The 132,801-nt window shown below is 70.0% G+C and overlaps 5 protein-coding genes across 24 annotated transcripts in view; 3 read left to right on the top strand and 2 right to left on the bottom strand.

Annotated features, from left to right (window-relative positions):
• The window catches only part of MUC5B (mucin 5B, oligomeric mucus/gel-forming), a 20,694-nt gene extending 13,657 nt beyond the window's left edge, over positions 1–7,037 (top strand). Inside the window, exons 27-33 of the mRNA XM_036030037.1 lie at positions 131–259; positions 448–592; positions 942–985; positions 1,061–1,258; positions 1,472–4,325; positions 4,402–4,705; positions 4,786–7,037. Coding sequence (XP_035885930.1) covers positions 131–259; positions 448–592; positions 942–985; positions 1,061–1,258; positions 1,472–4,325; positions 4,402–4,705; positions 4,786–7,017 — 5,906 coding nt within the window. The 3' untranslated portion in view covers positions 7,018–7,037. The remainder of the gene's footprint in view (positions 1–130; positions 260–447; positions 593–941; positions 986–1,060; positions 1,259–1,471; positions 4,326–4,401; positions 4,706–4,785) is intronic.
• A 153-nt stretch (positions 7,038–7,190) lies between these two features.
• Positions 7,191–16,533, top strand: LOC118501461 (mucin-5B-like). Its single transcript, XM_036030036.1, is given in 24 exon segments — positions 7,191–7,296; positions 7,349–7,789; positions 7,792–7,844; positions 7,846–8,815; positions 8,892–9,028; positions 9,103–9,391; positions 9,564–9,745; positions 10,015–10,186; positions 10,729–10,979; positions 11,120–11,306; positions 11,530–11,746; positions 11,846–12,015; positions 12,086–12,155; positions 12,404–12,504; positions 12,604–12,800; positions 13,165–13,345; positions 13,642–13,746; positions 13,836–13,873; positions 14,373–14,489; positions 14,827–14,913; positions 15,025–15,147; positions 15,441–15,486; positions 15,658–15,760; positions 16,329–16,533. Coding segments are annotated over 24 exon segments (4,548 nt in total).
• Positions 16,534–20,371: 3,838 nt separating this feature from the next.
• Positions 20,372–34,106, bottom strand: LOC114499348 (toll interacting protein). 2 transcript variants are annotated; one of them, XM_028515460.2, is made up of 6 exons: positions 33,978–34,106; positions 25,095–25,244; positions 24,628–24,810; positions 23,678–23,830; positions 23,204–23,294; positions 20,372–21,261 (listed from the first exon to the last, which is right to left on the bottom strand). In XM_028515460.2, exons 1-6 carry the CDS (start codon positions 34,008–34,010, stop codon positions 21,047–21,049), a joined length of 825 nt encoding a protein of 274 aa, XP_028371261.1. In that variant the 5' UTR covers positions 34,011–34,106; the 3' UTR covers positions 20,372–21,046. The 2 variants fall into 2 exon arrangements, with proteins under 2 accessions (XP_028371261.1, XP_028371260.1); XM_028515459.2 differs by lacking the exons at positions 23,204–23,294; positions 23,678–23,830; positions 24,628–24,810 and having other exon boundaries at positions 21,202–21,261.
• Positions 34,107–54,294: 20,188 nt separating this feature from the next.
• Positions 54,295–99,059, top strand: BRSK2 (BR serine/threonine kinase 2). 18 transcript variants are annotated; one of them, XR_004904070.1, is made up of 22 exons: positions 54,299–54,755; positions 79,543–79,637; positions 79,932–80,017; positions 81,628–81,768; positions 82,166–82,282; positions 82,759–82,792; positions 82,923–82,991; positions 83,110–83,256; positions 84,460–84,491; positions 84,781–84,945; positions 85,034–85,131; positions 85,221–85,371; positions 86,680–86,745; positions 88,318–88,378; positions 88,706–89,282; positions 89,812–89,860; positions 92,804–92,927; positions 93,509–93,689; positions 93,784–93,873; positions 94,022–94,116; positions 95,753–95,800; positions 97,384–99,059. XR_004904070.1 is itself a non-coding variant. In XM_036029867.1 (21 exons), exons 1-21 carry the CDS (start codon positions 54,662–54,664, stop codon positions 97,128–97,130), a joined length of 2,649 nt encoding a protein of 882 aa, XP_035885760.1. In that variant the 5' UTR covers positions 54,296–54,661; the 3' UTR covers positions 97,131–99,059. The 18 variants fall into 18 exon arrangements, 13 of the variants coding, with proteins under 13 accessions (XP_035885762.1, XP_035885760.1, XP_035885761.1 ...); XR_004904069.1 differs by lacking the exon at positions 97,384–99,059 and adding an exon at positions 96,955–97,048; XR_004904071.1 differs by lacking the exon at positions 97,384–99,059 and adding an exon at positions 96,907–96,925.
• Positions 99,060–103,012: 3,953 nt separating this feature from the next.
• Positions 103,013–125,309, bottom strand: MOB2 (MOB kinase activator 2). 2 transcript variants are annotated; one of them, XM_036029905.1, is made up of 5 exons: positions 125,180–125,309; positions 106,558–106,718; positions 106,378–106,471; positions 104,302–104,426; positions 103,013–103,987 (listed from the first exon to the last, which is right to left on the bottom strand). In XM_036029905.1, exons 1-5 carry the CDS (start codon positions 125,194–125,196, stop codon positions 103,677–103,679), a joined length of 708 nt encoding a protein of 235 aa, XP_035885798.1. In that variant the 5' UTR covers positions 125,197–125,309; the 3' UTR covers positions 103,013–103,676. The 2 variants fall into 2 exon arrangements, with proteins under 2 accessions (XP_035885798.1, XP_028371245.1); XM_028515444.2 differs by lacking the exon at positions 125,180–125,309 and adding an exon at positions 109,933–110,057.
• Between the last annotated feature and the right edge of the window lie 7,492 nt (positions 125,310–132,801).

Below are 132,801 nucleotides of genomic sequence, written 5' to 3'. Positions count from 1 at the left end.
CTGAGAAATGGAAACAGGGGTGAACGCCAGAGGCGGCCTGAGACCCTCCGCTGCCAGGGCGCTCGGGCTGGCCGCGCGGCGCCGGCGCCTTAGCCTCTGCCGGCCCTCGGCCTCTGTCCCCCACGCTCAGCCCTGTTCTGCGACTACTACAACCCCCACGGGGAGTGCGAGTGGCACTACCAGCCCTGCGGGGTCCCCTGCCTGCGGACCTGCCGGAACCCCAGTGGACACTGCCTGGTGGACCTGCCCGGCCAGGAAGGTGAGGGGCAGACGTCCCCGAGGAGCCCCACCTCCCCAGCCGGGGACACCGCGCAGGCGTCGGGGGACAGGGGCGGGGGCCGCGGGGCACGTGGGCTCCTGCTACCAGCACATTGCACCCCCGGGGCCTGGCTGCGCGGACCCCCTAGCCTGGGAGGGTGAGTCTCTCCCGCCATGTGCTCGCCCCAGGCTGCTACCCTAAGTGCCCGCCCAACAAGCCGTTCTTCAGTGAGGACCAGATGAAGTGTGTGGCCCAGTGCGGCTGCTACGATGACGACGGGAACTACCACGAAGTCGGCTCCAGCGTCCCCACAGCGGAGAACTGCCAGAGCTGGTGAGCGGGTGACTGGGGCGGGGCCGAGGGGCTGGGCGGGGCCGGAACTGCTGAGAGGGCGGGACCAAGGGGGCGGGGCCAGAGCTGGCGAGGGGTGGGGAAGAGCAGGGGCGGAGGGTGGGGCGGGGCCAGAGCTGGCAAGGGGCGGGGTGGAGCGGGGCCTGGAGGACTAGGGGCGGAGGGTGGGGCGGAGCCAGAGCCGGCGAGGGGTGGGGAAGAGCGGGGGCGGAGGGTGGGGCGGGGCCAGAGCTGGCAAGGGGCGGGGTGGGCGGGGCCTGGAGGAATGGGGGCGGGGCGGGAGGGGCGGGGCAGGGCCGGTTAGGGCCTCAGCTCCCCTCTTTTCTCCCAGTGACTGCGCCCCAGGCGGCATCCGGTGCACACACAGCCTCGCGGGTAAGGAGGGGCCTGGTTGGTTAGGACGCTGGGGGCTGGGGCTCCTCTGAGCGCTGTATCTGCCCTGACTCCCAGCCTGTAAGTGCACCTACGAGGGTAAGACGTACAGCTACGGGGACGTCATCTACAACACGACCGATGGGCTGGGAGCCTGCTTGACCGCCGTCTGCGGAGAAAACGGCACGATCGTGCGGAAGACCACGGAATGCCAGGGAACAGCCTCCACCACACCCTTCAGCTTCACCTCCACCGCGGTTCCGCCCTCCGCCACAGGTGGGCTGACCTGGGGGAAGCCACCGTCCGGGTAAGGGAAGGAGACCCAGCTGCTGCTCCGTGCAGAAGTTCTGGGGCCGGGGACGGACTGGGATTCTGCAGGGGCCCACGGACCCGCCCTGGGGCCACAAGGGGACGTGCGTCACTCGACCTCCGGGGCATGCTGACCAGAACGCAGAGGAGTAACCCGGTCTCCTGCCCCCACCCCCACAGGCCCGGCCCCCACCCTCTCCACCGTGTGCGTGCACCAGGAGTGCCACTGGTCGGCCTGGTACGATGGCAGCCATCCAGAGCCCGGCATGGGCGGCGGGGACTTCGAGACGCTTGCCCACCTGAGGCAGAGGGGTTACCACATCTGCCCGGGCCCAAGCGGCATCGAGTGCAGGGCACAGCTGCTCCCCGACACGCCCCTGGAGCAGCTGGGCCAGAAGGTGGAGTGCGACCCCGTGCGGGGGCTCACCTGCCTCAACAGCGAGCAGAGCCCCCCCCTCTGCCACAACTACGAGCTGCGGGTGCTCTGCTGCGAATACGTGCCCTGCATCACCCCCTCGGGCCCGGCCCCCAGCCAGAGTCCGACCCCCAGGCCCTCGTCCACCTCCACTGTCCAGACAACAACGGCCTTCACCACGCCCTCCAAGGAGTCCGGCAGCACCGAGGCTCCGAGCACCACCTGCCAGCCCCGGTGTTGGTGGACAACGTGGTTCGATGAGGACTACCCCCAGCCCGAGGAGGCGGGGGGGGACATTGAGTCCTTCGACAAGATCAGGAGCGCGGGCAGCGCGGTGTGCGAGCGGCCAGTGGACATAGAGTGCCGGGCCGAGGGCTTCCCCGACAGGCGCCCCGAGGAGCTGGGCCAGCGCGTGCACTGCGACCCCAGCTTCGGCCTGGTCTGCCGGAACGCCGAGCAGCTGGGCCTGTTCAAGATGTGCTACAACTACAGAATCCGCCTGCTGTGCTGCAGCTGTGAGGAGCCCGGCCCCACCACCACGGCCACGGCCCCCTCGAGGAGCCCCACGGCTCCCACCACCTCCGCAAAGTCCACTGCCCTGCCGGGGACCTCGATGGGCTCATCACGGGGACCCACCCAGGAGCCAGAGACAACTCGGACGTCCAGAGCTTGGCCAAGCACGAGGACACCAGTGAGCACTTCTGGCACGGTCTCCACCCGCCCGCCGTCTCCGCCACTCCCTGGGACGAGCGCACCCACAGCAGGGACCCAGGTGCCCACGACCACCACGGAGGCCACCACCGGCCATGGCATAACCGCCTGTGAACCCAAGTGTGAGTGGACAGAATGGTTTGACGTGGACTTCCCCACCTCTGGGGTCGCCGGCGGAGACATGGAGACCTACGAAAACATCAGAGCCGCGGGCGGCAAGATGTGCCCGGAGCCGCAGAAGATTGAGTGCCGGGCCGAGAACTACCCGGAGGTGAGCCTTGACCAGATCGGCCAGGTGGTCAGCTGCAGCCTGCAGACCGGGCTGGTGTGCAGGAACGGGGACCAGAAGGGACAGTTCAACATGTGCTTCAACTACAACATCCGAGTGCTGTGCTGTGAGCAGCCCCGCCACTGCCCCACCACCCGGACACCCACAACAACGGGTCTGCCGTCCACCCAGACCACACCCACCCCCTCAAGGACACCACTACCTACCACATCGGCCCACACACGAGGCCCCGACACAGCCCCCGTGCAGAAGGTCACCACGCAGACCACACGCAGGGTCCCAACCAGCAGTCCCACCTTTGGGACCACCCTGAACTTGAGCACCACAACGACCACACCCATCGTGTCTACTCCGACCTCTATGACCACAGAGGTCTGCAAGCCTCGCTGCACCTGGACAGACTGGCTGGACCAGAGCTACCCCATGCCCGGGGCCTCGGGCGGCGACTTTGAGACCTTCGACAACCTGCGGGCGGCCGGCACGCCCCTGTGCGCGAGGCCCGTGGCCCTGGAGTGCCGGGCCGAGTCCCAGCCCGACGTGCCCCTGGCCCGGCTGGGCCAGAAGGTGCTGTGCAGCCTGGAGGAGGGCCTGGTGTGCCACAACCGCGACCAGGCCGGCCAGTTCCAGATGTGCCTCAACTACCAGATCCGCGTGCTCTGCTGCGACGACTACAGCCACTGCCCCACGACACCGGCCACCACCACGGCCCCTCCGCCGACCTCTGGGGCCACCAGCACCCCAGGGCCGTCCTCCACCACGGCCACCACCCTAACTGCAACCTCCAGGGCCACCAGCCGGGCCACCACCTACCCTGGGGGCTCCAGCACCACGGCCAGCACAACCCAGGCCACCTCGAGCTCGGGGGCCAGCACCGGGGGATCCCCGCCGCCCCCCGTTCCTGGGACCACCAGCGCCCTGCCCCGCACCACCCGACGCCCCTCATCAGTCACCCCTACACCCTCGGTGTCTTCGGTGACCACCCCGACCTCAGCCACCACGCCCTCTGTCACCCCCACCACCGCGTGTCTGCCTCGCTGCACCTGGACAGACTGGCTGGACCAGAGCTACCCCATGCCCGGGGCCTCGGGCGGCGACTTTGAGACCTTCGACAACCTGCGGGCGGCCGGCACCCCCCTGTGCGCGCGGCCCGTGGCCCTGGAGTGCCGGGCCGAGTCCCAGCCCGACGTGCCCCTGGCCCGGCTGGGCCAGAAGGTGCTGTGCAGCCTGGGGGAGGGCCTGGTGTGCCACAACCGCGACCAGGCCGGCCAGTTCCAGATGTGCCTCAACTACCAGATCCGCGTGCTCTGCTGCGACGACTACAGCCACTGCCCCACGACACCGGCCACCACCACGGCCCCTCCGCCGACCTCTGGGGCCACCAGCACCCCAGGGCCGTCCTCCACCACGGCCACCACCCTAACTGCAACCTCCAGGGCCACCAGCCGGGCCACCAGCCAGCCTGGGGCTCCAGCACCACGGCCAGCACAACCCAGGCCACCTCGAGCTCGGGGGCCAGCACCGGGGGATCCCCGCCGCCCCCCGTTCCTGGGACCACCAGCGCCCTGCCCCGCACCACCCGACGCCCCTCATCAGTCACCCCTACACCCTCGGTGTCTTCGGTGACCACCCCGACCTCAGCCACCACGCCCTCTGTCACCCCCACCACCGCGTGTCTGCCTCGCTGCACCTGGACAGACTGGCTGGACCAGAGCTACCCCATGCCCGGGCCTCGGGCGGCGACTTTGAGACCTTCGACAACCTGCGGGCGGCCGGCACCCCCCTGTGCGCGCGGCCCGTGGCCCTGGAGTGCCGGGCCGAGTCCCAGCCCGACGTGCCCCTGGCCCGGCTGGGCCAGAAGGTGCTGTGCAGCCTGGGGGAGGGCCTGGTGTGCCACAACCGCGACCAGGCCGGCCAGTTCCAGATGTGCCTCAACTACCAGATCCGCGTGCTCTGCTGCGACGACTACAGCCACTGCCCCACGACACCGGCCACCACCACGGCCCCTCCGCCGACCTCTGGGGCCACCAGCACCCCAGGGCCGTCCTCCACCACGGCCACCACCCTAACTGCAACCTCCAGGGCCACCAGCCAGCCTGGGGGCTCCAGCACCACGGCCAGCACAACCAGGCCACCTCGAGCTCGGGGGCCAGCACCGGGGGATCCCCGCCGCCCCCCGTTCCTGGGACCACCAGCGCCCTGCCCCGCACCACCCGACGCCCCTCATCAGTCACCCCTACACCCTCGGTGTCTTCGGTGACCACCCCGACCTCAGCCACCACGCCCTCTGTCACCCCCACCACCGCGTGTCTGCCTCGCTGCACCTGGACAGACTGGCTGGACCAGAGCTACCCCATGCCCGGGGCCTCGGGCGGCGACTTTGAGACCTTCGACAACCTGCGGGCGGCCGGCACCCCCCTGTGCGCGCGGCCCGTGGCCCTGGAGTGCCGGGCCGAGTCCCAGCCCGACGTGCCCCTGGCCCGGCTGGGCCAGAAGGTGCTGTGCAGCCTGGGGGAGGGCCTGGTGTGCCACAACCGCGACCAGGCCGGCCAGTTCCAGATGTGCCTCAACTACCAGATCCGCGTGCTCTGCTGCGACGACTACAGCCACTGCCCCACGACACCGGCCACCACCACGGCCCCTCCGCCGACCTCTGGGGCCACCAGCACCCCAGGGCCGTCCTCCACCACGGCCACCACCCTAACTGCAACCTCCAGGGCCACCAGCCGGGCCACCAGCCAGCCTGGGGGCTCCAGCACCACGGCCAGCACAACCCAGGCCACCTCGAGCTCGGGGGCCAGCACCGGGGGATCCCCGCCGCCCCCCGTTCCTGGGACCACCAGCGCCCTGCCCCGCACCACCCGACGCCCCTCATCAGTCACCCCTACACCCTCGGTGTCTTCGGTGACCACCCCGACCTCAGCCACCACGCCCTCTGTCACCCCCACCACCGCGTGTCTGCCTCGCTGCACCTGGACAGACTGGCTGGACCAGAGCTACCCCATGCCCGGGGCCTCGGGCGGCGACTTTGAGACCTTCGACAACCTGCGGGCGGCCGGCACCCCCCTGTGCGCGCGGCCCGTGGCCCTGGAGTGCCGGGCCGAGTCCCAGCCCGACGTGCCCCTGGCCCGGCTGGGCCAGAAGGTGCTGTGCAGCCTGGGGGAGGGCCTGGTGTGCCACAACCGCGACCAGGCCGGCCAGTTCCAGATGTGCCTCAACTACCAGATCCGCGTGCTCTGCTGCGACGACTACAGCCACTGCCCCACGACACCGGCCACCACCACGGCCCCTCCGCCGACCTCTGGGGCCACCAGCACCCCAGGGCCGTCCTCCACCACGGCCACCACCCTAACTGCAACCTCCAGGGCCACCAGCCGGGCCACCAGCCAGCCTGGGGGCTCCAGCACCACGGCCAGCACAACCCAGGCCACCTCGAGCTCGGGGGCCAGCACCGGGGGATCCCCGCCACCCCCCGTTCCTGGGACCACCAGCGCCCTGCCCCGCACCACCCGACGCCCCTCATCAGTCACCCCTACACCCTCGGTGTCTTCGGTGACCACCCCGACCTCAGCCACCACGCCCTCTGTCACCCCCACCACCGCGTGTCTGCCTCGCTGCACCTGGACAGACTGGCTGGACCAGAGCTACCCCATGCCCGGGGCCTCGGGCGGCGACTTTGAGACCTTCGACAACCTGCGGGCGGCCGGCACCCCCTGTGCGCGCGGCCCGTGGCCCTGGAGTGCCGGGCCGAGTCCCAGCCCGACGTGCCCCTGGCCCGGCTGGGCCAGAAGGTGCTGTGCAGCCTGGGGGAGGGCCTGGTGTGCCACAACCGTGACCAGGCCGGCCAGTTCCAGATGTGCCTCAACTACCAGATCCGCGTGCTCTGCTGCGACGACTACAGCCACTGCCCCACGACACCGGCCACCACCACGGCCCTCCGCCGACCTCTGGGGCCACCAGCACCCCAGGGCCGTCCTCCACCACGGCCACCACCCTAACTGCAACCTCCAGGGCCACCAGCCAGCCTGGGGGCTCCAGCACCACGGCCAGCACAACCCAGGCCACCTCGAGCTCGGGGGCCAGCACCGGGGGATCCCCGCCGCCCCCCGTTCCTGGGACCACCAGCGCCCTGCCCCGCACCACCCGACGCCCCTCATCAGTCACCCCTACACCCTCGGTGTCTTCGGTGACCACCCCGACCTCAGCCACCACGCCCTCTGTCACCCCCACCACCGCGTGTCTGCCTCGCTGCACCTGGACAGACTGGCTGGACCAGAGCTACCCCATGCCCGGGGCCTCGGGCGGCGACTTTGAGACCTTCGACAACCTGCGGGCGCCGGCACCCCCCTGTGCGCGCGGCCCGTGGCCCTGGAGTGCCGGGCCGAGTCCCAGCCCGACGTGCCCCTGGCCCGGCTGGGCCAGAAGGTGCTGTGCAGCCTGGGGAGGGCCTGGTGTGCCACAACCGCGACCAGGCCGGCCAGTTCCAGATGTGCCTCAACTACCAGATCCGCGTGCTCTGCTGCGACGACTACAGCCACTGCCCCACGACACCGGCCACCACCACGGCCCCTCCGCCGACCTCTGGGGCCACCAGCACCCCAGGGCCGTCCTCCACCACGGCCACCACCCTAACTGCAACCTCCAGGGCCACCAGCCGGGCCACCAGCCAGCCTGGGGCTCCAGCACCACGGCCAGCACAACCCAGGCCACCTCGAGCTGGGGGCCAGCACCGGGGGATCCCCGCCGCCCCCCGTTCCTGGGACCACCAGCGCCCTGCCCCGCACCACCCGACGCCCCTCATCAGTCACCCCTACACCCTCGGTGTCTTCGGTGACCACCCCGACCTCAGCCACCACGCCCTCTGTCACCCCCACCACCGCGTGTCTGCCTCGCTGCACCTGGACAGACTGGCTGGACCAGAGCTACCCCATGCCCGGGGCCTCGGGCGGCGACTTTGAGACCTTCGACAACCTGCGGGCGGCCGGCACGCCCCTGTGCGCGCGGCCCGTGGCCCTGGAGTGCCGGGCCGAGTCCCAGCCCGACGTGCCCCTGGCCCGGCTGGGCCAGAAGGTGCTGTGCAGCCTGGAGGAGGGCTGGTGTGCCACAACCGCGACCAGGCCGGCCAGTTCCAGATGTGCCTCAAACTACCAGATCCGCGTGCTCTGCTGCGACGACTACAGCCACTGCCCCACGACACCGGCCACCACCACGGCCCCTCCGCCGACCTCTGGGGCCACCAGCACCCCAGGGCCGTCCTCCACCACGGCCACCACCCTAACTGCAACCTCCAGGGCCACCAGCCGGGCCACCAGCCAGCCTGGGGGCTCCAGCACCACGGCCAGCACAACCCAGGCCACCTCGAGCTCGGGGGCCAGCACCGGGGGATCCCCGCCGCCCCCCGTTCCTGGGACCACCAGCGCCCTGCCCCGCACCACCCGACGCCCCTCATCAGTCACCCCTACACCCTCGGTGTCTTCGGTGACCACCCCGACCTCAGCCACCACGCCCTCTGTCACCCCCACCACCGCGTGTCTGCCTCGCTGCACCTGGACAGACTGGCTGGACCAGAGCTACCCCATGCCCGGGGCCTCGGGCGGCGACTTTGAGACCTTCGACAACCTGCGGGCGGCCGGCACCCCCCTGTGCGCGCGGCCCGTGGCCCTGGAGTGCCGGGCCGAGTCCCAGCCCGACGTGCCCCTGGCCCGGCTGGGCCAGAAGGTGCTGTGCAGCCTGGGGGAGGGCCTGGTGTGCCACAACCGCGACCAGGCCGGCCAGTTCCAGATGTGCCTCAACTACCAGATCCGCGTGCTCTGCTGCGACGACTACAGCCACTGCCCCACGACACCGGCCACCACCACGGCCCCTCCGCCGACCTCTGGGGCCACCAGCACCCCAGGGCCGTCCTCCACCACGGCCACCACCCTAACTGCAACCTCCAGGGCCACCAGCCAGCCTGGGGGCTCCAGCACCACGGCCAGCACAACCCAGGCCACTCGAGCTCGGGGGCCAGCACCGGGGGATCCCCGCCGCCCCCCGTTCCTGGGACCACCAGCGCCCTGCCCGCACCACCCGACGCCCCTCATCAGTCACCCCTACACCCTCGGTGTCTTCGGTGACCACCCCGACCTCAGCCACCACGCCCTCTGTCACCCCCACCACCGCGTGTCTGCCTCGCTGCACCTGGACAGACTGGCTGGACCAGAGCTACCCCATGCCCGGGGCCTCGGGCGGCGACTTTGAGACCTTCGACAACCTGCGGGCGGCCGGCACCACCCTGTGCGCGCGGCCCGTGGCCCTGGAGTGCCGGGCCGAGTCCCAGCCCGACGTGCCCTGGCCCGGCTGGGCCAGAAGGTGCTGTGCAGCCTGGGGGAGGGCCTGGTGTGCCACAACCGCGACCAGGCCGGCCAGTTCCAGATGTGCCTCAACTACCAGATCCGCGTGCTCTGCTGCGACGACTACAGCCACTGCCCCACGACACCGGCCACCACCACGGCCCCTCCGCCGACCTCTGGGGCCACCAGCACCCCAGGGCCGTCCTCCACCACGGCCACCACCCTAACTGCAACCTCCAGGGCCACCAGCCGGGCCACCACCTACCCTGGGGGCTCCAGCACCACGGCCTTCCCGGGCCCTCCCGGCCCCACCACCGCCTGTCTGTGCCGGGCGTTTGGACAGCTTTTCAAACCAGGTCAGTGAGGAGCCGTTCCCTCCTGGAACACACCCTGGCCTGGCCCTCAGTTCCTCGGGAGGGCCCCCAGCTCCGTGCCCCATGCTCCATGCCCCACGTGGTGACACACGCCGCTGGGGACCCGTCCTTGGCTGGCCAGGGCGCCTTAGGTCTGTGGCTGTCTCTCCCACAGGGGACATCGTCTACAACAGGACCGACCACGCCGGCTGCTCCTTCTACGCCATCTGCAACCGGCACTGTGAGCTCGACCGCTTCCAGGGCCCCTGTGTCTCCCCCAGGCCCCCGGAGCCCGTGACTGCTGTAACCCCGACCACCCCGGTGGCTGGCTGCAACCTCACCGACCCTCCCCGGAAGGTGCGTGGCCCCCCTTCCTGTGCTGCCCATCCTTGTGTGCTCAGCGTCAGGGGCTGCTGCTGTGTCCCCTGGGGCCACCCCCAGCCCTGCGGTGAGCCCTGCATAGGGGGCTCCGGCAGGAGGACAGCACAGGGTCGGGCCGCGCCAGGCCCGAGGACAGCCCCACCCCTGGCCACAGGGGCCGCGGCTGCGGTGGTGGCGGGGGCGGGAGGTCAGGTGTCCTGCGCGCACCTCCCGCCCCCTGCGAGCTGGGGTCTGCTCTCCTCCAGGTGAATGAGTCCTGGACGCTGGAGAATTGCACCGTGGCCCGCTGTGAGGGCAACAACCACATCACCCTGCTGAAGCCGACGCCGGTGGCGAAGATCGCCTGCGTGAACGGGCACCCGCCGGTGAAAGTGCAGAGCCCGCTGGACCCCTGCCAATACCACTACGAGTGCGAGTGTGAGAGGCCGCGGGGCCGGGCGGGGCCGGGGGGCGTGGCGGTGGGCTCCCGGGGGCACGTTGCCCGAGGTCCAGAGCGACCTTCTGTGCCGCTGCCCCCGGGAAGGACCCTAAAACAGGTGCCTGAACAGCTGTGCCCCGGCCTGGAGGCCCTTGGCCGCAGTGTCACGGGGCCACTCTTCCCCGGAGCCGCAGGGGGGGCCCTTCCTGCCGAGTCCTGGCCCTCCCGGGTGGTGGCTGTTCCCCCCCACCTCGTTCACGCAGCCCCTCCCCTCTCTGTGTCTTTTCTAAGGACACTTGTCATTGGATTCCGGGCCACCTGGCTGGTAATCCAGGGGGACCCCATCTCAGGACCCTTCACTTAACAACAGCCATGAAGACCCTTCCCCGGGAGGCCTCGGGGTCTTGGTGGACAAGTTGAGGCCACGAGGCAACACACTGGCCTGCTTTATATGTGCGGCCGCTGAGGCCCGGGGGGCTGGCGGGGCCCCCCAGGAGGCCGTGCCAGGGGCACTGGGTGAGGACGCTGTCCGTGTCCGCAGGCTCCTGCAGCAGCTGGGGGGGCTCCAACTACCTCACCTTCGACGGCACCTCCTACTCCTTCCGGGACACCTGCACGCACGTCCTGGTGAAGGAGATCCACCCCCGCCTCGGGAACCTCACCGTCCTGCTGGATAGCCACTACTGCGCGGCGGCCGCGGCCCCGTGTCCCCGCGCCCTCATCGTCCACTACGAGTCCGTGGAGGTTGTCCTCACCACCACCATCGGCGCCAGCGGGCAGGAGGAGAGCCTGGTGGGTGCGGGGCAGCGGGCGGCGCCCAGGCCGGGGGGCAGGGCAGGGACCCAGCCACTAGGGGCGAGTCAGCACCGAGGGGTGCGCTGCAGGGAGGGGGCCCCCCTGCCCCTGCGACAGGTCCCCCAATGTGTCCCCAGGTGCTCTTCAACCACGTCCGGGTCAGCCATGGCTTCAGCAAGGACGGCGTGAATGTGTCCATGATGGGAAGCACCGCGGTGCGCGTCGACATTCCGGCCATCGGTGCCAGCGTCACCCTAGACGGGCACATCTTCCAGATCCAGCTGTCCTACAGCCACTTCGCCAACAACACCGAGGGCCAGTGCGGTGAGTGCGGACGCGGCCCAGACCGCGGCGCTCGCGCGCCTGCCGGCTCCGCCCGCCCCGCCCCCAGACTCGGCCACGCCCCCTGCTGCCTGCCCCGGGCTGTGATTGGTGGTGCCGAACCAATAACCGCAGTGGGGCGGAGGGGGAGGTGAAAGGCTGGCGGCCGGGTAGCGGAGGCCCAGCCTGGTCCCCAGGGCGACCCTCCCGGCCCCTCACTCCCCAGGCACTTGCACCAACGACAGGACGGATGACTGCCGCCGGCCGGACGGCACCGTGGCCCCCACCTGTCAGGACATGGCCAAGGACTGGCTGGTCCCCGGGAGCTGCTGGGCGCCCACAGGCCCCCCCACGACCGCCAGCCGCTCCTCCTCCCCGGCGCCCACCGCTCCCTCTGCTTCCCCGTGCCCCACCGCGCACCTCTGCGAGCTGCTGCTGAGCCCGTGAGTCCCCCCGGGGCGCCGGGCCGTCCTGGGGCGGTGGCCCTGCTGGGGCCCAGCACCCAGCTCGCCGTGCTGACCTCCGACCGCCCCTGCCCGCAGCATCTTCGCCGAGTGCCACCGCCTCATCCCGCCCAGCCTGTTCTTCAGCACCTGCGTCATTGACGCCTGCCGCCCCGAGGCGACCTGCCAGAGCCTGGAGGCCTACGCGGCGCTCTGCCGAGCCCGCGGCGCGTGCAGCGACTGGCGGAATGCCACCGGCGGGCTGTGCAGTGAGTCCAGGGCAGCCACCAGGGGCTCCGGCCTCCTCGGCACGCCTGATACCCGTCTCTGTGCCCCCAGACTTCACCTGCCCACCTGAAAAGGTGTACAAGTCGTGTGGCCCTTCGCAGCCCAGGTCCTGTGACTCCAGGTGAGCACCGGCGGGGGCGGGACCAGTGGGGACGGTGTCCCAAGGGCCTGGGAGCAGCCAGGAGGGGACAGAAGGAGGGGCCGAGATCTCTGGGGTACTCTTCCCCGACCCAGACCTCCGACCCAGACCCCATGGGATGCTCAGGGCAGCCGGCCAGCCCAGCACCCCACCCATGCCCGCGGCCCCTCTCCCTCACGCTGCCCGTCCCCTTGGACGGAGGGTCCTAAGGCCGCCCCCTCCCCTCGCAGGACGCAGACCCCAGGGAACAAGGGGCTGGTGGAGGGCTGCTTCTGTCCCGACAGCCACATCCTCTTCAACTCCTACACGGGCATCTGTGTGCCGGAGTGCCGTAAGCCCCACCCGGGCCCCTGCCTGCGGGCGGGTGGAGGGGGCGGCGGGGCGGGGAGCCACCGGCGGACCCCTCTGTCCTGGGCCCGTCCTGCCTCAGCATCCGACCGCCCACGGTCCCAGGCCAGCTCCCGCCTGTGCTGCCGGCGGCCCTGCGGCCACCCCTTGAGCAGAAACCGGGGTTTCTGTTCCCGGTGGGAGGACGGCGGCCTTGGCTGGGGGCGCGGCCAGGACCGAGAGGACGTGGCCCTGTGGCCCGGGGCCCCTGCCACCGGGCCGCCAACCCCGGGACCTCCAGTGAGTCCCTTTCTCCTTTCCTTCCAGCCTGCGTGGGACCAGACGGGTATCCCAAATACGTGAGTGGTTCTGCCCCCACCTGCCCCCACCTGGCCCCACCTCCCTCAAGCGGAAGGAGGGAGCGAGCGCCCTCCCGTCAGAGTGGCCGGCTCTGCCATGGGAGCTGCGGTGGGGCCGGCTTGGGGGGTACCTCGGTGTGTGAACGCCTATCACAACGGCTGCCCCAGAGAAGGGGGCTAGAGCGGGAGGCCAAGCGCTGACTGGGCCAGGCTGAGGGCCGGGGCCTGGCCTGCTGCTGGGCGCGGCCCGAGAAGCGGGGGCACCGTCCAGGAGCCCTGGGGGACCCTGACCTGCTCTGTTCCAGCCCGGAGATCGGTGGGTCAGCAACTGCCAGAACTGCGTGTGTGACAAGAGCTCCGTGTCGGTGCGGTGTGTCCCAGTGCAGTGTGACACCCAAGCCCAGCCCCCGGAGTGCGGCCGGCCTGGCTTCGTGCCTATGATCAGGCCCCAGGCCGGCAGCTCGTGCTGCAAGGAGATGGAGTGTGGTGAGTCCCGCTCCCCGGGGGGCCAGGTGGGGCAGGGGCAGCCGAGGGGGGGGAGGCACAGCACGCCCGGCCAGCAGGGCCCGCGGGCAGGGTTGACCCCTGCTGGACCACTGGGGTGACCTCTGGTCTGTCCAGGGACTTGGGAGGGACCAGAGAGGTGACAGTGAGGAGCCTGAGGAGAGCCCAGGAGGCCACAGAGGAAAAACACTTCTTCGGCTCCGATGCGGGAGAACCCTGGGCACTGGGGCGGCGGGGAGGGCAGGGGTCACCGCCACGGTGTCCTGCTTCTCCCACAGTCTGCAACTCGAGCACCTGCCAGGAAAGCCCCCCGGAATGTGGGCCCCAGGAGGAGCTGGTCCGCGCCCAGAGGGAGGGTGACTGCTGCCCCACCTTCTACTGCGGTGCGTTCCCTGGGGGGTGCTTGGGGCGGGGGGGGGTCTGGGCGCCCTCCCGCTGCCCAGCAGGTCCTCAGCCCTCCCTTCCCTTCCAGTGTCCAGGCTGTGCACCTACAACGGCACCTCCTACGGGGTAAGCGCCCGGAGGCCTGCTGATGGGCGGCTGGCTCTGCACGTCGCTGAGGGGCACCCGGGCCCTGGGGACCTCCCTCCACTTCTTGGTTCCACACGCTCAGCTGTCTGCCCCTCCTGCCCTGGGAGCGGACAGACAGAGGGGCTCTGGGCCCTCTACAGCCAGTGGGGATGTGGGGGCCCATGGGAGGGGCTCCTAGTGCGGAGAGCTCGGCAGGGCTGTGGCTCCGCACCTGGTGGCCTCCCGGAAGACTGTTGGGGCAGGGCCACACCTCCTAGTGCCCTCCAGTCTGCCCAGGACCCCTGCCGCTCAGGGTCCTGCCTCTGTCCTGGGCTCCTGCTGCTTTCCCGGCCTGCGCCCAGCCAGGGGGCACGCCGTGACTCCACCTGGAGAAGGAGAACGCCGCTGTGGGCCTCCCTGCCCCCCCGGCCCACCCGGCCCAGGCGGGGGCCCCTCACTGCCAGGCTGCCCACCCATGCCCTCTCCACCCCCTCCGCAGGTCGGGGCGACCTTCCCAGCGGCCGTTCCCTGCCACACATGCACCTGCCTGTCTGCGGACAACCAGGAGCCGACTGTGCACTGCAAGGAGAACACCTGCACCACCACCTGTCCCCAGGTGAGTGACCCCTGGCTCGCCCACCTGGCAGCATCTTTGACACTGGTGTCCAGACCCCAGGGCAGATTCCTTAGCTCAGCCTGTGCCGGGGCCTTGATTTTCCCTGAGAGGAGGTCACGAAGCGGGAGGACAGGGTGTGCGTGTGTGCACGCATGCGTGTGTGTGTAGGGGCACGGGGTGGGGGCAGGGCTTGCGGGCTGCTGGGGGCTGGGGTTGGGCTCTAGGGAGGCCGACGTAGACGAGGAGGGGCTGGAAGCAGGGTGAGGCTGAGGCAGGACCAGGGGGCAGCCCCTCTCGCTCAGAGCCAGGCCCAGACGAGCTCCTGTCTGACCCCCAGGGCTACCAGTATTCTGCGGTGGCCGGGCAGTGCTGCGGGGAGTGCACGCTGGCAGCCTGCCTCACGCCCGATGGCCAGGTGCTCCAGGTAAGGGGGAGCCGGGTCTCAGCCCTCCACCCGGGAGACCCTCCCCTCCAGCCCTCCCCGGACCACAAGACCACCCTCACCCCGCCTTCTACTCGCCCCCGTGCCTTTCAGCCCAACGAGACCTGGGTCAACAGCCTGGTGGACAACTGCACCCGCTACCACTGCCAGGTTGAGAGAGGGGTCCACATCCTGATCCCGAGGCCCGAGGCCTGCCCAGACCTGTCCAGCTGCAGGGTGTGTGCCGGGGGTATCGGGCAGCTTGCTGGCTGCCTCCCCCGGGAGGCCCCGCCCACACCCCCGCCCTGCCCCGCCCTGGAGTCCACGCCCCACCACGGACCACGCCCCCATGCACGAGGCCACGCCCACCCACCTGGAATCCCCGCCCCCACTCAGGAGGCCACGCCTTGTCCCGCCCTGAAACCCACACCCCACCCAGGGCCACGCCCCCACCCGCCCTGGAATCCCCGCCCCAGAGGCTCGCTGGAGCTCTCACCCGCCCCCAACCCTTTCTCCCTCCCTTGCTGCAGGGCATCCTCAGGAAAACCGGCTGCTGCTTCTCCTGTGAGGAAGAGGGTAAGTCGAGGCCGCCCTCCGGCCCCTGCTCTCCAGCCGCGTCCAGCCTCCGCCCACTGGCTCCCCCCCCCCCCCCCCTCCCCGGCCTTCGGAGCCACACCCTGAGCAGCCAGCTCAGCGGGGTCAGGTCCGCTGAGACGCCCCCACCTCCCCCGCCTTTTCTCTGTCCAGACTCCTGCCGGGTCCGCGTCAACAGGACGGTGCTGCGACACCAGGGCTGTGAGGCCCTGGTCAACATGACCTTCTGCGAGGGCCCCTGCCCAGGAGTGTCCGAGTGAGTGGGCCCGTGCCCGCCCTGCCCCCGGCCCCCTGCGGACCAGCGGGAAGGCGCCCAGGCCGCACATCGCCGCACGGTGACCCTGGCGGCTGCCCTTGGCCCGAGGCCCTGCCCTGGGTCCTGGGTGGTCTAGAGGGGAGAGGGTGACCACGGAGGCACTCCCCTCTGTCCGCACCTGTCTGTCCGTCTGCGGAGTGCCCCTCCGAGCCAGGCCCCGACAGCCAGGCACAGGGACAGCTAGCTGCACTTGGGGGGCAAACTCAGGGCCTTCCGCCGGCCGGGCTCTCGCGGCAGAGCCAGCCCCCTGGCCTGGGCCGCGGCCAGCAGTGAGCCCTCGGCCGGAACAAGAGGGTGGACGGCCCAGGGCAGGTTCCTGGAGGAGAAGTCTGTGGGGTCAGTAAGTTTGGTGAGGGGAGAGGGTGCCTGGCCGGAGAAGCTAGGGATCCAAAGTGACCCCGACCGCCCACAGGGCCGCCCCAGGCCCGGGCGGCGCGGCCCGGCACCCGCACACCCGCGAGGGGTGCTCCGGGCGGTGAGGCGGCGTCTGAGGGCCGTGTGTCCGCAGGTACTCCCCCGAGGCCCGGGCCATGCGGCGGCGGTGCACCTGCTGCCGGGAGACCAGGGCCCGCGAGGCGGCGGTGGCCCTGCGCTGCCCCGACGGGACGGCCGTCCGGTACACCTACACCCATGTGGAGCAGTGCAGCTGCAGCCCCACCCCCGCCTGCGTGCCCGAGGCCCCCTCGGACCGCAGCTTCGCCCAGCTGTCCTAGGGGCCGCCGCTGTCCGACGCCACCGTGCCCCGCCCACCTCCCACCTGCCCAGGGTGGAACCCACACCCCGGCGGCGACGGGAAACAGACAGTGCAGTGGGGGTCCAGCTGAGGGGGCCACGAGGCAGGGGACCCCTCCGGCCCATCCCGGTCGCCTGCCCTGCCCTCAGCGCCAGGCCTCCTCTGGAACAAGCCCCCCTCCCCACCAGACGCACCCCTTGCCGGCATGGGAGGGGCCGGGCTGTGCTGCCCCCACTGCAGGCCTGCGGGCCGTGGAGCCTGGCCCCTCCCGCAGCACTGACCCCCGCCCGTGCGGGGCCTGCTGCCTCCGGGGGCGGTGCGGGCTGGGTGGCCACCCGCCCATGTCTGGACCTGGGGCTGAGCGGCCGAGGGGCGGCCAGGGAGGGGTCAGTGCTGGAAGCACCGCCTCCGCTCCCCCAGCCCCAACCTCGCAAATAAACGCTGAGCATCGTGCACACGTGGTGGTCCTGGCGTCTCTTTGGCCGGCGGGCTCCCCGGGCCCCCCTCCTGGGGCCTGGGTGGTGCAGGGGCCCCCAGGCTGCACGGCACCCCCGAGGCCTGTGCTGCCCCCGCTGGGAGGGGCAGAAGGGCGGGGGCATGGAGGCCCAGGCCAGTCTCGAGTGAGCTGTGGGGACCCTGGCAGGAGCCAGGGGTCAGCCAAGGGCTCAGGAGCACCCTCCCCGTTACTTCAAACGCTCGGGGCTCTTAGGAAACTGGTGGCAGATGGTGGGGCCTGGGCCGGAAGCTGCTGCCCCTGCAGGCTGGCTGCTCCGACCCGAGGGAGCCGCCCCCACCCCGGCGTGGCAGCCCCTCCTCCCCCGGGGCGCCAGGCACACCTCTGCTTGTGTGTTTGCTGCCGTCTGCCCCCCCTAGGCAGGGGCTCCCCTCTCCTCTCTCGGCCGCCCCCAGAGCAGGGCCCGCTGTCCGCACGTGTCGGGGGCGCAGGCTGTGAACGCACCAGTGGGGGGCACTCGCGGGCCCTGGGACGTGGGGGCTTGACCCTCGCGGGAAGGAGGACTGACTCCAAGTGGACAGGAGGGTCATGGGCAGCAAGGCTGTGGCCGGTGGGGGCGGGGGTGGGGGAGGGACGCCCCGGGGGAGGGCCTTCTTGCGAGGGAGGGCCGGGCTCCTCAGCGGCCACTGCCAGCACCCAGGCCCTCGTCCCCTCCTCGGGGAGCCCGGTCGGGACAGGCCACCGCCGGGAGGCGGCCCTGCAGGGTGACAAGGTGGCAGGTTCGCCGCAGGTGAGGCCGCCCGCCCCTGGGGTCACCCGAGGTCACTCCTGTGAGCTGGCCCTGTGTCTCGCGGTCTGAATTCCTGGGGCTCCCCGAATGTCTCGTCTTCCGTGCCGGCCCCGAAGGGGTACGACGGGGGAGACCGAGGAGAACGGGCACTGGCCGCTGCGTCGCCTGAGGCCGCCTCAGGCGGTGGGGGCTCGCGAGGTCGGGGAGGCGCCACGGCCGCCCGCGCTTTGCACCCCTGGGAGCGGAAGCCCTGGGGCGGAGCGCAGCGCCCCTCCCCCCACGCCGCCCGCTGCTCCAGGAGGGCGGGCGCGGCCGGTGGGGCAGGGGGAGACAGGCCGCGGCTACTGTGCGGGGGGGCTGACGCCGACCGCCCTCCGCCACCGCCCAGGTCTCCCCGAAGCTGCAAGCCTTCACCCAACAGGCGCAGCTCCGAAACAGGTGCTCCAGGAGAGGCCTCCGGCGGCTCTGTGCGGGCGGCTGGCCCTCCTGCTCCCCCGCCCTCCCACACGCCCCCCCACTCCCGACTCCCACGCGGGCCCCGCCCTGCCGCCCGAGCCATGGTCTCTGCTCCATCCCCCTGGGCCCGGTCTGTCCTCTTACTGCAGACCAGGGTGTCAAACCCATCGTCACCGGGGCCACGGCAGCCTCCAGGTTGCCTTCGAAGGGCTGAAGGGGAGCGCGAGAGCTGTATGAATGCGACTGCTGCTTCACACTTAGGCAAGAGCCCTGCGCTGGCTGCCGCCGGGTAGAAACCAGGTGCCGGGCCGGGCTCGGCCCTCGGGCCCGGCGTTTGCCGCCTGTGCTGCAGACAACAGTCCTCTGAGCCCTGTTTTCTTTTTAATTTTTAAAAAAGATTTATTTTTAGAGAGGGGAAGGGTGAAAGGGAAACATCAGTGTGTGGCTGGCCGCCTCTCGTGCGCCCCCCTGCTGGGCACCTGGCCTGCAGCCCAGGCCCCGGCCCTGACCAGAATGAACCTGGGCTCAGTCCTCTGGGCCCCAAAGGCCCGCCCGGGCCAGTCTCTGAGCGCGTCTCCGCAGGGTGCCACCCCCACGACGGTGTCTCGGGTCTTCTTCGCCGCCGGACTCCCCCTGGGAACCGCCAGGGCGTCCTGCTGGGTTAGGGGCACCGCCTGTGCTGCAAGCCCTGGGACCCCCCAGCTTCCGCTCTCTCTAAGTGAGGGCCACTGCTGTGGTGCTGGCGACGCCTTATGGCTCACAGGCCGCGCAGCAGACGGTCTCAGGGGCACTCCGGGCTGTGTGGAAACTACACACTAAGGACGTGCTTCCCGCCACAGCACCGAAGGCCGCCGCAGGGCCCCCCACCCCCACCCCGGGGGCTTCTCCTTCACTGGCAGAAGCGTGGGGCCCCCTCTTCCCTGGGGTTTTGCCCAGTTCGGGGAAGGGAGTCCTCTTGGGGTTCCCTAGGAGTTTCAAACGGACCCCGGCGGCAGCTCCGTGCTCCCAGAGCCCAGCCCGTGGCCCACAGGGCCCGTCGAGATGTCGAGATCGGCTGTGAGCGTGGCACCGGAGAGGCTGTGCGGACGCACGGGCATGCTCCAGGCAGCGGCCGAAGTCTGCGAGGGCCTGTGCTGCGGGGCCGGCGTTTGGCCTGGCCCGGGGCCCCAGCAGCCCGCTCAGTGGGGCCCCTGTTGACGCGAGCCGTCCGAACGCGGTGGCCAGCCCCGCGGCTGCGAGCGGAGTTACAGACAGTCGGGGACACCAACGGTCAGTTTCCCTGAAGGACTTTAATTCTCTATCTTTATATAGATCATTTGTTAAATTAGAAGGCTGAAAAGTAAAAATATATTTTACAACCCGCGAGGCCAGAGGGGGCGGCGGGCCGAGGCCTGAGTCTGCAGGGCCCACCCACCTGTGGGGAGCGGCCGCCTGCTGCACCCGACGACGACGGCCTGGAGCGCTGGGGCCTTTCGGGGGCCAGTAAAAAAGTGTCCGTGAGAAAGGCGGGCGGAGACGTGGCAAGTGCAGGTCCCCCAACCACTGCGCCCGGCCCACGGGGTCGCCCTCCAGCCGAGTGTCCACTCTGGGGCTGGGCGCGAGCGCGGCCTCCCTGGGCCTCGGCCGGGGAAGGCAGAGAGCAGCGCTGGTCGTGGCCTGCGCCCGGCCCGCTCAGGAGCCGCTCGGACTCGGGGGAGCCGCAGCCTGCTCCGTGCCTTCGCCCGCCGGGAGTGGCAAACGCCCCAGCCGCTGGCCCGTGCTGGTGGCAGCAGGAGAGGGCGGTGCTCGCGGGCCCCGGCCAGGGGTTGGAACCTCTCGGGCAGTGGCGGGCCTGTGCGGAGACCCCCTGGCCAGCGCCACCCAGCTCCGCACCCTCCGCAGGCTCACGGGAGCAGGCCGCCAGCAGGACAGGCGGCCGGAAACACAGCCCCGAGGGCGCAGTCTTCACGACGCCCACCTGCAGGGGAGCAGCCACGGTCTGCCTTCTGCCGGCCAGCGCTGCAGACGCCCCACCGGGAAGACTGCGCGACCTCGGGCCGGCCGGCTCCTCGGGGAGGGAGGGGGCTGTGGCTGGACGTGAACTGAACCCCCAAAACTCGAGGACTTGAGAGAGGCCAGCTCATGGGTGTGGGTTAAAGTGCGTCGTCCCTGGGAAACCCCTCAAATATCCCAGGTGTCACCCACCCACAGGTCCCTGCCCTGTGTCCGCGGCTGCAGCAGGGCCAGGGTGCGGGCTGTCGCACGCACCTCACGCCCGAGCGGGCACCTCGCAGACCCTGCCCCCCCACCGGGCCGAGCTCCCCAGACAGCAGTGTTCCCGGAACCAGCGTGGGCAGAGCGCCAGCAGGCCCCACCCCCCTCGCTCAGCAGAGTGCCCCGCCCACTGTTCCTCGCCCCCGCTGTGGCTTCCGGTGCACAGGCAAACCGGGGCAGGCGGTGCAGCCCCGAGGAAGGACAGAAGGGACCTCTGAGCTCAGGACAGCCCTGGCCTGACACCACACCAGCCGGGACCGGTGAGCAGCCAGGCGCACAGGCAACGCGGAGGGAGGAAGGGAAGGAGGGAGGGAGGGAGGCCACCCGCAGGCCCACCCCGGCGGGCAGTCCCAAGTGCCCGTCAGGAGCCAAAACCCCACGTGCGTCCCCGATGGGGCGTGGACTTGAGCGACGCGGTCATCCAAGGCCAGGGCTGCACAGGGCTCGCGACAGGAATCTCGTGGGGAACCCTGGGTGCGCGAGCCCGGGGGGCGGGCGGGCGGGCGGGGGGGGGGGGGTGGGGCGGGGCGGGGGCGGGGTCTAGGACTCCTCGCCCATCTGGAGCAGCGAGTTGACGGCGGCATCCTTGTTCCCCCTCTGGGCCTCCAGCACGGAGCGGACCACCTCGCGGTCCATGTTGGGGAACATGTCCTGCACGGCCCGCAGGTCCTCCTCGCTCCAGCGGGGCGCGGCGCTCATGGCGGCCGGGGGCAGGGCCACGGGCACCACGCCGGGGCCGCACACCGCGGGCACTCCTGCAAGCGCAAGACGGGGTCAGGGGGCAGGCGGGGCGGCACCCGGCCCCAGGGGGCACGGCCGCTCCGAGGCACCTGCCTCCACCGCTGCCCCCGCCTTCGGGCTGGCCGTCCGCAGGTGGGTCCCCTCGGCCCGGAGGTGAAGAGGGCCCCCACCCCTCCTTGCAGGGGCGTCTGGTGGGAGCAGGGTCACCCAGGGGGCACCCGCGCAGAAGGGGACCGACCTGGGCCGGTGGGGGTGGCTGGCCACGGTTGGGACACTGGGGGGCGCTGTGACCCCTCCTTCCTTGTCCGAGGACTCGGGACCGGGGGGCTGCCTGTCCCACCGCTGAGGCACGTGCCCCCGACAGGAGTGACCTCCCCCGGGGTTGAGCCCACCAGACGGGCGCCCGGCAGTGTGCCGCAGACCCGCCCTCTCCCCGAGGGCCACTGGAGAGTGGGGAGGGGAGAGGGCGCTCCGGCGGGCTGCGAGGTCGGCTGCAATGAGCCTGCGTGGCGCTCCCGACGGGGGACAGCCCCCGCAGCCCTGCCCCGGAGTCACACAGGCCAGGCCTGTGTGCCCGAGCGTGCAAGGGCCGTGCACTGCCGGGCCGGCGGCCCCGAGCTCCCAGAGCACCTGCACCTCCGTGGGAGACGCTGGCCAGACCCCGGGAGCAGGCACTGCGGGGCCCGGCAAGAGACGCCAGCGGAGCCACCCCTCCACTCTCGGCCACACAGGCGCCGCCCCCACGGGCCACAAGCGCTGGTTCTGCAGCCCGGCAGCGCCGGGACCCACTGGCACCGGGCACTGGCACAGCAGAGTGCGCCCCTGCCCATGCAGCCCAGCCCGGCCTGGGAGCCACCACCACCACCGTGCGGGGCAGAGCACCAAGGGACGCTGAGGGCTCAGGCCCCTCGGGAAGGGCGCGGGACAAAGGAGACCCCCAGGGCGGTGCCAGCCCCTTTGTGCTGGCGAGTCTGACCCGCCACACGCCCCGGGGAAGCGGGGGGAGGGTGTCCTGAGCCAGGTGGGGTTGGGGTGGGCGACGGGGCCTCGCCCTCACCGGCTCACGCCGAGGGCAGCCATCAGCGTCAGGTGTCTGTGCTGGCCCTGACCCGCTCTCGGCGTGGTTCTGACGCTGTCAGCCACGCCATGAAGTCGGGCCGCCCTCCCCCAGACCCCCCGAGAGCCGGGGCTCAGGGCCGGGCCAGGCGGACACACAACGGCTTCACGCTGAATTCCACCCAAAGTGCCAGCACTGCAGCTCCTCACGCCGAGACCCGGGTCCGCCGGCACAGCCGTGCCCGGGCACGTGGGGGACCAAGTCAGCGCAGGCCGAGGGGTGCGCCGCCCTGGAAAGGAACTGGGGGACTCGGGCCGGCCCCGCCGCTCAGGAGGGCAGTGAGGCGGCGAGGACACCCAGCGGACACCGTGCTCAACAGTGGCCCCGCCTGTGACGGCTGCCGCGGGCCCGGGAGGTGGGGGGGAGGCCGGCGGAGGCCAGGTGCTGTCCCGGCTGAGAGGGAGTGTCGGTCCAGTCCACAGGCTAAGGCTCGGAAAACTCAAAGACATAAGAGCCACAGTGCAGCTGACCTGGCTGCACTGCCACCAGGGCCCGTCTGCGGAGGCAAGCGGCGCACGAAGACGACCGCGACACCGCGGGCCCGACAGACGCGCGGCGCCCGTCTCCGCGGGGAACACGCCCTCCGTCACGGCAGCGCACGCGCTGGAACGCTGAAAGGTCACGTCTACGCCCGTGGGTTCCGACTCCCCGATCCACGCCAACGGTCAGGGAAGACCAAGCCCTACTCCGTGTGTGCATAAAATCTTCAGGGTCGCCTCTGACCCTTGCTTCTGGAAGGCCCTCGTGCCTCCTGAGGACCAGGCTGTCTCCAGGCTGCGCGCCAACCCCCACAGCGCCCCGGCAGCACCCCAGGAAGGCCCCCGGCGGGCAGCACTCACCTGTGAGCGGCACGTAGCCGACGCCCTGCTGGTACACGGTGGGCATCAGCACCACAGGCTGCGGCGGCATCACCATGGTGGCCGGCACCGACTGCAACACAGCAGAGACCACCGCGCGGTCACAGGGCGCACTCGCACCGGCCTCCGCCCGGCCAGCCCACCAGAACATCTGGGGAGGGCGGGGCACAAGACACCCCTGGCGCACAGAAGGGTCCTCCAGGCCGCCAGGGAAGCCCCTCCGGAGAGGGGCCGCGACCCCGTGACTCAGCCTTTGCCCAACATGGCCCCTTCCACAGCCAGGCAGGGCCGGGCGGGGTGGGGCGGGGCGGCCCTGCGGGGGCCCACGGCTTCAGACGGAGGCCCTAGCCCCCCTCCCCCTGGGGCTGAGGGCTCCGCCTCGCTGGCAGGCGCCCCTGCCCAGGCCGTATGGGGCCCCTGCAGGACCCCGCCCCAGGGCCGTGCGCACACACTCACCGAGTAGGACATGACCAGGTTGATCATGCCCTCCTTGTCGTCGCCCTGCCGCCCGCTGAGGCAGTGCCACTTGTCCTCCACCTCGCCCTGCCGCAGCGCCTCCGAGATGGTGATGTGCGTCCAGGCGATGCGGTCGTCCATGGAGAAGGCGCGCTGGGGGGGGGGGAGGGGGGGGGGGCCCGTGCTGAGGACCTCGCCTGCCCCAGCCCACCTCCCAAAGCCCCACCCCTCCAGGGAGCCCCCTGCCCTTGGGTGCGGGCCCTCCACAGCCCCCAGGCGGCGTGTCAACAGAGACCAGCTGCCTGGGGACTCCGTGCCCCTCGTCCCTGGCATCGAGGCCCCCCCCACGCCCCGGACCCCAGGCAGGTGCCGTACAGAGGAGAGAAGGTGCCCTCCGAGCCAGCCACGCCTCTCCAGAGGGAGCAGAGGGCAGGACGGGGGGAGGGGGCCCACGGGCACGGGACTGAGGGGCCACCCCCTGCCTCGCCGCCCACCCTCACCCTGGGCACACTTACCTGCGGAGGCACCTGGCTGGGCCGCAGGAGGAGCAGGGGGCTCCCAGCCAGGTGCCTGGAGGACCAGGCCGGGGAAGAGCCCCGCCGCCCCCACCTGTCACACCCCGGGGCCCCTCAGGGGGACCGACCCCTCACACCTGCCCTGTTCGCTCGGCCAGCGGCCTCTGGGCGTCTGGTCTGGGGGGATGTGGGCCGGCGCTCAGCAAGCGCCGTCCCTGGTGACGCTGTGTGTGGGCCCCCAGCGCACAGGCGGCGCCGAGCACTCTGCTGCCACTGGCAGCGGTGTTTCTGGCCGTGGAAGGGCCTGCCCGGCTCGCTCGCCCTGCACTCCTGCTGGGGCGGCCAGGACCCCACCCCGGGTGTCTCTGCGCCCCCCCCCCCCCCGCCCCCCCACTGACAGCCTGAGCCAGGGGCCGGGCGGGGTGCCGCCCTCACCTCGTCAAAGATCTCCAGGTAGAAGGAGTCCACGCCGGGGGGCACGGTGCAGTGGATGACCTTGTTCCAGCGCGGGTTCTTGGCGCCGTTGTGGGCCGTGGGTGTCTCGTACACCGCGTAGCCCAGGCGCAGCCGGCAGTAGGGGTCCATGCGGGTCATGCCGTAGTTCTTCGCCAGCTTGGCCTGCGACGCAGCCCACGTCAGAGCCACGGGGGCCGTGGCCACCAGGGAGCGCGTGGGCTCGCCGGCGCCGTTCCCTCCCCCCGACGCACGGGCCCGCGTGTCCGGGGGCCTGATCCAGCCACTGGGGTCCGTGGCGCGTGGCTGGCAGAGCCCCGGGGAGACGCCACATCTGCCCCGCCCCTCGTCGGGCACGCGAGCGAGCAAACGCTGGAAGCGGGAGCAGCTCCCTGAGCTGACACAGAACCCGGCCCCGGCCCCGGCCCCACGCTCCCCCCCGCACCCACCTGCACCACGGTGATGTTGAGGCGGTCCACCGTGCCCACTGCCCCTCCGTACTGCAGCTGCTGGGCCGCCTGCGCGTCCAGCTGCACCTGCTGCTGCTGCTGCGTGGGCGCGATGCGGAGGAAGTCCTGTGGGAGCTCGCCGAGGTACACCTGCCGCGGGGAGACGTGCCGGTGAGCAGGGCGGGGCCGGGGCGACGGGGCCGGGCCCCCGGTGACTCCAGGGCCCGGATGCCCGGGCCACACTGGGCCTCCATGTCTTTGCCCGGACAAGGGGCGGCCGCCAGAGTCAGGGGTCCAGCCCAGGACCCCGTCACTCAGCAGGCGCTGGGACCCTCACGAGCTCTAGGAAGGTCGCGCTGCTGTCCCTAAAGGAGGGACATCTCCAACAGGCTCGCTGGGCGGTGTCTGGTCACTTCTGGGCGTCCCGCACCCTCTGCCTGCCTGTCTGGGACCCACCCCTCAGGGCCACTCAGGTGCAGGCCAGGCCTGCCGGTGACCAGGCCCCGCTCACGCGGACGACGGGGGGGACCTGAGCCCTCAGCAGGGCCGCTCTCCACACTCCGCATCCGATAGCTCTCGTTCGAGACACCCGCCCGCCTGCCCGCCAGACAGCCGGTCCGCAGGGAGCCGCAGGGACCCTGCCCCGCCCCTCACGGCGCTCGGGCTGCCTGACTCCCAACCTCCCAACCGGGGAGAAGGAAGGAGCCCGGGAGGGTGTGGCTCCACGTTCCAGGGACACGTGGGGGTGGGGATGAACCCAAAGGGCTCCCAGAGAGCAGTGCTCCCAGAGCAGCGGGGGGAGGAAAGCCAGAACCGGTGGGGACCCGTGGACAGTAAAGCGCCCCAGTCAAGGCCCCCGGGCAGACCGACCGGAGCGAGAAGCAGGCATCTGGGTCCCGGGCCCGAGCCAAGGACCGCGCTGCAGGGCACACCGGCTGCAGGGATGAGGCCGCGCAGGCACCCACGCCTCCGCTCCTCCCCAGGCGGCGGCCGCAGGGCCGTGGGGCGAGAGACGCCCAGAGACTGGGGCGGCTGCAGCCAGGCCAGCACATGCCCCGGACAGGGAGGAGCCTCGGGACCCGAGACCAGAGGCCGCAGGCGGACACGCTGGAGCCACTCCGGTGCCAACAACCCCAACCTCGCGCTCGGACCCGGCCGCCCACCGCGGGGACCCCCTGCCATGGCGCCAGCCGCTCGGGCGGGACGTGGCCACCTCCCCGCTGTGCGGTCGCCTGGTCCCCGTGGCCGTGGCCCAGGCCGAGCCACGGGACAGAGACCCTCGCAGCCTCCAACAGGCAGGAGCTGTCCCCGCGCCTCCTGCCCCCTGGGCGCCTGGCGGAGGGGCCGCATGACCGCTGAGCAAAAGCCACAAAGGAGGTTCGATGCCTAAAAACACCGTCTGCGAGACTAGCACTCCAGTCTGGGATCTGGGGGGGGGGGTTTCGTTCTAATTTACTTACACTCCACGCCCCCCCCGGATGTTTTTTTAAAATCCTCACCCAAAGATCTGCTCACTGACTTTAAAGAGAGAGGGCTGGAGAGGGGGAGAAAGAGAGGGACACCCACTGGCTGTCTCCCGTGCGCACCCCGACCGGGATCAAACCCACAACCCTCCCTTGGTACAGAGGGCCGCGCTCCGAACCAGCGAGCTGCACCCGACCCGCCGGAGCCCTGCTGGCTGCTGTCGACGGGCGCACAGGCACGCCCACTCACCCGCGCTCGCAGATGCAGTGCCCGAAACTAAAAGCTACTCTTGTGAGTGCCAGGCTGTTCTCCGAACGGTCACGTGTTCCCTAGAGCCGCTGGTTCCCCCCACCCCCCTCAGAGGGAAGCACAACCAACAGGCCTGCTCCCGACAGCCGCCCCCTCCTAAGCAAGGCCCCAGGGCTCCCCTCCACTGAGGCACACTTTCTAGAGAGACGCAAGGACTCGCAGAACCTGGCTGTTTAAAACGAACTCCCCCCGTGTCTCAGCGTGGGTCCGGCCCAGCAGCGGTGTGCCGCTCCTGCTGTGCCGTGCCAGTGAGGCCAGCCTGACAGGGAGGACCAGGGCCACCGAGGCCACTCTTCCCACCGCCAAGGGACCCCGCAGGGACCCCAGCCGGGGCGAGGCTTGGCCCGCAACAGCCTCACCTGCCCGAGCGAAGCCCCACGCCAGCCCGGCCCCTGGGCCCCCTGGGCACAGCCCTGGGGTGGGCCCCCCCCGCCTCGCATCTCCACCCTCCAAGGGCCTTTGTGAGCCGTCCTCCTGCCCGCCGCAGCTGCGCGGGCTCTGCCGGCGTCCCCGGCCCGGCCGCACCGTGTCCGGGGAGCAGCGAGGGGCACGCAGGCTCTCCGTGGCCTGCAGCGCGGCCCCCGGCCTCGGGATGGTGAGCAGCCGGGCGCTCGCGCTGCGAGTCAGAGCGGGACCTGAGCGGCTTCCCAACTCTGGGGCTGCTCTCAGTGAGACTCGTTCACTCACCGCCTGTCGCACGGCGGGGCGCACGCGACTCGGCGCCTTACCCTAACAGAAACTGGAAGGCTCGTTACTTTCCAGCAAAAGTAAAACATCTGTAAAATTTCTTCAACACTTTCAGTGAGCTTAACTTTAGCTTTTGTTCGCTGCCAAAAACACTTTGTCACAAACTAACTCTGAAGGTCTTCCCGGCACTTGGAACGTTCGGCCCACGTTTTCACCCCACTCTCCGAGCGCGCCTGCGCACCCGTGGGCGCTGGGAGGCGGCCCCGAGCCCAGCTGCCACGCTGCCCCCGAGCCTGTGCCGTCCATGCACCCGATGGCAACGTGGCACCCAGGCACACCCGAGGGAGCAGCGGCGCCCGGGCACCACAGAGCCCTGCGGAAGCAACGTCTACGCTGCCTCCTCGGGGGCCAGCCCGCGTCCCTGGGGCTGGCGTCAGTCCGGGCTGAGAGCAGGCCTGCTAAGGGCCCGGAGCCTCCACAGCCCGGCCCCAGGAGGCCCCTGCACCCTCGCCACACCCCACAGCCCATCACTTGGCTCTAGTCGGCCTGCCCTTCACAGGGGGCAAGGTGGCGAGGAGCGCTGGGTCCGGCTGAGGCCGAGAGGGACAGAGGGACACAACGCCAACAAGAGCCCCTGTGTGGCCAAGTCAGGCGCTGCCTGGGGGGAGACGCCCCCGCCCGGGGACCACACCTGCTGCGCCCGGAGGGGACGGACCCCGGGGGCCTCCCGGTGCCTCTCAGGAGCCTGCCACGCCTGAAGGCCTGTGAGAGGACGCTGGCCGCTGGTCACCCGGGGCCGGAGCTCAGTATGACCCAGACTCTGTGCCCCCGTGATCGCCGAGGAGCTGGGGGTGGACGTGCAGGCTGAGGCCAAAGGCGGCGTGTGGACCAGGACAGAGCACGAGACCCGGCCGGCTGGCTGCGTGGCGGCCTGCAGTGAGGAGGGGCAGGCGCCCGACCGGGGCTGGTGCGGGCGGGAAGGCCTCCCCCCGCGGCTCTGCGTGCTCAGCCCCCACACGCCTCGGGCAGGCCCGCTGTGGCCCCAGGAAACACGTAGCAGGGGCCCAGCCGAGGTGAAAGATGCGCCGTGGTCACTGCGGGGGTCACCGAGGTTCCGCTGTCAGTTCAGCATCTTCCCAAACCAAGTCTGGGGGAAACCCAACTCCTCACCGACACGCAAAGCCGCAATGCCATGTGGGCGCGCGTGGCACCATCGGTCCCACCACGAGGCCCTGGTCCAGCCACTGCTCACGCCCATGCGTGGTCCTTTCCCCCGTCCCCCGCCCCGGGTCTCCAGGGTCTGCTCCCTCTGCCGGCGTCCTTGTTCCCCGAAACACGAAAAGGAGGGGAAAGGCCGCCCGTGTGGGCGCTCGCCGCCCCCGTCCCTCCCGGCTCCCCAGATCCATGGGCCCCCCATAGGGACGCCAGGGAGCGCCCTCCCCGTTCCACCGTTTCCAGTCTCACGGCAAAGACCGGCTCCCGTCCCCTCCTGTCACCCCCGCCTTCCCAACTTCTCGGTTACTCGAGACAGGCCAGGTGCTCCAAGGCCACGATGCCCGGCCGTCCCAGCTCTGCCAGGGTCCACAGTGGACACCGGAACCTGAGGCTGGCGAGGGGGCGGGGACCGCCCCGGGCGCAGGGGCTGCAGAGCAGAGGAGACTGCAGCGTGCCACGCTCCCCAGACCTAGGGGGCCCACAGCGCGGCCTCCCGTCCAGGTGCTGGGGCGGGGAGCCAGCCTGAGGTGGCCCCCCCAACTCCACTGGAACAAGCCCTGGCCGGGTGGCTCAGCCGGTTGGGGCGGCCTCCCCTGTGCCAAAAGGATGCGGTTTGATTCCTGGTCGGGGCGCAGCCCCAGGCTGTGGGCTTGATCCCCAGTAGGGCGCATACGGGAGACAACTGATCGATGTCTCTCCCTCTCTCTCCAGAAGCAGTAAAAGCACATCCCTGGGTGAGGGTTATCTTAAAAAGCCACAACCGCCAACCAGCCCACCAGAGGGCTGAGGGGCGCCCAGGGCCGGGATGACGGGGTGGGCACGGCGCTGGTGGCAGGCACCCGGCAGGTGGCGAGGCCTCGGCGTGCGTGTGGGTGCATTTGCTGCTCTCCTGGCGCCCGCGCCTCAGCGAGCGATGAGGAGGGGCTGGACGAGAGGGCCATCGGGGCTGTGGGAAGAGCCCGCAAGGGGCGGAGGCGGGGCCGAAGGCAGGAGGGGCCCTCAAAGCCCAAGAGACGTGAGGGCATCAGCCTGGGGAGCTGGGGGGAGACCGAGGTGGGAGGAGGAGACTCCGGGGGTGCGGAGACTCGGCCGCCCAGGAGCCTGTCTGGCGGGGGGGTGGGGGGGGCTGAGACAGAGGACAGTGCAGGGCCAGCAGGTCAGAGGTGGAGGATGGGCGGCAGGCGTCTCCTCGGCCTTGAGACGAGGAGCCCAGTGTGCCCGGGGCCGACCGGCCGGACCAGGCAGGCCGGTGGGGCGGGGTGTGGGTGGGGGTGCGGGGGGGGGGTGCGGGTGTGGGTAGGGGTGCGGGTGGGGCCGAGGTCAGGAAGAACCTGAGCTGAGACGGCTCTGTGGGCAGTGCCCCAGGCCGTCCTGAGGGGTCCAGCGGGGCAAGGCCACCCCAAGGCTCTGGCCTGAACAACGCAAAGGACACAGCGGGCTCCAACTGGGGGCAGACCCACTGAACCCACACGCTCACCCGCAATGGGGGCGTCTGAGGGAAGGAGGAGGCTGCCCCGAGGTGTCCAGAGCGCTCCAGGCAGGGGCAGGACCCGTGGGTGCGGAGTTGGGGGGTTGCTGAAGCCCCGAGACCTCTGAGCGAGAGAGGACAGACTGAGACGAGGGGCAGCAGGGGCCGCGGGAGGGAGCCCAGGCAACGGCAATGACCCAGGGCAGGAGCGCCGCTGCCCCGTGCCCGCTGGCGGCCGCCGGCCTCACAGGCCCCAGAGCCCACACAGGACATCTCCCGAGCAGCACCGAAGAGGAGCCGCCACTCCAGCCCCGCCTGGAGCCCCGGCGGCCACCCGCGGTCGCCTCCCTCCGTGCCCAGGAGCACAGGCGGCTTTCTGCCAGCGCGGGCACAGCCCCGTGCAGCCAACTGCCCCCCCCCCCCGCCAGCGTGGAAACCACAGGCGGGGGGGGGGGGGGGCACGGAGGCCGGGGAGCGCGGGCCGGCGGCCGTGAGGAGCAGCCCAGTGAGCTCTGAGAGAGGGGACTCAGTCCGAGGGCCCAGCCGCCGAGGGCTCGGTGCCCCCCGAGTGCACGCCCACCCGCCCACCAGCCAGCCGGCGTGAGAACGGGTCCCGCACAAGGACTCAAGACTCAGAGATGCCGAGCACCGCCCCGCCCCGGGTTCGAGCCGAAGAGCACGCAGACGGTCCACACGAAGTCCCAGGTGGGCGGGCACCACGGCTCCACCGGTAGAGCAGTGGCGGCCGGAAGGGGGGCAGAGGGAGACCCTCACGCGCCGTCCCAGCGCGGCCCGCCAGAGCTCCGACCACCCCGGCAGAGGGGATGACGACACTCGAGAGGCCAGCACTGCTGCGGGTGGGATGGGGCGGCGTCACGCCCGGACCCTGACCCCTGAGCCCTGACGAGGACGGCCGTGACCAGAACAGGAACACAGCCCAGTACACACTGTCCAAACCAGCAAAGAACAAAAGGCTGAGCTTGTTAAAGCTGTTTACTCAATTCAAAACAAGGCAAGGAGAGAAAAAGAAACAAAAAATGAGACAAATGAAAGTACGAGATGCCGGGGTGGCGTGGCTCCGTGGCCGAGCACCAGACTGGGACTGGACCTGGCGCCGGTTCGACTCCCGGTCAGGGCTCGCGCCTGGGCCGCGGGCCGGGGCCCCGCTGGGGAGTGTGCGAGAGGCAGTGGACAAATGCACCTGTCAAATGTTGACGTTTCTCTCCCCGTCTCCCCCCTTTGCTCTAAAAGTAAACAAATAAAATCTTAAAAACCCCCCAAAACTACAAAATCTTCTCTTTTTAAGAAACAAGTATGTTTATGAAGGACACATGGACAAAACCAAGGGGGAGGGTGGAAGCGAGGGAGGGAGGTGGGCACGGCTGGGGTGGGGGAGAGTGGGGGGGGAGACGCAGACAACTGTAATTGAACAACAAAATAATTTTTAAAAAGAAAGAAAAAACAAATGTGCATGTTTAACAACACCCTTGACCCTGGGCCCCACCGGCCCGGACTTCTGGGAGACCCGCTGAGTGAGAGTTGCCTCGCGTCCCCTCGGGCTGACAGGCACCGCCGCGCTGCACAGGCACGGGCCGCACGCCCCCGGGGGCCAGTGCGTGAGGCGGGGACCCCCCGAGTCCCGGTCCCCGCAGGTGCCTGAGAGTCTGTGAACTGGACAGCAACACCGGGCAGGGAAAGGGCTGCCCCTGCAGACGCACCAGCGTCGCCGAGAGCGGGGCGAACAGCACAGGGTGGGGCAGCCCCTGCGGCTGCGCAGGGACACACAGCCCTGGAAACGCGGACAGCAGGTCCCCTGGGCCCCGGCGGAGAGCCGCAGGGGTGCCGCCGCAGGGGACACAGCCCGGGACTGAAGGCGGGGGCCGGGCCCGCTGGTCTCACACACGCCCCACACGGCCCTTGCCCGGCCCCTCGGTGCCCCACCGACCCACGGACCCTCGGAGGAGACCTCCCAGACCTGCCCCCCACCCCCTGCACGCTCCAGGGGACCCTGCCTGTCACTCCTGATTACGGAGGCGGGGGCAACGGTCAGACTTCAGAGTCCGTCACGAGTGGAACCCGTTCCTGGGTGGGCAGGGATGGGGCCTAGGCAGAGCCGCTGCCAGGCCGCAGGTGCCACAGCGAGCTCTCGCCTGAGGCTGCCTTTACCGGCACACGCTGGCCCTCGGCTCCTCTCAGTGGACGGGCCAAGCCCCTGAGGGACTCCCGGCACCTCCCAACACCCAGAGCGCCGGTCAGTGCCCACTGCCGAGGGAGAGCCCCTCCACCCGGCTCTGCTCCGCGGCAGGAGGCCCTGGCAAGCACCGGTCTGCCCGGAGGGGCGGGCCTCAGGTGGGGGAGGCAGAAACTGCAGAGGGCGTGGGCCGGGAAGGACTGGCAGTGCAGTCACCAGATAAAACCCAAGGGCCAAATGCATGTGCCGGCCCCTCAGCAGGTGGCCACCCGCACCCGTCAAACCCCTCGCTCGGCCACCCAGTGTCCGGCTCCTCCAGCACCTGACTCACTCCAACCCCCGCTGGCCAGCACAGACGCCCACCTGAGTTCAGACCCACGGTCCCACCTCACCGGCCCCCCACCCCCGCCCAGGGCTCCTCTGTGTGGTCACAGGACAGGCGGTAAGCTCCGCCGCAGGCGCTGCGCCTGCTCGCCCGCCTCACCGACCAGCCAAACTGGCCGAGCGAGGTGCACAGCCACCCCGACCCCTGCCCCGAGGGCACCTCCCGCAGCCCAGCAGCTCCGGCGCAGGCCCGGCGCTACTGCCCGCCCACAGGTCCCCGAGTCTGGTCTATGCGGGCTGCCCAGCAGCCCACGGACACGGGGCCGCTCCACCACCACCCCCCAGGAGGTCAGACGGCACGCGCGCGCCGTCACAGCACCGCCCGTCTGAACACCGACCTCCGCTCCCCGCCCCCGCCCCCCCCCTCCCCGCGCCCCAGTGTCAGCTGCTTCAGCTGCGCGCGGTCGCCTAGGTGAACGCCCCTCGGGAAGGCGCGCACAGAGGCGGCCGGGGACCGGGAACTGAGGACGCGATGGCCCAGGCGCCGGCCCTCTGACCGCTGCGGCCTCTGCTCCAGGCACAGACCCGGGAGCGCTGCCCAGCAGCCGGGCTTTCCCCGCGGCCCAGGCGCGCACAGGGGAGCTTGGGGCCGCCACTCGCTGCCAAGAGGTGGGGGTCCTGACACCGGTCTGCTTCGGGCTGTTCCCGCTGGGACACCCGAGCAGCAGCCGGAGCAGCCCCCGCGGGCCTCCGCCCCAAGGGGGCTCCCCGCGGCTCGGAAGGCGGATGACGTGGAAAGACTTCCTCCCTCCAGGCAGGGGGGGCCGGCGAGATGCCCCCCGCCCCCCGTAGTCCGAGGACGCGCGCGGCCCGGCCCGGCTCGCCCTCACTCACACCCACTCAGAGACACGGCCACGCCCGCGAGCCTCCCTCTGCCCGCAGAGGCGGGCGGCGGCCCCTGCGGGCCTCGGGCCTCTCCCACCCGCGCGCGGTGGGGGCGAGGAGTCCCGACACTCGTCGGCCAAGGGCCCCGCAGAGGCGCCCCCTCCATTCCCGGGCCCTCCAGACACGGGGCCCCCGGCACCAGGGGACTGCCCCCGCCAACCCCGCCGCCGGCGGCCCCACCTGCTCGCCCGGAGCCCGGGAGCCGCACCGGCCGCCCGCGCCCGAGCGGGGAGCCCGCCCGCCGCGCCCCGCCGCGCCCCCGCCGCGCCCGGCGCCTCACCGGCCCGCGCTGCGTGCTGACGGTGGTCGCCATCGTGCTCCGCCGGCCGGCCGCGTCCACCGAGAACTGACGAGCCCGCGACCCTCCCCGCGGAGCCTGCGACACCGCCAACGGCTGTCCCGGCGAGGCCGCGGCACCTCCGTCAGCTGACGGGCGCCCCGCCCCGGCGCCGCACACTGCGCAGGCGCGCGCGGCCCCGCCCCTTCCGGCGCTGCGCGCGCCACTCGCGTGCTCCCGGACGGCGCCTGCGCAGTCGTCGGGCGGCCGCGCCCCGCCGCTGGGCGGCTGCTGGCGTCTGGGTTCCTCCTGTGTGGGTCGCTGGGCTGGTGGAGCCCGGAGCTGCCCCAGAGGTGCGGATCCGCGGGGCCCTCCCCACCCGGAGCCTCCGCAAGGCTCACAGGGAACTCGAGAGTCGAAGATTTTGGCTGTAGCTATGTCGGTTGTCGTCAATGACTAATGCCCGCGGAAAACTGTCGTTCCCGGGCCGGGACGCAGGAACACGTGACTCCAGCAGGTGGACACGCCGCCGGTGAACCTTCGCGCCCCAGCGGGGTCTGCAGGCCCCGAGATGGTGCCGGAGCCCCTGTGTCCCAGGGAGGGGCACAATGAGGCACATCAAGAAATACTAGGAAAATCTCCGCACTGCGGCTCCTACCCGGTTAACCTTTTTTCCAACCCCCTTACCTACCTTGTTTTTCTAAGGTCGGCCTCAGATGAGACGTTAAGACAGTTTTTAGGGTACATTACCCGTCGTCTTCGCAGATCCCCGGCATCTGGATAAAGCACCCATCAAGATTCAGTTCTTAAGCCCTGGCTGGCATAGCTCAGTGGATTGAGCACGGGCTGGGAACCACAGTGTCCCAGGTTCGATTCCCAGCCAGGGTACATGCCTGGGTTGCAGGCCATAACCCCCAGCAACCGCACATTGAAGTTTCCCTGTCTCTCTCTATCTCCCTCCCTTCCCTCTCTAAAAATAAATAAATAAGATCTTTAAAAAAAAGAAGATTCAGTTCTTGTCTCTACCCACCGGTTCTGGTAGCGACAGTCAGTATCAACGCTGACCTTCCCGGTTTCGGAACCTGCTCGCAATGGCCCTGTGCTGTTGGTAGGAAGGTAATGAGTCTCTTTTCAAAGACAAGAACCAGAACCCCAAGTCGTGTGCCAGAAGCAGCACCCAGGAGAGAACTCGGACCTCCACCTGCACCCAGGACCAAAGGGGCCTGTGTCCCTCCCACAGAGCCAACAGGCCAGCTGGAGGAGAACTTGAACTCCAGACACTCAGGGTCCATTGTCCTGGAGGATCCCGTACTGAAGCCCCTTACCATATATGGTCAAGGTCTTCCAGTTAAAACTTACCCGCCACACCTCCGCACACCTTCTCCCCAAGCCCTGCAAGCCTGCCCTGAACCCTGGGCCGGGACACAGATCTAAGGTGCCACGGTGTCACCTGTGTACTTCAGGCAGCAGACCCTGTTAGGTGACGGCAGTCCCCAACGTCTCGGAGGAAAGTCTCCGCCTTGGAGTCCTGCACGAGCAGAGCGGAGGGTCCTGACCCCAGGGTCTGGTGGGCAGCCTCCTGCAGCTCTGCGAGCCTCCTGGTGGGGGCGGGGGGCGAGGGACAGGAGCACGACACAGCCAGCCAGCATTAGGCACCTGATTTACCCCCAAAATCATCTGAGAGGTAGAGCCCTCACATGTCCATTTTTAAAATGAGGAATCAAGCTAAGGGAGAGATGAGGGTGGGCTGGGGTGCTTCGGCCGGCCACAAGGAGACGGGGGTCCCCGTGTGGCAGGAACAGCGCTGTCCACTGCCTGGCCTCCGTGGGAGACGGCACCGGAGCTTCCCACCACCCTCGTGGGCAGGCTCGCCAGCAGGGGCGCGGCAGGAACGGAAGCTGCCGACAGCGCCGGGTTGGGGGGAGTCACCAACATGACCAGGAAGTGGGGCTGTGACTTCCCCACTCCCGTGTCGGTGACGAGGCCTGGGGTGGTCAATACAGAGCTGCCTCCCTCCAGCACTGGTCTCACGTTCGCCTCCTTCTCTGCCCAGCGCTGCAGCTGCATCTGCCCCAGAGCTGCTGGGGACCAGGGGTTCCTTCCGAGTCTCCCTCAGGGAAGGAACGGGAAGAGGCCTGCCTTCGGCTGGGCCCGCCGCCCTCCTGCGGGGCGTCAGCAGCCACACAGAACATTGGGATGAGATGAGGCCGCCCTGCCCACGAGGCAGCCACAACACCACGACCGCCCGGCCAGCGAGTGTGTGGGAGCACAGGCGGAGCTCGGCCCCATCCCCGCCGAACTACGGCCAGCACCTGGCTTCCTGGCTGGTTTGACTGCCGCTGCTTGCCAGCTGCCGCTGGAGCCTGCCCCCATCTCCTCTCCTTCTAGGCTAGAATTACTAAGGAGCCTGATCATAGAATCACGCCTGCTCCCACAGCAGCCACTCCCGAGGAGAACCCCGTTGCATGAACCCTCCCCATCACCACCGACAGGAGCCCAGGCCCCGTCACGGGTGTTTTCTAAACCTTCGGCTGAGCCACCCTGTGTCCCCCCCAAGGCACGCTCTCCTGAACCCCAGGAGTAACGGCCCCACTCTCCTGCGCTGTGGGTGTGTTCCCGGCGGGCTGATGGGGGGCGCCGGCACACCCGAGGCTTGAATGGTCCTTTCCCTTTGCATACACTTTCCAGAGCCTTCCACGGTAGACGGCCCACACAGCACACGTGTAGTCACCGCTGTGCCAAAGCGGCCAAGTGTCTCGGCCCCTCGACCTTCGTCTGCCCGCCCTGCACGCGCGCTGCACCCCAGGAACTGCGATCACGCTGCATGACACAGATCCTAGGGCCCGACTTGCCCCCCGGCAAGGACTTTATTCACGTGCTCATCAAATGTGTGAGCAGCCCAAGCCTGGAGTCCCATTTGGATGGGGGGGTGGGGGCTGTGTTCTGGGGACACTTTTGGTGGCAATTACTGTATCAGTCAGGGTCCCAGCAAGAAACAGATGGTGTGCTCAGAAAGATAATTGGAGGAATTTTCGGATGTGACCGTTTACAAAGGAGGGGCAGAGTTAAGGAAGGAGCGAGGCGCGGGGAGACAGGGAGGGATTTCAGCCCTGGGAAGCTGCTCCCTCCCCTCGAAAGGACAAAGAACAGTAACCAGGGCCCCTGCAGAGGGGCGAGGGGCCGCTGCCAAGCACAGGCCTGCGCCGAGGGGCCCCAGCCCTGACCTCCACCGCGTCTCCCTCCCCCCAGCCAGGTGATGCAGTCCAGGGCAGGCCAGGGGTAGGTGGGGGTGGGGCAGGGAGGGCAGATGGAGACTGTCCTCCCCCCCCTCACCCCCTGCTCACCGAGGTATCAGCAATAACCAGAGGACACGGTTCTGTCAAATCCCCTTGAAAATAGCAGCAAAAGGACGGAAAGGACACAGATAAAACCTTTTAAAAAGTGAGCCAGAGTGTTAGTGACACGCTGAGAATGTCCCGGAGGGGTGAGAAGGCCTGAGCACGTGGAGCACCCCACACCACACTCACGGGCAGGAAGCTGCAGCCCAATCAGTCAGCTCCGCCCACCGGTGCGCCCACAAAACAGCAATCCTCATTAAAATGCCAAAGGGTGTTTGTTTTTTTTTTTTTAAAGAAATCCAACAAGTGCCCTGGCTCCTGTGGCTCAGTGGATTGAGCGCTGGCCTGCAAACCAAAGTGTCGCAGGTTCAATTCCCAGTCAGAGCACATGCCTGGGTTGCAGGCCATGACCCCCAGCAACCACACATTGATGTTTCACTCTCTCTCTATCTCCCTCCCTTCCCTCTCTAAAAATAAATAAATAAAATCTTAAAAAAAAAAAAGAGAAAGCGTTCTCAGTGAGAAGAATGGTTCGAAGCCCTGGCTGGTGTAGCTCAGTGGATTGAGCTCAGGCTGGGAACCAAAGTGTCACAGGTTCGATTCCCCATCAGGGCACATGCCTGGGTTGCAAGCCATAACCCCCAGCAACCGCACATTGATGTTTCTCTCTCTCTCTCTTTCTCTCTCCCTTCGCTCTCTAAAAATAAATAAATAAATAAATAAAAGCTTAAAAAAGAATTCCAACAAGTGTCCTGGCTGGTGTGGCTCAGTGGATTGAGCACTGGCCTGTGAGCCAAAGGGTTGCAGGTTCGATTCCCACTCAGAGCACATGCCTGGGTTGTGGGCCAGGTCCCCAATGGGGGGCACATGAGAGGCAACCACACACTGATGTTTCTCTCCCTCTCTTTCTCTCTCCCTTCCCCTCTGTAAAAATAACTAAACATATATATATATATAAAACAAAAGAAATCCAACAAGCGGGTCCTAAAGGAATATGAAAGAACAAGGCCAAGCAATAGCCAGAACACTGCAGAGGAAGGAAGAGGCACGGAGGTGACAGGAGGAGGCCGGAGGGGCGGATCCCAGGAGAAGCTGGTTGGGTCCCGCACCTGTGGTGACCACGACAATGTGCAGGAGCCGGACCGAGGACAGCGCTGGCCCTGCAGAGCGGCGGGGAAGGACACGTGTTTCAGTGCGTGGGCTAGCACAATCGGCCAGCCTCACAGGAAAACTCACCTCGGACCCTGCCTTACGCCAAACGAAAAAGCAGCTCCTGGTGGAACCGGCCCAGTCCCCCGCCGATGGGCCTGTTACCTCGGGAAAGGGCGAGACCCGCAGGAGCTGCCTATGGCGAGACCCGCGCAGGAGGCGAGGGCTGGGGAAGCGGGGGGTCTGACAACAGGGGGCCTCCTGCGCGCCGAGTGCGGCACGGAGGCCTTTGGCAGACGGGACGGCCTGACAGCCAGGGCACCGGCCACGCACCCCCCAGAAAGGCGGAGGGAGCTGATGCAGAAGCGGCCATGGGTGGGCCAGAGAAGGGGGCTTCCAACCAGAGGGGGCCTGCGGAGCCATCGCCAGGTGAGAACAGGATGAGCCGCGGCCACGGGGCTCTGGGGAGGGCTGCGGTGCGGCCACAGAGCCGGGCGGAGGCGGCGCCTCCGGCAGGACGCACGGGGAAGGGACCGCGCTGGAGGCCAGGGGTCCAGCCTACGTGTTTCCATCTTAAGCGTGGCCTGCGAAGGGGGCTCTGACCTGCACATCAGCTCCTCCCACCAGCGGCTTCCACTCGGAGACTGGGGCCGAGCCCCAGAGCCCGGGCCACACGTCACCTGGACGACGTCTCGGCTCCCGCCATCCTCCCATGTTGTCATGGGCGTCCCCCTCTCCTCACCCTTTCTGGGTCCATGTTTCACCTCCTCCTGGGGCACACGGGTCCCCAACAGGCGGCACTTTGGAGGGCTGAGTCTGTGTCAAGTGCTGTCCGAGACGCTTCGTGCGTGTGCTCTCACTCACGTCCTTTACACACTCACCCAGCACTTGATCGCTTTGCCTTTTGCTTCTTTATTTTTAGAGGGAGGGGAAGGGAGGGAGACACACCTGGAGAAAAGCATAGACTGGTTGCCTGTCGTGTGCACACCACCAGGGACCCCACCCGCAACCCAGGCATGTGCCTTGACTGGGAATCGAACCGGCGACCTCGTGGTTTGCAGGCCGGCGCCCCCTCCACCGAGGCACGCCAGCCTGGGCTGCCTCGTCTCACGTGGCTCTCTCAGCGCGTGGATGGCGAGCACGCTTCTGCTGCTGCATTAGAGGTGAAGGTGACGGGCAGGTGAAGGGCGAGACGCTCAGAGCGCCCAACTCCAGGGAGTGGCTACGGTGTGCCCGGACTTCCGGTAAACCCCCAGGAGAAAGGGAACCAGACGGAGGGGCGAACAGGTGCTGCCGCCTGGCGGTTCGAGCTGGGGGAGCCCCACGGCCCAACGATGAGGCACCCCTTCAGGTCATCGGAACAGTCAAATCGAGGACCGCAGCGACAGCAGGTGTGGGCGGGGCCTCAGGGGGCGGGGCTCTCGGACCAAGGCGGGAGGGGCCCAGCTGCCCCTGCACCCCCACCGACCCCACCCCCTGGGACGCGAGCGCCTGCTTGTGGCCCAGGCGTTTGTGTCCGTCTGCAGAGGCGCAATCCCATGGCCCCAGCTGCGGGGCATTACACAACAGCGGGGGACAAAGCAGGTCAGCCTGGGTACATTTTTGTAATCCTCGCCCGAGGATTACATGCTTTCTTATTGATTTCAGAGAGAGGAAGGGGGGGCGGAGAGAGAGGAGCAACCGTGTGAGAGAGAAACATCGACCGCCCGCCTCCATACGCGCCCTGACTGGGACCAAGGCCTCAGCCTTTCGGTGCACGGGACGATGCTCCAACCAACTGAGCCACCCCACCAGCCAGGGCCAGCTTGTGCACCGGTTTAAATCCACACAGAATCTACCAGAATCTACCAAGCAGCCATTTTCGGAATGCTGGGGTCCGGGCACCGAGGCCGCGGACCTGGGAGACAGGAAACAAGTGAGGCCCGAGCGCCCTCTGCTCCCGGCCCGGGGGTGTCCCTCCAGGGGGTGTGCAGGGGCCGCAGTCGAGGCCAAGGGCAGCGCCCCCCTGAGCGAGGAGGCCTCGGGGCTCATGTCCCAGGAGGGCCACGGGACAGGACGGAGCCGTGGAAGAAAGCACTGGCCCCTGCCGAGGCTCCGCCCGGGGTCTCGGGCGAGTACAGACCAGGGGGCACGTGGGAGAAGGCTGCCCTCGGTTGGAGAGACTTCCGGTCCCGCCCCCAGGGCCGGGCCGGGAGCAGTCCCTACGCCCATTGGCTGAGGAAAACGTCATGTCCCCTGCCGGACCCTGGGGTTCCAAGGGGCGGCTTCCTGTCGCCAGGGATGATGCGGGCACCTGGAAACGAGCCAGGGCCCACGGAGACCCTGCAGGTCTGTCCAGGGGGCGGCGGGGCCTCAGCTGGACGGACCAAGGGTGTGGCCGGGGAGTGCCGCGCCCTTCTTTCGACATCCCTGGGCCCCGAGGAAACTCCAGGGTGTCAGACGCTTGAACGAGGCCGTGAAGGACTGCACCTGACCGCCGGGTGCAGGAGACGCCACCCGGGCCTCGGCACACGCACCCCGCTCGAGTGCGCCCTGGGCGTGGCCCCAGGCAGACCGGATTCCGGGCGGGAACGGTCTGCAAGGCAGAAACCCAGAAACCAGGCGGACTGCGTGCCGGCCCAGTGACACTGCACTTCTCAGGCCGTCTGCGGTGCGTGGGCTGACTCATCCCCAGATATTTCCGGGCACCTCCTACGAGCTGGGCGCTGGTGTAGGTGCCGGTGTTACAGCCGGGGACGGACAGACGGACAGACAGGGACCCTGCCCCTGGGGGGTGCTGGTTTTCTGACAGGACTCACAAGAGGCGGAGAACTGGGAGGAGGACCGAGAAAACCTAAGAGGCAGCTGTGCAGATGCCAGTGACACTGGGGAGGCCCGCAGAGCAGGCCCGGTGCATCCCAGAGCAGCCCGTGACGCCCACCCCGCACGGTCGCTCCCTGCACCCCAAGACAGGTGGCCAGCCATCCACGGCCTGGGGGCAGAGGTGGGCGCACCAGCCTGCGGCAGCCCACGGAGCCACACACGGTCACACTCACTCACAGTCACACACACGGCCAGACACACAGCCAGCAATGCGCACAGGCAGACGCACAGACATACACACACACACACACAACCAGACTCACCGACACACCGACCAGCAGACACCCCCAGGGACACACACGCCCACTCGCACTGTCTCACAGGCACACACACACACACACACACACGGGTGTCAGGCGAACTGAAGAGGCAGCGCAGGATAGCACCACACCGGACGTGGACACCCGCGCCCCGCACCCGGGGCTCACAGTGTCCTTCAGTCACCCAGACCGCTGCCAGCACGACCCAGTGACACGGCCCAGTGACACAGCCCGACAGCATGGCTGGTGCACTTCCCGCCCGGGAGCCCCACACGCTTTGGTGGCCGAGGTTCTGTCGTCCGAGCACCTGAGAGCGACGGTCCTGCGTTCACCTAAATGGGGCACCAGCTCCCAGGCTGTAGCACGGGGTTAGAACGGCAGCCCCTCGTGGCCGGGGGCCAGGCCGGGAGCACAGCCCGGTGTGCCTGCGAGAACCTGCCAGCAGAATGAGTCCCCGTGAGTCAGGGGCGGGACCGTCCCTTCATTTCCGGAAGCGGGAGACCCGCAGCAACGCCCCGGTTTGCTCGCCAAGCACACGAGCGATCCGTCACAATCTGCCGAGAGAGACACAGGCGGCAAGCCCGGGAGGGTCCACGGCTTGGCCTCGCTGTCCTCGGGCCCGTGAACGGGGAGCGTCTCTCCAGGTCCCGTGGCGGCCTGTCCCCTCTCCCCGACAGTCATCACCGTTCCTGCAGCCATCCTGCACCTCGGCTGCGTTTACGGCCAGCCGACGTCTCCAATGCCTCGCACCCGGCAGTCTCCAAATCCCGTCTCCGGTGGTTCGTCTGCTGGGGTGCAAACCACCGGCTCCTGCGCGTTGATTTTCTTTCTTTCTTTCTTTTTTTAAAAGATTTTATTTATTTATTTTTAGAGAGGGAAGGGAGGGAGATAGAGAGAGAGAGAGAGAGAAACATCAATGTGCGGTTGCTGGGGGTCATGGCCTGCAACCCAGGCATGTGCCCTGGCTGGGAATCGAACCTGCGACACTTTGGTTCGCAGCCCGAGCTCAACCCACTGAGCTACGCCAGCCAGGGCTACATTGATTTTCTTTACTGGGGTGCAGTGCGCCTCGGACAGAGTGGCCGTCTGAACCGTTGCAGGTGCGAGGCCCAGGGGCACCTGGCACACTCACACCTGTGCGGCTGGCACCACCGCCGTCCGTCTTCCCGAGTAGGAGCCTGTCCCCTGCGTGCCGGCCACCAGCCGTCGAGATTGTACTAGTCCCTGGAGCTGCTGTCACGAGCACCACGGACGGGACGGCCTAGACCACAGACACTCACGTCCCCACGATGGAGGCCGGGGTCCGAGACTAGGGCCTCTCGGAGCAGGCTTCCCGAGGCCTCTGTCCTGGGCGTGCGGACGGCCGTCCCCTCTGTGTCCTCACACGGCCGTCCCTCTGTGTGTGTCTGCGTCCTGGTGTCCTCCTCAGGTGAGGACCTCTGTCACAGTGGGTCGGGACCCACCCTAGCGACCGCATTTTGCCTTCACCCCCTCGTTAAGGACCCATCTGCAAGTACAGCCACATTCCAGGTGCTGGGGTTTGGGCGTCAGCATGCGAACTTGGGGTCACAGTCCAGGCCCCAGAGCGAGGGAGTCCATGGCACCCGAGCTCCTTCCCCGTTTCCTGGATGGTGACTGTCCCCGGCCCAACCCCTCGCCCCAGCCGTTGGCTCATTCACAGAGGGGCCCCGAGTGGGGAGAGACGAGGCCAGGCACTGGGGCAGGAGAGAAATCAGTGGGGTGGGGGCGGGGACACGGCGGGCTGATGGGCCCTTTGGGGTCAGGGGACCTAGAACCAGGTCAGGCTGGAGTCTTCACGGAGCGGGGACCAGAGGCCCCACAACACCCCCAGGAGGGGGGCAGGTAACAGAGGAGAGACATGAAGGAGCCTCAGAAGGGGTCAGAGTGGGAGGTGGGAAGGGCCGCGTGGCCACAGAGCTGGGGGACAGAGCCACGGGGTCATGGAGCCCGGAGCTTGGAGCCTGGTGAGCGCCAGTGGCATCCAGGCTGCCCAGCACTGCAGCAGGGTGGGAGAGAGGACAAAGGGCTGAGGGGCCTTCGGCCGCCATCCCGTGGCCACCGCCTGTGAACGGGGCGAGGAGAGCTGAGGGGCCGCAAACATGGGGAAGGGCGGGCGGCAGCCCCCTGAGCCCACCTGGGGCCCAGCGAGGCCGCCTTCCCCGCCCCAGTGCACCCGTGGCCGCTGCACCAGTGCCCCCCCCCCCCCGTCCCGGGACCCCACCGGCCCACCCAGAGAGTGGCGTTCGGGGTTTACACGTGCCTCTGACATTTTCACCCAACCGTACCCGCTTCGCCTTCCGGTGAGCGGCCAGAATCCCTCCCCCTCGCCCTGGTCCGACAGCCCCGGGGCTCTCACTGCTGAGTCGCTTCCAGAAAGCGGGGTCCTGGGGGCTCAGGCCCCTTGGGCCCTGGGAGCGAGCAGGAGGGCCCGGTGGTACAGCTCCTCCCGGAGGGGCTGGGGACCCAGAGGCCGTGGCTCCCAAGGAGGTGGCTGTGCTTCCAGTGAGCATGTGTGAGTACACGTGTGAGCACATGTGAACTCATGTGTGCCTTTGAGCATCCACATGGTGATTGCATGTGTGTGTGAGCATGAATGCACGCATGTGAGCACATGGTGATGTGTATGTGAACCTGTGAGAGTGGGGGGGTGCGTGTGAGCACGTGTGAGGACGTGATGGTGTGGAGTGCACGTGAGGTGCGCCGGGTCCCAGAGGCAAACACACGTGGCCTCGCGGCCTCACACGGGACTTGGGGAAGACACCACACCCAGACCAAGCGACCGGTCACAGTGTCCAAGGGACCCTCCAAAAAGCAAGAAAGAAATCCCTTATTAAACCCGAGTATCATGGGGAAACATGAACGTTGCAGAAATGCCAGTCTAGGACTGCCCAACATGGAGGCGTGGGCAGACACGCTGCGCCTCCTCACACAACCCGAAGAAGGACGACAACAAGTTTAAAACAAAGAACAACCAGAAGTGACAGAGAATGGATCTGTATGGAAGTCTGACAGCCAAGGAGTTAGAGGAGAAACACTCACCCAGACTGGCAGGAGGGGCAGAGACCACCAGCTGGGCAGAGAGAGGACTCTCGGCCAGGCAGCGGCTGGGGGAGCTGGCAGTCCCACATTGGCACGCAGATAAACCAGGAGGAACAAGTGGGGAGCGAGACAGACCCACAACCCAGGGCCCCAGCTTGGGGAAATAAAGCCTCAAACCTCTGACTGAAAACACTTGTGGGGGTTGAGGCGGTAGTGGGAGAGACCCCCAGCCTCACAGGAGAACTCATTGGAGAGACCCACAGGGTCCTAGAACGTACACAAGCCCACCCATCTGGGAATTGGCACCAGAAGAGCCCATTTTGCTTGTGGGCAGTGGAGGAAGTGACTGAAATCTGGCAGAGAGCAGAGCAAGTGCCATTGTTCCCTCTCAGACCCCTCCCCCATGTATAGCATCACAACCCAGAGACTGGGTTGCCCCGCCCTGGTGAACACCTAAGGCTCCGCCCCTCATACGAAACAGGTGCGACAAGACAAGACAAATGGCCCAAATGAAAGAACAGATCAAAGCTCCAGAAAAAATACAACGAAGTGATGAAGAGATAGCCAACCTATCAGATGCACAGTTCAAAGCACTGGTAGCCAGGATGCTCACAGAATTGGTTGAATTTGGTCGCAAGTTAGATGAAGAAATGAAGGCTACGCTGCGTGAAATAAAGGAAAATGTACAGGGAAAAAATAGTGATGGGAAGGAAACTGGGATTCAAATTAATGATTTGGACCAGAAGGTAGAAAGAAACAACCACAGAAAAGAATGAAGAAACAAGAATTCTTCAAAAAAATGAGGAGAGGCTTAGGAACCTCCAGGACAGCCTTAAACATTCCTACATCTGAATCACAGGGATGCCAGAAGAAGAGGAAAAGCAACAAATTAAAACTCATTTGAAAAAATAATGAAGGAGAACTTCCCCAATCTGGCAAAGGAAATGGACTTCCAGGAAGTCCAGGAAGCTCAGAGAGTCCCAAAGAAATTGGACCCAAAGAGGAACTCACCAAGGCACATCATAACTACATCACCCAGGATTAAAGAGAAGGAGAGAATCCTAGAAACAGCAGGAGATCAGGGGACAGTTACCTACAAAGGAGTTCCCATCAGACTGTGAGCTGATTTCTCAAAAGAAACCTTGCAGGCAAGAAGGGGCTGGAAAGAAGTATTCCAAGTCATGAAAGACAAGGACCTACATCCAAGATGACTCTGTCCAGCAAAGCTCTCATTTAGAATGGAAGGGCAGATAAAGTGCTTCCCAGATAAGGTCAAGTTAAAGGAGTTCATCATCACCAAGCCCTTATTGTATGAAGTGTTAAAGGGACTTATCTAAGAAAAAGAAGATAAAAATATGAACAATAAAATGACAACAAACTCACTATTATTAACAACTGAACCTAAAACAAAAACAAAAGCAAACAACTAGAACAGGAACAGAACCACAGACATGGAGATCACATGGAGGGTTAGCAACAGGGGAGTGGGAGGGGGAGAGAGGGGGAAAGGTACGGAGAGTAAGTAGCATAGACGGTAGGTGGAAAACAGACAGGGAAGGAGGGTAAGAACAGTGTAGGAAATGGAGAAGCCAAAGAACTTATATGTGCGACCTATGGACATGAACTAAAGGGGGGAATGTGGGTGGGAGGGGGTGTGCAGGGCAGACGGGAGAGAAGGGGGGAAATGGGAGAGCAGTAATAGCATAATCGAGAAAATATATATTTTTAACAAAGGTAAAAAAATGCCAATCCACCAGCCACTCGCCTGTGGCGAGTTCCGGAGACAGGGGCTCAGGCTGCGGAGCCGCATTAACTTTAATTATTAACGTTCGACATCGTTACTCGACGTGTTTCTCCCGCTCACGGGAGGACAGCGCTCTGCCCGCGAGGGGGGGACACGTGACCCGGCTCTGGGGGCGAGAGGCTGTTGGCTGGGCTTCTCCTAATGTCGAACACAAACAATAATGGTCGTAAAAACCAAATTGAAAACATAAATAAAGGGTCTCATCGCGAGGCAGGAGTGGGGTGGGGTGGGGGGGCGGGGCGGGGGGCTGGGCGGGGCCTCCGGAGCCGTCTATCATCGTAAGAGCTCCCAGACAGCCCCACGGAGAACCAAGGGGCCGCTGCAGCCACAGCTCAGCAGGTGCTGGTGCCGTCCCACGCCGGCACGCCCGCCGTCACCAGACGGGCGGCGCGCCACCAGGGTTCTCCGCTCGGGGCTTTGGGCGCCGACCCCCCAGCCTGCCCCGGGAGCCCCACATCTGGAAGGAGGGAGGGAGAGAAAGGCCCCGCCGTGCCCTCCCCGCCGCGCTCTCCTCCTGTTCCCCCCCTTCGCCTCGCTCTAAAAATAAACAAATAACATCTTTTTTTAGAAAGGACATGCCCCCCATCCTGTCCTGGCCTGTGTTTACCATTTTCAGTCCTGGTGAAAACGTGCACAAAGGTCACCCCCGCCCCTCGGAGCGCGCTCAGTGGGCTCCTGGGTGCTGTCGGGTCCCTGAGAGGCCAGTGCCTCCACTCGGTGGTTTTCTCCCGACGGGTCGCCAGTGGGGGTGTGCAGCTGGGGGGAGGGGCCTGGCGGTGCCTCCTTCTGGCGCCGTCACCCCAGATGGGCCCGGGAACAAGGCCGGGCGCCCTGGGCCTTGACCCCTCAGGCCAGAGGTGCCGACGCTCTCCAGACCCCTCCGCCCCTCCCAGCCACCAGGTGTGGATGCCTCGCCAAGCCGGGGGGCACTCAGAGCCTCCTGGGGTCGCAGGGCAATGCGCCCCACCTGTGAGTCCCGGGAAAGGCCCCCCAGTCCTGAAGCCCGCCCCCCCCCGTCTTGCAGTTGCCGGGCACAGAGGGCTGAGCACCCTAACCCTCCCCGGCCCGGCTCAGGTCCCCCGACCCCACCCAGGGCTGACCAGCCAGCGGAGCCAGGAAGGATGGAGACCACTCTCGGGCGGCCCCCAGGCTGAGCTGAGGGGGAGGGGCGACAGGTGGCAGTTTGTATTCCCGGGATGACCAGAGGCCGAGAGGCTGCTGGACGCCGCAGCCCAGCATCCGAGGAGCATGGCCAAGGCTTTGCTGTGGCAAGTGGCCCCAGGGCAGGCACTGACCTCCAGGACCGAGAACCCTGGGCCTCCAACGCCAGGAACAGGCCTGAGGAGGCTGCAGGGCCCGGCGGGGGGGGGCTCCCTGGGGCCCCACCCGTACCACACTTCCCTCTGCCCTGGGATCCCACTGCCTGCACCTCCGGGTCAGGGAGGTGGGCCCACCCACTTGGCTCCGCGCCCCTCTGTCCTCAGGCCGGATGGGCCGCATTGCCTGGTGGATCCCAAATTACCAGGAGGGGGACCCAGTGGGCCCAAGTGTCGGCACCCTGGTCCAAGGAGCCAAGGTCAGGGGTCACGGGCCTCTTGTCGTGACTCCGAGATCAGGGCGTGCACCTGGGGCAGATGACCCCGGAGGTCCCCGCCGCACTGGAACCGAGGGACTGGCGGCAGCGAGCAGGGCTCACGGATGATGTGCGGAGCCCGCAAAGCGCCACGGCCAGCGTGGAAGGCCGAGCCACGGGCCCCACGGGGGACTGGCCACACGCCCGCCAGAGAGGTGCTGACATCGGTGGTTCGGAGCGGGCAGCCGCGAGGGAGAGCCCGGCGCCTCTGGAGACACACGGGCGAAGGGCGCGGGCAAGCGACTCACAGGAGAAACACGCGAAAGTCCACCGAGTGCGTGAAAGCAGACGCCGGGCCTCCCCGGCCGTGGGGGGCGACCACACAGCCCCCGCGTGTGTCAGAGCCGCCAACCGTGAGCCAGCGCTGCCAGGGCGCACACCGTGGTCCCGTCACAGGCGGTGGGACGGCGGCTCGGGGCCCAGGGGGGCTGTCAGGTCGCCCGACTGTCAGAGGGCGGCGGTGGCTCAGCACAGAGGGCTCCTGACGCCGAGTGCCCCGCCCTCGGGCCCCCGCGCCGGGGAGTGTGCGCAGGAAGGCGCTCAGAGAGGCACGAACGTGAGCTGTTCTAACGAACAGAAGCGAGGGTACTGCACATGGGGGCGTCACCCTGCCTTGCAGTGTGGGGGTCAACCTGGCTAGCCGCTGAGCTCAGGCCCGTGTCAGACGCCCCCTGGGCGTGCCCGAGAGGTTCCTGATGGGGTGTGCGGTGGAGTCGGGGGTGGGGGGCTGAGTGAAGCCGCCATGCAGTGGGTGTCATTCGACCGGCCGGAGGCCGGGGTGGACCCGCAGGCTGACCCTCCGGAGCAAGAGGCAGAGCCTCCTCAGCCGGCCGGCCGCTGAGCCAGGGGGCGGTCCCCTGTGGCTGTCCCCGGGCACTGCCCCTTCTGCCCTCCTGGGTCCCAGCCTAAGGACTGCGCGTCCCGGATCTCCAGCCCCGTGGCCACGTGGTCGGTTCCTCGTAGTAACCGCCCTTCTCTTCCTCCTCCCTCTCTCTGTCCCGTGGGCTCTGTTTCTCTGGAACAGCCTGGCCCCACATGCAGTCCCGGGTGTTGCACCTGCCCCGGCCGGGAGGGTGGTGCCGCGGGAACCTGAGGGCCAGCAGACACGGTCACTCTGGAGCCGCAGCTGGGAGCCAGGGGGGACCCGGCCCCGAGGCTCCCCCGCAAGCTCAGCACCTGCCTCGGGGGCCGACCTCCGGGAGGGGCCCGACCTCAGCATCGGCAGTGTGGATCAGAGGTTCGGAGATGCCCGCTGCAGATGAAAGAAGAGGTGGAGTCCAGGGCGGGCTGGGGTCCAGCTGGGGCGGGCGGCCACTGTCAGCGAGGGGGCCCTGGTAGCCTCCTGGAGGAGATGACTGTCATGGGCTGAACTGCCCCCCACCATTCACCTAACCCTCAGCACCCCGGGGTGTGACCTCGTGTGGAGACGGGGCCTGACGGAGGTGAGGGCGGCAACCTGAGGTCAGCGGGGCGGGTCCTAACCCAGCACGACGGTGCGGGGGGGGGCGGTCAGAGGAGGAGATGACATGGACACTCGCAGAGGGATGGCCCTGTAACCGTGAAGAGGGCCAGGAGGCCTCAGGAGGAGCCAGCCCTGCGGACACCTGGGTCTCGGACCTCCGGCCTCCAGCACGGGGACAGTGGGTGTCCGTGGTCTGAGCCGCCAGCCTGCGGGACTTCAGTGTGGCCGCCATGGCCAGCAGGGCCCCCGACTTGGACGGGAGCCCGCCGTGCACTGGAGGAAGGCTCTCCGGCCTGAGGGGCAGTGGTTCAGGGCCCCGAGCGGGCGGGTGCCCGGCACAGCAGCACCCGAGGGGGGGCCGGGGCTGTGGGGGACAAGGGCAGAGGTTGGGGGATGGGAGCCACCACAGCTCTGTCCCTGGGGGATGGTGGTGAGCCAAGGTCGGGCGGGCTGGCCCATTCTGAGAGGGTCCCTGGTGGGTGGCCGTGACCCATAGACGTGAGAGGCCAAGGGCAGAATCAGCTCGAATCCGTGTGGGTCCTGTCAAACCAGGTGAGTCAGGTGCGGCGGGCCAACTCCTAGAAAGACACCAACCACCCAAGCCAGCTCAACCCAAGCTTTAAGTCAAGTTTGCTCCTCGCGGGGTTCTTGAGAGTCCCTTGCCTGTTCTGGATACAAACGTCTGTTATCAGAGACGCATGTCGCAAATACGCCCTCTTCACCTGTGGCCTTCCACTGTCTTCACGGTGGCGTTCTGAAACAGAACTATTTCCTTCTGACAGTGTTCAAGTTCTCACTGTTTTCAGTCGTAAGGTCTGGGCTTTGTAGCATCTCACAGGAAACAGGTTTGCCTTACCCAAGGACACAAGGGTTTTCCCCTGTGATTTTTTTTTTTTCTAGAAGTTTTACACGTACAGCTCTTACACTGAGCAGATGGCACCGTTTGTTGAAATGACCCCTCTCCTCCACAGGCAACCTTTGGCCTCTGCGCCTCTGAAAGGCCCACTGCCGTGACCCTCGGGGTGGACCCCAGGACCCCAAGGTCATTCTGTGGCCAGGGGCGTCTCCCCGGACGCCAACGGCAGCGGCTCCAGACCGAGACACAATCGGGCCGCGTGGCGCTCCTGACTCCGCTCTCCTGCGTCATCGTTTGGGGTTTCCCAGGTGCTTCGCCCTTCTTTTACGTTTTAGAATCAGCTTGTCAATCTCAAAAAAAAAAAGAAGAAGAAGAAGAAAAGCCGGCGATGGTTGGGCTTGAAACAGCGCTGGATTCATAGATGAGTGCCAAGAGCAGCGACGCGCCAACCAGGGTGAGCCCTGGGAGCACGGGCACAGCACGACGCTTTCGCACTGGGGTCCTGGGACGCCCCCGCGGCGCCGTGGGCGGTCCTCTGTGCGCGGCTCTTCCCGCGTCATTCGTTCAAGGTGCCTGCAAGCATTTCCTGGTTTGTTTTTTTTTAATCTGTTTGTGAATAGTATTTGTTTATACAATTTCAATTTCTGACTGCCAGTGGTTAGGGCACAGAATTTTTATATTTTGGCTTTGTAAAGCCTGCGGTTGGCTAAGCTCGCTTATGAATCCTAGACTCTTCGAACTTAGGGTTTTCCACAGCCGAGATCGTTTTAGTCCCTCCCGTCCAGTCCCGTAAACATACAAAGTATGACTTCCGTTCCCTTGCCGCCTCGGTGGGCTGGGCGCCCCCCGCCACCCCGCCAGCGCAGAGTCGGGAGACAGTGCGGAGGGTGAGCGGGTGTTTCCCTGCGTCACCAAGAGGGCGGAGCCCCCAGCTGGGGGGGAGGGGGCGGTTTCCGCAGCTCCCAGTTGCGGGGTTCCAGGAGCGACCTGCTAGTCCCGGCCTAGGCTTGGTTCTGTTTTCGGTCTCGAAGGGGCCTGGAATCTCACCAAGAGCTTTTATCTTTGAATCCGTTGAAATGATCGCATGCCCTTTCTGCTCTAGACCGCCAGCTCCGTGACTTTAAACTTCACCTCCGGGAATGAGCCCTGCTTGGTCCTGGGGGCCACGACTTCCTAGTGTTCCATCAAGGAATTCTGTGTCTGGGCCCAGGACGGACGAGGGGGGGACCCCCCAAAAAACCCAGGGTTCATTTATTAAAAATCGTGTATTTATTCTCACGCGCTGAAACTTCGGTCGCCTTCAAACTGCTCTCCATTGGATGCATGACGCCTGTCAAGATGTTCCGTTTGTGAACACGTCGGTTTTGATGCCTTTTAGTGCTTCTGCCATTTTTTTGTTTCACCTCTTCCACCTCGGCCAGATGTTTCCCTTTGAGGACTTTTTTCATCCAGAGAAACAAACAAACAAGAAAAGTCGCTCGGGGCAAGATCTGATGAATAGGGAGGGTGGGGCACAGAGGTCATGCAATTTTTGGTCAAAAACTGCTGAGCACTCGGCGAGGTGTGGGCAGGTGCGCGAGACCGCAAATCGCCCGCCGTGGAGTGGGCAAACGTGTTCCTGTGAACATGTATGTCTTCCAAAAAAATTCACTGAGGCCAAGCACAGCCTCTCACAACAACACCAGCTGGTGCACTGACGCAGGTGGGTTCCTAGAACACTCACCTAGGAGGCGAGCCCGTCCTACAAGGGGCCCGCCCTCCAGAAGGTAATCCCATTTTTTTTTCAGGCCCCCCCACTTTCATCAGACTCTAACTTTCTTTCCCTGTGGAGCCCTGGCCTGTGTCAGGAGCGAGATTGTGACGGTCTCATGTGAAGACCTAGAGAGTGCCCCTCCTCCTCTCTGTTCTGAACCCCCTACTGTCCTTGTTACTTCTTAAGGGGCTGGTGCCACCCTCCGGCCAGGCCTTCTCAGCACCGAAGCCAGCACTGGCCCGGAAAGGGTGTGTTCTTGACCTCCACAAAGATGGGGAGACGAGACAATCGGCTGTGGACTGTTGCTTGGGAGTTTGTGCAACAGACACCAGGAAAGGTGCGGGAGGGCGGTGGCCCCAGGCCCTGGCGTGAGGGCAGGCTGGCCGCGGGGATGCAGGACGGGACTGAGAGTGGGTGCCGATGCCCGGGGGACAGGGGCAGACACGCAGAGTGGCCTCCCACGAAGCCCTGAGAAGCGCAGGTGGTACGGGCTGCACGCATGCAGGGCAGACTGAATGGTGGCCAGAAAGGGGAGACAAGACCCCGGTAGCCCTGGGGCGGGGTGGGGGTCTCACAAACCAAGAGGGTCGGCCCAGGGCTGTCCAGACGAGAATGGGCTGTAAGGCCACACGCTGCTGAGGGCACAGAGAGGTGGAGAGTCCTGTGGGCTGGGGAGGCCCCGGTGGCGGTGGCAGGGCCCAGCAGAGGGAGACAGGAGGCCAGGAGTCACCTGGGAGTCCCAGCCCAGGCAGGTGCTCCTTCTCCAGGCACCAGGCCTGCCTCCCCTTGTCCGCCTGCGGGTGTCCCTGCCGGGTGACTCCGGGCTGCCTCCAGCCAGGCTGACTCCCCCTGGGTAGTTTCTCTAGGCCAGGCTCCCAAACAGTCCTTAGACTCAACCACGCCCCAGCCCCGGCCTCTGTCTGCGGTGGTCTCTCTAACACTGCTGAGCCCTGGCTGGCTGGCTGGCGTTTGCACACCCTTTGAGGCCTCAGCCCTTCCCACAGCCCCGGGCGGACATGCAGTGGCAGAGGGAACCGACAATTGGTCCAAGGGCTGTCTCCTCATTGCCCGCCCCCCCGTAGGTCCTCTGGGTGGGGGGCTGGGAAGACCCTAGTGTTCACATAGCCCTCCCTCAGGGCCGGCAGGAGCGGGGGCTGGCTGTGGAGAGCTTCAGGGGCGGGGGGCTTGTCTCCCAGGACTTGGCCACAGACTCTGTGCTAGGTCCAGCAACCCCCGGGGCTCAACCGCTGGGCGAACCCCCACTTCGGCAGGGTTGGGGGCGCTCCCTGCCCCCGAGGATTTCACCTCTCCTCTCCCACCACCTTCTGCGACACGAGCTTAAGGCAGGTGGGAGGGTTTGTCTACTGGAAACGGATTTGGCGGTCTGGGCGGACGCTGCCCCAGGGCTGTCGGTGCCCGTGCGCCCGGCCCAACTGCCAACTCGACGGAAGAAGTGTCCGCACGAAGGCCCGGGAGCCGCCTCCTCAGGGAGGCCCACTGCTGGGTGACCTCGGACGAGTTTCTTGACCCCGCAGTGCTGGTCACGTTGTATACCCGGGAAGATAGAGCGGAGGAGGGCAGCGGCCCTGGCACGGCCTCGGGAGGCGCAAGGTCACGATTCGGCCAAGCGCCCCCGCAGTGCCATCGTCCCGGGGGAAGTGAGGGGACGAGCAAGTCTTTCTGACGCCAGCGGTCGTGGCCAGCAGGCGCGGGGCGGGAGCCAGGGGCCGCAGATTGTCCACCCCCACAGGCCCCGGAGGCCCATGCGCGCTCCCGCCCCGCGCGCTCCCCCTACCCCCGCACCCTCAGCGCCTCTGCCTGCACGGTCCCGGGGGCTCTTCGAGAGGGGGGCGGCAGGCTGGAGGCGCGCTGGGGACGGTCAAGCCCCGCGCCACCCCGGACTGCCCTCCACCCGCCCGGACCTCGCCCGGGACTCGCCGGGGACTCGCCCAGGACTCGCCTCCAGGAGTCCAGCTCCCCGGGCGCCAGCCGCGGCTGGGAGGGCGGGGTGGGGTGGCGATGCGGCCTCTTCCGATTGGTCAGATCTCCTGATTGGCCGACGCAGGAGCCACTCGCAGCCGCCGCCGCTGCAGCGGGCTTCGCTCGTTAGGGCTCGGCTCGGCTCGGCTCCGCTCGGCTCGGCTCGAGGGCCCGAGTGCTAGGCTCTCCTCCGCTCGTCTGCGCGGCCGCGAACCGACTGACGGGCGTGCGCTGGGGGCGCGGGGCGCGGGCCTCGGCGGCGGCGGCGGAAGCCTAGTGCCCCCGCCCGCCCGGTCCTCTCGCAGAAGCGGAGGCAGAGCCGCGGGCCGTAGCGGAGCGGGCGCGAGGGGCGACGGCGAGGAGAGGCGCGAGGGGCGCGGAGCAAGCGCGGCCCACCGGGCGCCGCCGACTGGGCTCAGCGAACGGACGGACAGACGCAGACAGACTCGGACCGACGCGGCCCCTCCCTGCCGCCGCCGCCCGCCCGCCCGCCCGGGGCGCCCACCTCGCCGGCGCCGGGCCCGGGAGCGATGACATCGACGGGGAAGGACGGCGGCGGGGCGCAGCACGCGCAGTATGTGGGGCCCTACCGGCTGGAGAAGACGCTGGGCAAGGGGCAGACAGGTGCGTGCGGGCCGGGCCGGGGGTCGGCGGACAGGGGGATTGGGGGGGCCTGGGGGCCGAGGTCCGGGGGACCTGGGCACTGAAGGGGACCGGCGGCGCCGGGGAACAGGCGAGGACCGGGTCGCCGGGAGGATCGGGGGCGCCAGGGGATCGGGGAGGACCAGGGGCAACGCGGAGGCCCAGGACGCAGGGACGCACAGGCCCGCTGCGGTCGGGGAGGCCGTGCTGACGGCGCGCCTAGCGGGGCCCGGGAAGGAGGCCGACCCCAGTGCGGTGCTGCAGGCCTGGCCCGGCTCCGGCCAGCAGCCGCGAACAATGGGCGGCCGGGCGCTGGGTCCCGCCGCGGAGTACCGCAGGCCGCGAGGTTGCGGTCGGCCGGGCGCGGCCCAAGGACACGCGGCGCGGACGGGGGCGCACGGGCCGGGCCAGCGCCCCTCGGCCTTGGCTGCAGGTGCGTGGCCCCGGCCGCATTGTGCGCCGGAGCGATCAGGCCCATTGTGCCGCGGGAGGAGGGGGCCGAGCGGGCGCCCATCTGCCGTCTGCCGTGGCCGCGCTAATAGGCGTGCCGCCCGAGCAGCTGCGCCCCCGGCCGCGCGCCCCCGGCCGCGACCCCAAACTCCGGGTGGCCAGCAGGCAGGGAGGCAGCCGGGTGCGGTCTACGGGCGGAGGAGGCCACTCTGGCCAGGCCGGGACCTCTCTGCACGGTGGGGATGGGAGAGTGCCCGGGGCCACTGAAAGGGCTGGACAGCGCCTTTTCCCCCTTCCAGCCTCCGCTCAGCATGTCTCTGCGCCGCGGCGCTTCCCAGGGGAGGGAGAGGGAGCCTGGTACCTGGCCCGACCCTGGTCCTGGCCGCGGGTCCTCCCAGACTATGGTGGAGCAGACCCCAGGCCTACGGGAGGGAGGAGGGGGCCCCCTGGCTGGTCCTCGCTCTTTCGGTGATCCTCTTAGGTCCCAGCCAGGCAGCCAGTCCCCTCCTCCGCCCGTGCTCACAGAGTCGCTTTGTGGGAGGCTGGGCTCAGCCATTTTCTTTCTTCTCCCAGGATGGGCCTTGCCTGGTGCCCAGAGGTCCGGCCGGCAGAGGTCTCTGGGCCGTCCCTCGGACCTAAGACAGGCAGGGGAGTGGAGGGAGGAAGGAGGGTTCGGGATGGGGGTCTGGGAGGCGGCTGTGCCACATCCTGGGGGGCCCACAGACCTTCCCAGAGCCCCCCGGGGTGGCAGGGGGGTGGAGCCGGAAGGTGGTGTTTGGGAGGAAAGTGGGCCAGGTCCTGCGCTCTGAGGAGGCCCTGGCTGTGGTGTCAGCGGAGAGCGGGAGGTGTCGTGGACAGCCCCCGTGCCAACCGCGGAAGCACCGAGGGGCCCCTGGCCGTTGGGGCTGTGCTGTGGGGAGTGGGCACGGCTGGGCCCGGGCTGGGTTCAAGGAGGAGGAGGAGGAGGCAGCGGCAGACGGCCGGGCTGCTCCAGAGTTCAGACGATGCCCGGTTCCTGGGAGGGACAGCTGGGCTGGAGAGATCCTCGGTGGGGGAGGGGCCGGGGCAGCAAAACGCGGGAGGCAGCGGCATAACCTAATTACTGTGCCGATAAGAGGTTACGAGGCAGCACCGGCGAGCGAGTGGTGACAGGGACGGGTTACGACTCGCGGGCACGCGCCGGCCTCCGTGGGCAGGCAGCCCCGTCCCGCACTCCTCACGGAGTCACGCTGTCGCGCGGTTAATTACGGGAGGCCTCCACTGTAATTAACAGTAATGAGCACAAAAGGGGGTGCTGCGTGTGTGTGTCAACAACGCCCGCCCTAGGCTGCCGGGGAGGCGGCTCCGGGGGCCCTCGGAGCCCGCAGTGCTGCAGCCCCTGGGTGGGCGGGCAGCCGCAGGTGGGGGGGCTGCCAGTCCCGGGTCCCTTGTGGCCTCGCTCGCGGCTGGGGCACCTGCTCCCGGGAGGACTCTCGGTCCCTTGGGTAGAAGGGTCCTCTAGTGGGTGGATGGGGGCCTCCGCCGGTGCAAGCCCCTGGCCTGGCCACTCGGCTTGCTGGCCGGTCCTCGGCACCAGGCGCCAACAGTGTGCCGACCCCCAGCCTGTCCTTTCACCCGGAAGGAAACGTCTGACCGAATCGGGGGGCCAGGCTGTGGCCAGGAGCACCCCTCCCCCCCCACCGTGCAGCCGAGGCTATCGGGCCGGAGTGAGGGCTCCTGCCGCCCAGCCCGGCCCTCCCGTCTCCGGGCCGTGGTCCCCTCCGTCCTCTCTGCTCTGCACTCACCCGAGTCCTAGGAAGCGGAAGCCGTGGCCCCCTGGGGGCTGTGGGTGGCGGGAGTGGCATGGGGAGCTGGACCTCTCAGCCTTTCTGTTTGAAGCCAAGGCCGGTTGGAAGGCGGGCCCACTGCATGGCCCCAGAGGCTGCCTTTGGGGCCTGCGACGGGGGGTGGGGGGTGGGGGTCGCTGCCGGTGCCTGGTACAGGTGCCTGCCGGGGCCCCTGGGGTGGGGTGGGGCAGGGCGGGGTGGCGGGGTCCAGTCCATGCCGTGCCGTTGAATGTTAGCGCAGCCTGCGGTCTGCCGGCCCAGCGAGGGGCTCTGTGGCCCACGCCGGGGTTGGGCGGTGGTCCCGGAGCTGTCTGCCTTCTGCCCCCATCTCCTCCGCCCAGACGCCCTGGACGGCCCGCCCTGGCCTCGGCAGGCAGCCCCATGGAGGCCTCCGGCCACCGCGCTGGGGTTTCTGGTGGAGAGAAGGGGCCTCGGGGCCTGTCGGGGCCGGCGTGGCCCCCACCTGCTCTGGGAGGGGCTTCTCCAGCCAGGGCCGGGGGGGCGGGCGGGGGAGGCACCCCCGGAAGGCCCTGGCGGTGGCGGCCAGGCCGGGGGGCGCACTGTGCACGTCGTGAGGTGTCGCCCCTCCCGTCCCGAGAAATGGAGGCAGGGCTGGTGGCAGGCGGGGGGAGCTGTTCTGGGGGCCAGGGGTCCTGAGGACGCGGTGCAGCCCGCCCTTGGAGCCCCCCCCCCGTGGGAGGGCCACAGGGAAGGTGGGGAGCTAAAGAGAGGGGATGGGATGAGAGGGGCCTCCCTGACACTCACCTGGCTGGACCCCCCGGCTGGCAGGTGGGCCCGGGGGTCCTGGGGTGTCTCCTTCCGTGCTCTCGGGGGACCTTGGGCGGAAATAATGTGGGGTGCTGGTAGCAGGCAGGCTGCAGAGGAGTCCTGGGGTGGGGGAAGCCTATGGAGACAGGGCAGGTGAGAGAGACAGTGACAGGGGACCTGGTGGAGAGTTTGGCAGGCCCTGGGGTGACCGAGGCCCGGAGCTGGATGGGGGGGCAGAGGCTGCAGAGGGAAGGGACGTGTCCGGTGGGGTCAAGGGGGGGCGGGCCCAGGAGCCTGCTGGTGTGCCCGGGGACTGAGGCCGGAAGGAGGAGCCGGCCTCCCTGTGCGGGCTGGACTCAGGGACGGGGTGGGTGGAGCAGGGGGAGTGGGCCTGCGGACGCTGGCCACGGGCGCCCTGCCTGTCCTGTCTGATGGTCACCTCCACGGGCGATCCCCCGGTCATCGCCGTGTGAGCTCGAAGCCTGCCGGTCGGTGCATCCGGCCGGCCTCGGTCTGTCTAGCTCTCTGGCCGGGCCAGAAGGCTGGCTGGGTCACAGCACTTGGTCAAGCACAGCAGTTCCCCGGCCGGCAGCAGGGCGCCACCCGCTGGTGCACAGGCGTGGCCCGAGGGCCCTGTGCCCAGGGTGTTGCCACCCAGCCTGAGGAGGGGGGTGGTGGGGCCCCGTCTCTCTCTCGGACCCCCACACGGTGGTGGGAAAGGCCTTTGCAGAGTCCCCTGGCACCCCAGCCAGCTCTGGGTGGGCTGTCCCCGTGGATCCCGGGGTGAGGGGGTTCCCGCCTTGAAGGGTGGGCAGCGTCCTGTGGACAGGGATGGGCGGGGTGGCTGCAGGCAGAGCCCTAGGACCCGGGGCCCAGAGCAGTCCCTGCCCGCTGTGGCCCCCTGTGGCCCTGGGCACCTGGCTGGTGGCTGGAGGGCTGGGCCTGGCGGGGGAGGGGAGCCAGGGCGAGGGAGGGGTGGCGTGTGTGGACTGGGGCCTCCAGGGCTGGCTCCCTGACCGGCCCCTCAAGGGGTGGTGGAGCTTGTGAGGGCCCTTTCCTGGGACGGGGGACGCCAGGGCCCCCCGCTGCCCACGCCCGAGCCTCAGCAGCGCCCACCCAGGCGCGCTCCTGGTCATGGGCCCGAGCTCGGGCGCCCTCCCCCCGCCGGGCGCGCCTTCCTCTGGCTCACTGTTCTCCTGTCCGTCCCCCGCAGTGTCCACCTGTGGGGCGACCGCTGTCCGCCCTGCCTGCGGGGCAGCCCACTCGGCCCCCCCGGGCTGTGCCCCCTGGGTCTGTGGGGACGGGGAGGGTCCGCAGCGAGCACTCGAGGGGGGCATGTGCAGCACCTCCGAGCTCGGTTTGAGGGGACCCCGGACACAGACTGGCTTCTCTGGGGACCTGGGAGTGCCGGGCTGCCCCTCAGCCGGTGGCGGCACCGAGAGGGGAGGTGGTGGCCGGTCGCCGTGGGCACCGCCGTGGGGCTGTGCCTGGAGCTTCCGGGCCCCAGGGCCCTGTGCCTGTCCACTCTCAGGTGGACAGTGTCCCCGAGGTCTCCTGGAAGGGGCCACGCTGCCCTTGCCAGGCCCCTGGCCACCAGCGAGGGAGTGGAGCGGAGTGGAGGTGCTGGTGGCCGAGAGTGGCCCTGCTGCCCGCCCGTGGCCCCTTGTGTGCTCCTCGTGGTCCGCTTGTGCAGCCACCGGGCCGGGGCCCCTCGTGGCCACCCAGGAGCCTCTGGACGGCTCTGTGTTCTGTTCTGGGGGCGCAGCCCGGGGACTGCCTGCCTGTGGCCGGCCGGGGGCTCTGAGCCTCAGGCTGCCTCGGGGGGGGGGCAGGGTGCCCTGCAGCTTCTGCGGGCCCGGGGGCCGGGGCGGGGTCAGCACGTCTGCTGGGCTCGGGGTCTGACGGGAGGACAGCAGCTGGCACCTGTCAGGGCGCACCTGGGTCTCGGGGGAGGGAGGGAGGGTCCCCCGCTGCTCTGGGTCCGGGGGTCGCCGTGCTGCCTGGGTCTCTGCAGGAGTCCTCCTGGGTGTGGGAGGTCAGCCGTCGTGGGTGGAAGCTCCAGTGACCCTCTGTGGTGCCGCGTCCAGTGAGGTCCACCGTCACCCGTGGGTGGCTGCCGTGTCCCACACCAGGTGGCAGGCCCGGGCTGGCCTCTGTGAGCCTGGACCGCGTGGCCGAGCTGCCTGAGGCCCTGCCCTGGGGGTGCCGCTGGCCAGCTGCCCCGGACTCTGGACAGGATGGAGGCTGAGCGGGGCGGGGGCCGGAGGGACAAAGCCGGGTCTGTGTGGGCCGGGCCCCAAGAGGCGGCTCCGGCCTTGTTCCGCAGCCTCTGAGGGGCCAGTGTTCTGGGCCGGCAGCTGGGAGTCCCCACCCCCGCCCCCGGGAGAGCCGGCCGCCCAGGGGAAGGGCCCTTCTCTCCCTCGGGCCTCTTCCCGAGGGTTCATGCACCCCTGGACGCCTGGGAGGCCGTGCTGGGCCTTGGTGTCCCTGCGCTCCAGATGACGGCGCCTTCGGGTGTGTGTCCGGGGTCGTGCAGGGGGGCAGGCACCCTGGCTGGGGGGCCTGCTCTCGAGCACCAGCGGGCTGCTGCCCCGTCCTCCGCCAGAGCTGGCTGCCCCTGACGGTCTCTCACGGGCCCTGCCTGCAGGCCCAGCCAGGATGGATGGGACATTCCAGGCCTGTGGTTCTGGGCTGGAGGCTGGGGCGACGGGGGACCCCGGGGCGCCCAGGGCTCTGCCACCTGCCACCCACCCTGGGCTCAGGCTGGGCCGGAAGGTCCCGGGGACTGGGGGTCAGGGCTGGCCTTCCCGGCCCCGGGGCAGAGGTGGGAGGCGGCCAGCGTGGCCTGCGCAGCAACGGAGCCCGAGCCAGAGCCCGGGGCACGTCAGGTGGCCACTTCGTCTCAGCGCCGTGGGCGTCTTGCGGGGGCGGCGAGGCTGCTGCCGGGCGAGGAATGTGGCGTCCGTGCGGGCGGTTTGGCCGGCGTCCCGGGCTGCCTGCAGAACCACGGGGCAGCCGCTGGCGCGGCCGAGGGCCAGGCGCGAGCAGCTGCAGAGGCAGCGCCTGGCGGGCCCTGTGCACGGGGAACCTGGCGTCTGTCCCCCCACAACTGGGGGCTTCGGCTTGGAGCGGGGGCCACGGGGCCAGAGTGGGGGACACTGGGAGGCCACTAGGAGGGCGCAGGGCAGGACGACCCCCCAGACTGGAGCTTGCCGCCCCCCCAAGAGTCAGCGCAAAGGCGCAGAGCGCGGTGACCTCGGCCTCTGGGGCCGCCTGTGCGGGGCCCGGCGGCCGCCCCTGGGGTGTTGGGTGCCGGCCCGGACGCCGCCGCAGGGGAGTCACGTGTGTCCCCGAGCCCCAGCCGCCTCGCTGGGGCTCCACGTGACAGCGGGCTGAGCGGGGCTGTGTCCCGTGTCCCCCTCGGTGCTGCAGCAGCCTCCCACCGGGCAGAGCGGGGGTGGGGAGGTGGCAGCCCAGACGAGCGCTGGGTGTGTGGTGGGACTTCCCGGGAGCTCTTACCTCCTGGCCTGCGAGCAGGGGTGGTGACTGTGGCACAGCGGGGCCAGCCGTGCCCGCCGAGGGGCCCCGAGGGCGGGGGCGGGGGGCACCGTCCAAGCCTCAGACAGATGGCAGCCCCGCCCGAAGGCAATGGGGGAGGCGAGGGGCTCTCCCATCCCCTCCCTGTGCCGCTGGGGGCCACCACGCCCGGGGACGTGGCCCTGCTCTGCCTGTGGCCCCGCAGGGCTCATGGCCCCCACTGCTGCCGTCTGGCCTGGGGGGCCCCCAGGTGGGGTTCTGTGCTGGCTCCTGGGGCTGTGGTCCGGTGTGCCTTTGCATGCAGCATTTTCAGACACCCAGAGGGGGGCCGGGGCTGGGAGCCCACCCAGCCCCAGGGCAGCGCCCCGCCCCCCAAGGCCCAGGTGCGTCGCGGCAGTACCGCGTCTGGAAGAGAAACTTGAATAGCACAGCACCCTCGTCACCGCCCCGAGACATGGCTACGATTTCTAAAACCCTCGCAAGGCCGGCCAGACCCTGGGTTTTAACCGTCACTGGCAGTTCCTGGAGCCCGAGTGCCTGCCGGCCCTCACGCCACTGCCGCCGCCACCGTGCCCGGAGGTCCTCCCCCGGGCCCCTGAGGCCCGGGTAGGCCTGAGGCCCCGCTCCTGGGCCCACGTGAGGCAGGCGCTGGCAGAACCCCGCGTGGGCAGAACGTGACCTGCCCCCTCCTCGTTCCCGACCCCCGACCCCTGACCCCTGGGGGACTTGGACCGGCCGAGTCCCTCTCTGCACGGGACAGAGTGTGGGGTGGTCAGAGCTCAGGTGGGTGCTCAAGGCACCCCCCGCCCTGCCCATGCCGTCAGCTCTGTGCCTGTGCAGCCCTCTGCCGACACGCCCGGCCCGGGGCCTGCACACCCGTCCTCACACGGGGGCTGCCAATGCTGGGACCCTCACCCAGGGCTCAGGCTGGGCACAGAGGCCCCCCACCACCATGAGCCACTGGCCAGGGCCCTGCCAACCTGCAGGTCCTCCACCTCCCTGCTCACGGGGCTGCCTGGCCCCGCTCTCCCTGCCCCCCACTGGCCCACACGGGCAGCCTGCAGCCTGGGCCTCCTCCCCAGGGTCGGGGCAGAGCAGTGCGGGCCCCCAGGTGGTGGCCCCATCTCCGCCGCACCCCCCCCAGGGGCCTGTGGTGGCGGCGGGGCTGGGTGAACTTTCTAGACTGGGACGCAGCCGCTCCCTGGAAGGCCCCGTGCGGTGGGTGGGAGCTGTCCAGTGCTGAACTCGGTGGCTCCCCGGGTCCTCCGCCTCCCAGCAGCTGGTGGACACACCCGTGGGCGGGCACACCTGCAGCCGGTCCCTGCACCTGTCTCCCCCCTCAGGGTTCGGTTCTGCGCTCACGAGGTGCAGGAGGTGCTGACTGTGCGAGGCCCCGCCCCACCGTGTCCCCACCAGAGAAGCTGGGAGCAGTTCTCCTGAGTCTGCTCCGGACTTTTGGGGGCGCGGGGCCACCCGGGAAGCCCTGGCTGCCGGCCCACACTCCACACCACGGCGGCTCCCAGAACAGGGCAGGCACACCCCAGGGTGCCCTGGGCGCCCTGGCTCCCTCCGGCGAGACCCCTTGTCGTGGGGTCTTTGGCTTGAGGTGGACGCAAAGCAGGAGTTCCCACAAGACACTTAGATGTCTAGGGATGGCCTTGGGGTGGCCGGCGGGGGGGGCGGCCAGCTGTGGGCAGGGCTTTGGGGCACTGGAGGGAAATGCGTCTGGACTCAGGGAGCCAGGCCCCTGGGCACCACTCCCCCCCAGCCCTCCCACCCTGAAGCACCATCTGGCCTGTGCCAGGCTTGGCGGGGGGGTGGTCTCCCACTGAGGGCCAGAGGCCGTGGGTGGGGGAGGGTGTGCAGCCGGCAGCAGGGGCTCAGGGCGGGCTTACCCAGAGGTGGGGAGCGCTTGTCTCAGACCGGGGCTTGCTGCCCCTCAACCTTGACTCCCAGAGGGTCTGTAACTAACCGAGGGGGGGTGCAGACGGGCACCCCCCAGCAGGTGCCTGGTGTGTGCAGACCAGGGCTGTGGGCCCGGGGAGGTAGGTGCTGTGGGCTTGGCGGGGTGGCAGGGGTGCCCCCAGTGATGCCCCCAGATTTGGGGACAGGCCCTCCCACCCGTCTGCCTGTGGGGTGCTCAGACGCCCGCTCCACTGTTCCCTTCTGGGGGTGGCCGCCCCCCAGAGCCCCTTCCCTGGTGACTGAGGGGGGTGCACGGGGCCCAGGTGGGCCACTTGGGGGTTGTTGGTGGTGGTCCCTGCTCCCAGAGAGCAGGGATGTGGCCGGTCCCCGCCCCAGCTCACACCATCCCTGGCCCATGGGTCATGGTGGGGGTCCCCACCTTTCCGTTGGGTGACACTGGTGCTGTCCACCCCCGGGGGCCAGGCTGGAGGGCAGGTGGGCAGCGGGGGACACAGACTGAAGCCACGCCCCGGCCAGGCCCTGGGGTGCCAGGGGCCCGGCCCTCGACCTCACAGCCTCACCCCCTGCCCCTCTCTCCAGAGAGCACAGCACCCTGTCACCCCCGTCAGGTGGCCTGCGGCTGACGGTCCCGCTGGGCCCCGGTGGCGGGTGCAGGGCTCAGCGCTGACTCAGGCCTGACCAGCAGCTGTCCCGGTACTGCCGCTGCCTCTCTGGGCTCTGCCGGGGGCCGTCCTCCCTGGGCAGAGAGACCGGGGCCGCCGGGGCAGGTCCCTGCCTGTCCTGCTGGGCCTGGGGCTCCGGCCACCACCCCACACTCATGCAGGAGCCCCCTCGGCAGGCCCTGGGGAGGACAGCGGCCGCGGGACCCGCCTGACCTGTGGGCCTCTCTGCTGAGGGACTGTCCAGCGACGGCGTGGCCAGGACAGCAGGCAGCCGGGCCCCCAAGAGCAGCCGGGGCTGCACGCTCGTCCCCACACACTGTCCTGGGGCGTCTGTGGCTCCTCGCTGGGCCTCGGGGTCCACCACTGCCTCCGTGCCCGGGGGGCTGCAGACCAGCACCAGCCTCCACGGGGGCACCTCTCCTCTGGGGTGCCTGTGGCCCTAGCTGAGAGGGGCTGGCGGCCCCAGACACAGGCTGGGCACGCAGGGAGGGCCGTGTGCTCGGGCAGGTGCAGAGCAGGTGTCCGCCGTGTGCTGGGGGGCCGTCATGGGACCCCGTGCCTGTGGGAGGATGACGGTTCTCTGGTGAGGGTGGCCTTGGGACAGGCGGCCTCCTGGTGGCCTTTGGGTGTGGGACTCCATAAGCCGGGCCTGTGCCCATGGGCCAGTGCTGGGACGGGCCTGCGGGCTTGCAGGCGGAACAAAGGCGTGCACGGTCCCAAAGGTCTTGCTGCCTGGCCTCCGGCGGCGGGTGCTGCGGGCCGGGGAGGAGGTGCCGGGCTGGGGGTCAGGAGGCTGGGACAGTGGCCCTGGGGCGCCCAGCAGAGGCCTGTGGGGCTGGGAGCTGCAGCCCGAGGTTGGGTGTTGGTGTGTGGCCGGCACGTGGGGCGGGGGGGAGACACGCTGTGGTCCTGGAGGGCACCCCACCCCTCCCCCAAGCCCCCCTCCACCTGCCCGAGTGCCAGCTCCCCCGGGAGGGAAAGAGGCGGCGGAAGTCCCGCCCGAGCCCCGAGGACGAGGACCCACCGGGGTGGGCAGGCGGTGTCCGCCTCCATCCCCTCTCTCCGTCCCTCCAGCAGGCTGCCCGCTGCCCGCTAAGCAGGTGCTATTCTTGCCGCATGCTGGGATTACATCGCTCAGGCCCAGCTGGGCGGGGGTGGGGCTCGGGCCTGTCCCCCCTCCCCCCCTTCCCGAGGGCACTGTGGGCGGGGGCCTCTGTCCGTCTGGCCGTCCGGGGAGCAGGTCCCTCTGAGGGACCCCAGCACGGTCCAGGTTCCCCACCAGGGAGCAGCCTGGGGCCGTCGTGTGCCACCAAGCCCTGTCCTGGGCCCCTGGGCGCCTGGACTGTGGAGAGCCACCGGCACGCTGCCTGTCGGGCCCCAGGGCCCCGGGGTCTGTCTCATGCCACCACCAGGAGGGGGGGTGCTCCTGAGCCCGGCCACCCTGCCCCGCACACACCGCAGCCCCACGCCTGGGTCAGGCGCTCCGGAACTGGGTCAGCGTGCCCGTGCCATGACGCCAGGAGGAGACCGAGGGCTGGTCCCCGGGGAGGAGCCGGCGGAGGCCGTGGCTTGTCCCCAGCTCCCACCCCCTCGCCACGACCGGGAGAGGCACAGCCCGGCCACGGGACCTGCAGGGTGGGACCTGGGGCCGTCCCGGTGGTTGGGAACCTGCGCCAGCAGAGGGGTGTTTAAACGGGGACCGGGTTTCTTTTTTAAGCTAAATCCGAATGGGACCAAGCAGGGCACAGAGACACCGTGCACAGAGACACCGTGTTTGGAGCGGCCCTCGTGGACACCCCACGTGGGGGGCGGGGGCCGGAGGCACCCCCTGTGCAGCCGCCCTCTCCTCGCCTGCCCGCTGGGCCGCAGACACTCGAGGGGCCTCCAGAGCCGACCTGGCAGCCCTCCCGGCTGCCCCCCGACGGGGCTGCTGGGGAGCCAGGCGGGCAGGCTGCGCCGTCCTCTGCTCGACCACGGGCTGCGGCCGGCCAGGGGGCCTGTGTCCGGCCAGGGGGCTTGCGTCCTGTGCTGGGCCGGGGCGCAGGCAGCTCTTGGGAGGGAGCCGCAGGTGGCGGGGACGCGGGATGACTGGCTTCTGGGGTCCGGCGGCTCGCAGCTCGGGTCCCTCGGGGCGGGGGCTGCTGGGAGTCCCAGGGCTTCTGGGAAGTAGGGCCACACCCGGCATCGACAACGAGGCTTGGCCTGGCTCGGGGCCCAAGGCTCCCCCCCCCCCTGCGCCCAGGAAGTGTGTGTGGGGTCGTCGGGGTGGTGGCACCTGTGTTGGGGTCCATCCGTCTGTCTGTGTGTGCCGTGAGAGGCGGAGACCCCCTCCAGCCTCCCAGGGGGCACTGCCGCCCCCATGGCCACGGCCATCCCACTGCCATCCCTCCCGCCGTCCCTTGGGCCTGGTGGGGCCAGAGCTTGGCCAGGCAGGCGGGGCCTGGACCACAGGCCGGCCACCTCTGCCCGGGACCCTTGCGCTCCCCAGCCAGACCCCGGTCACTGACGCCAGGTCACCCTGCTGCACACCAACGGTCTGTCCCCACTGCACGACCCGCCCACCTCTCGCCCCCACGCGGCCTGGGGGTGGACAGCTGCCGGCCGTGCCTCCTGACCGCCCCCAGGCCTTCACACCGCAGCCGTGACCCTGTCCCCGGAGCCCGGCCTCCCGGCGTACGCCCCACGGTGTTCCCGTCACGGCAGCCCCTGCGTCCGCCACCCACCTCCTTGCGCCCAGCCCCCGGGGCTGGGCCGGCCACCAGCACCCGCCCCCAGGCCGGAGGCCTCGGAAACTAGGGCACCGGCTGAAAAATTAAAAAAAAAAAAAAGACGATTTACCAGATTGAATTACCGGGTAGTTCCTGGATTCAATCAAAATATCTCACTGGTCTAATTTTACAGTATTGAATTGAAAAGCCGGTTAATAAACCTCTAATGTGGTCGCGGGCCCCGAGGGACCTGCGTGTGGCGGGGCCCCTCCCCCAGCGAGAAGTGGGGAGTGGGGACACGTTCTGGGCAGGGTCGGCCCAAGGGGGGCGCCCCCGGGACTGCTGGGCTCCCGGCACTTGTGCCCCGACAAGGCGGTGGGGCGCCCCCCCCCCCCCCCCCCGCCGGCTGAGGGCGGCTGGCAGAGCAGAGCTGGGGGTCCCGGCCCTCAGGGTGGGGGCCTGGCATGGGGGGCCGGTGCCCTGAGCCCGCAGGGTGAGCCCCCCTCCGGAGCGCTAGCTGAGCAGGTGGGCTTTCCCTGGCTGGAGAGATGGGGGGGGTCCTGCTGTGTCTGGGGCAGCCCCTGTTTGGAGGCGGAGACACAGTGGGGACCACCGTAGGGTGAGGGGGGTGCGTGGGGGCTCCTGGTCTTCAGGGAGTCGGTGCAGGCGTGGGAGGAAGTGGCCGTGGGGTGGGGAGGGAGAGGGAGGGGTACCCCGTTTCATCATACACCCCCAGGTCTCCGGCGGCCTCTTCCGTCGCCATGGCAACCATGGAGCTGCGGAGGCTGGGAGAGGCTGGGAGACCCTACTTGGCTGGGGAGAGGGAATCCCCGCCCCCTCCCTGCCGGTGCCCCCCCTCCCAGGGTGGGGGCCCTGGATGGCCTTTGCCAGGGTCTCCTCCCCCTCCCCTGGGCCTGCACCCCCTCGGCCCGTCTCTGAGCCCGAGCCCCGGACCGCAGAAGGAACTGGGTGCACGTGGTTTCTGGCGTGGGGGCGGGGGGTTTCGAGCCTCCTGGACCCACAGGGGAGGTAGCCCTGGGGCTCCTGGGCCCCCGGGTAGGAAGAGAAGATTGCTCCTGTGGCCCCCATCTCTGCCTCGAGCCCCGCCGGCCCGGCTCCCACCCCCACGCCACGTGCTGGGCCTGGAGGGCCGGCCTCCCGGGGGACCGCCTGCAGGCGGGTCCAGGCCTGGGCCCTCCAAGGCTGCCCCGCGGGGGCGGGCGGACGGGCGGCGGCCGCAGCGCCTGTGGGCGGGGCGTTTGCAGGTCCTCCTCGGCTCCCCTGCGGACAGCCGAGCGTTGGCGGGTTTCTACGTCAGAGCCGCTTCGCACCGAGCGTCGGTCTCCGGCTCACCCGCCCGCCACTCCCTGGGGACCTGCGCGGCCCTGAGTCAGCTCTGCGGCTGCCCGTGTGCCACCGGGCGGGGCGGGGCTTCTGAGCGGCCCAGAGAAGGCCCGGGGAGGGGGCACCAAGGGGGCTGGGCAGGCCATCACCGTCCCGAGGGCCTCGAGGGGTCTCAGGTGCACGCCCAGGTGGAGGCGCCCCGCCCCCTGCAGTCCCGCTGTCCCTGACCTTGTGGCGTGGAGGGGGGGGGGTAAGCAGCTGGGGGAGGGGCTGCCGGAGCAGCAGGTTCAGGGCCCAGAACACAAAAGGAGGAGGAAACCCGTGGGCTCGGGCTGTGCCGTCGCCTGGGTCTGCTGCTCCGGCGCTGGGGGCCCCCCAGCAGGTCGCCGAACCTCTCTGGGCCCTGGGCCTCACTGCCCAAGGGGCGCCCGGGGGTCGGACCCGGGGAGGCGGGAGAGCTGCACTGTGACCAACCGTGGTGCCGTGCCAGACGGGGCTGGTGACGCGGCTGGGGCTGTGCAGTTTTGCCACCCTGGGGGGGGGTCCCTGTCTCGCCCTGTGGTCCACTCAGTCCTGGGGCAGCAGGTGCAGGTGCGGCCACCTGCTGGTTGCCACCCGTCCAATAGCCAGGCTGTCCCCTTCCCCGGGAGCTGGTTTCGGGGTGGACACGGCGGGTGGGGGACCCCTGGAGCTGCTTCTCGGTGCATGCGCAGCAGGGGAGGCAGGGGGGCGGCCAGCAGCCGTGTGCCAGTGCAGGGCAGGTTGGCACCTTGGCAGGGACAGAGGGCAGGGCTCTGGAGGCTGAGGGCCCGGGAGGGCTCTGCCTGGCCTTCCGTGCGTGGAGCAGGTGTCGGCGAGGCTGGGCCAGGCCGGGGGCTCCCAGGCCCCCGGGGGCCGTACTGGCTGCCTGCTCCAGAGCCCGGAGCCCCGAGCCCCGGCCCAGCTGAGGGAGCGGGAAATGTGGGAGCGAGGGGAGCTCTGAGGGCCGCCTGCCTCCGCTGCTCCGTCGCCATGGCAACAGATGGCGGTTTGGCAGCAGAGAGGAGGGGGAGGGCTTTGTATGAGGCGGCTGGGGCTTTAGAGACCAGCTGGGGATCCGTCAGGGCTGGGGCTGGGGGGCTGGCCTCCAGGCTGAGAGGCCTCCTCCCCCGGGGACCCCGGAGCAGCCCCCGTGACCCTGTAGGGCGGGTGTGAGGCGCAAACCCATCCAAGCTCCCACGGTGGCCCCCCCACCCCCTCCTTAGCCCCCCACTCCCTGCCTGGCCCCCCGGGCCAGAGGGCAGACTGGAAAGAGGCCGTCGCTCCCACCCGGACGCCCCGACGGCCTGCGTCCGTGGGCAGAGTGGGGGCTGCAGCTGGGCCGTGGGCAAGGCTCTGCCCCATCCCCCAGGTCGGGGAGAAGGCATGGCTGCAGGGGCGCCCACCCCAGGGCCCAGGCCGGCCCCCCAAGAGCACTGCCCCCGGCCAACCCCGGGCAGACCTCCGGCGCCCGCTGCCCCCCAGGCAGGGCCCAGTGGGTGGGGAGGGGAGCGCTCCGCCCCCCCAGGATGGCCGCCGGCTCGCAAGGCGCCTGGACCCTCCCCTGCACCCCAGCCCCCTCTCCCACCGCGCCGGGCCCTGCTCCCAGGCCTGCGTCTGTACCTGCCCAGGAGCGAGGAGCGTGTGACTGGCCCACGTGGGAGGGCGTGACTACACGTGTGTGCACGAGCGTTGAGTGGGACGCCCCTCCCATGGGCCGGGCCCGAGCAGGTTGTCCGGCCCCAGGTGAGGCCCAGCTGCGGGGCTGCCCGGCGGGGTGCTCGCACCTGAGCTACGTCCTCGGCCTGACGCCTCCCACCCCTGGGCTCGAAGGCCGCTGGCCGCCTGCCCGGCCGCTGCGGGGACCGGCGCTCTGGGCTGACTTCCTGGGGAGGCCGGCGGGGCCGGGGGGCAGGCCCACAGGCTCAGCTGGTCTTGCTGCACCCGGCCCAGGAGGGGCGCCTGCCTGGCCTGTTGGGGAGGCCCGGGCGCTGGGCTGGCCTCTCTGTGGCATCGCACGGCCCCCCCACATGGGCCCGGCAGGTCGCTGCGCTCGCCCCAGCGCCCCACCCGGCATACCCCTGGGAGCCCCCAGCATCGTGGCTCGCGGAGGCTTCCTCGGGACCCCCAAGGGCAGCCCTGCTCCCAGCGTGTGTGTGCCCCAACCCACCACCGCCTTTCTCAGCCCAGGGACCCCCACTCTGCCCTGGCCCCTCCCTCCCCTGCACCCCTTGCAAGGGGCCCTCGGGGTCACTGTCCCCGGACAGGGCTTCCCTCACCCCAGGTGCCCTGGGCCCCTCCCTCCAGCTGCACCCCTCCCCTCGCTGTCCCCCACCCCAGGTGTGTTGACATCTGCCCCCAACCCAGCAGGTGGGCCCCCCCCAAGTCAGGCGGGGCATGGTGCCTCAGGGCCCGTGGGCTGGGGCCCGGCCCTGTGTCGGCGCCCTCCTGTCCCCAGGTCGACGCCTTTCCAGGCAGAGCTGGTGGGGGCCTGGGGTCCGAGGGACCTGCTGTGCCCCGCCATCAGCCCCTCGTGCCATCTTTGGGGACACTGGTGGTGGAGGGACAGGGAGAGGACGTGGTCCCCTGGGGCAAGCTCAGCCGGGGAGACCGAGGCCCCGGCCAGCAGCCTGGGCAGCCGCCGGGCAGAGGACCGGGCCACCCTCAGTCACGGCCGCACCTGGCCGCCTGGGGGCTGGGTACCTGGGAGCCCCGTGGAGAGTGGGCCCCTCCCGGGGGGGCTGGGTGCCCACCTCCCATCCTGGACAGTTTCTTACGGCCCTCCGCACCACAGAACCTCGAGGGCTGGCTCACGGCCGCCTCCTGGCCCTGCCTTGCCGGACCCTGGCTGTCCAGGGTCCCGGCACGGAGAGAGGGGAGCCCCCACCCCGATCCCACACCCTCAGTTGGGGCCCCACTGTGTTTGCAGCCCCACCCTCAGGCCTGACGCTGATACCAGCCTCTCCAGGGCCCCCTGTTGCCCATCACTTGCCCCTGCCTGCCTGCCTTCCAGAGGTTTCCAGGCCGCTTTGAGAACTGGCCCTCCCATGCCAGGCTCCTTTTCAAACCCAGAGCGTGGGGCTGACCAGAGGCACACTCAAGGGAGCTGGTCTGTGTGGTGGTGGCACCGCCCCCCGCCCCCCACTCCACCCAGGCCCCACCCCTGTCCCGGCCCCTTCCTGAGCCCGAGTGTCAGGCTCTGCCTCCCCTGTCACCCGGCAGCGGGGGCCTCGGGACACCCGTCTCCCCAGCTTCCCTCTCTGAATGCCCGCCTCATGGCGGCCTGCTTGGGAGACGCCTTCGGGCCCTGCCCCGGCCACAGGGGGTTCTCCCGGGCCCCCTGCGCCCACACCAGCGGGGGCCTCGGGAGGAGCGTAGGGCCTGCCCCTACTGCCCAGCCTGCAGACCCAGGCGCTGGGCACCCGAGGTGTCCAGCGGGGGCCCAGCATCCTGCCTCTTCTGGGAAGTCTGGCCTGGGTGGCCCTGGGAGGAGGGTCCGTGTCCCCAGGAGGCCCACAGCGCCCTCGACCCCGCTCCGGGTCCTTAACCCTGGGGCCCCGGTTGGTGGTTCCCTTCAGCATCTTCCCATCAGTCAGGGGCAGAGCCGAGGGGAGCCTTTGGCGGGGGGTGTCTTCCGAATTCCAGGGGCTCTGGTCCAAGTGCCTGCAGGCTGCCGGTCTTTACCAGGAGAGGGGGCTAGGGCGCCCCAGGCCACCGGGGCCCCCACCCCTGGAGGGCACACGCCTGGGCCCTGACCGCAGCCACTCTGCCGTGGCCCGTCCTGGGGCTGCAGGGATGACCCTCCCAGGGACAGGGGAGAGGCCTGGGGTGTGGAACAGCCCTGCGTTATGTAAGGAGCGCCAGCGTGCACCCCCCTCCCCCCCACCCCCACCACACACACATTTCTTCCTCGTTGGATCGGGCTGGGGGTGGGGGGCACTCCAGTCTCTCCGGAACCAGGGCCAGCAGCGCCCCCTTGTCCTGCTGGGGGCTGTGGGCGGGGAGGGCAGGGCGCTCCGCAGAGGCGCCTGCGCTGTAGGGCGTGTGAAATATTTCAGGGCTTAATTAATTTAATTTGAGAGATTCCTTTTCAGAGCGTGAACAGTTGTCTCCCGAGAGACGCGCCCCCCCCTCCCCTCCGCCTGCCTGGCGCTGGTGGGCGAGGGAGGCAGCGGAGTCTATATCGAAAGGAGCCGCGCTGGGGGTGCCCAGGCTCCTCCCGCCGTCTGCCCCCTGCTCCCCGCCCCTCCACCAGGGTCTCCTTCCTGACACCGGCGAGCGTGCGTGGGTGTGAACCAGGGGCCCGCGCGTGGTGGGCTGTGGGCGTGCAGCTGCGGTGCGCAGGGCCTCCCCCGACGGAAATGTAGGCGCCGGCGAGGACGTGGCGGCGAGGTGGGGCGCGGGATGCGGGCATTGCACCCCCCGCCCCCCGACCCCCCAAACGGAGGAGAGGCTGCGAGGACTGGGGCTCCTGCTCAGCCCACGACTAGCTAGCGTCGGGGGCGCGCGGCGGGAAAGGAGGTCGGCGCGCGCGGGCGGAGGGCCTCCGGGGCGCCCTGACGAGGGGAACCAGCGGCGCTTTTATGTCCGCGCAGCCCGCTCCCGCCGCGCGCAGCCTGAGTCCGAGGAGCCCCCCGCGGCGCCCGCCGGGCTGCGGAGCGGAGGCCGGAGGCGCGCGAGCCCCGAGTGTTTGCAGCGGGCCTACTGGGCCTGGGCGACTCCGGACTGGACCCGGGGACCCCGGGGTGAACGTGCTTGCCACGCCCCGGAACCCAACGTCCGCCCAGCGCTCCTCGCTTCCCCGCGCCAGATCGCCCTCCCCCTGCGAGGAGGGACTGAAAGCCAGACGAGAGTGCGCGCGCTCCGGGCTCCCGACCCGGGAACGGGAGGGAAGGGGCGGGGCGTGGCGCCGAGGTTTGGGCTGGGTGGGGGCGGCCCCCAAACCGTTCTCCAGCGCTGGGCGGGTCCCAGATCTGGGCTTGTGGCCGCTGTCCTCCCGTCGGAGGCAGGGGCGTCCTGGGCAGACAGGTGGCCGCCTTGCCGTGACCTCCAGGACCAGCGGGCCCCGGTCTAGGCCTCAAGCCCAGGGTGGGGCTGGGGTGTGGCCGGAAGAGGCTTCCAAGGGCACCTGACGCTGGCGTCCCACACACTGTTGAGTCCCCTGTGGTCCCTAAGCCCTGTGGGCGGGACCGACCCCGGTCTCCCAGCCCCGCGCGGGTGGCCCTGTCCGCGGTGCTGAAAACGGTTCCTGCCCCGGGCTCCCGCAGTCTGCCCGGCCCCTCCGTGGCCCTGGGAACGGAGCGCTGGCGGCCCGCGCCCCACCCCCTTGCCCAGCGCGAGCTTGCCTCCCTCGGCCCGCACGGAGCGGGAGGAGAGGCGGAGTTAGTGCCTGCGCCTGCCCGTCGGGGAACAGCCAGGACTGCGCTCGGGCAGGCTTTGCCCCCACCCCTGGGGCTTGGATGTTTCCGAGAAGGAGAGCAGGGCTGTCGTGAGGACCCACGTTCTGGTGCAGGATACCTGGGGGCCCTGGTTCTGAGCAGACATTTCTGGCACAAGGGGCCCCATCCAGGCCCGAGCCCACCCTGCCCCAGGCTCCGCCGTGGCTCCTGGCTGAGTGGCTGCAGCCCGGCACGGCGCCTGCTGAGCCCGCACCGCGGCTCCTGCAGAGGCGGCGGGACCCACACCCCTCCCCCAAGCCCCGCCCCCAGTGTCTCCAGACCTGAGAGCCTCCCCACCCCCCGCCAGTCCTCAGGTGCTGGTGGGAGCCTCGGACACGGCTCCCGCGTGCGTGCGGGGGCGGGTAGCCCCGCGAGTCCCAGGGAGCCACCTAAACACAGGTGCTCGCTCCGATGCAGTTCTCGCGGGATGTGCTCTCGCGAGCTGGAGGGGCCTGCGCCCCGCACGCCGCCGCGCACCCGGTCGCTGACGCGCGAGCCTTGTTCTGCCCGTTCCAGAGGCCGGAGCCTGCAGGCTGGCTCCTCCGGAGGCTGTGCGGGAGCCGGCCCCACGCCCCACGTGGGGGGACCGCCCTGTGTCCGCGTCCCTTCTCCCCGAGTTTCTCTCCTGAGAACACAGGTGGCTCCGTGTGACCTCAGAACTCAGCTCTGCCAGCGCCCTCTTTCCAAAGGAGGTCACCCTCACGGAGCCCCGGTGCCAGGGCTTGGATGCATCTTTTTGGGGCTGCACTCCATTGGCGGCTGGGGGGCCCAAGTGGGTCCCACGGTGTCCCCGGGGCTCGGGAGTGGCTGGAGCTCCCTCGCAGGACCAGCGGGAGCTGCCCGCCCTGGCCAGGGTGCAGCTGAGGCTGCATGTGTCCCCATGAGACTGGCTGTCCCCCCACTCCCCACTCCCATCTGGGCATGGGAGCAGCTGGCCTGGGAGCCAGGCCGCCCCTGCTTCCCATGAGCGGCTGCCCCTCACTGCTCCCCCGTAGGGCATGGTCTTCAGACGGGATGTGGGGGGAGTGGGTAGTGGGGGGTGACCTGCCCCGGGGCCCTCCCTGGAGCTTCCCACCTGCAGCGCTGCACTGGGGGCAGGCAGGGAGCCTCGTCTGACTGCCCGCCCGGCGGCCCTGGGCGGGTGCAGCTGAGGCCACACATGCCCCTGTGGGACTGGCCGTACCCTACGTGTGCCCATCGAACCAGCTGCCAGTCCTGAGTGTGCTGCTGCGGCCAGGGAGTCGGGGGGCTGAGCATGTTCCCTGTCTGCTGCTGAATGACACGTTACCACGAACCCAGTGGCTTGAGGGTCAGGGGTCCCGGGGCCGCCGGGCGGGGAAGCTGTGCTCAGGGGTCCCCTGGGGGTCGAGGTGGGGCAGGGCTGGCCCCCGGCTGCTGAGGGGCACCCCCACAGGCAAGGAGACCAGCAGTGAGCTCCGCCGGGTGGGGATCCGGGGTGCGGAACCCCGAGAGGGCACTGTGCCGCCGTCACTGTCCGACTGCGGGAGGAAAGACCGCCCTTCCTGCCACATGGCGGCGGCAACGCAGAGCAGCCACGGCACAGGAGGTGGGGGCCCTTGCTGTCAGGTGTGAGGGTCCTGGGGTCCTGGAGCATTTACGGCAGCAGCAGGGGGACAGACTGGCAGGAAGTGGGGGCAGCGGGGAGGCTGCAGGGCCAGGCACAGCGGGGAGCAGGGCCTCCCTCTCCCCCTACCCAGCGGGTGCCTCGGAGAGCTGGGTGGGGGGCTCAGCTTCTTGGAGGAGCCCCTGGCTGGGGGGTCCCCGGGCACCATCAAGGCCTCTGCTGATGGGGAACGCCATGCCCCCCTTCAGCGAGGCCCCCACTCAGGCAAGGCCCAGACGAGGACCTGGGGCTCCTGGGCTGCTTGGGTCCCAGCATGGCCCCGGGCAGCCTGCAGGCCCAGAGCCCGGACCCGGGCCGCTCAGCAGGAGGCCGTGGGGGGTAGAGGCCTGTGCGTCCTCCCTGTGGTCCCCTGCCCCCCCCCCCGTCACTGCGGCAGTGCTGCCCCTGCCCCACCTGGCTGGGGGGGGGCTCCCCTGGTGCCCCCGGTGCTGCCAGGCCGGAGCGGCTGTGCTGGCTCAGGCCGGCCGCTCTGCTGGCTCGTCTTCCCCGGAGCTGGCGATGCACCGCCACCCCCACCCCCACCCCCATCCCCACCCGTGGGGAGCCCAGGCAGGAGGGGTGACGCCCCGCGGCCCCAGGAAGCCGGGTGTGTCTGCTGTGTTCAGTACAGAAACTGCCCAGTGCTCCCCCCGCCCCGTCCCACGGGGAGGCCCGGGAGGCAGCGGGGAAGTGGGCCACCGTGACCCCTGCTCGCAGCCCCAGAGGGGCAGCTGGGGAGGACGGTCCTCCCTCCGTCCCAGGCGTCAGTGCCGCCCGGAGTGGGCCTGCTGGCCTGCGTGGCCGGACCCGGGAGCCCAGCCCTCTCCACCTCCGGGTCAGCAGTGGACTCAGAGCTGGGACCCTGATGCTCCCTGTCCCCCGTAAATCTCGGGGTGCTGCTCTCTGTCACAGAGGAGCAGGTGGCACAGAGCCAGGTGCCCGGTGCGCTGGGCCAGGAGCTGGCGGTGTGCTGAAGTGCATGACCCTCGACCTGGGCGGGGGGGACAGGGCTGGCCTGTCCCTGTGATCCGGAAAGGGCCGAAGCAGGGCCAGCCGGTGGGGGCCAGGACCCCTGTCTGGGGAATTATGGGGGCCTGAAGCAGGGCCTGCCAAGGAGACAGGAAGGCGGGGTGGGGGCGGCGAGGGCAGGAGGGGCCGCTGTGCTGCGTCTGGAGAGTCGGAAACAGGCCCCCGTGATTCCCCCTGGGTGCCCCCCCCCCGGCTTGGCCCACCCCCCAGGAGCGGTGCTCAGGGAGACGCCGCCGGGGGACCTGCTGGCCTGAATGAGACGGGGCCCAGGGCCGTCCCTCCCTGTGCTTGGCTGGCCGTGGAGGAGCCCGGGGCACCTGTGCGGTCACCCACAGGCAGGCCGGCCGGGTCCCAGGGGCGGCCCGGAGGCCGCCAGGTTTGCGTCTGGAGGTCCGGGTGCAGTGGGCGTGTTCCCGTCGGGGGGGGGGGTCCGAGTGACCCACAGGCCGCTGGGCTGGCTCCAGACTCAGGGTGCGGGTCAGCCTTCAGGGAGGAGACGCCGGAGGTTAGGCATCCGAGTGCGGAAAGACCGGTGGGTGCAGTCCAGGCTGGCTGCACCCAGGACGGAGCTCTCCCTGGACAGATGGACAGGCAGCCCCCACGTCCACCTGTTACAGGGGGACTCTGGGGGCAGGCGGCCGTGGGGCTGCCTGCAAGGGCCTGACCCAGGCAATTGGCTAGGAGCAACTGCAAAGGTTTTTTGGGGGGCAAAACCGTAGGGACTTCACCCAGTCTTTGGGGGAGGCTTCCCCCGGGGTCCTCCTGCTCTTGCAGACGGGCTGAGACCCCCTGAGGGCAGAGCCCCACCCTGCAGGGGAGCAGGTGGCCAGCACCCTGGGGGGGGTGCTCAGCCCGGCCCACCTGGCCGGCCTCGGCTCCCCCCCTCCCCGGGAGCGCCTGGGTTTGCTGCAAAGACGGTAATTGGAGATGAGACACCAGTTGGATGACAGCCTGAGCGGGTGGAGGGCTGGAGGCTGGGGGCCGCCGCCGTGGGCTTCCTCAGCAGGCGTCGTTCCTGCCCCCGGGGTCCCCCCGCTCCCGCGCCTGGACTGGCAGGAGGCTGGGAACCCCCACCCCCCGCAGAGATCCGGGCTGTGGGGTCCAGCACGCGGGCAGAGCCACCGCCCAGGGGTGGGGAAGCCCCAGCAAGGAGGGGCACGGCCCTGCTGGACTTGCAGGGGCGCAGGGGAGTCTGTCGGGGGGGAGCCACCGGGGTTCCGGGACACCCGGCCGTGCGTCCTGGCCGCCTGGCCCCCGGCCACGGGCCGCCCACTCCCAGCAGCTCCGAGGGAGCCCCGGCCCTGCCCCACAGCCCGGGGCTCATCGGCCGCCACCTCCGATGGCTGTCCCTTCGTCCCCCCCCGCCTTTCTGGGCGGCGCGCACCAGTCGGTGCCCTGGCAGCCAGGCTGCCTCATCTGTGAAGCGGGGAGGCCGTGGGAGCCCGGCTCACAACCCTCGGTGGCCCGGTTCTGCCCGGCGGACGGCTGTCGTGCCTGCCTGTCGGCACGGGGCCCTGCGGGTCCCTTCCCCCCTTCTGGAAGCAGGACAGTCCCCCGAGGGTCCGAGGCGCTGCCCCCCAGGGACTCGCGGCGGGAGCCTGAGTGCCCACGTGCAGAGGCGCTGCACCGGCCGGGCGCCCGGTGGCCGGCATCCTCCATCCCGGTCAGCGAGAGTTGGGGGTGCCGCTGCTTCCGGTCTGTCCAGAAGCTGCTGACCAGCCCTGGCCCCCGGAACCGTCCCGTGTGGGGACGTCTCAGTGTCCCCACATTCTGCAGAATGAATGGGGGTGCCTGCCTGACTCACACCCCCCCCCTGGCAGCCCCGCCCCCCCCCCCCCCGCCGTGGGGCTTCCCAGGCCCCCAGGCGGGTGTGTTCCAGGAGTCCCTCCCCCAAGGCCCACCGCACGGGGCCCCTGTCCTGGGCCCTGGGGGCCTGCAGGCAGGACCTCGTCCCCCTCCTGGGAGTGGCCTTTGCCTCCATCACTGCTGTCCCCTGGCTCCTTTGGGCCCCTGGACCTTGTTTGGGGGCTTGCTGGGCAGCTCGCCTCGGACTCCGGCTTCGCCTGGGCCGAGGAGGGTGGGTCAGCGCTGGCCAGCCCCCCCGGTCCTGGAGCCAGGGAGTCCAGGCTGCCGGCTCTGGCGGACACATGTGGTGGCTGTTGTCTTCTCCCGCCGACCAGGAGCCACGGGGCTCCTGAGCGGATCAGAGGCCACCGGGGAGAGGCCCCGGAGCCTGCAGCCCTTCCCAGGCGGGGGCCGGGTGCCCCGCTCTGCGCCTGGCTGCTGTGCCTCCGGGGGACACGGTCTCCCCTCCCGGCCACGAGGGGGCAGGGGCTGGGGCTGCTGGAGGGGCAGGCCTGGTGGAGAGTGCCGGAAGGAGACGGGGGGCTGGGCCGGGCCGGAGGGGGGCTGCTGGGATGGGTGATGGATTAGGGAGACACAGGACAAGCGCTCTTGCAGACTGGTAAGGCCCCCACCCCTGCCCCGGTGTAACAAGGAAGCAGACGAACCCCAGTAGTCAGGAACTGTGAGAAGGCGTCCCGGCCACCATGACATGGGAGGAGGGACACTGTGGGGCCACCTTCTGGGGTCAGACGTGTGAGGGGGGGGGCCCCAGCATCCCCAGAAGGGGCCTGACGTGGTTCACGTCCCTCAAGACAGTGACAGCCGGCGTCAGGCTGCGGCGCATGGGCACGGGCCGCCCCGCACGTGGCAGAGCTCAGGCCCCCGAACCGGGGAGGGGCAGGGTGTCGGGGTCCGAGGCCACAGGGCGGCCCAGCAGAGGGCAGCCGGGCAGGGCGCTGGGTGGCCGAGGGAGAGGTGGGGAGCGGCACGCCCCAGCACAGGGGAGGCGGGTGCCCAGCTGCACCCACGAGACTTGGGGCTGTGGGCCCTGGCAGTGTGGCCAGGAGAGCGGGGTCACTGGGTGTCCCCCCATGCAGGGGCTGAGGCGCGGCTGCCTGGATAGCTGTGGGCCTGGCCGGGTCCCGGCCACCTCTGTCTAGGGGTCCAGGGGCTGAAAGGGGGGTGACGGGTGGGGGTTGCAGGACGGCGGCGGCTGAGCCTGCTGGGGGAGGGACAGTGTGAGGTGGGGCAGAGCTGGGCCCAGGCGCCCCTGCTGGGGGCATCTGGGCCACCAAAGGCCTGAGGGGGGGACTCCGGGCTGGACACGGGGGCACGGGGACACAGAGCTGTTCTGGGCTGTGACCAGGGAGTGGGGGCCAGACAATGGCCCCAGGGGCCCAGCTGGAGGCCTGTCGTGGGGGAGGGGAGGGGGCAGGAGCTGGTCTGAGTGGCAGGCTGGAGTTGGGAGCAAGTGGGGTCCTCCCCGCCCAGGGCCCTGGGCGGGGGGAGGCTGAGGCCGCCCCAGGAGCACCCTGGACCTGGAGGCCCTGGGCACAGCAGCCGGGGCGGGTCTGACGGGCTTCTCCCCCTCCAGGCCTCGTGAAGCTGGGGATTCACTGTGTCACGTGCCAGAAGGTGGCCGTCAAAATCGTCAACCGGGAGAAGCTCAGCGAGTCCGTGTTGATGAAGGTGAGGGGGGCGGGGGGCAGAGGCTAGGGGCCCGGGGCCCGGGGGCTCTCCTAGGGTTAGGGCTGTGTCCCGGAGCCCAGCCCTGGGGGTGGCTGCTGCTAGTCTTCCTCACCCCCTCTGAGCAGGGGCTGGGTTAGGGTTACCATCCCCCCGGGTGTAGCCCCTACAGCTAGCCTGCCCCCTCCAGCCCGCGGAGGCGCCCCCAGCAGCCCAGGCTCCTGGCCTTGCGGGCAGGGTGGGACGGGGCCTCCGGGGACGAGCCCCCACGGGACACGGTGCGCCCCTCGCCCGCAGGTGGAGCGGGAGATCGCCATCCTGAAGCTCATCGAGCACCCACATGTCCTCAAGCTGCACGACGTCTACGAAAACAAAAAATATTTGTAGGTATTGCTGGGCGTGCAGGGCTGGGGCGGCCGGGGCGGGGGTGGGGCAGCCGCAGGCCTGCAGGGGGTGGGGGGCAGGCAATGGGGGCCGGGAGGGGCCGTCTCAGCAGAGCCCCAGGCGGTGGCGTTGCGGCTCCTGGACCAGACACGCGGACAGGGCTTCCCCGAGGAGGTGTCCAGGGGCAGGGGCCCCAGCAGGGCAGGAGCGGCCCGGCCCGTGTTCAACTGCGGACGGGCGGGTGACCAGCTGGCGTGCACTCAGGCGGCCGCTCACCCTGCAGCGTCCTGTGGGAGTGGGCGCAGGCGAGGGGCCGGGGCGGGCCTGGCCCACCTCCCCATAGGACACGCAGGACTCTGGTCACCTCTGTGCTTCTGCCGAGATGCTTTTGAGGACGGACACCCAGCGACACGGGCAGAGAGCACTCGGCTCTGAGGAGGCCCCCTTGGAGGGGGCGGGGGGCAGCGGGGGGCCTAGGACAACAGCCCAAGGAGGGGTCCGGCTGGGCAAAGGCCCTGAGACAGGAAAAGGATGCTTAGGGTGAAGGTGGGCAGGGGTCATCTGGGCTGCTGCTGGAGCCACCCCCCTCCTAGGGGGGCCCCGAGTCCCAAGGCAGCTGGCAGCCTGGAGGCAGGGCCCCGAGGTCAGGGCCCCAGCAGGCCCCCCCTTCATGCCGGGCCCTTCCGCTCCGGCCAGGACGCCACTGGAGACCTCTGCCCTGTGTCTGCAGCCCCTCCTCCACCTCTTCCCTCTGCAGATGGGCTCCCCAGACCCTGGGGGGGTGGAGGGATGTGCCCCCCACCCCCAGTCCTGCAAGACCAGCTCTGGAGGCGGCTGGTTCCCTGCCCCTCCCCCTCTCCTCTCCTCCACTGCCCCTCCCCTGCCCTCCCCAAACACTGTTGCCCACCAGGACCACAACCCAGGGGGCTCACCAGCAACTCCATGGGTGTCCGAGCAGCCCCCCCCCCAAGCTCCCGAGGCCCCCCAGGCTTCCGTGAATCCCACCCCAGACACCTGCCCCCTCGGGCTCCACCTGGGCAGTTTCAGCTCCGACAGACGGCTTCCACCCCCAGAAGCATGTGGGGTATCCCCACCCCCCACCAACACCCTCCCCCAGGGCAGCTTCCTGCCCTCTACCTTCCCACCTCTCTTCCCCCACCCCCTGCACCCGGCCCAGCGGCAGCCGGGCCACACCACACGGGCCCCTGGCCTGGCTGCGCCCTGCTCCGACCCCTGGCTCAGGTCTGAGGGCCACCCTGCTGGCCGGGGCTCCCTGAGGGCCCAAGTGTCTGATCTCCCTGCCGCTCGGGGAGCTCAGCCTGGGCTGCTCAATGTGGAGCCGGGCGAGGGGTGGTTTGCCTCTAAGGGCCAGGCCCAGCTCCAGCAGGGTCAGCGACCACTGCCCACCTCTCCCCTGGGTGCACAGTGTCCCTCAGCACCCGGGACAGCTGGGGTTCTGCACCTGGGCACCGGCTCCAGGGCCTCCTGCAGATGCTGCCCTCCCTAGAGGTGGGCCTACCAGGAGGGGGCGGGCGGGGCCCTCGAGCCGAGGGCACCCGAGGTGGGCCGGGCACACGGCTGCACCCGCCTGACGCTCTCCGCTCCGCAGATACCTGGTGCTAGAACACGTGTCAGGTGGGGAGCTCTTCGACTACCTGGTCAAGAAGGGGAGGCTGACCCCCAAAGAGGCCCGGAAGTTCTTTCGGCAAATCATCTCCGCGCTGGACTTCTGCCACAGCCACTCCATCTGGTGCGGGCCGACCCCGTGACCCACTCCCCTACCCCCGGGGCCCGGCGGGACGACAGTCCCTCCCCTCCTGGAGCCCCTCTGGCCCCAGGAGCCGCCTCCTCCGCTTTTTCAGGGGTCCTGGGAACGGGGCCCTTCGGACAGAGGGGCCCTGCCGGCGTGGGCCCCGAGCAGGTGTCGGGGGAGCAACGAGTGGGGGTGTCCCACGCAGGGGAAGACCGCGCAGCGTGCCCCTTTAGCACGTGTTGGTACCAGTCCATCCCGGGCCCCGCAGCCAACCGCCAGGCAGGCGACTTCTGATTGGCTGCCTGTAACGTCACCCGACTGGGCTGCCATTGGCTGGGGGCCGGGGGCGGGGCTTGTGGAAGGGATCTGTTAGCCTTCTCCGCCTCCCTTCCAGCCACAGGGACCTGAAACCAGAAAACCTTCTGCTGGACGAGAAGAACAACATCCGGATCGCAGACTTCGGCATGGCGTCCCTGCAGGTGGGGGACAGCCTGCTGGAGACCAGCTGCGGGTGAGTGGGCGCCCCGCGCTGGCGGCGCCCCCTCCCGGCCGCCGCCGGCCCCGCAGCCCCGGCTCCGCTCCAGCACCCCGCGGCTGGGGCTGCAGGCGGGACCCCTGGCTCCGCCGCTGCGGTGGCTCGGCTGTGCGGTGCGGCGAGGGGGCTGCGGGTCGCCCGGGTGGCCGCGCGGACTCTGTGCCCTGTCAGCGGCGGTGCTGGGAGGTGACTCCCGTGCACCCACGCGGTCCGTCGAAGGACGTCGGTCTTCGCCGCTGAGTAGGGGGTGGGTGACCGCAAAGCCCCTTTCGGCTATTGGTCGGCTCGAGGGCCCCGCAAGGGAGTCTCCTCCCCAGGCGACGTGCGCCGGGCAGCAGGGAGGCGCCCCTCTTTCAGCGCCCACCTGCTGTGGGTCTGGGGCCACCCCGAGGTCCTGGCTGCGCGGACGGGGAGTCCGGAGCCTACGCCCTGACCACTGCCTTTGCTTCCAGGTCCCCCCACTATGCCTGCCCCGAGGTGATCCGGGTAAGTAGTCGCCGCGCGCATCAGACCCTGCGCGTCCCAGGGGCCGCACCCCATCCCCGCCGGGGCGGTCCTGAGACCCTCTGCCTGGGCCCCTCGTTCCCTGCGAAGCCAACCGCACCGCCCTCCGCAGGGCGAGAAGTACGACGGGCGCAAGGCGGACGTGTGGAGCTGCGGGGTGATCCTGTTCGCACTCTTGGTGGTGAGCCCGCCGGGTCCATGCCCCGCTCCCCCTCCCGCCCCCCCTTCACCCCAGTGTTTCTGCCCCGCCCCCAGCCCCCCTGCCCCGGCTCCGCGGTGACCCCGTCCCCTGCCGGCAGGGGGCGCTGCCCTTCGACGACGACAACCTGCGGCAGCTGCTGGAAAAGGTGAAGCGGGGCGTGTTCCACATGCCGCACTTCATCCCGCCGGACTGCCAGAGCCTGCTGCGCGGCATGATCGAGGTGGACGCGGCTCGGCGCCTCACGGTGCGTGCGGGCGGGGAGGGTGGGAGGGTGCGGGCCCCTCTGTGCCGCCTCTTTGGGCAGGGAGGTCTGTCCTTGCCGGTGCGGTGCAGGGAACCCCGAGTGTGCACGTGTGTGTGTGCTGTACACGAGTGTGAGTGCACGCACAGCTGTGTGCGCGTGCGCAGGGGTGTGGGTGTGTGCCTGCACACATGCACGTGTGGGTTGTGTACAAGTGCGTGTGTGCAGACATGTGTGTGTGCATGTGCGTGAAGTGCATGTGGTTGTTTGCACATGTGCATAGGTTCGTGGCAGTGCACATGAGTCAGTGCACGCACAGCTGTGGACGCATGTGAGAATGGTTCGTGGGTGTGCACGCCCGTGTGAGGGTGCAGTGGTGGGTGCGTGTGGGCACACACACAGATGCATGCCCGTGTGAGCGTGTGCGGGTGTGAATGTGCGCAGACAGGTGAGTGGGCATGCGCACAGGCCCTCCTGTGGCCTGGGTCCTGCAAAGGCGGTTGCGGAGCGCCGGCTGGGCTTGGTCGGCCCCACCCCTACCCCTCCCGGGCCAGCTGTCAGTGGGCGTGGTCAGGACAGCAGCCCTGGGTCTGGGGCTTGTGGGGGGCGGGGCGTTCTGAGGGAAGCCCCATTTCTGACAGCAGCCTAGTCAGGGCGTAGCTGGGGCCAGGGTGTCAGGTCCCTGGGCAGCAGGGCCCCCTGGGCTGGCCTCTCCAGGACGAGGGTGGCCCGTGACCAAGAGGCCACCTTCTCCCGCCCTCCCCAACCCGGCTGTCCACAGGCTGGTGGAGAGGTCCTGGGGAGGGGGGCCTCCGCCCCAGCCTCCCCCGTAGGCAGGCTGCCCGGGCTGCCTTCCGCTCTCCTCCTTCCTTCCTTCCTTCCTTCGGCCGCCAGGGCCCCAGCCTCCTGCCCCTGCATGCAGCCCCCACACCCCACCTGGCATCTCTTCTCCCACGGGTGTGCACGGTCAAGGCACTGAGAACGCAGCCCCTCCCCAGCCTCCTGCTCCTATGCCCCCTCCTCTCCAGCTGCACCCTCACCCTCCCTTCGCCGCCGCCCCCCCGCCCCCCTCCTGCTCTCTCGCACTCCCGTCTTCCTCCGCGGTGGCCCCCCCTTCCCCGTGCGCCCCAGCTCCTGCTCCCTCTGGCTTCCTAACGTGGGCTCCCCGCCCCCTCCGTACTAACGTCCTGTTTCTCTCTCTTGTAGCTAGAGCACATTCAGAAACACGTATGGTATATGTAAGTAGCTTTTCCTGCCGCCCCTCGCCTGCTTTGCCTGCTGCTGCAGCCCAGGGGGCCTGCTAGGGAAGGTGGGGGGAGGACCCGGCCCAGCACAGGCCTGTCCCGGCCCCGCGCTCAGGGGCTCCGGCGGGCCGGCCTGCGCTGGGCACAGCAGGACGCAGGAGGTGCGCAGGGGCCGGGACAGGGAGAGAGCAGCAGGGCTCAGGGCCCCCCCGGGCTGGGCTGGGGGGAGGAGGCTCAGGCTGGCCGAGGTCAGTGACCACTGGGGGCGCCCTGTCGTCCGCAGAGGGGGCAAGAACGAGCCTGAGCCGGAGCAGCCCATCCCCCGAAAGGTGCAGATCCGCTCGCTGCCCAGCCTGGAGGACATCGACCCCGACGTGCTGGACAGCATGCACTCGCTGGGCTGCTTCCGAGACCGCAACAAGCTGCTGCAGGACCTGCTTTCGGAGGAGTGCGTGCCGGGCGGTGGGCGGGGGCGGCGTGGGCGTGGCCGGCCGCGGGCTCACCGAGCTGCGGGCCCTCCCCTCCGCCCCCTGCAGAGAGAACCAGGAGAAGATGATCTATTTCCTCCTCCTGGACCGGAAAGAAAGGTACCCGAGCCACGAGGATGAGGACCTGCCCCCCAGAAACGAAATAGGTACGAGGCCCCCGGGAGGCCGGCCCCCGCCCACCACCCAGACCCGGACCCAGACCCAGGGCTGCGGGCCTGACCCCCGTCTCCCTCAGACCCTCCCCGGAAACGCGTGGACTCCCCGATGCTGAACCGGCACGGCAAGCGGCGGCCCGAGCGCAAGTCCATGGAGGTGCTCAGCGTGACGGACGGTGGCTCCCCGGTGCCCGCACGGAGGGCCATCGAGATGGCCCAGCATGGCCAGAGGTGCGTGTCTTGCGGGGGGGGACCAGTGCCGGACTGGCTGGTGCCCTGGCCGCCTCAGCGATGGCCGTGCTGGGCCTAACTCCTCTCCGCCCCCCACCCCTCGGCCCTAGGACTGGGCTGGCTGCACTGGGCCGCAGAGGCCGCGCCCGGCTAGGCTGGCCTGGGTTGCGTTAGGCCGTCCTGGACTGGACTGAGCTAGGCTGGACTGCAGAGGGCCAGACCAGGCTGAGCTGGGCTGTGCCGGACAGGAGTGGGCTGGGCCGAACTACGGTGGGGTGGGGTGGGCCGGATCCTGGTCACACTATGATTAGAGCCGGAGCCCAGCAGGCCTGTCCCCACTTCCCCGCCGGCCCTGTGTTGGGGTCACCTGAGGCTGGGCCAGGGCAGGGAAGTGGGGTTCTGGGGGCGACGAGCAGGTGCAGGCTGTCCCAGCAGACCCCCAGGAAGGCCAGGCGTCCTGGCCCCACAGCCACAGCTGACCGGGGGCTGGCCAGCGAGCCCTGGGCCCCTCCTCACTGTGGCGTTCTTGCCCAGATGGAGGTCTCCGCCAGCCGGGGAGCACCGTGGGTGGTCCGGCAGCCCCGGCCGTCTTTCCTCAGCTGGGTGTGCAGGCTGGCCAGGCCTCCCTGCCAGCAAACGGGAACTGCAGGGCAGCTGGGCCACCGTCAGGATGGAACTGGGCTGGCAGCCCCCAGCGGTCCCGGGCTGCCCCCCGGGGAACCAGGCTGGCTTGGCCTCTGGCCTGGGGTCCCAGCCCTCTGGGGCCTTTCTCCAGGTCTCCAGACCACCAGGGCCCACTGCCCGCTTGCTCTGGCATGGGGTGGGCCGAGGGGAGGAGCCGCAGGGAGGCCCCACTGGCCGCCCCGCTGCCTTGCTTGTGGTGGGCACGCCTCCCCCCCACCGCCTTCCCACCCGGTCCATCTGAACTCGGCCAGGGGTCGAGTGCCCACCTGGCTACTCTGCCGCCCCGAGCCGCCTGCCTGGGCTTGGGGGCCCCCAGGGGCTCCGGCCGCCGCAGGTGCAGGGGTAGGGTCACAGGAACCAGCCCCCTCCCCACCGGCCTCCCAGCCCCGCAGCTCCAGGGGCTCTGCGCACTCTCCTGGGCCCTGGGGCTGCTGGTGGGTGCAGGGTGTCCTGAGAGGCTGGCCAGGCCGCCCCGGTGCCCCCCTGCCCGCATCCCCTGGTGTCCGTGTGTCCCGGCCTGGGGCCGGGCAGGCTGCCCGCTCGGAGCCACTGGAGGTCTGGCCTCCGGGCCGCCGGACGGCGCTGCGGCAGTAACTCTGTTCTCTCGCTTTGTTCCTGCTGTAGTAAAGCAATGTTCAGTAAAAGCCTGGATATCGCTGACGCCCACCCCCAATACAGCAAAGACGACAGGTACACACCTCGCCCACCCGCCCCCGCCCCCCAGCCCTCTCCCCTTCGGCAAGGGAACCTTCCAGAAGCCGGGGGAAGGGCTGGGTCAGGCCAGGCTGAGGCCCCGGAGGAGTAGGCTGCTGGGCGAGGCTGACGGCCGGCCGAGGGGCTGGGAGACCCACTGTGCTCTCCCTGCCCCGGGCCCCGGGGGCTGCAGGCACCAGGAGGTTTCTTCTGCCCGACCCTTGCAGTGGCCTGGAGCAGTCCGGGTTGACCTCCCCTGGGCATCTGTCCAGCGCTGGCACCCGGGCCCTGGAGCTGCCCTGCTCCCTAAGGCCCCGGTGGAGGCCGCAGCCAGGGGCAGCTCAGCTGTCCCGAGCTCACTGCAGGCCCCTGAGCTGATTGATGGCAGGGGGTGTGACAGTCACAGAGGTCTCTGCACCCCAGCCCCCCAGGGCCCCCACCCTGCCCCTGCCCGGGCACCTGCCCTGCCGCCCCTTGGCTGTGGCCAGCTGCGGCTCAGGCTCCACAGGCTGCCTGCCGGCTGGCAGGAGGGCATGTGGACGGTGGCCGCCCCCTTCCTCCCTCCCTCGTGCAAAACAACAAGCTCATGCTGGCTCTCGGAGGGGGGGGGGGCGGGTGCCAGTCGGACTGTGGCGGCCGGGGCACCATCAGGGCCCGCCGGCCCCCCAGCTCTGCTCTCAGTGTCAGAACTGTGGGCCCAGGCCTGACCCTGAGCAGGCCGAGCTGGGGGGCAGGGGCCAGGCAGGGGTCTTGGGCTCTGTGCCTGTGTCCGGTGGGTGGCAGGACAGTCGTGGCCACCGGGGTTGGCAGAGCGGCCGGGAGCCGGCCGAGACCGGGTGGGCAGGCTGCCCTTCACGCTCGTGTCCCCATGTGGGGCTGCGCCGGCCCGGTCCCGTCTCCTCCCCGAGGACGGTGGGGCGGTGCGGCCCCGAGTCTGTCCCGAGGGGTGCGCTGTGTGCCTGCCTCAGCCAGCCACACCGGCACAGCGGGCTCCCTCTGGCCATGCCCAGGCCAGGCCTGCGGGCCCAGTGCAGCCAGTGGTGGGGAAGCCCCACGGTCCCTGCCCACCCCAGCCTGTCTTGCCCAGGCCCGCGGTGCAAGGGGGGAGAGCACAGAGGGTGCCCTGCTGCAGGCGGCCCTGGGCCGGGCGGGGGCGCCGTGGTCTCGGGCTGGCTCACACCTCGCTGGCAGCCCTGGGCCGGCTCAGTCTGGGGGTCAGGCTGGGCTCAGGGCAGCTGGAGAGTGGTGGGCAGGCCCAGCCCAGGGCTGGACTCGGTTCCCAGGGAGCCGCAGGCTCCTCCTCCCTCTGCCCACCTGAGTGCCCTGCAGGCCCCAGCAGAGAGCCCTCTGCCGGCTTGGGCCTTGGGCCTTGGACTGGCAGCTCTAGTGTGGTGGGCAGGAGCCCCGGCTGCCCCCCTGGCCTGGTGAGAGCTGGGGTGGGAGCAGCAGGGCAGCCCCGGGCGAGGCCAGGGGGCACCGGGGCTCCTGGATGGTCTGCCTGCGGGAAGAGGCGCTGGGAACTCGCTGGCCTGTCCCCGACTGAGCCCCCCTCCGCACCTGTGCCCCCAGGTCCAGATCCATCAGCGGCGCCTCCTCCGGCCTCTCCACCAGCCCCCTCAGCAGCCCCCGGGTGAGTGAGCTGCCCGCCGCTGGCTCCCACGCAGAAGGCGCCCGGGAGGGGGGCCCCCGGCGGCGGTCCCGCCCGCCGTGGGGCTGTACGCGCTGCCGCTGCCCGCGGGCTCTGGCTGCTCTCGCTAACTGCACGTTCTTTGTTCTGTTCTGTGTGTGTTCTCGTGTGTCCCCCCCCCCCCCCCGTTCTCTTCCGTGGCAAACGCTGCCCCCACCCCGCCTGCGCCTACGGGTCCTCCTGGTGCTGCGTGTGCATGTGGGGCGGGGCGGGTGGGCGGGCGGGCGCGTGGCGGGCCCCCTCCTGCCCTCGGTGCCGCCCTGGATGTAGCCTGCTAGGAAGTTTGTCCTGCCCCTCCCGCCCCCCGAGCCCCCCTGCGCGGCCGGCACCCTGGCCGCCTCCGTGGAGCCCGAAGCCGGCCGGAGCGCCCCGCGGCCCGGACGCGTCCTCCCTCCGCAGGCCGCCCCGCGGCCCCACCCCGAGACCCAGACCTTGCCGAGCAGGGCCAAGCTGACCGACAAGCCTCTGCAGGGCACCAAGTCCCACCCGCTCCCGGCGGGCCCCCGGGCCCGGCCCCCCGGCCCCCGCGGCCTCGGCCCCCAGCTGGACTCGCCCCCGGGGCTGGCCGCCCCGCCTGCCCCGGCCCGGCTCCCGCCCACCGGGACTGAACCAAACGCTAAATCTGTCCCCACCATACAGGTGACCCCTCACCCCTCTCCAAGGGGTAGTCCCCTCCCCACCCCCAAGGGGACGCCCGTGCACACGCCCAAGGAGAGCCCGGCCGGCACGCCCAACCCCACGCCGCCGTCCAGCCCCAGCGTCGGAGGGGTGCCCTGGAGGACGCGGCTCAACTCCATCAAGAACAGCTTCCTGGGGTCGCCACGCTTCCACCGCCGGAAACTGCAGGGTGAGCTGGGGGCGGGGCCGGGGCGGGGGCAGCCCCACCCCCAGGTGTCCACATGTCCCCCACCTGCCCAGGGTGTGTCTGGGGCCCACGTGGTGCAGACCTGCCCGCCCCAAATTGGGACCCCCTCCCCAGAATCCCTAGCTCCTCTTCAGCCCAGTGGCCTCCCGGGGGGGGGGGGGGGGGGCGTTTCCTGAGGCCCAGGCAGGAGAGGTGGCCGTGGGGCAGGTGTGGGCACGACCGTCAGGAATCCCATGGGGTCGAGGGCGACAGCCTGTCTGTGTGCCAGGTGCCGCAGGTCAGCGGGCACAGCCCGGCCATCCGGGCCCACAGCACCACCGAGGGGTGGGGTGAAGGCCAGAGTGGGCAGAGCACGGTTTCAGCCCAGAGATCAGGACAGCGGCCCATGGCCCCTGAGGCTGGGGCTGGGGTAGGGCTGACCTGTGCCCTTGGGCGCCACCGGGGGCGGGGCCCGTGGGGATGGGCAGAGCGGTCACCGCACCTTCTCGTCCCGTCCCCCCTGTGCCCACAGTTCCGACGCCGGAGGAGATGTCCAACCTGACCCCGGAGTCGTCCCCAGAGTGAGTGGCCCTGCCTGAGGTGGCGGGGGGGCTGTCCACCCCCCTCCGGGTGCTGGGACACTGAGCGTCCAGGGGAGGCCACAGGGGCCCCGCCTTGCGGCTGGCCAGCAGACCCTGGGAGGGCGCCGGGCCGAGTCCCTGGGCCTCCGGTCCTCCCCCGTCTCCTGGGACCCCTGCTCCCACCAGCCCCTCCTCCCCGGCACCTGCACCTCCGGGTCACCGGGCGGGCGGCAGCCTGGGTGGAGGGGGAGCAGCTCTGGGGACAGTCTGGTCTGCTCGGAAGCCACAGCCTCCCGCCGAGTGTGGCGCCCTCACACTTCTGCAGACACCGTCTGCACCCTGGCCGTGCTGGGTGTGGGGAGGCCACCGGGACCAGCCTGGGGCGCCTGCACCAGGGGTCTCCCTGGGGGCCGGCTCTGCAGGGCAGAGCAGAGCCTGAAAGGTGGCCCACGTGCGGGGTCGTAGGCGGCCTTGACCAGGGCCGGGGGCAGCTCAAGCCCTCCGATCTCATCCCACGAGAGGGTGTGGGGGCCGTGGTGCTGGGCAGTGGGCCACACCCGCCCTGCCGAAGGTCTGGGTGTGGGACGTCCCTCACACGGTGTCTGCCGTGGAGGCCTCGGCGTGGACACGGGGCAGGGCGTGGGGACTGCGTGGGCCGCCACTGTGACCTCACGTGGGCAGGGCAGGCAGCTGGGCCGGCTCTCCGAAGCAGAGAGGGTGTTGCTGCACGGTGTGCTCGAGTGAGGCGGGGGCCCTGGCCCAGGGTGGGCACCTCCAGGGTCCAGGCCGTGGCATGGGCGGCGGGCTCTGCAGCCCCACACGGGGCAACCTTCAGCCTCAAGGCCCTGCTGCTGGGCGGGCTTTCCCAAACGCGCTGGCCGCTAAGCGGCCGGATGTCTTGGAGGAGCTAACCACCACGTACCAGGGCCTGCGGCCCTAGCAGCCCCTCCTTCCCGCCCAGTCCTGGCCCGGGGGGCAGTGAGCAGGTGCAGTGGCCCTGGGGGCCGGGGGCAGCGTCGCCCCGGAGCCTCCTCCCGCACGGGACAGGCTCCCGGCTTGTCGTCCCCCTGCAGCTGCCAGGGGCCCTGCGTCAGTTGGGGTCACCGCGAAAACCAGGAGGGAGTGGGCACAGGCGCGTGCTGGCGGGCTGCGGTGGGGCCCCACGGCCGGAAGTAGACGCGCAGGCCGGTGGGCGGGGCCACGGGCAGCTTCGGCGTCGCTCTCGGGAGGAGACCCCTCCTCCTCGGGGAAACTCCACCTCTTGGGGGCGGGGCTGGCCACTGACCGGACAAGGCCCACTGACGGCCATCTGCTCCAGCCAGACTCGCTGACCGTCACACCTGCAGGACGTCTCTAGGGAGCGACGCCCACGCTGGCACAGGCAGGCAGGGGGGCACCGAGGGCTGTCATCACAGGCCCATCCCCCCACGCCCTCCACCAGCCTTTCCCGCTCCTCGGGGCGTCTAGGCCGCGGGACTGTTCCTCCCGGGTGCCAGGCCGCTGGGGTCAGGGGTCAGCTCCCCTCTCCTCCCTTCAAGGGAGGGGCGGCCGGAGCCCCGGCGTGGCCTGGGATGGTGCTGAGTGGCCAGGCCACGGCCCTCCCTCATGGACGCTGCAGCTGGCTGGGGAGCCAGCAGATGGACAGAGCCAGTGGACACCAGGAAGGAAGAGGAGGTGGATCCCGGGTCAGGCCGACGAGAGGATGGGGCTGTGTTGGCAGGCGGGCTGGTCCCTGTCGCAGTGGCCAAGGGAATACGTTGCACGGCCAGGAGACTGCCAGCCACACCCCAGGCCCGCACAGAGCGCCGAGGGGCCCCCTGCCACCACCTCGGGGCACGACGCCGGGCCTGGCTGCTGCTGCCCGTCCTAGCTCCAGCCGCCCGGCGGAGCCCCGGGCACGTGCCCGAGCCATGGCTGCCAGGGAGGCTGCCAGAAGGCAGCAGGGCATGTCGGTCAGCGATGGACGGCCGGCGGGCTGCACGACAAGCGGCTCCAACCTGGCTCCGTGTGGACAGTGCCCGCTCACCCTCTGGTCTCTGTGGTTGGCCGGGCTCTGCCTCAGGGAGGCCCGGGAGCAGGACCTCAGGGGGCAGGACTCGGGTCTGCGCGAGCCTCTTCCCCGTCAGTGTGTCCCCACCGGGAGGCGGGACACTGGCCAGCAGGAGGGCAGTCCCAGCCTTTGTGGCCGCGTCTCGGAGGTAGCATCCACCTCCCCACGTTCTCCTGGTCCGACGGCAGCCACTGGCCCCGCCAGGGCCCCAGGAGGCAGGGGGCTGGCAGGGTCTGCCACGTGCCAGCCGTGTGGTCCGTCTCGGCAGGGGAAGGCTCTGCCTCCAAGGGGACACAGGACACAGCGTCGGGGTCGGTGTGATGACCCAATGCACGGTGGTGGGAGGGGCCGGCCACAAGGCACCACCAGCCTAGGACTCGGGTGTGGCCCTGCCCTGCCAGGCAGCTGGCCCCTGGGTCTGGTGTGACCTCAAGTCCCACGAAGCGGCCTGAGCCGGGACAGCGGGAGGCAGGCAGCTGGGCGGCCGCCAGGCCCTGAGGAGAGAGACAGAGGGTGGCCTGGGGGCCCACTCTGCAACGTGCCCCAGCTGTCAGTGTCTGCCCCCAGCCCCATGTGCCCGCTGCCCTTGGCCCTGGTGGGGGGCACTGCCCTGAGGGCGGCTAGGGGACCTTCCCTTCCTGCTGGGGTTCCAGTGGGGGCTGCCCTCGCCCAGCCGGCAGGGAAGTGGGTGTCAGGCCCCAGGCTGTGGGAGTGGCCTGTGGGAGTGGCCCAGGCTGTGGGAGTGGCCTGTGGGAGTGGCCATAGGGCTGCGGGGGCGGGGCAGGGGGCAGGTGTCAGGGTCCAGGGCAGATGCAGGTGGGGGTTGTGGTTGGGACTGGGGTGTCAGAGTCGGGGAGCGGGCAGGTGTGAGCAGCCCCCCGCCCCGCCCCCAGGCTGGCCAAGAAGTCCTGGTTCGGGAACTTCATCAGCCTGGAGAAGGAGGAGCAGATCTTCGTGGTCATCAAGGACAAGCCCCTGAGCTCCATCAAGGCCGACATCGTCCACGCATTCCTGTCGGTGAGCCTCGAGCCCGACCCGGACGGGGTCCCCCACCGACGGGGGCTGGGGATGAGGGACGGGGGCTGGGCCAGGCCTGGGGGGCGGTGACACCTCCTGGAGACAGGCTGGCTCACGTGCAGGTGCACACCACGGGCGGCCCGTCTGGGCGCCCCCCCTCCCCTGGCCTCCCAGAGGCCTGGCAGTTCTGAGGGTGGCCTGAGGGTGTCCCCACTGGTCTCTGTGGGGTTGTCAGGTGTGGAGCGCCCTGAAGGCTTGCGTCTGGGATCCTGCCGGGGACACCCGCCTGGGGGGGGGCCTCCGGGCAGCTGCTTCGGGCCCCTCTGGCCCCCCGGGCGGGTGGGACTTGAGGAGGTTTCTTTAACTGGGGGTGGCCTCGGCTCCCTGCCACCCCGGCTGCAGCCCTGGCCCCCCAAGGGTCCCAGCTCTCGTGACCAGACCCCTGTGGGTGCTGCTGGCCGTGGCCTCCCTGGGTGGGTCTCACGGACAGTGCCGGGCGGGGCTGCCCCGCGGGCCCAGGGTCGCAGGGACGGGGTCGGGGCCGGGTCCCCGCTCACGCCCAGCTGCCTGCCGCCCCCCAGATCCCCAGCCTGGGCCACAGCGTCATCTCCCAGACCAGCTTCCGGGCCGAGTACAAGGCGACGGGGGGCCCGGCGGTCTTCCAGAAGCCGGTCAAGTTCCAGGTGGACATCACCTACACCGAGGGCGGGGCGGCGCACAAGGAGAACGGCATCTACTCTGTCACGTTCACGCTCCTGTCCGGTGAGTCGCTCCTGTCCGGTGAGCCGTGGGGCCGAGGGGCCGAGGGCCAGGGCTCCCGCCAACCCGCCCAGGCTCACCCTGCTGTCCCCCCCAGGCCCGAGCCGCCGCTTCAAGAGGGTGGTGGAGACCATCCAGACGCAGCTGCTGAGCGCGCACGACCAGCCCTCCGCCCAGCACCTGTCAGGTGAGGCGGGGCTCCGCCCCAGGCCGCCCGCCCCCAGCGCCGCCCCAGGGAGCAGGGCCCCTGCGAGGCAGCGGCCGGCCCGAGGCCGCGCGCCCAGGGAGGTAGCGTCCAGCGCCCCGCACTGAAAGGCGCCTCTTGTCCACCGTAGAACCCCCCCCGCCAGCGCCAGGACTGAGCTGGGGTGCTGGGCTTAAGGGCCAGAAGGTGGCCACCAGCTACGAGAGTAGCCTCTGACGCTGGCAGGTAAGGTGTCAGCCCCGCCGCTGGGGCAGGGAGGGGGCCGCGGTCAGGCCTCGGGCAGGAGCCGGGCTGGCCCCGGAAGGGCGCCCTGTGCCCGCTCCCACGGCCGGTGGCCAGCCCCTGGCCCCGGACAGGCCGCGCAGGCCCCGAACCCAGGCAGAGTCCCCGGACACAGGGAGGGCTGGCCCTGGGCCCCCAGCGAGAGCGGGCTCTGGGGGAGCCCTGGCCCCGGGGAGCCCACCACAGCTGTGCCACGCAAGGCTGCAGCCCTGGCAGCCCTGGCGCCCGCACCGGTGGACAAGAGGTGGGGCTGCCTGCCGCCTGCCCGCCCTCCCCCGAAGAGGGACCGGCGGCTGGCCTGGAGAGGGACAGGGGGGCCCCTAGCTGGGCCTGGAGAAGCCTCCCAGGAAAAGGGGCCGCCCAGGGGCGCAGGAGCCCGGGGTGCCCGGTGCTCGGTGCCCAGTGAGGGTGTGGTCCAGCCCGCAGCGGGCACCGGCGTGGGCCACCGTCCGTCGGGGAGGGTGTGCAGGGCCTGTCCCCAGGGCCCCGGGGCAGGGCACGGCACTGGGTCCTGTTCTGTGAGATGTGGGGTCCGGGAGGCTCGGCGTCCAGCCCCCGTCCTGCCTCCCCGTGGCCCCTGCGGCTGGCCGGGGCTGCCACGGGCCCTGCCCCTCCCCCACTGGGCCCCCATCCTGTCTCTGTGGGTCCCGGAGGCCAGGCCAGCCCAGGCATCCACCCGCCATCCTCATCGCATTGTCTGTCTCGCCACCCTCCCCGACGTGATCCGTGCCTCCCCATGTCACCCCAGGGTGTGGGCCCCGCCCCGGCAGCCGGGGGGGCAGGGAGCAGGCAGGGCCACTCTGCACGGACAGGGCAGTGCTGACAGGGAGCCTGAGGCCGGGGACACCGGGAGCCCGTCCGGGGAGGCGAGCAGGCCGGGGCCCCGCCTGCTGTGCAGGGTGCACCTCTGCCTGGGCCCCCCCCCCAAGCAGGGCTTTGTGGGTCCTGACCCAGTCAGCCCTGGGACCAAGCCCATGTCCTTGGGGACTCTTGGGTGCCCACTGCGGGCGCCTGCCGCCTCCCTTGCTTTCTGTCAGTGAGCTCCGTTTTGGGGATCCCAACCTGGGACCCCACCCCCGGCACTCCTCCCACACTGGAGTCCCGTGTCCACCGGGCTCAGTCCCAGAGTCACCAGTGGAGGTGGAAGGAGGGACTGTCACGTGCCAGGCCAAGAGACCTGGTGCTCCCCGACTCGGGCCCCAAGGGAGCAGCCCCACCCTGGCCCCTGGCAGGGCCACACTCCCAGGCCCAGTGGCAGGTGGGAGGGTCAGGACAGGGGACCTGCACACGGGCAGCCAGTGTAGACCACGGCCAGAGGCCTGGGCTTCTCAGCTCCAGAGGGCGTGTCCTGGACCCAGGGCCGGACAGAGGGGAGGAGGGCCAGGCAGGCCCAGGGCACCCAGGGGCACTCCACTGGGCACTGGAAGCCTGCCTTCTGAGCCCCTCCCCCGGGCCCCGCCCCTCCCCAGACCCCGCCCCTGCCCAGGGCCCAGCCCCACCCAGGCGCCCAGCCCAGCCGAGGCCCCTGGGGAAGCCTTTTTCACACCTCTCCCCTCTCTCCGTTCTGTGCTCCATCCAGACACCACTAGCTGTGTGGAGGCGGTGACGGGCAGGCTTTCCAAGTGTGGTAAGAACCCTTGCCGCCACCGGGGCCCCCGCCTCTCACCCCACCTGCACCTGCTCCCAGCGGGGCGCCTCCCCTGCCACCCGGGGCTGTCCTGGGGTCTCTGGACACTTGGCACGCCCCGCCGCCTGCCTCTGCCAGGAGCAGCCTGTCGCCCACCCCAGGGGCACCCTTGGGCGGCCCCAGGGCCAGGGTCACCTGTGCAGGCTCTGGCCCGGTCAGGGTGGACTCCAGGCTGGGCCCAGACGGCCTCAGGCCCCGTGTCCGCTGCAGGGGTGCGGGGCTGCTCCTGCAGAAGCCTGCGAGCTTGCTGGGCCGCGCGGGCCTCCCCTCCCCACTGTCGCCAGCAGGGAGCGGAGGCCGCAGCTCCGGGCGCAGGGAGGGCTCAGGCACAGTGGGGAGAGCCGAGGGGCCTTCTCATGCTCCTGGACAGCAAGCGCAGGGCGCCCTCCTCCTGACCTCAGGACATTCCCCACTCGGGCTGCCTGCCCCCGGCCACCCCACACCCAGCTCTCCATGCCTGTCCACCCACCCATCCACCCACCCACCCATCTGTCTGCTGTGTCCACACTGCAAGCCTGGGCTGGCCAGGGGAGGAGGGCGGCAGGCCCATGGCCTCGTGCAAGGAGCCGGCCACCGGCCCGGAGGCCCTGCTGGGCCTTGTCCGTAAGGCTGTGCCTTCAGAGTGGGCGGGCCAACTGACCAGGGAGACCGGTGTCTGGATGCAGGGTGTGGCTGAGCTGGGAGGGCGGCCCAGCCTGCAGGGCCGGGCCTGGTGAGGGTGGGGGGCCTCTGCCTGCCCTGGGCTCCCGCCCCCCAACGCAGAAGCCCACAGGCCCCGTCTCTGGTCCCCCAAACCACCGACCACTCCCGCCAGCCCCTGGCGCTGGCCCGGAGGACCCCCCGCCTTGCCGGCCGCCTGCCCACCCGCTTGCTGTTGCCGAGCCCCGCCCCCACGCCCGCCTCCGGCCTCGTCTCGCTGGGTTTTTCTTTCTCTCCGCCACGGCCTTCCGTTCATTTGTTTGTTTGTTCTTTCTCTCTCCTTCCCTTCCTCTCTCTCGCCCTCTTCTCTCCTCTTTTTTCTCTTGTCTCCCGTTCTGTGTACCCAGGCAGCCCATTGAGTAACTTCTTTGACGTAATTAAACAACTTTTTTCAGACGAGAAGAACGGGCAGGCGGCCCCGGCCCCCAGCACGCCCGCCAAGCGGAGTGCCCACAGCTCCCTCGGTGACTCGGCGGCCGCTGGCCCTGGCCCTGGAGGGGACGCCGAGTGCCCAGCGGGCAAGGACGCGGCCAAGATGGGGCCACCCGCCGCCCGCAGCGAGCAGCCTTAGCCACATAGCCCCTCCCCAACACGGCCCCGACGGTGGCCGCCAGGGCCGCTGTGCCACCGGCCCGCCGCCCGCTCAGTGTGGACTGGGGCCACGCCCACCCCTCCCTCTAGACTGCGCGAAGCCAGGGAGGAGAGGAAGGGGGAGCCGGGGGCTGCGGCCCGCGGCCAGGCCCGCCGTGCCCGCGCTCGCTCGCTCTCGCTGCCCCTCTCTCTGCCTGACTCTGACGACGCCACTGTTTCCGCTCTGATACCAGGAATTGTCCCGAAAAGTTAACATGTCGACCTCCACGAGGCCGTCCTCTGGGCTCCACGCCGGACGCCGGCCGACGGAAGGCAGCTGCGTGGACCTGCCCCTCTGCTCCCGCCACCCTGCAGCCCGCCCGGCGGCCAGGCCCTGCCCGCTCTCCGCCGCCTCCGCGTACCTGCCCGCGGGGCGCGCTGCCCGGTCCCGCTCCGCACGGCCACTGGGAGGAGGCCCTGGCGTCCAGGGGAAGCCGCCCCAGCCCCGCCGACCGGACTCGCAGTGACTGGAGCCCCCGGCAGGCCCCGCCTGTCCACCCAGGCCGCCTCCAGGGCGGGGCCCGAGTAGGCGAAGCAGCCACAAGGCAGGCGGCCGGTGCCCGCAGCTGCTCCTCGGCCCCGCCTCGCCGCAGCACCCCCCTCCTCCGCAGTCACCGCCGCGGCGCGCCCGCCCCGCCGCTGGCCGGCACCCGGTCCACCCAGCTCATCAGTGGCGGGGTGCTCTGGGCTCGGTGTTCCGTCCTGGCCCAGGGGGAACTGGACCCGAGGCGGCGGGCTGACCGGGGAGATCAGTATTATTTATTTGCCGTTTTAACTTATTGAGTTCCTTCACTTCTCTGTTCAGGGAAGGGGCAGCAGCATCCTCCTCCTGTCTGTCCGTCCGTCCGTGTCTCGGGCAGCGTGGGTCTGGGGCCCAGGTGCCCCGAGGACGGAGCCTTGCGGCGTCTGGGGCAGGCTGGTGGATGCAGCGCCGGCAAGCTACTGTAAACTTTAAAGAATTCCTGCAAGATATTTTTATAAACTTTTTTCTCGGTTGTTTTTGGAAAAGGGCACGGGGGGGGGGGGGGGGGGAGCCGCCGGGCGGGGCGGGGCTGAGTTCGGTTCTTGCGCTTGGTCTTTCCTCTGCGCATGCGTGTTTGAACAGCAGCGCGGTCCGCGCCGTCTGCCCGTGCACCCTGGGCCGGAGCGACTCCAGTGCTGTGGGCGCCGCCGCCCAGGGCCCTCCGCCAGGCCCGGCTGGGCACCCTCGTGGTTCCGGGTGCGAGAGCAGGGCAGGAGGAAGGCCCTGAGCTGGCCCCACCCACTCACAGGAAGGCAGGGCACCACAGGGTTTTTTATTAAAAAGACAAAAAGTGAAAAAAAAACAAACCACAAGCAAGGACAGGAAGTCAGCAGGTCCTGTGTGGCGTGCTTTCTGCGTGGCGTGGTCGTGGGTGCGGCCGCCTCCCGCTGTCCCCGCCCCCAGCTCCTGCTTGTGTCTCCTCCCCCAGCTGGCGCGGCCCGGGCGTCTAGGGCTCCGCCCCGGCAGCCGAAGGCGGGCCGGCCCTGACTGCATGCCGTCGCTGTGACGGGCCACTCTGCTTCCGGCGCCGCCCGCCGCCCGCCCGCCCGTCCTCCGCTCGTGGGGATTTTAACGCTGCTGTTCCACGGACCCCCCGCCACAAGCTGGGACTTCCACATGCGAGAAAAACTTGACACCCACCACGGCGAAGGTGCGCGGCGCCCGCGGGAGTGCCACGCGGACGCAGAGGACACGGAAAGCAGTATCTCTCGTCGACCCTCCTCTTTCGTACGCGGACGCACGCACACGCGGACGCCACGGAAACGGACACGCCCCACCCCGCGCACCCCTGTCAGATACCTGTGAGCAACTTTAGTTCCGGAACAATAAACTCCTTCCGTAAAGACACCGACGCGAGTCTCCATGCGGGTGGGCGGGGGTGTGGGTGACCCGGGGCCGCCGGCTCAGCTCTCGTCCCCGCCAAGGGCGCCTCCGTGGAAGAGGACGGCCCCCCGTGCAGGGGTCACACGGCGTCCCACGACCGCCCCAGCCTGAGCTGCGGTGACACGCTGGGCTGGGCTGGGAGCAGAGGCCCAGGGACACGGGGATGTGCGGGCCCAAGGCAGAGGAGGAGCACCACCCCTGGGTGGCCACGGCCACTCAGCTGCCACCCCAAGACCGTAGGGGTCATTCCGGTGCCCGGGCTGCTCCCTGGAAGGTGAACCTTCTTTTCGACTCTGGTTTTGGAAAAGGCAGCTGCAGCCCCGGGAAGGGGTGCGCCAGGGCCAGGGCCAAGGCTAAGGCCGGCTTCCTTCCTAGGGGGGGGTCTTCCCAGCCTCAGTGCCCACCAGGCAGGGACCGGGCACCGAGCCCATGCACCAGCTGGCCACCCCCCGCAGCTGCACCTCGAAGGGCAGGCCCGGCCCCATCGTGAGGGCAGTGGCCTGGAGGAAGGGCTGGGGAGCACGCCCCGGCCCTGACCCTGGCCCTGGAGTCCGAGCAAAGGTCGCACTGCCCTTGGAGCCCCCGCCCCACGTACTGCCCACGTGTGAGGACCCGGCTGGCACAGTCAGGGCCCTGCCACGGCCGCGTGGACGCCCGGGCGGTCCCCCGTGGTGGCAGCGTCCTGTGCCTCAGGCACACCAGCGCTGTCCCTGGGTCGCCCGTCCTGGCGTGGCCCTCAGACCGACTCGCAGACACCACCCCAAGTCCCCTGGGGGTGCAGGCGGCCGAGTCCGGCCTGCACCTCCTGCCAGGGCACACCTGCCCCTACTCTGGCTTCGAGGGGAGCCGGCTGACACGGTGGAAAGCCCTCTGGAGAACATGGAAGGTGCCAGGGTCCTGGCAGGTGCCCGGCGTCCCGTGGGGGGGCGGGGTATGGTGGCTGGGGCCCCAAGCTGCTGGCCACGGGGGAGGGTCCTGACCCCTGCTCTGGCTCCGCTTTCCCGGAGGGGCTGCAGGCCCGCACCGGCCTCCCCGCCAGGCCCTCTGGACACCCGCAGCCACTTGTGCCAGGCACATGGCCGGGGTCCGTCAGGAAAACACCACGGCACACCCACCAGGCCCATGGGCAGGGCCTCCTCCCCAGTCCCACCCCCGACGCAGCGAGCCCCCAGGTGGGAGGTAGCAGGAGCCAGGCCGGCCGCTGTCAGCGCTGACGAGCGACACGAAGCTAGGAGCGCAGGCAGAGAAACCGAAGTCGGGCGCACGGGGTGCCGGGCGATGCTGGGAGCACGCAGCCCAGAGCATCAGCTACGCGGGCCTCCCTCGGGCTCCGGGAGGTCGGCCAGCCGGGGCTTGGTGCGGGCGGCCTCTGGAGCCCAGCGCGCAGGCAGCAGCCGACTGGCAACACGGCTGGGGCCGGCAGCGGGGGCTGGGAGCAGCACCCACGGCAGGACGCCCCCCACAGCAGTCGTGGGGAGGGGCAGGAAGACAGGACGGCGGCCCTGCCCCCACAGGGCTGCGTGCCAGCACAGGGGGGGGGCGGGGGGGGGGCTGGTGGGAGTGCTCTGCTGGGCCCCCACTGGCTGAGCCCTCGGGGGGCCGTGGAGGCCGAGGCAGAGCAGCCCTGGGTTCCGTGAGACCTCAGGACCTGGGGCGGGGGGGGGGGGGCCTCCACATTCCGCAGGTGGGCACCTGGCCACAGCAGCTGCACCCACACCGCCAGTGCCAGGGAGCGACCCCTGCAGAGGGCCTGGCCCTCCCGCTCTCCCGGCCAAGGGCCCCTTCCCTCGACCGCACCCGGGGCCGCCGGGACCTGAATCACCACGTCCGGTGTCCCTTCACTGACCCCCCCACTCCCCACCGCCCACCACCAGCAGGGGGTTCAGCGAGGGGCGGCGGGGTCAGCTGAGGGCGGCCAGCGCTGGCCTTCTGGGGGGGGGTCGGGGGAAGGTGGCTGGGACCACCCGGTGGGAACGCCAGCCCAGCCCTGGGCCCCAGAAGGGCTGCGGGGTCTGCGCCTCCCAGCAGGGTCCCTGGGTCTGGCCCCGGCTGGGTGCCGCCGCCTCGAGCCTCCCGCAGCCCCGCCAACAGCAGTCCCAGCCCGGGGCCCAAAGCAGTGTCTCATGCGCTGAGCCTCACGGAGCCACAGTTCAGGGAGGACTCGGGCGCCCGAGGCTCCAGGGCGCAGGCCCTTCCCTGGAGGTCCCCAGCTTCAGGGGCACCCGCCCAGGGTGGGGCTGCAGGCCCATCCTCTGCCTCTCAGGCGGCAGCATTGGCCACCTGCGAGCCTCCCGCTTGCCACCAGAGGGAGCCCTGTGGTCACACTGCCCCCCCCCACCTCTGCCAGCGCTGCCTGCCCCCCCACCCCCGTCTCCAACTCCACCTGCAGCCTGACCTCTCCTAAGTGGTGACCTCGGTGACTTTCACAGGTGCCAGGGATCAAGATCAGGACAGGTGGGGAGGAGGGCACCGGCCCCCTCATGCCAAACACCCCCCTCCCGCCAGGTCTCCACGTCTTGGCCCGTCAGGATGGCATGTCGCCCCACACCTCGGGGAGACACCAGGTCAGGCAGCAATGAGCCCCCAGGTGCGGGGCCCCTCCCAGCCCGAGAAGACTCCTCCCCAGGGGCCTCCAGCAGGACACACGGCACCTGCCTCCAAAGCCAGGGTGGACCCGGCCCCAGGTGCCGGCTGTGGGCGCGCCAGCCACCCGGTGAGGAGCGGAAGGGGGGCTCGCTGGTCCCCAGCAGTGTCAGAGCCCAGCGGGCCGGCCGCAGAGCACGTGGCTACAGGTCTGGGAACCCACGGTGGTGGGCGGCTCCGTGGCCCAAGCCTGCCCTCTCCGGAGGTCCCTGCAGGGACGGGGACAGGCCAGTGGCAGCGGCGCCAACCCCACTAGGCACCCCCCCCAGAGGGGCGGGGCTGCGGGTGCTGCTGAGGTGCAGCCTGGACAGACAGGAAGTGGGTGGCTGCCCCAGCCCCGGCCAGGCGGCGAGGGCGGCACGCGCCCCAGGGAGGTGGCAGTGGACTCCACGGGGCAGAGCCTTCACGCAGGACGGTGGCATTTCCCAGGGGTTCCAAGCACCAGTCAGTAGGACACATGGGTGGAACCTTCCGGAGCAACTCTGACGTGCACCCTCAGACTGAGTCGGCAGGGCTGGGACTTCCAGCAGCAGCAGCAGTTGGGCGGGTGCCGCCGCTGACCCCTGTGCACCCTAGGGACAGTACTCTGGTTCAGGTGGGGGGGGCGGTCTTAGTGGGGAGGCAGGAGCCAGGTGGTGAAGAACAGGCACCCAAGGGTGCACTGGACTCTATGGGGAGCCCCAAGGCTGTCAGGAGGTGGCCAGCCCTCAGGGGTAGGGTGGGGGATGCTGATGGTGCCGGGAGGACAAGGCAACCAGGGCCCTGTGGGGGACAGAGGCCCGGTCCCCGCCAGGGAGAGGTGCACGGGGGCCAGTGTGCTTGCAACTGACCGCCAGAGAGGGCTGCCCGCATCGCCAGCTGGGACGCCGGACAGGGCAGGGGCCTGCCAGCGTGCCCTCCCCTCCGCCTGCCGGCAGCGCGGGCGAGCCCCACACCGGGCCCCAGCACACCCCCTCAGCTCCCGCCCCGCGCCCCGCGCCAGGCTGACGGGGAAGCCCCAGCCACTGCTGCCCACACTCAAGGGTCCTGTCCCCTGCACGGCAGGCACAGCGCAGGGACAGTGGACCGGACCCTCCACCCCGGCTTCCTGCGGCGGTCCTGCTGCAGACAGGGTCAGTGGGCGTGGGTGGGCATCCACGAGATCGCCAGGCCAGCCCCAGGGCGTGAGCAGGGCCCCCGGAGGGGCGGGGGGACAAGGTGGGCGGGGGATGACAGTGACTGCCCGGCCGGGCCACCTCGACGCAGCCCCCGAGACGCCAAAGACACACAGGCGGTGACCTGAGAGAATCCTTTTATTCAACCCAACAGGCGAGCAGAGCGCGGCCCCACCCCCGCCCACAGCGGCGTGTGCACACAGGAGGCGGCCCCGGCCCGAGCCCCGCGGTCCAGAGGGCCCTCCTGGGCGGTGGGGGGCAGGGGGCAGGGGCACGTGGGCTTGGGGCCCCTGCAGGGCCCCACCAGCCTCTCTGCACCCCCACGCCCAGCCTCCAGGGGCCAAGACCCAGGCATGGCCGGGCGGCGGAGGGACGGGAGGGTCTGATGTGACCCAGCCCTGACACACGAAGACACCAGCGGGCCCGTGGCCCAGCAGGGGCCGGACCCACGCGTGAGCGATTTCTCTCAGAACGCACGCAGGCAGAGCGCCCGGGGAGGCGGGGCCGGGCGCAAGAAGACCCAAGAGAGGAGCCCGCAGGGGGAGCGGAGCGGCGGTCCGTGCACTGCGCTGAGCGAAGGCAGGGGTCCCAGGCGCTTCGGACAAGCGACGCTCCCCGTCCGGCAGGGACGGAGTGCGGGGCCCACACCCCAGGCGGCCCGGCCCGCGCGGCGTCGCCGATCGGACCTCCCGCGAGGGCGCCCAGCACGTGGGCGCACAGAGGCGGGCGCGCGCAGGCACACGGGCCGTCTCTGCACACGTGCACGCGCGTCCGGCGGTGCGGCTCACCTCTCCTTCACGTGGTTCTGTGCCCCGGGGCCCCCGCCGCCGGCCCCGTCCCCGCCGCCCCCGCCGCGGCCCGCGCCGCTGCACAGCACCTCCGTGAGGTCGTCCATGACGGCGGTCTCTTTGGGGTCCAGCAGGTTGAACTCCCTGGCGAAGAGGATGAAGTGGACGTAGAGCGTGTTCAAGTGTCCGTGCAGCTCGAGGGCCAGGGTCTCCTTGAAGTGGGACGAGTAGATGTGCGCCAGCACGTGGAACAGGTGCCTGCAGATCCTCTTCACCAGGGACTCGAAGGAGCTGGGGAACTCGCGGCCTGCGGGGGCGGGGCCTCACTGCGAGCGTGCCCCGCCCCCGCCGGCGCCCCGCCCCGCCCCGCCGCACAGGTGGCCCCGCCCCCAGTCCTCGCTGAGCCGCCTGCCGGCAGGCAACAACACACCACTCCCTGCACCGCTGCAACCTGGGGCCTGAGTCCCGGGGTCCCGTGGGCTGCCCTCCACGTGGCCTAGGCTGTGGGGGACCAAAGTCCCTCCCGCCGGCCCAGCAAGGCCCCTGGAAGCTCGGGACGGCCTGGAGGCCCGCCAGGCCCCGCCCACCACGCCGCACCGCCAGGCACCTCGCGAGACCTACCGTACTTCGTGGGGAACACGTCCTCGTCCGTCACCAGCTTCTGCACGGAGCTCATGACGAAGTCCACGTACTGGGGGGCCGTGCACTTGACCTTCTTCCCCCTCTCGTCATACCAGTAGTACTGTCTGTGGGGACGCAGGGGCCGTCACGGCGCCGCCCCCCGCACCGCCCCCACGGTCTGGGGGTGGGGGCTGCTGCGGCCGGGAGGCGGCAGGCACCACGGGGCTGGCCTCCCTGCTGGGGGTGTGGGGGCGCCCGCGCCTCTGCTCCCAGAGCCCCTGGGGACAGACCCTGGGACCTGCCACCGCTTAGGACGAGGGGTTGGTGAGCATGCACGGAGCAGCGCCCAGGGCCGACGCGCCGTCTGAACACGGGTAGGAGCGTCCACAGAAGCCCCGCCCCCACCGCACGGCCGGGCTCCAGGAGTCCACCTGGGCTCCAGGTGGTCTGCTCCCCAGGGCCGCCCCCCACCCCCTGCCTGCAGGGCTGCGGGGTCCCCGTGCCAGGCAGAGAGCCGGGCCTCCAGCAAGGAGGCCCCACAGGACAGGGCCCAGCACCCCAGGGGTCCTGGGCACCTGCTCCCCTGTCCCGGGTGCTGGCGCAGGGTGCACGCACCTGGGCACAGGTCAGAGTCTCAGAAGAACAAGTGTGGCTGCCAACCGGGACACAGGCGCCCTTGCCAGGAGGCCCGAGGACAGCTCCCAGGGGACACGGGGGCCGGCGCTGAGAGACGAACACCCTGTGCCCTGTCACTCCCTCTGTCCCCGTTTCACGTCCTGTCGCGCAGTGGAGCCGCCCTGCTGTTGAGGCCCCTCCTAGCAGCCCCCAGCCTGGCCTGGCCCTGCCGCCCAGTCCCCACACACTCCTGCTGGCCCCAGGCACACCCCCCCACCCCCGGCTGACGGGCTGCTCCCTGGACGCGCCTGCACAGGAGCACGGCCCCCCGAGCCACGCGGGCCACGCGGCAGTTTCCGGAGCGTGCCACTGAGCCCCGCTCTCCTGCGGGGCTTCCCGCGACCAGGCCCGCCCACCACCGACACAGGAGCGCACACCTGCCCGGTCGGACCGCCCCGAGGGGTCCTGGCTCTGCCCTCGCGCCCCACACCCGCCCCTCGGTGCCCTGGAGTCTGCTGGGCGTCTGTTGCCCACCTCTCTCCCTGCCCCGACCTCTGACCTATCCATGTGGCCCCATGCAGAGCGAGTCCCTGGTCAGCCCGCGCGGCGGAAGGGCCCACTTCTCTCGTCCCCACCTCCCGCCGGTGACGGGGACTGGGCTCTCGAAGCTCGCCCGGACGGGGCCACCGCCCGCTCCCTCCGTCGTCGCTGCCACCGGGACCTCGACCTGTTGCCTGTGCAGCCTCCCGGGGGGCCGCTCCCAGGGCTGAGGTGCACCTCCCCCTCCTGGGTGCTCGCAGGTGGTGGCACCCTGGCGCCCAGGCCCCGCCGCACCCATGCGCGCTGCTCCTCCTCTGCGCTGTCCTGTGCCTGCCTCCCCGTCTGGAGAACCCCTGGTGGTTCCCCATGCAGGTCCGCTGCCTCGCTGCTCCCACGAGACGGGGCCCCTAGCCGGGACCCCGCAGGGCCCTGGGCGCGGAGAGCTGAGCGCCTCTGTCTAGGTCTGAGCCAGGAAGCCCGGCCGGCACCGTCTGCGTGGGGCAGGGAGGCGGGGCGGCTCACACAGGGGCCACTGAGACGAGCTCCTGGGCCCCTGCTGGGCCCCCAGCCCCTCGCCGGCAGGCGTCCAACACCCTGGCTTCTGCTTACAGAGGCTGGGACTCCCCTACCCTGCTGCACTCAGCAGGGGGCGGCCCCCAGGAACGGCTGCTCGCTGAGGACCACCACCGCCCAGGCAGCGCGAGGCCTCGCCCCACCCACATGCACAGCAGGAGCCCGGGGGAGGGGGGGTGGCCTTCACCGGAGGAACCGGTGGCCGGAGCAGGGAAGACCAGCAGCCTCCGGGGCCTGTGGTCTCAGGAAGCCAGTGGAGTCTCACGGAGAGGCCCCCATTCCCAGAACAGGGCCTGCTGGCCTGTGGCCGAGTCCTGGCACCCCACGCCCGGGGCCCGAGGCACTCACGTGTTGCACACGGCCATGGTCTGGCAGGCCTCCGCAGTGCAGAACTCCGAGACGGTGCTGTACTGCAGGTTCACATGGTGGAAGAACGTGGTAGCTGGGGAGCAGAGCGGGGCGGCGTAAGCATGGCCGCCGGGGGCCTGCCCGGCTCGCCCGCCCTGCCCACCCCGCGGCCCCACGCACTGTTGCTGGCCAGCCACTCGTTGAGGTCGATCTCCCGGGGCAGCGCCACCAGCTCCTTGAACTCGCAGTCGGTGATTCGGGACTTGGCGAGCTCCGGGTCCAGGTACGCCTTCTTCTCCTCCGACGCCGGCTTCTTCCCGTTGGGCTTTGCCTTGGACTTCCTGCCGGAAGGAGAGAGCCGTCACCTCTCGGAGTGAGCACAGGTGGGGGCTCCGCGCCCAGCACCCTGGACGAGCAGGGCCGTCTCCGCTGGTGCCGTGGGCACCGGGGGGTCTCCCGGAGGCGCCTCAGGAGACTCTGTCCCGCCAGCCACCGTCCTCCCGCTGCTGGGCAGAGGGGCACTCGAGGACGCCAGCCGATGGCCTGCTGTCCTGCAGCCAAGCCTGGGTCTTGGGGCTCCCCTCAACCTGGGACGCCCGGGCCTGCAGCCAGCCTGGCTGGTGCCAGGGACCTAGCCCCTCAAGGCGGGGCCCCTGGGCAGTGGCCGGCAGGTGGGCATTCTTACTGAGCACCTGCTAGGAGCTGACACCCCCTTGCCCGCCAGAGGTCCCATCGGCTCAGGCTCCCCTGAACCCCATCCTGCCTGCCCGCACCCCCCCAAGAGCGGGGTGCGGGTTTGCAGGGGCAGGTGGATGGGGGCCAGATGCCACAGAATCCTCAGAAGTGGCCCCCTCTCATTGAGGCTTCCCCTGTTCAGGAGGAGAGTCCCTCCCCACAGAAGAGCACTCTCCTTCTCCCCGGAGCAGCCTCCCGAGGCTGTCTGTGTGGGGGCGGCTACGTTTCCCCGAAGCCCCTGTCCCCACGTGAGGAGTGGGCCTGGGGGCCTCCCTCCTGCCTCCTCCCACTGCCCAGAGCTGCCGCAGGACACAGGCCACCGTGTCTGTCCCACGCTGCGTGGGGAGGGCCGTGGGCCTACAACCCAGGGGGGCCGTGGTCCGGCCCCCCAGCGCACCCTCAGGGTCCTCAGACTCGGGCAGGAGCGGCCCCTGCTGCCGCAGAGCCTCTGCCGCTGCGCCTGCCGCCCCCCCCCCCCCGGGGTGGGTGGGCTGTCTGTGTGTGTGGGGGGGGTCTCTGCAGGTCCCCGGCCCGGCCCCCCTCCCGTCCCGCTCCGAGAAGCCGCTGGGCTTACGTAAGAGGAGCAGGAGGAAGAATGTGCCCCGAGCGCCAGCAGACGTCCCCTCCGCCTCGCACAGCAGAGCTTCTCCTTAAAAGGCGACGAGCACCCGTCTCTGGGGACAGCCCTGGGAGCGGCCGGGCCAGGCGGGGCCCGCACCCTGGGGACGGGGGACGGGCCCGACCCCTGACCCAGCAATCCCGACCTTGCCCTTGGTGGGGGGCCAGCGCAGCGCAGGCGCACGCACACACAGTGGGCCCTTCCCGGGGCCCCAGAGTGGGTGAGGCCGCCCCCTGGGCACGAGTCCCCTTGGCCGGCACCAGGAGGGGCGTGCAGGAGAAGCCCGGGCCCCGGGAAGGGCTGAGTGCACCCTGGGACCTGCCCGCACACCGGGGGGGCTCCCTGACGGAGTGGGTGGGCGGGCCAGGCCCCCCAGCTGCAGCCCTCCCCCGGCCCGGGGTCTCTGCTGCCCAGTGTCAGAGGGTCAGAGGGCGGCGGCGGCCGAAGGCCCTCGTGCCTGTGGCCCTGGGCGGGAAGGACCAGCCGCCCACCCTCTGGTCTCAGCGCACACGCGGCCCCGCCTCCAGGTCTGGAGCGGCCCACAGTCGTGAGGGTGGGGAGGGGCGAGGTGGGGGCCCAGGCTGGGACCCCCCTCCCCTCTGCCCCCTGTGCTGTTTCGGAGCTGGGTCACCAGGGACTTACCGGCCCACTTGCTTCACGTCCATAAGACCCTCCCGATGCCACGCTGCCCGTCTCACCCGCAGGGCCCTGCAGCCACCCGCCACGGCCTGACACAGACACGGGACCCACAGGTGCTGGGCAAGAGCCCGAGGGAGGGAGCAGGGTCCGCTGGACACGGCCGAGGGTGCTGGGGGCGCTGCTCTCGCAGCCACGGGACAGAGTCTGGCTCTCGGGGCCTGGCCACCCCGCAGCAGCCCCCACTGGCCCGCGCAGCCCGCCTGAGGGCGGCCGGGCTGAAGGTGCACCCCAGGGAGCCCTCTGAGTGCCCAGCACCGACCCTGCCCCACAGCCCAGGGGAGCCCGTGGCCCCGCTGTCCGAGCGGGGGGCCCAGCGGGAGCTGAGCCCACTGCCCGGCTCCCGCCGGGCCCCCCATCAGTCCTCCCCAGCTGCGGCCGGCCCGATGCCATGGGGGACACGCAGGCCGTCTCCCTTGGCTGCAGCCGCCCAGCGGCCTTGGCCCACAGGTCCCACACCTGCCCGCCCGCTCACACCTGGCCGAGTCTCCCGTGGGGCCGGGGCCGCCGCACACCGTGGCGGGCGGGGGGCTGCTGCAGGGCTCGGCTCTGCCCGCTGCACACACGAGTGTGCACAGCCTGCAGTGTGCACACACGCGGACCCCTGCACCATCCCAAACGGTCACCGTTCCCGATCCGACCAACGCCACCGAGAACGCTTCCCACTCGCCCTGTCCCCAGACCGCACGGCTGGCCTGAGAGGGCACCGCGCTGGCGGGCGGGTGCCAGTGTCCCCGTGACCCAGCAGGGCCCTGGGGGGCACGCGGCCGACCTGCCGTGCACAAGAGCCCTGTGGAAGGGGTGGCGGGAAGCCCAGACACACACCGTCCCCGCCGGGCCCCTCACAAGCTTGGCTCGCCGACAGCGCAGGACGGAAGTGGGAGAACGGGACACCCCCCCTTGTTTAAAGAGCTGGACCCGGAAGCACACAGGCAGACCCTGACTGGGGTGCCCCGGTGACACCTCTCGAGTGAGGACGGCACTGCCCCAGCCCCTCCAGGCCCCTCCCTGCTGGGCCCCGGCACCCACACAGGCATGCTGCAGGGGCCGGTCTGGGGCGCGGGAGGCCCCACGCAGGAGGTGGCGGTGGACAGGGCAGGGCAGGCTTCTCCGGTGAAGCCCCGGCATCCGCTGGCCGCCCGTGGCCCCGCCAGGGCTCCGGACCAGGCAGCTCCCGGACCGGCACCCGTCTCCCTGCTCCCTGTGTGGTGGGGAGGGGCCCGTCCAGCAACCTTGGAGGGGGTGGGGGGGTGCAGCAGGGCTGCTGTGGCCAGAAACACCACCCGGTGGGCCACGCTCCCACCCCCCACACCGGCCGCAGCAGGACCCCTCCGCGGCAGGGGCACACTCCCGCCTGCCAGCAATGGGAGCTGCGGGCATTCAGGGGAGGCCTCCTGCCCAGACCCCAGCAGCCGTGCCCCTCCTCAGCCCGACCCCAGAGGCAGGGACTAGGGGCAGTAAGACAACCACCCCTCAAGACCTCCCCCGCCCCCCCCCCAGTTCACCTGAGCACTTTGCCGACTGCCTGAAGCACCATTTTACAGCTGAGCCCAGCTTTGGGGGGCTGGCTGAGCAGAGCTCGGTCTGCAGGGTGGCTGCTGTGCCCCCCCAGCATGCTGGGACGGTGCGGAGATGGAGAGGGAAGTGGGAGCCCTGGCTGCACCGCCCCCCCCACCCCCACCCCGCCCTCCCAGGGGCCCCGCCCAGAGCACAGCGGCAGCCAATGAGGGCTGCGGGAAAGGAGGGCTCGGGCCAGGCAGCCTGCACAGCCGCCCCTTTCCCAGGCCAGGCCCCAGGGGGACGAGGGTGTGTCCAGTCCACTTTTCAAAGTGGCGCCTGGTGGGCGGGCGGGCGGGCGCTCTGCGGGGAGGGCAGTGCCCCCGGGAGGGACCTGTGGGGGGGGGGGGCTGAGTGGCACCTCGAGGCCCTTCTGGCACTCTGGGGAGCAGGCGGCAGCCCCGCCCAGCAGCTCCGGAGCCCGCCGCACCCCTCGCATGACCCCAGCCCTGCGAGACGAGACGCTAGGTGGGCACCCCCCGGGGGGCGAGGCCCTCGGCATGCCCCCCTGCGGGCAGCCTTGGAAAGACCAGGCCGACAGGCTCTGGGGCACCCAGACCAGGTGCTCCCAGGCCCCAGCGGCACCTGCCGGTGGGTGTGCACGACCTGGGTGGCCACGGCCTCCTTCAGGCAACACAGCGAGTGCACACCTGCTCACAGATCTGGGGGGGGGGGGCACAACGAGCACAAGACCATGGCTCCCAGAAAGACCGGGGGGTTCCAGGAAGGACAGGCAGCAGTTTCTAGACCTGAGATTACAACTTCCAGAACAGAGCTTTGTAGAACAGACGTAGCAACAGGTCGAACAACGAAAAAGTCACAAAAATGTAACATGAGGTGGGTTAAATGCAGTTAAGCTGAGTTTGGAGGAAACTCACTGTGTTCACGCCAGAGAAAAGGCTCACTTAGAGCCCACACCCCGCAGCTCCCCTCAAGCACCGAGGGAGACGGGAGAGCGTGGCGGGGCCGGCACCGGCGCCGGCGGGGGAAAGGGAGGCCGTGGCGCACGCCCGGCACAGGGACGGAGAGCCGGACGCGGAGTGCCTCGGGGAGCGTCAGCCGCGCGGCCTCCCCAGCCAGACGGCCCCAAAAGCGGAGACGCCACAGCCGGCCCGAGTGAGGGACACGCCCCCGGGCCCCGAGGGACGGGGGACGGAAACGCTCGGCGAAGCAGCTTCCTGGGCAAACACCAGTGAGCAGCACCCACACGTGCAAGAGCCGGACGCCCGAGGGCACGGCGAGAACCCTTCCGCAAGGACGGGCCCGGGGCGGCACTCTCGTGGGAGCCCTGCGTCTCCCTGAGGGATGGGAGAGACTGCTCTCGCGGGAGCCCTGCGCCTCCCTGAGGGACGGGCGGCCGCTCTCACGGGGAGAGACCACCCCCCTCGGACACCGATGCGGCACCGCCTCGGACACACCACCCGAGTCCCGCCTGCGTGCGTGTGCTCACGTAGGTACAGGTGAGGTGTGTGCGTGTGTGCTCGTGTGTGTGTGTGTACGTGTGGTGTGTGTGAGCGCACACGGACGTGAGAGGTGTGTGTGACTTCGGGCAGCGGGGCCCCACCCCCCACACCCTACGCCCCGCAGCCCCACCCCTCGGGCTCCGCCCCCCACGCGCCCGTTCTCCCCGGCTCTGCTCACCCCGCTCCCGGCGCACACAGCCCGGCACTCGCCTGCCGTCACCAGCAGCTTGAAGCCCCGTCCAGAAAGCAAGGCATCGCCCCGCTTGTGGCGGACGCACCCCAGCACCCACAAGCATCCCAGAAGGCGGGGGCCCGCATCCCGTCCGACCCCAGTGCCTTTGCCTCTCAGCACCGTGCTCCCCGAGAACCGCCGACTGGACCGCTGAGCGCGGCTCGGCGACACCCCCTCCGCCGCACGGCCCTCTCGGCCCGGCCTGCAGCTCACTGCCCCCCGGCCACCCAGTCACTGCTGCGCCGACACCCTGCAGTCTGCCGGGGCTGCCGCACGGGCGGCAGGAGAGGCTGCCAGCACTCACAGGGTGTGTGTCCACGGGCACGGGGCGGGGCGGGGGGGGCCCGGCACGGTCTGGGCGGTGGGCACGGCCGACTTGGAGCCGCCGGTGCGGGGTGCAGGGACGGGAACAGCCTGCAGAGGCGGGGGTCCTCCCCACACCGCGCACGGGCAGAGGAGGAAGACAGATCCCGCCCATGGCAGCCGCGGCCGTCTCTGCACCACCCCGTGGGCCCGGCCCACCAAAGCCCAGCCGCCAGGGTCGCCAGGGTCACCACGGACACAGGGCCCGGCTCAGGCCTGCCCAGGGCACCCAGGCCTGCCTGGCCCGTCCTGAGCTGGAGCCGTTGCCTGCCCCCCACGGCCCCGTGGGCTCACGAGGGTGCGCAGCAGGCAGGCACTGCCACCCGGAGCCCCCGACACTTCGCCGTGGCACCCCACCCCCGCCCCGCTGGTCCCCGCCCCACCCACCCAGGGTGACACCATGTCCGGGGGTGAGGCTGGCCTGCAGAGCTGCCCCCAGCAACCCCGACCACCTTCCCGGTGGTCGCTGCCTTGCACCCCCACCTGCCGTTGAGAAGGAGACGGCACCTGAGCCCAGACGGAGAGGAAGTGCAGATGCGGTGGGGGCCGCCCGCCCACAGCCGCGCTCTGACCGCCCCGACCCCACCCCCGAGAGGGGCCAGCACCCACGGAGGGGAAGGAGGCCGACCGCTGCGCTGGCCCAGGCGCCAGGGTCCCGGGCAGAGAAGGGTGGGCAGGCGGCCGTCAGCTCCTGCTTCCGAGGGCCGGCACGCTCCGCCTCCCTCCCACCCCGGACAGGGAGGGGGCTTCAGCACACCGGGGGCTCCCGCACGCCCCTGACACCTCGAGCCCAGGAGCGGACGCCACAGGCGGCACCAGCCCCACGGACAGCCTCCAGACACCGTGTGCTGGGGGCAGGGGCGCGGGGCAGACTCAGGGGGGTGCGCCCTGCCCGCCATGCACACCCGTCCGGCAGCCCTGTGCGACCGAGCCCAGGGAGCCGGGGAAGACCCTCTGGGCGGCAGGCGAGAGGACCTCCAGGGGTCAGGCTGGAGGTCAAGTGCCCGCTGAAGCCCAGCCACCGGGGTGACCGTGGAAACGCCAGGACACTGGCCAGCCACCAGCCGCCCCGGGGCTGAGGGCCAGGGCTGCAGTGCAGACCTCGACGGCGGACAAATGCCCTCACAGACACCACCAGGGCCGCTCTGTTTCAGGTCCAAGTCAGGCCAAACCCCAAACAATTGAAGTGGCTGTTGGAGCCTGCCTAGTCATCCCGCCTGGCCCCCGGCCACCACCCGACCACAGAGGGCAGGGGCATCCGGGCCACGTGGCCACCACCTCTCCCGAGCCTCCCCTCCCGACCCCACGCTGGCGTCTGCCACATAAGCGCCTGCAGCCCCCGGCAGGGACGAGGCGGCCGGCGGCAGAGCCCGGCACTGGCGAAAGGCAGACGAGAGGCGCAGGGGAGGCCCGGTGCTGGTGCCCTCAATCCCCTCTGGGAGGTCTCGGGGGCTTTCGGCGGGGGGCCATCCGTCACCGCCCCCCCCCGGCCCTCACCAGCCCAGCAGGCACCGAGCCCGGGCAGCCAGGGCCAGGCTGCCCGAGGAGAGGGCCATGAGGGTCCCGCCAACCAAGCCACCCCGCCCGCCTGGCTGGCACGAACGCTCCAACTGCAAGACTTCGCCCGGGCTCAGGCCACGGGACGATGGTCCAGGGGAGTCTGGGGAGAGGCAGGCGGCCTGGGCCACCCAGTGAGTGCCGCCCTCTCCCCGAGGGCCTGGTGGCCCGGGGTTCCCCAGCAGAAATGCTGGGCGTCCTTCCTCCTGCTCCCCCACCCCGAACGTTGATGCCCGAGAAAGGAGCCGGCCCTGTCCCGGCACGGCGCTGGAGAGCGATGGCAGCACCCTCGCCGAGCAAGGCGGTGGGGACGGCCCCCGGGAGGCTGGGGCCCTGCGGGGCACAGGCTGAGGACCCTCGGCCAGCCCCTCCACAGGCCCCTGGGTCACGTCCCAGTCGGTCAGCTGCCCCCCCCCCCCCCGCGGGACGCCCCTCCAGGCCCCGCCCTGCTGTGTCCCCAGCGGCACGGGGCCTCCGCCGCGTCCCACAGAGACCCTCCCTCTGCCTCCGGGGAGCTCGGCAGGGGCGGGGACCTGCCGCTAGCCCTAGGGTGGAGAGCAGGGGAAGGTGGCCCACTGCGTGCTCCCGAATGACGAGTCCCCACTCCACAGACGGAGACGGGTGCGCGTCAGTGAGAAGGCTGACCACCCACCGCACACCACCCACGAAGGGAGATCCACCCCAAGGGACCGCCGCCCCCACGGTCGGGGGCAAGGGCCGGGGAGGTGGGTGTGCCCGCCTCAAAGGCAACCCCCTTGAAGAGGAGAGGGTCTCCTTCCTCCCTGACCAGGACAGAGGAGCCGGGACACTAGGCCCTCCCCCCGCCCCAGAGCGCAGTGGGGAGCCCTCCGCCGGGAGCCTGCTTCTAGGGATTCACCGGAGACCGAGACACTCCCCAGAACGCCCCCCCGCCCCCAGCCCCAGGGGCCGAGGGGACAAAGCCCGGGGGACAGAGGCCATGCCTGGGCCCGCCGGGGGAACCTGCAGCAGTGCCTGGGCCCGCGGCCACGGTGCCCGAGGCTACGAGGACGCCCCCACGGAAGGCACGGCCGTGGGCGTGTCCCTCCACTGCGCAGGCCTCACCCCCCCCCCCAAAACCCCTTCCAAGGGCCAGCCCGTGCGCGCTGCGAGGACAGTGAGGAGAGGCTGGAAGCTTGGCGAGGACGCCTTCCTGCCACCCGGGCGGCCACCGCGTGGAGCGAGGCTCAGCGTGGCTTCCAGGACGCTGCGGCCAGGAGCGGCGACGCAGGACGTGACACCCAGCTGCGTCCAACCCCTCCGGAGGGGCGGGTACCGACCCCCGGTGACCTCCACGTGGTGACCTCCACGCGGCCCCGGGGGCAGAGCCACAGCCTTGGGTGTCCGCCGTGGGGGTGTCCCGCACCAGCAGGGCGACACAGGGGCCGGGGGGCAGCCCCCTCCCTCTCCCCCAGCACGGGTCCTCTTGGGCGCTTCCCAAAAGAGGGTCGTGGGGGAAAGGGTTCCCGGGAGGGAGGGGTCACAGGAAGACGGGGCGCAGGGAGGGCAGGGCTTCGGGGAGATGCTGGTCACAGGCAGGGGGCCGTGGGAGGGGGGTGTGACCTCTCTCCGGAGCTCCTGGGAGCCCGGGTCTGAGCATCCAGCACGAACAAACAGTGTCGGAGTCCCTGCCTCGTCCCGCTCCTCTCCGGGAGCTTCTGCAGCCCTCTCTCCACGCCCGGTGCTCCGAGCCGTCTCGGTGGCGGCCCGGGGACAGTCACGGTGTGGCCTGTCCAGGCTGAACTCGCGGCCTGCCCACGCGGAGAGACACGGGCTCCTTGGTAACTGCCCCCGCCCCCACTGGTGCGGCGGCCCCGTGGGGTGGGCGCCGGCCTGCGAACCAGAGGGTCCCCGGTTCGATCCCGGGTCAGGCCACACACCTGGGCTGCAGGCCAGGTCCCCAGTAGGGGGCGCTCCAGAGGCAACCACACACTGATGTTTCTCTCCCCCCCCAACCCCTACACTAAAAATAAATAAATAAAATCTTTCAAAAAAAAAGGTGGCCCATCCGCTTCCTGCTCGGTCAGGACGCCCACGGACATGGTGCCCGGCACCAACGCTCTGCCCCTCCCCGAGCCCCCCGGAGTCCACACCCGACCGGCTCCTCCGCTCGCGCTGGGCTGCCCCCCCTCGCCGCAGAGTCCCCTTCCCTTGTGGGCACGGCCCAGGCTCCCGGCCTCGGAGGAGACCGACCACCGCGGCTCCGCTCGCTCGGCCGGCGCCACCGGCTCCCCCAGCCTCGGCCTCGGCCTCGGCCTCCGCCCTCAGCCCCGTGCCTCCATGCTGCTAAGGCAGCCTCATCTCCGCACGGAAAGGCGGGCACGAAGGGACAGGCGTGTACACGCCTGTGCAGCAGACGGGGCCCCGGACCAGTGGTGACGCAGGCGGCACCACTACCCGGGCCCGCCCCCGCCCCAGACTCCAAAACGCCTGGGAGCAGACCTGTTGGGCTCAGGGGCCCCATCTGCTGGAGTCGGGGCTACGGACCCAAGTTGGGCGGCCCGGGCCCCGGGTGCCGGGGCACTGTGGCGGGGGCGGAGGGGGCACTGCTGGGGTGGGAGGCAAAGCTCACACTGGCCTAGGCGGGCCGTGCCAAACGACCCATGTCCACGTGGTCTGGTCCAGAGCCGGTGCTCCCCGCCACAGCGGTCACCTGCCCGGCATTGGGGGGGGGGGGGTGCACTTAGCCTTCCTGCAGGGTCGACAGCGCCCCCTGGTGGACACAGAGTCCGCTCCACCGCAGGGCTCCGCGGTACAGGACAGGGAGGCGGCTCTGCCCGGCACCAGTGTCCGGGCAGGTCTCCCCGCTCCTGCGAGCCTGGGGGTGGTCCCCCACGGCCAGCCCAGGGGGGAGCTCGGATACACCCCGGAGGCCTCGCCGAGTGGGCCGAGCGGGCCAGGGCGGAGAGCAGGCCCACCGCCCCAGCTGCCCACCTCCGGGCCACGACTGCCCGCCCATGCAGCCGAGACTCGGGCCTCCAGCCCAGCGGGTCCCAGGCGGCCCTGGACTTGTGCGGTCAGCTGCCCGAGGGGAGGGCGCCTGGGCCTCCAGGGGCAGCCGCAGCTCCGTGGGCCCTGGAACACCTGCTCTGGGCTGGCGAGGACGAGACGCCGCCTCTAGCCAGTGGGCCGGCGAGCGGCCACCGCAAGCCCACCCTGCCTGCTGCGCAGTGCCCAGGGCCTCGGGGCGGATGCCGCCAAACCCTGCTGCACCAGGTCTCGCCGCTCGTGGCTGCGTTGCCCCGTCCGCCCCTGGGGCAGCACCTCGCCGCGGAGGGGAGGGGTGAGCGGCACGCTCCCTCAGCCGTGGCCCCGCGAGGCCAGACACAGCGCCCGGGACGCCGGCCAGCTGTGGAGCACATTCCGCGTCTGCCCCCGCCCCCCCGCCCGTCTCCCCATCGCTGCCCCCGCCTCCCTACACAGCACCCCCAGGAGCGGCCCCGAGGAAGAGGAGCAGCTGCTGCCCTGGGGACCCGAGAGACCGGCTGGGTTTCCCGTCTTCCCCGCCCTCCGCCCTCGGCCCCCCGCCCGGACACCCAACGCCGGGTCACGCTCCGGCCTGGCGCACCCCGCAGGCGGCGGGAGTGCTGCCCTCCAGCTGCCAAACCTCCGCCCGCCGTCACGGGCCCTCCTTGGTCCCGCTGGCGGCTCAGGGCTGTGCCCCCAGCTCCCACACACGGCGGCTCCCCCGGGGCCCCACCGGCCTCTGCCTGGACTCGGTTCCGGCCAGGACGCCACCCCCGTCCTTTCAGTCCCCGCTCGTGTCTCATGGGACTCAGAGGGTCGCGGTCTGCGCCCTCGGGTGCGCTGCTCTCCACGTCTGGTCAGGCGTGGGGCTTGTGGTTTTCAGGTCTGGGCGCCCGCCTTTCCTGCTCCGGGCTCCGCACGCGGGACCCCCGGGGCCCGTCTCCCCCCGCCTCACTCTGCGAGCACCGCGGCCTCCCAGCCCACCCGTGCTGCCTCTGCACACAGCCGAGCAGTCTGCGCGCCCCCTCTCCGGGGACGCCACCCGAACCCCTGCCCGCGTCAGCCCCTGGGGTCCCTCGGCGCCAAGCCTGTGTCCGAGGTGAGTCTGCAAACACCCCCGCTCCCTGAGCGGCCTCTCCCGGGCTCTGGCCGCGTCTGCCGGCAGCGGGTGCTCCTGCGCCGGAGCCCCACTCGTGTCCGTTTACTTTCTCCACCTGGGCCTCCGGAGCCACGGCCAGGACACTGCCCGGACTGCGTCAGGGAGTGTGGGGCCCTCAGCCTCCAGCGCTCCGCCCCAGGCCGTGCCCCGCCCAGGCTCACGGCTGCACTCCCGGGAACGTGGCTGTCAGCTCCTCCAGAACCCTCCCCGGCAGGACTGTCCTCCCCGGCAAGACTGTCCTCCCCAGCGTTCCTGGCCCCTTGCCCCGGCCGACAGGCCCCAAGGGCGGGCTACACGCTGGCCCCCCCACCCCATCCTTCCCATCGCTCCGAGTCTGCTTCCGTGCTGGGGCCGCGCTGCTCTGAGGACGGTGTTTGCACTGCACGTAGCTCAGCGTGAAGAAGTGCGACGCCTCCAGCTCTGTGCTCTGCCTCCCGACGGCTCCGGGCTCTGCCGTGGCCCCACGGAGCGTGAGGGCTGCGGGTCCTGCGCCATGGGATGCACCTGGGCGTGACAGGACGTTGCTGGGCGTGACAGGACGTTGCCAGCCCTGCAGGCCTCTGGGCCGGGTACTGGCCCCCCCCCCAGGAGCCCAGTGTCTGCGCCGTCTGTGTCACCTGCCACTGCTGCCATCCACGCTCGCAGCTCCCGAGGCAGGGCTCGCCCCGGCGACCCACACGCTGAGTGCTCTCCGCCTCTGACGCTCCCACACACGGAGCCGGCCTCCGAGTTGTTCCTCGGACAGACGGACAGACGGGCAGCGGGAGTCGGCCTCCCTCCCACGGTGCCTGGGTCCTGAGGCTGCAGTCCGCACGCTCCGACGGGCCGTGGCCGGCGATGATGCCCGGGAGTCTGGCAGGCAGGCGGGACTCTCCAGGCCCAGAGGACGGCGTGCACACGGGTCCCAGGACCACCAGACTGTAGGGCTGCAGGTGATCTCAGGGCGGGGCAGGGCGGGCAGGGCTGGGGGGACTGGGACGTCGTCCCAGGCACGGGGTCCACAGGGCCTTTTAGGCAGGAGGATGGCATGGCCAGCTCTCTGGCGGTCTGTACAGGACCGAGTTCAAGAGAAGGCCTCGTGCCTGCCCCGGCCCCGCCCCTGGTGCCCGGGGCCCAGGGGTGTCGGGGTCCCGGTGTGGCCATGCGGCCTGCAACCAGCTCTGGACATGGCCCCGTGGCCATCACCACGCCACGCAAGCAGCCAGGACCCACGACCCAGCCCAGCCCCAGGCCTGGGCACGCAGGCCCCACAAACACCGCTCCAGGGGCACTTTGTCATTTGTGCCGGGGATGGGAGGCCGGGACTTCTGGGAAAGCATCGATGGTGGGAAACCGCAGAGCAGCCCGGGGCCCGGGGACGGGTGGCTGAGCCCGCGCCTCGCCCGCCCTCCTCTCCCACCCACAGGCTAGGAGTGCAGCCTCGGGTGGCGAGCCCGGTGCCCCCCTCCCCCCGCCAGGTGACATGGGGACACACTGCTTTCTGGAATGCGACCAGCCCACGCCACCCACACGCCCAGGGCCGAGTCCTCGCACCTCTCCCGGCCTTGGCTCCAAGCCGGCCGGCCGGCCCCCACAGCACTGAGTCCCCGCCGCACCCCCTGCCCCTGCAGCAGCACGGACGGCAGCCGCGCCCACACGCCAGCGGTCACAGGTGCCCTGGCTCACACTCCGGACCCTGCGACACCGTCCACAACAAGCTGCCTCCCTGCGCTGTCCCCACAGAACACGCCGCAGCCCGGGGACACGCGGCATGCCAGGAGAAAGACCACAGAGCAGCGCCCGCCAGCAGCTGCCGGGCGCAGAGCGGCACAGGCTTAGACCTGCAGGGACAAGCCACGCCCGGGCCAGCCTCCCAGCCTGCGCTTGCTGCCGGGCCCGCCCGGCCCTGCCACGGCCTGGGCACGGCAGGGCTGCCGCCGGGGACACGCGTCCCTGGAGGGCAGGCGGCCGGCCCAGGGCAGAGGGTGGAGGGAAAGACAGCGAGCCCGCTGCTCTCCACTGTGGAGCCGGGCGCCTCGGCAGGGGCACCCCGCCTGCACGCCGCACAGACACGCTCCGTGAACGTGAACGCCGGCCAGAACTCGGGGCCGCCCAGCCCAGCAGCCGCGTGCCCCACGAGAAGGCGTGAGGAGTGCCCGCCCACGCGGCACTGGGCCTCGCTTGGGAACGGCTGCCAGGGGCCGCGGCACGGCACCCGCCCACCCGGCGCGCACCTCACATCCACGCTGGCGGGGACGAGGAGAGTGGCCCACGGCCACGTGGCCCCGCCCCAACAGCAGCACAGACCACCGCTGGCCGCCACCCCGCACGGCCCATCGCCTCCCCTCCCCTCTCCACGCGCCCACACTCAACCCTCAGGTCCCCATCGCTCCCACGAGTGTGGTCCCAGGCCCTGTCCAAGGAGGCCTGGACACCCACGGGTGGGCCCTAGCCTGAAGTCTGTGGGAACGAAAAACAAACACCACGAAGACAGAGACCCAAGGGACTCCCACCTGTTGGACAGGGATGCCCGTCCCCCTCCCTGCCCAGCGGGGCGGACACCAGCGGGACCGGGACCAGCTCCCAGACGGGCCCCCAGGGTCGACGTGCCCAGCACCAGGGCAGAGCCTAGGCTCAGCCCCCGCACAGAGGGCGTGACAGGCAGCCACGCGGGCAGGTCCACGACAGAACCCAGGACATGGGGCGTGGGGGCCTGTCTCCAGGCCCACTGCGGGGACGACGCAGGGGATGCCGGCTCAAGGGCAACACCGCTGGGGGGGGCCCCGTGGACACACCCTCCCTAGCCAGAGGCCGCCACTACCCAAGAGGCTGTGGAACTGACAACAGCCTCTCCCACCGCGGTGCCCCCCGAGCCACTGCCAGCTCCCAATGACAGGGCCTGGCGGTCGGCTCCACTCCCTCCCCCCACCCCCACCGCCCAGGGCGCTCCGGCCCCCCCAGTGTCCTGGGGGAAGAGGCCCTGGTGAGCAACAGCAGGCGCTGGCCCCTGGGGGCAGCGAGGCCAGGACGAAGGCTGGAAGCAGGCCTGGCGGAGCCTGGGGCTCGCCCCGAAGGCTCTGAGAGCGCCCCGCCCAGGCTGTCGGGTGGGTCCGTCCTGCCGGTCTCTGGCCAGCAGCGCGGCTTCAAGGACACCGTGCCCAGGGGGCCGCGGCGGACACTGCCAGCGGGAGGGCCAGCGACAGACAGGGTGAGACCGAGAGCGCCCAGGCCAGGGGTCCGGCGCCACCAGGGGGTCCAGCCCCCGTGCTCTCTCTGGGGGTCTGAGCGGGACACGGGCCCGGGCAGCCCCTCCGCAGACCCAGGGCCAGAGGTCACCAGGGCGGAGCACTGCCTCCGGAGCTCCGGCCACAGGGCAGTCCTGTACTCGGGCCTCCAGGCCGGGGTGCACCCACCCCCCCTTCCTGGGCCATGTCCTCCCTCCCACAATGGCCTGCAGGAGCAGGAACCGTGGCCCAGGGACCACAATGCACCGGGAGGGCAGCCAGGACCTGGGGGGACCGCAGCTGAGGACGGGGCCCCTGTCCCGTCAGGGAGGCCGGGTCAAAGGGTAGTGGCAAAAAGGGTAGCTCGGTCCAGACACCCAGGGCATGCAGAGCATGCACACGTCCGCATGCCGGGGCGCCGCCGGGCAGCACAGGGCGGACCGCTGCAACCGCCGACGGACAGGTTTCTTCTGGGGTGACAGCAACGTCTGTTCTCCAATCAGACCGCGGCGAAGGCCGCGCGGCTCTGTGAGCTCCCTGGAGACGACTCACTTGCACACAGCTCCGTGGTCCGGGAATCACAGCCCGGGGGGGCGGGCGCGTGCGGTGCGGGACTCCTGCGATCAGACTCGGCTGCCGGCTGCGCCGAGGTCCTCCCTCCCATGAGGCGAGAGTCCCCACCTCTCCGGCCCCGCAGGTACTGGACTCGGGCTCCACCCGGGCGCAGGGTCCCAACGGCAGAGCCAAGCCCCGCGGGAAGCCACGGCTGCTCCTCAAAGACAGGCCGCTGGGCCACAGTGCCGGGGGCCCCGTGCTGTGCGGGACGTCACCAACACCGGAGGCCGGCCCTTCTGCCAGTGCAGGGGAGCTCTGACCGACACCTCGCCCCACCTCACCTGCCGCTCTGACGACAGCAGGAGGGGCCGTGACAGGGCGTCCACAGTCCCAGGAAGGGGCGGGGGGTCCGGGGTGCACCTGCCACCCCTGGCCACGGGTCCAGCAGAGGGCCCTGCAAACAGCCCCACGCGGGGCCAGCGGGGGGGCTCAGGTTTGCTCCCAGCGGTCGGAAGAGAGAAGGTGCATTTCCTCTGGGGCATCTCCAGACTTGGAAGCCCTGGACTGTGCTCCCTGTGGGCAAGATCCAAACAGCACTTCCCTCGCCCGCTCACAAGCGCCCATGGCTGCTGGTCCAGGCTAAGGTGAACATCCTCCCCGACCTCCGAACGCTGCTGCAGGGGGGCCCCACACGGCCGCCGCCCTCCCGGAGCCGGACGCGGCTGCTGCTGCCTCTCCTCTGGGGCTGGCCTCCTGCCCAGCAGCCGGCGGCCACCCTGTCATCAGCTGCCCAGGTGGACACGGCCGGGCACTGGCGAGCAGACCACACCACAAGTGGCGGCCCTCTGCAGAGAGACTCCCACACGCCCACTGCCGGGCCCAGGACACCCGGAGGGCCGGGCGCACGCCGGCCACGCCAGCGCCAGCGACGCGGGCAGCAAGTCCCAGCGTGCTGCCGCAGGCCCGGCTTCCCGGCAGGCCCCCTGCGGGACCGCCCTCCCTCGGAGGCAGCCGGGGAGCAGACGATGGGGCCGCCCCGTTGCTCAGCAGAGCCGCCCCGCGACAAGAACCGTCCTGGCCCTGACCGCGGCCCCCGGAGAAGGGAGCGCTGCTGCCACTGCAGCTGAGCCCACACGTTGACACCTGGAGTGAACGGAGGCAAAGAAACTATTTCTTTAAAAAAAAAAAAAAGAAAGAAAAAGAAGAAGAACGCTATTTCGAACACAGAAAGGTAACCACATTCCGAACCGCCCGGTTCCCGACGAACGGTGCGCACAAGCAAGAATCGCAGGAAACAGCAAGAAAACAGCTTCCTGACCACCCCCCCGAAGCCCAGTCACAGGGTGACAGCCGCCCCGGCCCCAGCCCCGAGCACTCACAGGGCGCCCACGGGTGTGGGCTCCTCCCCGCGCGGCTGGCTGGTGGTCCTCGCCCGGGCACCGGGCCCCACTGGGCGAGGAGCGTCCCGGAGTGGAGGACGTCCGGGGGCTCTGCTGCCCACTCCCTCCACGGCCACGCCGAGGCCCCCCCGCCCCTTCCTGCTTTCCAGAACACGCTCGAGAAAGGTGGGGGGAGGCCCGGGGCCCCGGCCCGGTGTCCATGACTCCGCACCAAAGACGAGCCCCTGAAGGGGAGCACCTGACAGCAGACGTTACGTCGTCTTCATATATATTTTTGGGGGGGGGGTGTCGTTAAAGAATCACTAAGGAACCGGGGACTTACGGTGTCCGACGCACAGTCCACTGAGTGCGGACCCACGCACTCGGAGATGGCCACACCTCCGCCCAGGCCCTCGCTGATGTCTCCCGTGCCCGTGCGGGAGGGACAGTCCTTCCCGTCCCAAGGACCCGAGGCAGCGGCAGCTCCGAGCCCCGGCCCTTCCAGAGCGGCTTCCCCCGGGGCCGGCGCCTGGGCCAGCGCCCCTGCCCCTGGCTTACCCGGACGATGGCCCCAGGCCAGTCCCTAGAGGCCTCTCTGGTGCTCGCAGTGGCGACAGTCAGGTCCACTCAGCACAGACCCCGGTCGTTCAGGGGCCTGACCCCCGCTCCGTTTCCCGGCACCCGAGCACCTGCTCCGACGGGCAGAGACGCAGACGGAGCACCGGCAGCCGCCTCCTGGGTGCCCGGCTGAGCGGCCCGGCCAGCACGCACGCAGCCCTGCAAACATGCCCTGCCGGCCCGCCGGGTGCGTGGCTGAGACAGGCCCCTGGGAGGCCGCGTGGCCCCCGACACAGCCCCTCCCGATAGCTGCAGAAGGTGAGTGTCCGCGAGTCGAAGCAAAGCAAACACAGCCGCGGGCCCCCCCGGGCCTGCTGCAGAACACCTCTGGCAGGGCCGCCACCCCACACGCAGCCGCGCCAGGCGCTGGTGAATGCCTCCTCTGTCTCCCGCGCTGTCTCCTCGGTTTCCCCGCCCCCGGCCTCACAAGTCCCGCAACTTCCGTTCCGTAAAGGGCCTTCAGAGACCAGGTCTGCAGCCTGCAGCCGGGAGGGACCCCCGGCAGCCGCGGGGCTGGGACCGCAGCGCTGCCGCTCAGAGAAGCGTTGCTGGTCCCCAGCATCCCCCTGCCCGCCCCCCCCCCCCCCCCGCCACGCTGCCGGGACGGACTCCCGCCACATTCGGCGCTTCTCTCTGGCCTCTCCATTCATCCTCCAAGCCGCCTGTCCCCCACCCCTCCCCCTTCCCTAGACCCCACACCACCTGCGGGCAAAGGTGGGTCTAACCTCTCCTCTCGGTTATCCCACACGCTGCGGTGGGGAAACAAAGACCCTCCCCTCTCCTCCCAGGACCTGGGCGTCCAGACAAGCCCGGCCACCAGCCCCAGGCCACAGCATCCGCCGCTCCCCGAGACCCCGGCCGCTGGACCAGGACCTGACTCCCCGGCGGTGCCGCTGAAATCAGACCTAGGGTTGGGTGACAGTGCCTCCCCTTCTTGGTCCTCGACACCAAAACGGTTTAAAAAAAAAAACAACACACTCTACCGTGTAACTTTTTAAGGGCGACGTGACATTGCGCCTCGTCTCTCTCGTTTCCAGCGAAACACAAAAGCACACGGGAGGGAAGCCCAGCCCGCCGCTGCCGGCCCGCCGCTTCCTTCCTACCCCACCCCGCGGCCGGATCCGCCGGCCGCCGCGCCGCGCCGCGCCGCCGGGGCCTCGCCCACCGCGCCCTCCCCACCCCCGGACTCACCCCGCTCGCCCGGCCGCCCCGAGCCCGGAGCCCGGAGCCCGGGTCGGGCTGGGCTGCCTCGCGGCGCTCCCCTCGTTTTTAAGGGACTGTCTCCCGCCGGCGCCAGAGCTCCTTCTTCCAGGAGCAGGTCCCCCCGCGGCGACCGGCGAGAGCGGCGCCCCGTGCGACCTCTCCCGGCGCCCGGCTCCCCGCGGCGAGGAGCGGCCGCCCTGGCCCGGCCCGGCTCGGCGGCTGGGGCGCGGCGGGCAGCGCGGGCGCCGGTCCCACCCCCTCGGTCCCCACCGCCCGAGTCCCGCCGCCGCCGCAACGGCCCCCGGCCCGCCGCCCCCAACGAGCGCTCCGCTCCCGGCCCGCGGAGGACGCCCCTCGCCGGCCCAGCCCGCGCCGCCCGCGGCAACCGGATGCCCTTGGCCGGTGCGGCCCGCGGCGCGCCCCGCCGCCCCTCCCGCGGCCCCGGCCCCACGCCCGGCCGCCGGGCCGCCCGACTCACCCCATGAGCCAGTCCATGGCTGCGCGGGACCTGCCGCGCCCGCCGCCAGACACGCTCGGCCCTCAGCCCGCGGCGGCGGCGGCGGAGGCCGGAAGTAAACACTCGCTCGCACACTCCCACACGCGCGTCGCGGCGCTGCCGGAAGTGACGCTGGCGCGCCGCCTGCTGGGAAACGTAGTCCCGGCGGCGCCCTCGCCCCGCCCGCCGCGCGCGGTGCCTGCGGCCGGCTGTCCGTGTCCCGGCTGGGTCCGACCTCGGAGCCCAGGCTGTCCCCCCTCCTCGGGCTGCGCCCCGCCGCCCGGACCCCCCGGACTGTTCCCTCACGCCTGGCTGCCCACTCGCGCCACCGGGGAACGGGCCCCCGACCCCTCCTTTCAGAGGAGGCCCTCCAGCCCTCCCCTCGCCTCCAGGTCCCCTCCCGCCACCCCGCTTTCTCTCCAGGCTCAGACAGCCTCAGGCGTCGGTCAGGGCTCTCAGTCGCCAACAAGAGAAAAGTGTAAGGTGAAAGGAATTTATTAGGGACGGATATCGGCGGCTCCCAGCATCCCCGGGAGAGTCGAGCACATGGAGAACTGAGCCGGTGCGCTCATCCCGAGCCCTGGCGTCCGGCCACCCGCCTCAGAAGACACTAGCAAGGGAACCCTTTCGATCCTGGGTCCCTGCAGCAGCAGGGGGGCCAGAGACAAAGGTGTGGCCAATGAGGTGCACCGCAGGTCGGCTGGGGAGGCCTCCCTCCCGAAAGAAAACTCCGGGGCCGGATGCCCTGGAGGCACCATGGCGGTGGAAGGCACTAGGAACAAAAGACAGAGCTTGGGACGTGGGCACCTCCAAAAGGCTGCCTTCCTCCAGAGTTCTAACCAAGTGGGAAATGTAGACCCTTCTGCTAATGACAGCTGAGCCCTTCCTACCAGTATGTGAGCCACGGAGCTCGGACAGTGAACTGGGCACAGCTGCCACCGCACCCATGCCCCCGATGCAAGGCGGGGGGCCTGCACTGGAGCAGGGCCTCGGGAGAGGCTGCACGCTTGCTGGAGGGGATTCTGGGCAGCCGGCCCGCTGGGGAGCGAGAGGCCGGCAGCTTGTAGGGGGAGAGGCAGACGCTGCCGGCTCAGGAGGGGATTCCTGGGAAGGAAGTCAGGCCGCCCAGTTTCGCTGCTTGGTTGGCACTCACAAGCGCCATTCCTCCCCCGCCCACACATCCACCGTAGTGCAGCTGCCCTTTATACACTTGAAACTCGGCTCCCCGCTCCCTAGCGGGCCCAGTGCGAGGGTCGCCAGCGACAGCCAGGATGCATGAGACCTCCCCTGTCCCTCCGTGTCTCCGTGGCCCCAAAGCTCCTGGAGGAAACTGCAAAGCCTCCCACCAGCAGCCGTGTGAGATACAAGAGTGAGGAAAGACCAAGGAGAGGAGAGAACCCAGGTTGTGTGATGTCTCAGGAAGGAAGGAGAGCGGCAGATTTGGGCGGGTCTCCCTCGCTACGTCTGGACGTGCTCCTCCCCCGACACGTTCACTGGCTCCGCCTTCAGCCAGCCCCGCCTCAGGGTGTGTCTCTCCCCAGCACGGGCCATAGACCAGGGTTCCAGCAGAGCACCGGCTCCTGTGATCTCCTACGAGGTGTTACCAAGGCTCGCCAGTCCAGGGAGGTGCTCCAGGCAACCACCCCCGCTCGGGTCCCAGGCTCCTTGCTTCCTGTGCCCCCCGTGCTCCAGCAGTCCTTTGTCCCCTTGTCAGTCTCAGGTTCAGATCCCAGCTCTTCCACGTACTGGCTGGTGGCCTGGACAGCTTGCTTCGCATCCCTGTGACTCAGTGGCTTCATTAGTATAATGAGAACGTTTCCAGACGCGTCCTAAGAAGCTTCGGGAAGTCCCGGGTGGAGGCTGACAGTGGGGAAGCTGGGAGGTACGCCCGGCCGTGTCAGGAGTGCGCCCTACCTGTCCACGCAGCTGACCTGTGCGCAAGGCCAGTCCCGTCCCCTCCGTGAAGATGCGGCCGGGCACACCCCACCTTGTGGCATCACGTCACCCGGCCGGCAGTTCCGACCGCACGGGCACGCCGTGTCCCGGGGCCTGCGCGGCCTCGGGTGGAACCCTTGGGCATGCCAAAGCCTGTCCCTCAGAGACTCATGGTTTATCTCCCAACAGGACACGGCTCTGCTCCAGGAGCCTGGGGCCCTCCCGCCTCGTTCCCGTGTTAGCGCTTGCCATGCTCTCCACGCACCTGGTGGCTGGCGGGTGCCAGGTGGTAGGACTGCCTGGTCTGCAGCCTCAGCCCCACCTCCCCCTCGGCGGGCCCTTGCCGCGTAGACAGGGACAGAGCAGTCAGGGAGCACTGGCCAGAGGCGGCACACCGCCTGCCCCGGGTCCACCTCCACATCCTCCTCCTCCCCCCCTCCTCGGGGGAGTACTCACACAGCAGAGGTAGGGACACGGAAGGTTGGGTGTCAGAGGTCAAATTGGGCCCCTCCCCCTGCAAAAAGACCTATTGAAGTCCTAACCCCTAAGTGCCTCAGAATGTGACCTTATTTGGAAACAGGGTAATTGCAGAGTACATTAGTGCAGGTGAGGTCATGCTGGGGAAGGGCGGGGCCCTAGCCCTATGACCCATGTCTTCAGGAGGCGGCCAGTGGGGGCCCAGAGAGGGACAGGCACAGAGGGCACGGGTGTTCAGAGTCCCTGGCAGACGCCGGCCCCTGCGAGCTGAGCGGAGGCCGGGGTCAGACCCCTCCCCCCGGCTCTGAGGGCCCCCCCACAGTGCCCTGCCGCCCCCAACGTGGAGGCTCTCTGACCTCACAACCGAGACAATCCCTGTCTGTTGCTCTCGGCCCGCCCGTTTGTGGGGTCTGCCGCCGCCCTAGGAAGCTGATCCCAGCTCGGTCTTCGGCCCGGCATTTCCTGCCGGCACCTGCCTCCGCCCAGGGAGCGGTGGGCCAGGGACAGCAGGGCTCGGCTCCCCGACGATGCCTTGTTTTACACTACGGCCCCCGAGAGGGCAGGACCTGCAGGCATCCCCCAGGGAAGCTGTCCTCCCTGCAGGGTGGGCACAAGGCTTCCGGGAAAAGGGGGGCCCGCACGGCTGAGTCTCAGCGGGCACAGCTGGCTCTGTGACAGACGGCTGGCCCCGCCTGGACGCAGGCTGAGCCCTGCTGGGCCCCCCTCTTCTCCTCTCTGGCCTCGGGCCTGACCCTGTCCTTCCCGGAGCCCCACCGACTGCCTCCACTCCCAACACCTTGCAGGCCCCTGATCACCGTGGGGGGACTCGGAGGGTCTGCCTGAGGCTGCCTCCCCTTCCCCCACAGCCAGGGGGACCGTGGTCAGTCCATCCTCCCAGAGGCCCCCTGCCCCGTGCCAGCTGCCCCACCGGCAGGCCTTGGCACTTGGCACAGGGCGGGCCTCGTGATGCATGCCCTCTTGCCCCCCCCCCCCACCAGAGGCAGAGAACAATGGCTCCTCTGGCCTCCTGAGCCAGCTCCGGGGCTTGGGACAGTCCCAGGCGAGGCCGAGGGTGAGGGCCACGGTGCCGGCCGCTCGGAGAGCCCGCCCAGTCCAGGCAGCCCTTCCTCCTCAGGGGCCCAGAGGGCCAGCATCTCCTTGGTCTCAGAGAAGCTGGGGTCTGCTCTGTGGAAGGCCCCACAGGAAGCCAGGCCCCCTCGTGGCCCCCTCGGGCCCCCTCCTTCCCCCGCCTTCCCCCTCCCAGGTCACCGACCCTTCAGCAAGCTCTGCAGATGCACTCCGGGCCTGCTGTCCCACAGCGGCAGCAGGGCTGAGCTGCTGGGAGAGACGGTGCCCTGCCCTGCAGGGAGCAGGACAGCCCCTCGTGGGCAAGTGGCTTCAGCTCTTGCAGGGCGGTGCTGGCGGGGGGCAGGGGGGGACCTGTGCCCACAGGGCAACCAGGGCTCAGGGCCAATCAGCATCACCTGGTGTCACTTCTGGGTTGTTGAGGCTTCCCGGTACCCTCCAGGTGGGGGCCTCAGCGTCCCCATCCACAGGTGTGGTCGAGCCACCTGGCCCAGGCCGCACCCTGCGAGGACTTCTCAGCCGGAGTCTCCTGTCTCTGGGCTCATCAGCACGGTGCGCAGCCTCTCTGCCCGCTGCACACCTGGCGGGCTGGGCCCTTCCTCCCCCTCCTCTGAGCACCACCCCCCTGCCCCAAACCTGCAGGTGCCTGCAACACCCCTGTGTGAAGGTGGCCAGCCAAGGCCCCCCGGGACAGCGGGCGGCTGTGTGTCCAGAAATCGGCCTGGTTTGCTTTCTTTTAAAGGTTTGATGTATTTATTTTAGAGAGGGGGGAAGGGCGGGAGAACGGGAGGGAAATCAATGCACGAGAGCAACATCGATCGGTGGCCTGTCAGGCACGCCCCAACCGGGGGCCAGCCTGCAACCCGGGCAGGCTCCCTGCTGGAGGGTTGGAGCAACACCCCCCAGCCCCGCCCCACACTGACGGTCAGGGCTGGGGGCTCATTCGGGTGCTCCAGTTCAGAGGCTGAGCCAGCACCACCCCGCTCCCCACCCAGCTTGCGGCTGTGACTTCAGGGCATGTGTGTGTGTGTGTGTGTGTGTGTGTGTGTGTGTGGAGACTGAACCTTTCAGACAAGCAGGATTGACGTGCTGGCGGGAAGCTGTATCCAGCTCCTACAGGCACTGGGAAAACCGCCCACGACCTGGGCGGCTCCCACCAACAGAGGTGCATTCTCTCCCAGTTCTGGGGCCCAGAGCCCAGGGTCAAGGCGTCCGCAGGCCTTCTGGGGCGGCCGGTCCTCACGTCTGGGGGTGGCAGGCATGCCCAGGCGTGTAGACGCCTCACTCCAACCTCTGCCCCCCTCTCGATGGGACCCCCCACCCCGTGGGAGTTCAGTCTGTGCCCAAACTTCCTGCTTCTCCTGAGGACACCACGCAGCAGGCCGGGACCCGCCCTGACAACCCTGTCCAGGTCGCACGGGCAGAGGCCATCTTTCCAAGGAGGTCCCCGCCTCCGGCACTGGGGCTTAGGGCGTCTGCGTACCTGCCATTCAATCCACACCGGCGTGGGCCCTCGGTCACATGACCCAGCGCCCACCTGACTGCTTCACCTGAGACTCAGTGGAACTCTGGGGGTCCCCAAGGAGTCGCCGAAGCCACAGACTTGCTGTCATCGACCTGAGTGTGACTCGTCTCCAGGATGACAGTCCAAGCCTCCTTCTCAGGAATTCACTGTATGCTTGGGCTGGGTGCTCCCCCACCCGCTCCCACGCTCTGGTCTTCCACTCACCTGGCTCTTACGTGGGGATTTTCGAGGGTGTCACTCACCTCGGTGCTCTCTGGCCTTGACCCCGGGGCACGGGCTCCCTCTGCCGGGACCCTCTCCCGGCTCAGAGAATGGGGAGGAAACCCCTGCCCACCCACCTTTATGGGCATCGAGGTGCACAGTTCCTCCCACGTGGAAGGAGCCAGTTCCGTTTCTTCGCTGGTGCTTGCTGGGACGGCAAGAAATGACTTCTGGAAGGGCAGTTTCTCCTGGCCCTCCTTGGTCAAAGGGCAGCCAGGACCACGGGGCTCCCCTGCTGCCTGAGACCTGGGCCTCAGTCCTGCCCGGGATCCCTCCGTCCCTCCCTCCCTCCCTCCCTTCCTTTCTTTCTCCTCGCCTGAGGGCATTTTTTTTTTCACTGCTTTTAGAGGGGAAGGGAGAGAGGAAGGGAGAGAGAGAAACACGGATAGGGAGAGAAGCACGGATTGATTGTCTCTCACGTGCACCTGAACGAGGGATCATACAAGTCCAGATGGGTCGAACCCGCAACCCAGACATGTGCCCTGACCGGGAATCGAACCTGCAACCTTTCAGCTGCCAGACATTGCTCCAACCATCGGAAACACACTGGCGCACTGGCCCACCGGCCCGGGCAGTCCTTCCATTTTCAAAAGAAGACGCCGTGCAGGTGGTTAGGGGACATTGCCCAGGGCTGAAGGAGCACAGCCTCGGGCAGGGTGCAGAGTGGAAGGAGGCGCTGTCTCCCAGGGGCATGGGGATGTCCTCGGTGCCTCCCTGGCCTCACACTAGCCGGCCTTGACCCCCCAACCCCCATTCTCCACGGACTCCGGAGAGGAAATCCCTGGAAGATGGCAGCACAGCCTGCGATCTCCCGCCCCGCCTCCTGGGCGCCCTGCACCCCCCTTCAGCCCATTGGGTTCAGTGTAGAGAACTCCTGCTCATCTCTCAAAGCCCCCTCTCCAGTGCCTCTTCCTGGGGGCCATCTTCCTGCTGTCCCCTTCCCCTGAACAGTGGCATACTCTGCACGTACCTGTCCCGGGAACCACGGTGTCACCACCCACGGGGTGTGCTGCAAGCCCAGCCACTCATCTCCCACACACGGGGCTCCCCAGGGCGTGAGGGGTGAGGAGTCTGTCTCAGGCACGTCCCCAGCACCAGGGGCCTCTAGTGTGTGGGACATGAGACAGTGGGCAGAGGTGGGAGCAGGAAGGGGAGTCAGCAACACCCTCTCCCTGCCCCCTACTCCTGTGCTGCAGGTGAGGGGCGGGGGTAGGGGCACTGGCCCAGGTGCAGCGAGGACCTGGAGGGGCGGGGCTGGGCACAGGCTCCGGACTCCTGGTCAGGAGGCCACCGCTGGGGCCTGTTCCTGCTGTTCTCCCAGATGGGGCCTCACGGGCTAGTTCCGCTCCCTGGGGGCCTGGGGGAGCCCAGGCCAACCCCCTACCCCCAGCCGCCAAGAACGAGCCAGAGCTGGACCAGGTGTGGAGGCGTGGACTGTGGGAGAGGCTGACCTGGCAGAAGCCTTGTGCCCTAGGAGGGGCACTCTGGAGACAAACACAGGGCAGCCTGGGGGGGAGGGGGTGGGGGAGTTGGGGCATCAGGGCCCCGGCTTCGAGGCCCCAGCTCTGGCTGCAGCCTGTCGGTGTCGGCACCAGGACGGCTGGGCCTATGGCTCAGAGAGCTCAGCCGGGTATTCAAGGCCCACCATCGACCCCTCTCCAGTTGGGTGGGGCAGGGTACCCAGAAGCATCTCGGGGGAGGAAAATGGGCAGCCAGGCAAGGGGGCGGCATAGGCCTCACGCCTGTCACCCACCCCTCCCAGGGTTTTCACAGGACACCTCCCCGGCCCCTCCTGGACCCGGTAGCCTGCCAGTTGAATGTCATGACTATGGGCTCCAACAGGGCATGGAGGTGCCTCAGGTCAGAGGTCAGGGGCCACTGCATTTCCATGCCCCCCACCCTGTTCCACAGGTGGGCTGGGGCTGGGCGGGCTGAGGGTCCCTAGGCCATGGCCCCCGGCAGGCAGCAGTGGAAGGAGCCAGGTGACCCAGCCATGCATGGCCAGCTCAGGCTGCCCCTCCACCCCTCTATCCAGTGGACGGTGTCCCTAGGCCGGAGGTCCCCGAACGCCCCAAGTCCCCATCAGGAGGTGCACGGACTGCCTGGAGGAAGTTGGAACACACGGACTCCCGGGCCCTGCTCTCCCGAGGGTCTGGCTCAGAAGTCTGGGCGGGGCCCAGGGGCCAGCACTCAGACATGCTCCCAGGAGACCCTGCCCAGCAGCCAGGTGGAAGGCCCTGGGCCAGGCGGCCCCTGATGGCATTCCCTAGTCAGCCGGTGCCCACTCTGGTCTGCAGGGAGTGCGGCCGGCCGGGAGGCC

The sequence above is a fragment of the Phyllostomus discolor genome, chromosome 6 (assembly GCF_004126475.2).
Source record: "Phyllostomus discolor isolate MPI-MPIP mPhyDis1 chromosome 6, mPhyDis1.pri.v3, whole genome shotgun sequence".
Classification (NCBI taxonomy): Eukaryota; Metazoa; Chordata; class Mammalia; order Chiroptera; family Phyllostomidae; genus Phyllostomus; species Phyllostomus discolor.
The sequence above is the reverse complement of the archived record's forward strand: the minus strand, read 5'-3'. Positions and strand labels throughout refer to the sequence as shown.

Excerpts from the sequence above, each read along its gene's own strand:
- LOC114499348 (XM_028515460.2), bottom strand. The coding sequence starts at position 34,010 with ATGGCGACCACCGTCAGCACGCAGCGCGGGCCG. Across the intron at positions 24,811-25,094 it reads TCAACATCACCGTGGTGCAG|GCCAAGCTGGCGAAGAACTA; the intron begins GTGGGTGCGGGG and ends GCTGCGTCGCAG. Across the intron at positions 21,262-23,203 it reads CGGCTACGTGCCGCTCACAG|GAGTGCCCGCGGTGTGCGGC; the intron begins GTGAGTGCTGCC and ends TTGCGCTTGCAG.
- BRSK2 (XM_036029867.1), top strand. The coding sequence starts at position 54,662 with ATGACATCGACGGGGAAGGACGGCGGCGGGGCGCAGCACGCGCAGTAT. Across the intron at positions 84,946-85,033 it reads CAGGACCTGCTTTCGGAGGA|AGAGAACCAGGAGAAGATGA; the intron begins GTGCGTGCCGGG and ends CGCCCCCTGCAG. Across the intron at positions 85,132-85,220 it reads GCCCCCCAGAAACGAAATAG|ACCCTCCCCGGAAACGCGTG; the intron begins GTACGAGGCCCC and ends CGTCTCCCTCAG.
- MOB2 (XM_028515444.2), bottom strand. The coding sequence starts at position 110,042 with ATGCTGGGGGGGCACAGCAGCCACCCTGCAGACCGAGCTCTGCTCAGC. Across the intron at positions 106,719-109,932 it reads GCAGTCGGCAAAGTGCTCAG|GAAGTCCAAGGCAAAGCCCA; the intron begins GTGAACTGGGGG and ends TCCTTCCGGCAG. Across the intron at positions 106,472-106,557 it reads CGAGTGGCTGGCCAGCAACA|CTACCACGTTCTTCCACCAT; the intron begins GTGCGTGGGGCC and ends TCTGCTCCCCAG.